At 43.0% G+C, this 141303-nt stretch overlaps 4 protein-coding genes and 5 long non-coding RNA genes across 16 annotated transcripts in view; all 9 read left to right on the top strand.

Annotated features, from left to right (window-relative positions):
- Positions 1-11203: 11203 nt before the first annotated feature.
- Positions 11204-13963, top strand: LOC133627808 (uncharacterized). The gene is made up of 2 exons (XR_009820410.1): positions 11204-12458; positions 13710-13963. It is a non-coding gene; the product is annotated as an uncharacterized LOC133627808 (long non-coding RNA).
- Positions 13964-23720: 9757 nt separating this feature from the next.
- On the top strand, positions 23721-32085 carry LOC133627792 (HAUS augmin-like complex subunit 8). Of its 2 annotated transcripts, XM_062014919.1 has the most exons (11): positions 23721-24133; positions 24434-24504; positions 24592-24647; positions 24951-25020; positions 25721-25834; positions 26334-26416; positions 27006-27077; positions 27594-27752; positions 28620-28761; positions 30504-30645; positions 31402-32085. In XM_062014919.1, exons 1-11 carry the CDS (start codon positions 24093-24095, stop codon positions 31520-31522), a joined length of 1071 nt encoding a protein of 356 aa, XP_061870903.1. In that variant the 5' UTR covers positions 23721-24092; the 3' UTR covers positions 31523-32085. The 2 variants fall into 2 exon arrangements, with proteins under 2 accessions (XP_061870903.1, XP_061870904.1); XM_062014920.1 differs by lacking the exons at positions 23721-24133; positions 24434-24504; positions 24951-25020 and having other exon boundaries at positions 24511-24647.
- Positions 32086-44399: 12314 nt separating this feature from the next.
- LOC133627798 (uncharacterized) lies at positions 44400-46362 on the top strand. The gene is made up of 2 exons (XR_009820400.1): positions 44400-44857; positions 46109-46362. It is a non-coding gene; the product is annotated as an uncharacterized LOC133627798 (long non-coding RNA).
- A 9760-nt stretch (positions 46363-56122) lies between these two features.
- Positions 56123-64489, top strand: LOC133627788 (HAUS augmin-like complex subunit 8). 3 transcript variants are annotated; one of them, XM_062014906.1, is made up of 11 exons: positions 56123-56534; positions 56835-56905; positions 56993-57048; positions 57352-57421; positions 58122-58235; positions 58735-58817; positions 59407-59478; positions 59998-60156; positions 61024-61165; positions 62908-63049; positions 63806-64489. In XM_062014906.1, the coding sequence occupies exons 1-11, from the start codon at positions 56494-56496 to the stop codon at positions 63924-63926; spliced, it is 1071 nt and encodes a 356-aa protein (XP_061870890.1). In that variant the 5' UTR covers positions 56123-56493; the 3' UTR covers positions 63927-64489. The 3 variants fall into 3 exon arrangements, with proteins under 3 accessions (XP_061870890.1, XP_061870891.1, XP_061870892.1); XM_062014907.1 differs by having other exon boundaries at positions 59410-59478; XM_062014908.1 differs by lacking the exon at positions 57352-57421 and having other exon boundaries at positions 56516-56534; positions 56835-57048.
- Positions 64490-76803: 12314 nt separating this feature from the next.
- LOC133627805 (uncharacterized) lies at positions 76804-78766 on the top strand. Its single transcript, XR_009820407.1, has 2 exons — positions 76804-77261; positions 78513-78766. It is a non-coding gene; the product is annotated as an uncharacterized LOC133627805 (long non-coding RNA).
- A 9760-nt stretch (positions 78767-88526) lies between these two features.
- On the top strand, positions 88527-96893 carry LOC133627787 (HAUS augmin-like complex subunit 8). Of its 3 annotated transcripts, none has more exons than XM_062014902.1 (11): positions 88527-88938; positions 89239-89309; positions 89397-89452; positions 89756-89825; positions 90526-90639; positions 91139-91221; positions 91811-91882; positions 92402-92560; positions 93428-93569; positions 95312-95453; positions 96210-96893. In XM_062014902.1, exons 1-11 carry the CDS (start codon positions 88898-88900, stop codon positions 96328-96330), a joined length of 1071 nt encoding a protein of 356 aa, XP_061870886.1. In that variant the 5' UTR covers positions 88527-88897; the 3' UTR covers positions 96331-96893. The 3 variants fall into 3 exon arrangements, with proteins under 3 accessions (XP_061870886.1, XP_061870887.1, XP_061870888.1); XM_062014903.1 differs by having other exon boundaries at positions 91814-91882; XM_062014904.1 differs by lacking the exons at positions 88527-88938; positions 89756-89825 and having other exon boundaries at positions 89111-89452.
- An 11514-nt stretch (positions 96894-108407) lies between these two features.
- On the top strand, positions 108408-111167 carry LOC133627799 (uncharacterized). Its single transcript, XR_009820401.1, has 2 exons — positions 108408-109662; positions 110914-111167. It is a non-coding gene; the product is annotated as an uncharacterized LOC133627799 (long non-coding RNA).
- A 9757-nt stretch (positions 111168-120924) lies between these two features.
- LOC133627782 (HAUS augmin-like complex subunit 8) lies at positions 120925-129283 on the top strand. Of its 3 annotated transcripts, none has more exons than XM_062014885.1 (11): positions 120925-121328; positions 121629-121699; positions 121787-121842; positions 122122-122215; positions 122916-123029; positions 123529-123611; positions 124201-124272; positions 124792-124950; positions 125818-125959; positions 127702-127843; positions 128600-129283. In XM_062014885.1, exons 1-11 carry the CDS (start codon positions 121288-121290, stop codon positions 128718-128720), a joined length of 1095 nt encoding a protein of 364 aa, XP_061870869.1. In that variant the 5' UTR covers positions 120925-121287; the 3' UTR covers positions 128721-129283. The 3 variants fall into 3 exon arrangements, with proteins under 3 accessions (XP_061870869.1, XP_061870871.1, XP_061870872.1); XM_062014887.1 differs by having other exon boundaries at positions 124204-124272; XM_062014888.1 differs by lacking the exons at positions 120925-121328; positions 122122-122215 and having other exon boundaries at positions 121501-121842.
- An 11512-nt stretch (positions 129284-140795) lies between these two features.
- Positions 140796-141303, top strand: part of LOC133627802 (uncharacterized) — a 2760-nt gene continuing 2252 nt past the window's right edge. The window contains exon 1 of the long non-coding RNA XR_009820404.1: positions 140796-141303. This exon is cut by the window's right edge and continues 747 nt beyond it. This is a non-coding gene — a long non-coding RNA (uncharacterized LOC133627802).

A 141303-nucleotide genomic window follows, 5' to 3' on the forward strand; every position in this document is an offset into this window, starting at 1 on the left:
GAGAGAAAAGCAGCTTCCAAACAGTTTCAGCAAGGCCACAGGTGCCCAGAGTGAGAGAACTGCATGAGCCATGCAATGGATACTCAGGTTAGCACCCCTGTGACACCCCTGACGATGAAAATGAGCAAAAAGAGGGATGTGCTAAACCAGAAATAACTGTTCCTCAACTCTCCACCCAAATCATGTCAAATGTCACCCCAGGGATGAACAGAGAAGTCAAAGTCCCTAGGGGAGAGGAGAGGTTTTTTGGCTTTTTAGCCTTTTTAGTGTTTTGAATGCTTTTGCTCTGCTGCTTCAGAGAGATGCAGCAGGACCAAAGAGACTGAAGACCCAGGTGAGGCAGGTGATGGACTGTACTCTTCTTCCTCACCCAAGCCAGGGACACCTTGGTAAGAATCATGCTTTTTGTCTAGGTGACAATCCCCAGGACAAGCATTGCTGCCATTTTGATCATATATTAGCACAACTGCAGTGTGTTTATCAACAGCAGTGTCCAATCTGTGATATCTGTCACCTTCCTAATTTCTCATAAATTCTAATGCTTGACTTTTGAAGCAGTTTTCAGTGAAAGTCCCCAGCAGCAGCTCCTGACAGACTAGTCAAGCTCAACCTTCACGTGACACAAGCCATTGGCCACTGGCAGCCAACGTGCTGAGGCCAGAAGAGCGTGAATGTGCAGAGAAACCTTAAAGCTAGCTACTGAGTAAGTGCCTGGGAGTGACTGCTCTGCTAAGAACACCTGGGCCATATGTGGCAGGCCTTTCCAGACTGCTTTCCAGGTTTGTAGATGGAATGTGTTCCTCTCAAAGACATATTGTGTCCTGTATTGGTTTCTTTTTTACCTATGGAACCTCTTTCTGCGATGGTTCTTTCAAAGCATTTGCTTGGTGTTGTCTGCATAGTGGTACATTTCTAGCTTAAGCTCTGTGTGTCTATAAAGATTTCTGGCCTGCTCAGAAAATGCTGGGAACATTCTCCTTGCACTCGTTGCAGTGCAATTCACTTTCTTCCTGGTATTACTAAGGGTGTAACTAGATTCTTGCCTCCTTTTATTAAAAAAATAGGAGTACATTGACCTATAGTAACTGGATGTGTAAGGTGTGTGCAGCACACTGGATAAGAAGTCAATATATAACAAACTACCCATTAGGAGTTTGTTAAACCTTTGAGAAGGGCTGGGGAAGGGGAAAAATCCCAGTGATGTCACAGAATTCTTATGTTTGGAAAAGACCTTTTAAGATCATCAAGTTCAGGCAGTCACTTCACACTGCCAAGCCTATCACTAAACCATATCCCTCATATCCCTTTTGAATATCTCCAGGGATGGTGACTCCACCACCTCCATGGGCAGCCCATTCCAAAGCTTAATAACCCTCTTAGTGAAAATGTGCTTCCTCATGTCCAATATAAACCTCCCCTGGCGCAACTTAAATCCATTTCATGTGCTGTCGTTCATTACTGGAGAGAAGAGACCAACCTCCACCAGACTACAACTCCCCTCCAGGGAGTTGTAGAGAGTCATCATGTGTCTTCTCAGACTCCTTTTCTCTAGGTTAAACATCCTCAGCTGCTCCTCATAAGACCAATTCTCCAGATCCTTCACCAGCTTTGCTGCCTGTCTCCTTTCTTGTAGCTAAAATGTATAGTATATCATATTAAATCTCTTTTTTTCCACATCAACTTATCCACGAGCCACTAGGAGAGCAATGAGTTGTTTAAAGTGATTCATCTGTTGTTTCTGCTCCCTTACAGGTGTTAAATGACCTGCAACTAATAGTTCTCCATGTCCAGCCATTCATTCTGTCATTGCCAAGTGTTGCACGCAGCAGGGTCGTGTTCTGAGCCAGAAACGTGAGCTGCACCGACGACATTGGCCACTGGATGGGGAACTTTGCTAAGCAGTCATGTCATAGGTTAGCTGCAAATTTAGATTGTTTCTTTTTGGTAGATGAACATTTGAATAGAAAGACTCCTATGTAGTGGAACTGCTAGTCAAACTGTTTTTCCTGAGTTTAACTTGCTTATTGTGTGTCATTCTGAGGCTAAGGAAGTTAAGAGGCATCTTAAATATGAGAGTGTAGGGATGAAATGAAAATCAAGTTTATAGTGTCTTGATAATTCTGTCTCTGCACAGGCACAAGTCAGAATGTCTTCCAAGTCAGATTTGTTTATGGGAAACCTCATTGCTGGTCTAAAAATTATTAAAGAAGTACTTGTAAATTTTACTCAAGTGACTTTCTACCACTGAGATACTCTTGTATGTGTGTGTGTGTGTGTGTGTGTATATATATACACCTCCAAATGCTACTTAAATCACAGACAGCAACACAAATTTTCCTTGCAAAGTGAAGTGGAATGCTGTTCTGTTCCTGGAGAAGGGTGGTGAGAAAGGTTCTGCTTGCAGTGATCACAGGTACAGGCTAAATCCTTTGGGGCCATAGTTTGTCCCCAGTGCTGCAGGTGGCAGTCATTGTCTGCACTGCAAGCCTGAGGCAAAAGGCCAGTCCTGACAACTGAATGTGCAAAACAATAAAGCTCTTGGGGGTGTGCACTCATTGTTTCAGAAGAATTGTAGGCATTGATTTGAGGGTTATGCCATTCTTCTCTTTTAAGTTGGCCACTTGTAATCATTTTTTGTATAAACGCAAGAACAAGTGTTAGGTGAAGCAGCCTGGCCCTCCAGGAAAGGGTTTTAAACTATTTTGAACTGATCCCTTTCCATCTTGATCTTCTTGAATATTCTTTCTAAGTAATTCTGGTTTGGCTCTTTGCAGAACTGGTTTAGGATCCTCCACCTTGAAACAACCACAGAATTAGATGCTGCTGTATTTATCACTGTACCAACAACAACAAAGAACCACAGAATCACTGGAGCAGGAGCTAAACAGATGTGACACCAGTTATTTTGTATTTTCCTCTTGTTTTCTGAAAACATCACATGCTCTGAATCAGTTGGAATCCTAAACAACTTAAGGGCTCTTTTCAGAACCTAGAGTTATCAATGTTCTCCCTTCTGTAACTTGTATTAATGTCCATTCAGTTTTGTTCTCTCTGAACTTGGGCACTGTGTGTTACCTAAGCATTCATATTTTAGGCCAGAGTTCTTATTGAGTAATTGTTAACTTTCTTGTCTCCTAAGGTGGTGGGGTGAGGGGCTTTTTTTCCTCTTCCAAAAACTGAAAGCAATTGTGAAATGAGGCAGCTGAGTGCCTGGGTGGGAAGGGAGAAGCACTGAAATGCATTTACCTCCTGCAAAACTCTAATGGTCTGAAAAGCAGTTGGCAAAGATCATGTTAAGCTAAGTTTGCACTGCCTGCATTCTTTTCTTTCTTGGGGAGCTCTGACCACATGCTCTCCAGTTGCACTGGTGTTGCCTGACTGTTTGCCCACCACCAGCTCGAGAGGACTGAGATAAAGCCTTTTTTACTGTAATCCTTCTGCTCTCTGCCATAGGGTCAGCAGGAATCAACAGGAAGGAGCATCTCTCTTGCCTCTGGCACACTATAGCTGAAGCCCCACTTGTCTCTTCACCATTACTCCCAAATCTACAGTTCCTTGTTCACACTAGCTTCAAATGGAGCTGAATCCTTGCTCATCAGCAGCAAGTAAGCAGCTCATGGCCCCAGCAGATATTTCTGCATGTTAGGCTAATGAGAACTTCTGGGATTACTGCAGCCTTCCCTGCCTTGGAGCAGACATCCCTCTGTCAGAGATCTGGAAACTCATACTGAATGTGATAAACAAAACTACTGGCTGGACTGTGATTTTCAGGACATGAGAAGAGCTCCACAGCAACAGAAGATGGAACAGCTCTGAAAGGCACCACTGACCCACACTGATTAAGAGCATTTCCAGTGCTTACATTCCTGTTCAACTCTCAGGAATGATTTTCAGTTGTTTCTTCCAGTGCATTTGTGTGTGGTCTGTAAAGCAAGCACGGGGATGGAGGATAAGTTTTGCAGAATAGTCTCAAAATGATGAGTTTCTTTTAAAGTATTCCTGTGATAATGTGTATGCAAGAGCTCTCAAGTTTCCTGCTATTTCAAGATCTTAAATGTCCTATGGTAGGGGAGCAAATGTCAGCTGCCTCTCAAGATGGAACTTTTGTTTTTACAGATAATGTGTACTTGGAGATGACCTGTAGGATATCAAAACTTAATTCCTTGGTTTAATATCTATTCTATGTGGGGATGGGAAGTTAAACGTGATTGAACAATAGAGTTTTCAGGACTACTACCCGTGATTATATTCTCTGTGTGGCACTTTTCAGCTGTGAGGTTTTGGTGTGTATTTCTTCAGAACTTTTTAGACAGTATTTCAGGAAGTTAAATGGTATCGAGCAACTCTAGGAGTGCATCACTGATCCTCTGCTAAACCAGGATGAAGCTTATTAGTTGGAGTGTAAAGTGATGTCAGTACACTTCCACAACTTCAGTGTATCGTGGGCAGAGCATAGGCAGTGTCTGTACAGGCCAAAGTACCCAAAGATGTCGAGAGCCTTGAACTCTTTGTTTTGAGAAACTTGTCTTGACATAACTGAATAAGATCCAATTGCTCACCTTAATATGGTTTGTATGGTAAAAGGACACCTCTACCCCTTCCTACCTCTACCTCTCCTTTTCCTAGTTATAAAAGTGTCCAGTTGAATTTTCAATCACTCTCAGGTATGGAGACGTCACAACCTTTCTAGATCCCTTACTTCTGTATAAAACACCAGACTATGCACAAACCTCTGTTGCATCAGTCATATGTAGAGGCTGAAAAGAAAACTGGAAAGTAATTCCTTACTGACAGCTGTCTCGTTAAGCACAGTGCTCTGTTCTAAGTGAGCATCTGACCAGATGAATGATTTCTTAGGACTTTTGAAGTCATTTTGTAAGGAATTAAAATGTTACATTACTGTGAAAGATCAGCCTCTCCCGTTCTGTAGGTGATTAATAAGTATTTTTGACACAACTAGGTAATAATTCCATCCTTGATATCATTATCATGTGATATGCTACTCAGAATACATTCTTAATTTCAGTGGGCTCTTTAATGATCCTTGTAATTTTGTTCTACAGGTGCTTGTATTCCCAGGAGGCAGGATCAGTCTTGTTTCTACCGCTTTGTCTCTGGACTGATGTCATTTCTGTTAAAGACATCATCATTGCTGGTAAGCTTGCAGTAGGATGGCCAGGCTGGTGGGACACTTCTTTCAGTTATCAGTTTCTATATCAGATATCTATGACTAACAGAAAGGAGGCTGTCACAGAAACAGAAAGGGAGAACAAACCTAAGAGTTAAAGCAATGGGTGTAGGGTTTTGGTGGGTTTTTTTACCATGAATATAATGCTGTAAAAATTAACTAAGACCTTAATCTTGGCTGGTGGTACGTAGTGACTGACATGAGTGTACTTCTATTGGGAAGGGGGACGAGTGATTCTGGCTTCCCTAAAGCTGAGGACTTGTCTGTTGTTTATTTTTCACCTTCTGCTGAAATCTAGTGTTTACAGAACTTGATGCAAACATGAATAACTGCTAGTCTTGTTTTTATTGCAGCATCTTTTCTTACATGCACCATTTACAAGTGTATTCTCACAGTCTTTAATTATTACCTCCTGTGCCTTTAGGTCTGGTTATTTGTGTGAGAAGTTAGTGATAACACTCATGCAGAGGCAGTTAACAAAGGCTCATTATTAATATCCTCATCCTACCACTTGATTCTTATGAGTACTCATATTGATTGGAATTTGCAGTTGAGGGGGACAAAAGTGAAAGGAGGCTGAGGGTAACAGCACTCAAGAATTGGTGTCATTTACAGCTTAGTGTTAACTGGGTTTTGTTTGCCAAATACCTGGCTGGTGGTTTTAACTTTGCAGGGTGGATGAGACACAGTGGGGGAATTCTTGTTTCTGCAGAATAAGGATGAGAATGTACAAGTGGTCAGGATGTCAGTTAGACCTTGTCAGAACCAATACAGAGGCATTCACACCTTTTTCAATGAACTGCAGTCCCTCCCTCACCTTTCTGCCACACCAGTAGAGCCACAGCAACCCCCTGCATGCTTTCCACCTGGACAAGTGCCTGACATTCCTGACATTTCCTGAGGACCAGAATCACCTTTTTTGTTGTTAATGAAATAAAAATGTGAAGTATGTGCTGTGCACACGGGTGGGTGAATGTGGCTCACAGATTTGACTGATGAATAGTTTTTATACATAAGCAGTTCTTACAGAACTTCCTTTAAACCCCTAACTATTACCAGATGTGGGTTGCAGGCGGCTGCTGGAATTCCAACACCTGTTGCATCACACTGAATAGGATTCATTTGGCAGGCACAGAAAATTCCATTTCAGTAACTAAATGGTTTGAAATGGTATCTCTGGTTCTAGCCTTATTTGCAGCATTGCACATACTTTCATAATTAGAATATGAGTTTGCAGTCTTTAGAGACTATCATTGCCTGGTATTTCTTGTACTCACTAAACATCAAATACAAACTCTTCAATTTGGAAGAAATTTCTCCTTTAAAAAAAGTTAACAATGAGTTAAAAGGCCATATGCCATGTCATGATAATTTCTAGCTGTGATTTCTTAGGTGTAGAAATACACTGGTCTGTGTTCAAAACTGTTACAGCATTGTGCTGAAGGTGCTGGAGCTTCATTTTAGAAGTGTGCTCTGCTGCAGTGATGAATTCGTTGCTGAATCGTGTCACTGCTCTATCCACAGAGCTTTATTCAGAGATACAACGTGGATGGCTACAGAATGGCTGTTTAGTGGCACCTTATGGGGTTTTTTGGTATGTACCCCTTAGATCTTGGGCAGGAGTCTATAAGGAGCTGTTTGTGGGTCTGCTCTATAGAGACATGCATTAGGTGTAGAGGTAACTGTTCTTTTGCAAGCATAGTGTTGTTTCATCCAGAACATACCTGATCTCTGCAGGACTACTATCAAAGGCCTTGTTTAGATTAGTGAGGTATTGCACACGAGTTGTAGGCTGCCACACCATGACAGCAGCAGAGGTGCTCCATTTTCATTTTACCTCCTTATTGTCTTCAATCAAAGGATTCCAACATGCTTTTAAGTATCACTCTGAGGGAGGAGGCTGACATCAGTATTGCTACTTTGCAGGCAGGAAAATACTGAGATATACGGGTTTTGTGGTTCTATATGAGAATATGACGAAGCTGAAAAAGAATCTGGACACACCACATTTTGCTTTCTCTTTGCTATTTTGATGTTAAAAACCCCCAACATTCCCACTTCAATGTGCTCTTCTAAGTTGCTTCTCAGAGCTTAGCTGGTTTGGTTGGGAAATGATCTTTCTGCTTCCAGAGTCTGAATGAGTTTGAATAAGCTGAAGGAGAATCCAGCAGTAAGGAAGAATCCACGCTCTTAAATGTAGATGAGTCAGGCTATTTCCATTTCTAGTTGAGTTTCAAAGGCCCAGATGCATTATAAACCAGAGTTATTTTATTAAGAATATTGTAAACAGAAGTGCAACCCAGGCTTAACAGAGCTGGCAAAAGCAAATGTTGGATCTCAGCTGTGCCATCGTTGCATTTAGTACAGAGAAAAAGAAAACTAATGTTCCAGTGAAACATTTGTGGAAAAATACAGCTCTCAAAAAGACAGAATGGTGGCCATTGTGCTTAATTCTACATAAAAACAGCCTAATGTCAACTGACCTGACATCATCCCAGAGAATAGCACCGCAGGGTTTGTGGAGAGCATTCCTGTCCAACTAATAAGCATAATCTAGCAAAATACATCCCAGAATCACAGAATGGTGATTTACTTTACATATGGAGAGAAAAGATGTGTTGGGAGGGCCTCTGGTTGACTTTGTGCTTTTCTTTCATGTGCCCTCGATTTGGGGCAGATGAAAGAGTCTCCTGGTCGGTGCTGTAGAGTTGTTTTGTAAAGATACATGAGCAGTGAAGTGAGCAAGAGAGGAGCAGTTTTGCTTAAATAGCACAACAGTGAGCAAAATTCATTCAGCTTACGTCATATTAAAGGCTGGAAACTGCTCCAAGTCATTCTGCAGCTCCTCCCACAGATGAGCTTTAGTGAGAAAAATCCCATTGAAAAGAAATCCAAATGGCCTTTCCCAAGGTGGTGAACAGTCTGTAAAAACTTCTTGTTCAGTAGTGAGAGCAGAAATCTGCTGTTATCATTCTATTGAATAAAACTCCTTTAGTTTTCCACCCTGGTCTTGACAATTAGGACAAGTCTGGAAACAAGATCTGTAGAGAAAAATTAGTCAAGGGTTGTTGATGTGATGAGTGGTTTATGTAGGTGATTTCTTTACAACCTTCCAAACTTGTGTGGCTGTGGCTTTTAAGTGTTGTGTCCAATCCTAAGAGCTGGGATGAGCCTTGCAAAACACATCATCCTTTTGATTTGAGAATGTCACCTGGTATAAAGAATTTTCAGGTGAGGCAGACTTTTTAAAGCCATAGCCTAGTTTCTTTGGGGATTTTTTCCTTCATTTGATAAAACCTGTTCCCTTTTGTTATGCCTCAGCACAGTAATGATATGATGCTGCTGCTTTAAGGTAGACTGAAGTAGGGAAATGCAGTCACATCTACCAGTGACAGCCATTAGTGAAGATAACCTGAACTTATCAAAAAGCTATGGAGTCAGTGATTTATCTAAAGAGAAGTCATACTAAAATCAGTATAAGTTTCAAACAAGATAAAACCTGAGGCACTGTTTTGTTGCTCTCCTGGCTGTGGACCAATCAGCCTCTGAAGTCCATTTGCTGAAGCAGTCAGGGAAACTTCCTCACTCCTCTGGGTGAGACTGACTTGCAGCAAATGTTTGCTGGTACTGATCCTGATAAAATGGCTGGTGACTGAAATAATTTTAAGAGAGTGAAAAGTAATTGACACATTTGGCAGCTTTAACAACTTGATTTGCTGTTTTTCCTGTTGGAAGCCAGAGGAAAGGGCCTTTGGTGAACAATCGAGCTGCCTTTTGGATACAAATCTGTGTTTTTGCTGAACGAAATGCTGCTCAGTGATTGGTAGAAGAAATGAAACTGAGATTCAAACACTGGAGCTGACAGAGAAAGAAAAGAATAGCATTCAATATTTTTTTCCAGTTTTCCTGGTAGTTTACATTAAGCCAGGTGTGGAGGATTGGAGGAAAGAATCCGTTCAAACTACCTACATTAAGGGTTTTCAGTTATTGCTGGGGCAAGGGCAGCTCTGCTGAAGCACACACCTGGGATCCTGGCTTGCCCATGTTGTCTCTGGCAAGGGATGGAGAAATCATTCCTTGATGTGGCATTTAATCCCTCTCCGTGAGACACGGCATTGATTCTGTCACCTTGCATCCTTGCTTTTGCTTTGGGTGTGCTTTTCCTCCATTTGTGTCAACTCGACTCACCTTCTTCAGCCTGATGCAGTCGAGAGCTCCCCCTCCTGTCTCAAACCCCGGTAACCACGGGTCAGGCCCGAGGGATGGAGATGGACAGAGAGGGCCTAGGAATAGAGGAGGATGGAGTCGCATCAGCCCTGGCACTGGATTTTCAGTTGGAAAGCAGCTCTTTGGTGGGGCTCAGTGGAGTGCAAAAGCTCGCTCGACGGGAGCAGCGCGCAGGGGCTGCTCTGGCCTGGTGCGGCTTGACGGCAGCTTTAAGGCACCTCAGCTCTCGCAGCTGCGGAGTCTGCGTGTGGCACCGTCGAGGAGGAAGGCAGAGCGCTCGGGCAGATGGTCTCCCGGTGCTGCTGAGCGCGGCAGTTGAGGAGCAGATGCCGGCCGGGCTCGGCTGTCGCGGCTGCGGCGAGGAGCGGCGGCTGCAGCCGGGAGCCCGCGGGGGCCGGGCGCGCAGCGCACCTGGGAGCGGGCAGCGCCAAGCCGAGCCCCGGCGCCGGGAGGCGGAGGTGCGGGGCCCGGCCCCCTCCCCCGGTGCACGCCGTCAGGAGCAGGCGGGGAGCCGCAGACAAAGAGCCGGGGCCGCAGCCGAGCGGGCACCGGGGCCAGGAGGGGGCGGCCCGGGGGCGGGGACGCGGCGGGGGCGGGGGCCGGAGGCACCGGGGAGCCGAGCCCGGGAGCGGGGCGGCGGGGGAGGCTCGGGCTGCGCTCGCCGCGAACAAAAGGCTCCTCCTGGCCTCGGAGAGTGCCGTGGCCTGGGGCCCCGCAGCACCATGCCCCGCCAAGAGCCCGGCTGCGTCTGGGGGGTCCTCCTGACCCTCTGCAGCCTGAGCGCAGCCCAGCCCCGGGAGAGGCAGTAAGTACCCAGAGAAGGTCGCGCAGCCTGCGGCGGGCTCCCTGGAAGGGGTGATGGGGAAGGAGAGGAAGGGATGAGCCTCCCTCCTCTCTGCGAGGGGCTCCGGGAGTGGTTGCCCCAGCTACTTAACAAAGCCTGCGAAAAGTCACGTCGAGGAGCTGAGGTCGGGGAGGCGAGCGGCGGCTGCTCCTGAGCCCAGCAGCACGTTTGTGCTCGCCGGTGCAAAAGTGCACAGCACAGAGAAAGGAGAGGGGGGAAGAAAAGAAAGTCTCCGGAGAAATACCTGCCTCTAGCTGCTCCAGCAAGCGGCTGCAAAGCTTTCTTCTGCAAACAATTCTTTAAGGAATCCGGGGTGTTGCGCAGGGGCTGCTGTTGGGTTTGGGATGGTTGAAGGTAATGATGGTTGCTCCGTAAGAGCACGTGAAGGATTCTTGTGTGGAAAGTCACATTTCCCTGCGGGGAAAGCTTTCTGGATTTTAGGAATTGAGTCCTCAGCTCCTTCTGGAGTGTTTAGGTTAACGTTGATCAAGGTTTGCTGCTTTCTTTCCTTTATCTATGGCTTATTCTAGCCCATCAACACCATGAATAGCTGCATTAATGAAGAGCCACCCACAGCCTATTTTCATTTGCTTAGTAGTAAATATCTCTTTCTACCAAGTTTTGGTGTGATCTGGCAGAGCTGTTAGTGAAATGTGCTTCAAGGATCTGTCCAGTCACTGTCAAGTTAACTGTTAAATTGCCAAGTTAAATATTTAATGTCCAAACGCTCCTCATGAAGTGATTTCAGTATCTGTGCCGATGGGTTGATGCTTCAGAAAGAGCCACAGCAGTTTAGAACAATGTGAATACATGTGCTTCACATATGGCACTGCAGTGCTGTGCTTCTCTGACAGTTTTAATCTAATCATTTCATCCTGGATGCAGATGGTACTCCCTCTGCAGCTTCTTTCTTACCAAGAATTTACAGACAAAGTAGTAACTTTTAGTTGTTATTTGTTATTGTTCTGATGAATTTTCAAACCTGGCAACCACAAGGTTTTGAATCTGTAAATACCCAGTGCAATTAAACTCAAATGCCACAGAGATCTGAACTTCCTTTGGGGGTAATGAGATCTCCATGGCAATGAGGCCTGCTGAGTGAGAAACAGGGGGCTGGAATTTGATAAAAGGTGATTTAAGGGCTGTAAATCATCATCATCTTCATCCCAGAGTGACAATGAATCATGAACTAAACCAAACTGTCTCATGGAGCTGTAAAAAGGCATGGGCTGAGAAATAGGGCTTCAAGAGTCATATGAGGAATTGCCTCATGTAAAAAATCCTTTGGGGCTGAAGAAAAAGCAGAAAGGTGTGTCATGAAGAGAATATAAATGTGTTGCTTACAGCCCAGTGCATCAAAGAGCTCAGAGTCTGTAATCCTTCGAGTTGACAAGTCCATGGCATGGTGCCATTCAGGAATGGTATAGATTCCATTCAGCAGCACAAGGACTGTAGTGCAGATGGGAGGTCGTCTGGGGTGGCTTTAAAACTCTGTATGTGCCAGCTAAAATAAGTCCTTTTTGCCCACTTTTAAACTTGGAAGATAGAATTGTTTGAACAAAAACATGTTAGAATTTGAGCCCAGTCTTGTAGTTGTAGTTTCTGAGCTCCTTCTGTAGAAATTGGAAGTTTAGATGTGGTAGGTTGATGTGAGTCTGACATCCAGAAAGTGCTGAATATCATCACTGAGAGTCTCCTCTTCTTTGTGACAAGTTAACTCTGTAAGGGGAGTGATGAAAAGTAACTGAGATAAAAATGTTAGAAGTATCTGAGTCCTTTCCAAATGAGACATTATCTACAAAACTCTATTGGAGGCTCAGGTATCTCTTTATTCTTTCCCGAACTTCAGCTTTTTTATGGTTAGTTACAGGTTTAGTGTGTTTCTACAGAGTGTATAAATGAATGTATTTATAACGTGTGCAGTAAAGGTCACTATTACTGCCTTTAAATACTGAGGGTTGTTTATGTTATGCATAGAGTGACATACAAATAAGAATCACACTCTTGTTGCTGTTCTTGACTGTCTGCTTCCAATTTTGCTTCTCAGGGGCTATTTGATTGCAGCACCTTCTGTTTTCCGCTCTGGTGTTGAGGAAGCGATAAGTGTAACCATCTTTAACTCTGTCAAGGAGACAACAGTTCAGATTCAGTTAGTGGTGAAAGGAGAAACTGTGTCACGAAGCCATGGAACAATTCTGGGTAAGTTCCTACAATTCTGAGCTTGAGAACTAGTTTCTAAGTTGAGATGCAGTGAGAGCACATCAGAGTCTCGTGGAGAGTTGCTTTAGATGATAATGGAACTGGAACCAAATGAATTAATTCCTTATCTAGTAAAACTTCTCAGGTGGTTGTGCTACTGTGATTTTGAGATGTGTGTGATCTCAAACATCCAAGACTAATAATTTTGGAACCTCAAGACATGCAGAGACCCCAGATAACTGCTATTGAAATGTTTTACGGTGAATATCCTTTCTTTTGAAATCTGAATGAGTGACCCTGGGCAGCTGGGGAAGGGATAAAAAAATGACACCACCATCATCATCATCATTTCCTACCTTTGTTTTAAGCTGAGTGTGGGAAATGCAACCTCTCCATCTTCAGGCCTGAGTATTGCTGAAAGATGTGGTAATGTTTGAGGAATTGGATAAGTTGGATAATATTTTGTGGGGTTGTGTTTTAAAGGCAGATTCTTCTCTGTCCTGTAAGGACTGAGAGTGTTTGATTATGTCCAACTTACTACTGAATGTGTTTACATTATGGAAAATGAAACCCAGTAGCACTGTTCTTCCACTGCTCACACTGGTGTAAGCTGTAGTGTAGACAGGGCTCAGGCAATCAGGCTTTTTAACCATCATGTTTTAAGCCTTTTCTGTGTAAAAACTGGGAGTTACATAAAAGCCATTTCCTTTCTTGGAACAGATTGTATCTGGTTTCATCCTCCCCTTGTCTTTGAAACTGGCTGACACTTGTTGAGTAATTCAAAGGGGGTGATGCTTCCACATGTGGACAACCTGTGCTAGAGAGAAATCTTAGATATGGCTGTATCCAGCCATCAAAATAAATTCTGTGACTGTTTGTTTTGAGAATTATCCTACTCCAAAAAGAGAACATGTCCTTTTTACAGCAAAATACTTCAATGAGTACAGGATGCTCTGTGCTGGAACCTCAGCCTTGATGGTACTCTAACCATAAAGCACTTTGTAGTTTACCTTGTACAAAAGCTGTGAATAAATGTGGACATAGTTTAATTTAGAGAACTGTGCTGGGCCCAACTTGCTCACCCTGGAGATAGTTTTGCACAATGCAAGAAAATTACTTCAGGTGAAATCATACTGAAGGGGTGTTGCAGTCAGCAGCTCCGTGATGTGGGAGTTTCATTCAACTACAAATGTCTAAAAGGGTAGTACCTGAGCTTGGCAAGAATAACACACTCTCTCTCTCTCTTTTTAGATAAAGGAACAATTAAGCTGAAGGTGAGTATCAATTATTTTAAGATGGTTTTGGTGAAAACATGAGGGACTTGCTTTCAACCACAGCAGGTATTGCTCCCTGAGCAACTGCAGCACAAATGCCACATTCTGGTGTACACACCAAAGAGGAAGCAACCTTCACAAGAGTAAGAATGGAGACAGAAAAGAACAAAGCTTAATCCATCACAGCTCATCTGTCAGGTCCTTACACCATTAAAGAAAATGTGTACAAGAGGTTTATGACAAGGTATTATTTTGGGGGGGGGGGAGAATAAAGTTATTAAATAGTTAAATTATTAAAGAACACACGCACTATTCATGCACAAGTGATATTATTTCAGTCTGCTTAGCATATCCCAAGGAGTGGACAGCTGCCCCAGGATCTATCCTCTTCTCACTTTCCTTCTATTTCCATGCCATCCTTTCTTCCCTGTTAAAGTAGCACAAGCATTCATACATTCATACAGCCACAAAGCAAACTGAACTGGGAAAAATGTCCAAATGAAAGTTCCTTGTTTCCCCAGGTTAGTTTACACCCAGATCATTTCCCTGGCTGAATTCACCACTTGGCTACACAAACATTTATTCATCCTCCCACGTAAATCCTCCTACAAAGCTACAAAAGCAGCTTGAGGTAGAAACAGAATTTGATCAGTTCTTAAATCAGCTGTGACAGCTTAGAGAAGCCATAACTATGACAGAAGGAGCAGTCCATAGATGCAAGTAGGAAGACAGTTCTGACACTGAGATCCACACTTTGGTTTGTTTCATAGAATGGTAGGGGTTGGAAGGCACCTTTAGAGATCATCTAGTCATCACCTAGTTTCCCCCAGCTGACCACTTTTCATGAAAGGTACAAGTCAGGAACAGTATTTGCCCCCACACAGCTTCAAGGAAACAGCGTCTACAGATGACCAGTGCAAATACTGCTGTCAGCTCCTCCTAACCCTATACACTGTAGTGATTTTTCGAACTTGCATAATTTACCCAGACAAGAGACTGATAATCTCACTTGTGTAAGCCACATCCTTGCTGTAGGAAGCTTCAAACATGTTTTTTAGCTTCAATTTTAGGCAACAACGTAAATGCAGTCTTACTGCAGCTGCTTTTCAGTTCAGTTAACAAGATACCAAACCACTCAATTCACAAGCCATTACGCCTTTCACATCTACTTTTTCCTCACTGGGTTTCAGGAGCCTCATTCATGAGTCTCCAATAGTAACCCTTTCTCATTGCTTTTTCCTCCTTTCATCCTTGATGTAGGCCAGCAATCTAACTTCAACCTAACATCAACCTCACGGAAGTCAACTTCCTCTTCACCACCAAGTTAAAAGCCTCCAGACTTAGTAACATTCTATGCCTTTATGGGTGATTTTTGTCTCAGCTGCAATTTGGTGCACTCACATCACCAGGACTAGGTTTGCTTATATTGCTTTAGCTCACCAGTTTATTAGCTTATCAATGGATAGTCAAAGGAAAATGAAGTACCTCCTTTGTTTTAACAGTTTGTAAAGTTGCATACCCAGAATATCAGTTGCATTTTTTTTTTCAAGAACAAAATGCTCTAATTATACACCTACATGCCAGATATTAAAAAAAGATGCAGAGAAATGCCAATGAAGTTGCTTTTTGCTACTGAACAACTGCACAGGAACTTGCATAAGGCCACAGAGAGCAATCATTTAAAATTAAAATCAGTAGAGTTGGAAGTATTTAGCTGCCACTTCCACTGCAAGTAATGAATCACTTCACAGAAACATATGACATAGTTCTGCCTCATGAACAGCCTCAGAGTAGAAAGCTGTGCTTTAAGGGAACTCTGAATAGTTAGATTACAGACAATACTACTATGCAAGCTGGACCATTTTTACCGGCTACTCATCAAGAGGAAGGCTGAGCAAGCCACAGACAGCAAGTCAAACCACAGCACTTCTCTGGTCAAGCTGTATGATCCCTCTGACAATGATTGGGTTTTTTTTCCCTTGTTAAATTTCCTTCTTCATTCACCAAGGAGAGCTTATTGCAATAACTGTCATACAAAGGGTGGAACAGTGCGCTCAATGTCCTTCGTCCATTTCCTTTAACTATCAGTGACCAGTAGCCAGCAAGTCTGAAGTATCTTGAAGTAATTATGCAAGTGTAAGCATTCCTAATCTTTAGAAGCTCAAACACCTTAATGTACAGCAGAATCTACAGTAGACTGCTGCTCATGGGGAAGAATGAATCTGAAGCACAGAGGGAAAAAAAACAAACCCAAACCAGTGACCATTTTCTTCTCAAGTCTGTGAGCCGGTTCAAGGAAGACAGCCTTGTGCAGACTTCCTTTTTTCCCCCTCAGCAACTAGTTTCAGAAACACTGTCTTGTATGATAGAGGAAGTCCCCTCAGCGAGCATTTTTGCCAAAAGAGCACCCTATAAAATATGGCACCAACTTTTTGCCTGTATAGAAGAGCTGAACCTAGGTATTGACCTCTGACTTTACTCGTATACACTTCTTAACCTCACCTTGTGTCAGCTGCCAAGGTGTCTCTGGTACATTGCTCAAGACTCCTGTATTACACTTTCCAGAGAACACAGATGGCCTCTTCTCTATCAGTAAAAAACCCAGGCCAGTTACAGTAAGCAGCAATGGCAGTAGCTGGTATAATGTCTGCTCAGGTGAGTATAACTGAAAAACAAGAAAGAAAAAGACCCCTGAACCTTAAGAGGGCAGATTTCTGACAAAGTAACATGCAGACATCAACCTTAATGTATTTATGCTACATATAGACTTCTAGATTATGCAGTCATCATACAACTTGATGGAAGCTGAAGCAGGCACCCATCACTCTATAGCAACGATATGGAAGATTACAGTAGAAGTAACTTGCTGAAACATGATTTCAGCATAGAGTCACATCAGTAGTAAACAGTCAGTTGGCATAACACTGCCCTTTTTTTTAATCACATAGCAAATCCAGACAGTATTTCCTTGCTTTCAACAGCATCAAGATTTGAGACTGCTCTTGCAAACAATGACTTCAAACAGATAGGCTACTTTGAATTATTTAATACTGATTATGAGGCTTTCAATACTCATTATGAGGCTTTAAGAAGAAAAAAACTCTACATTCTCTAAGTCACTTAAGGAAAAGTATCACTCAATTACTGTTGATTCCTTTCAACCAATTCTGCTTTTGTTAGCCAGTTTATTTACCTGAAAATGCACTACATGAGTCCCAGAAAAAAATAACATGATACTTAAATTCTTCTGTCTGAGAATACCTAGTCATTACAGAGCTTTGAGGGAAACCTGCTGGTCTCCAACTACTTGTTATTTTACTATAAAGGACATAAAATATGATCATAATACTGCTCTAAGAGACAGATCTCTGACTTCATACTAAACAATATTCCAAGTGACAAATTAGAACATAAAAGCAAAAGAGCACATTGACCAGATCCTAAGTGGGTTACCTAATGAATTCTGGTAATAAGGACTGTATCGTCAAGCAACTGAGGATTAAATCCTAGTGAGGCTGGATTCCTGACCAAGTAAACATTTTCATGATGGTTCTCAAGGAAATAAAATAGTCACTAATAAAAAAATATATCACAGAGAGATTAACAAGGCAGCAAGCAATAAAAAGCCAGATAAACTCTATAGCTTGTTAGTAGAGGAGCAAGAAAACAAATGCTGAACAAATTTCAGCTCAGTTCATAGATCTGTAACACGGAATTTATCCAAGAAACAGCCCATACCACAGGGATGGCAGCTGTCTCAAATAGGTTCGAAAACCACAGCAAGTAATTATTTTAAAATGGCATTCTAATACAACACTACAAGCATGACAGTGAACCTTATTCCCAGAAAAACATCACATGAGTATTAGGTTAGGTGGCCACATTATCCTTGTACTCAAAAGGTATGTGACCAATCTAGAATATATCCAAAACTCACTGAAGTAGCTGAGTAAGAATGGCAACAATAACTACAAAATCTGATAGAAAATACTCCCTAACAGCAAAATACTCTAGAAGCTTTGTCTATTAGAAACACACAGAGGAGACTGCTATCAGTTTAAGTCCTTGCACGGAGGACTAGAGTTTAGCAACCATCAGCAGTCTGGAGGAACAAGCCACTGCTGGAATTCAAAGCTAAAAACATTCAAGCTAGTGTAAAACATAAACATCACCAGAAAGCTACCCTACACTGCGAAAAGTTAAATGGCACTGAAGATGAGACGTCATTGCTAAGGTCCTGTTTAGAAAATTAGCCAGTCCCCAATTACAGATGAACATCTTCATTAGAACAGTTAATTAGGTACCGTAACACTCTCTTGTTTACGTTGAGTGGTCTGAACAGATGATTAGAAGGATTCCTTCTAATTGTATTATCTCTAATTACTTAGCATTTTTTTAAGCAATTGAAATATCTATTTGATGCCATTTGGCTCATCAAGGAAGCACAAGCCTGAATTCAGGTGCAGAGAAGGCTGGAAGCAAAAGGAGAAATACTGGAGTAGAAGGGAATAATGAAACCATACTGGTCAGCAGGTGAAACAGCAACCTCAGGAACACAGCAGCACAACCACCACTGTTGAATTCTTTCTGTAGATGGAAATTCTGCAAAGCTATCTCAATTTTTTCAGTACCTTTTTTATAAGAAGCTCCTTTCCAACGCATGGGAAAACCCAAAGATGTGTATAGTAAAGAATTTCATAAGTGGGAGGCAGAAGCTGGCATTTGCTGCACATCAACTAATTTTAGACTTCACATTCAGACTCCTTCCTGTTTCCCTTCAAATATTTTACTTGTCACAAGCCCTTAACAGCACATAAAATTTACTAAGGACATTCATCAGCATCCACAAAACACAGCAAAGCATTATTTCTCACCATAGTACTGTTTCACAGATGCAAGCAGAGTTAGGTAAGCCAGGGAAAACAAACAAAAAAAAGTCAGAAAAAGTTGAGACATGCAAAGCCTTTGATGGTAACCTTTTATCCAAAACATTAGATTATCAGTTCTGTGGGCAGGAGTGGAGCAGCAGCTGCACAGCATTAGTGAGTCAAAGGATAGAGTGATATATGATTTGCACCCTTGAGACAGTGGTTTCTTTGTGCCAGTATAACATACACAATTTAACATGACTTATTTCAAGTGAGACTGAAGACAAGTAAATCTGAAATAGTGCCAGGTATAAGGTAACAGTTACAGGCCACCTTTACTCAACTATCCCAGAAGGATAATTCCAACAAGTCAAGAAAAATGGAAGCAAAACCAACCAACCTAAAAACCTCTTTTCAGGATTTTGTTACTTTTCCCTACTCTATCCTTTGCAAACAGCACTAACAAAATGAGCTGGCAAGGCAATGGCCTAATGCCACATTTATTTTTATGTTACCTATCAATTCGTATTTGCATTTGCTTGGAAAAAACAAAAATCTACTGGTCCTACAAAAAATAATCTAAATGATTGTGGGGATGAACTCTTTAGTCCATCACTGGAGGAAGGATTACACTTGCCACTTAAATCACCGAGCCGGGCAACACTTCACGTAACTACTTCAGTACTCAGCAGAAGAAATGCAGTAGGTTACATAATTTATCATGAATCTGGAATTTTACTTTTTGCTGCTGTTAATAGAAATAGAAAGCCAAATATTTCAATTCTACATGGTAATTTGGATGGTATTTTCTAAGTGTGTTCAAGTCTCCATTAAACCAATTACTTTCTTATTACATTAAAGCCAACGTTGTCCACTTAATAATGCAGTAATGTACTAGAAGAGGACTTTGCCCCAATCAGCTCAGGATATCTGTTTAGTTTAAATAAGGCCATAATTTGAAGTCACATATTTAGTCAATGAATCATAGTGAAGCTAAAAAAGGAAAGCTACCATTACAGCAAAATGGTTGAGGATGAACTTTACAATATTCCAGTTCTTCACATTTTCACATGTATTTACAGCGCTGTGTTCCTCAAGATGTAAGATTCAAGCTTCTCACATTGCTCATGAAGTAATTTTCAACGTAAAAGTAAAAACACGAGTATTTGATCTCTAATATTATTAAATATCAGAAAAATCAATGACTACCCAGAAAAGAGACACCTCAGTCTGCTTAAATGGAAAGCATTTTGCAATTTCAAAACTAATCAGCTGTTATCTGTCCTTGATTTCCAAAGCAAGGAATTTCCTGCCAAATGGCTACTGGAGGCACCCTAAAGTTTCCACAATTAACTGTGCATTACAAGAAAGGCAAATGCCTCAACCCTTGCCTTACATCATAAGGATGTACAGTTGCTGTTAGTTGAGCATAATGAATTTTAACTCTTTCTTTTCCCAGTATTCCAGACACTTGTACATTCGTATATAACCTGAAAATTGCCTGGCATTCTACTAACACATCATTATTTTTCTTGCTCATCAAAATTTTATTGAGCTAAACAAGTTTAGATCCTTAGTTTTCTTCAAGTAGAAGCTCTTGGCCTTTTCTACTCCAAAAGCAGTAGCTCTGAATGAAGCATGCAAATTTACAATACATTTCTTATTACTCTTGGTAATCAATCCTGCCAAAGAAGTTACTGCCACAGATGCCTAACAAAGGAGAAACTGCACTGCAACGCAAGTAATGCAACATAATACAGGAAAAAGTCAAATAAATTACCTTCCTTACAACATTTCCTTCTCAGTTACCTTCTCTCTGCTCTCCTGTAACCCTTGACACCCTGATCTCAATCTATGCCCTCAAAGCACCTAAAGATGCAGAGGTCTGCTTCCTCTTAATGATTCAAATGCAGTTTAACCTCAAGACAAAGACACCTTATCAGGCTTACAGTGACACTAAAGGCCTGTGAAACTTTACTACCTTACAAAAAACGTGTTGTGTCAGAGTTACAGACACACACTTCAGTATGATTCAGAGGAAACTGAAATGTGGCCTTGTTGAGAAAACGGGGAAAGAAGGCAAAACAACCAAGAGTGTTAGAGGGAAATAACATAAGCCAAAAGAACCCTGGAGGCTATTCTACCACCTTTTGCAGTTTTCTTTATTTTATCCTTAATGGCATTACAGCTGTCAACAAAGGAAGTAAAAAATTTCTCTGGTCCAAAACTGCATTTCCTCTGATAAGAAATTTTCTTAAGAAACTTGAGGTTTAACTACTTTTTTTCCTTCCGATTCATACAAAAGAGGTTCATCAGCAGAATGTACACACAACAAAAATACCTTTAAACCCACTTTTATTGTTAAACATTGTTGGTCATTAAAGGAAATGCATCTTTTTCTAGGCTCTGCATTGAGTTTCGCTTGGTAATCGGATACAAGCACCACAATAAAGCCTAGATAAAAGCAACTTGGCAAGTCACACTGAAGTCATGTGATACATCAAGAAAACATGATATACTAGAGACAAAAATCTCTGAATTTTCCTTTTCTGAAATAAAGGCACTCCTACACTGTTCAGAAGGCAGGTTACCCACTAAAACAGCCATCCACTGAGAAAAACACTTAGCAGCATCTCACACTTCTCAATATTAAAATAAGCAGGTCTCACTTCTTAGAAATTTGATTAATAAACATCTTCAGTCTTCAAAACAGAACAAAGTACAAAAATCCAAATGTAACAAAAAAAAGAGTACCGAACCACAAACTTTTTGTGGAATCCTAATTTTTCAATCTTTCCGTGACTGTTGAGAAAGCTCATACTGTTGCATCTTTTAGGACTTTTTCCTTTTTAAATGCCTGAGATATGTGAATCATGGTATTTGACCATCTAGCTAAGGAAAGACCATGTTAGACTAAGTGATACTCAGCTACGTGCATATGAGTCAAACAATCGTATACAGGATTATTCAAGAGGTCTAATGTTTGAATCATCATTTGTCAGAAAACCCAGACTGCACTAAGCATTACTTTCTAGGTAAACCTCATTTAGATTTATCATCAGCTGCATTTAGTCTTCCTAAATTATTCAGTTCTGTAAGTGTTTTAGGTTCCACAGAAAACCAGAAACAGATGAGTCTTCCCACTCTGACTAGATTATCCATTGGCACAGACAGGTGCCCAGTCACTGCAGAAACTACAACATTCAACTACTGAAAAAGCTTTTCATTGAGAAAAACATTCAAGCCAAACCTTGCATAACCCAAACTGTACAGCTGTATAAAACTAGTTCCAGTTACTGCAGCAACTCCTGAGTTCCATGGTAGTAAGTAAACACTAATGATTAAGGAAATGGCCTTAGATACATCCTCCTGAAAAGCACAGACAATGTTACTGGACTTTATGTAGAGTAGATAGAGAATCTCACTGTGAGTTCAAAGACAAGAAGAGATCAAGAACAACTCTTTTTCTAAAAGACACACAATGAATCTTGAAGCTGCTATGAACTGAAGTTCCCCATGTTGCTTTCCCTACAATAAATGGATTTGTTCCTGACAAGACTCTGAGTTAAAAACACTAAAGACTTACTAAAATGGGATGGGTGTGACTCTAATGTACTAAAACAGAACACAGGGTTACCTCACTCTGTTACTTCAGGGCAAGTACTTCAGCCATGTATTCCAGCTAAGAAACTTGAAATCAGAGAGCATCTAATTACCCATGACAAACTCTTATTTGCAAACAGGGAGGTAGATAAACTGATACCAGTCCACCTCTAGGAGTAACGTGGGAGGATGCTGATGACATCTTGGAAAGGATAATTGCATTTGCAGGAGGTCTGAGATCATCTCCAGCCCTTTGCTACACTGCCACACATTTCCAGAAGGTGAAATCAAGGAATACTGAACTTATCTGCATCCAAAGCACTTCTGACTTTTCAGAAAGAGAACTTGCAAATAAAACTCGGTAAAAATTTTGCCAAAATACTCATGGAGTAACAGAAAACAAACAAAATGATACTGGGAAGTCATCTTGCATTAGGGATCACACATACTTGTATCAACCACACGGTAACAACCGTAATGAATCAGGATAATGTTCTGCTGCTTTTAGTCTATAAACATGCAACAACGACATATTCCCAGATTACAGAAGTTTTACTTTGCAAAGATTGCTAACTCAAACTTACCTAAAAACCATATCACTAGCAAGATACAAACATCTAGAGGCATACAACATGACAGGCAATGACAGTCACCATAATAAAGCACAACCTCAACACAGCAGCAGCACTGACACCAAGAGTTGCCCAAAAATAAAACAAAGAAACAAAAGAATCCAGAAAGTTTTAACGGGTTCTTTCTGGAAGACACTGGGATATTTGTATGAAAGCTTACAGGCTGTTCGTACCAAGAGTTAAAGACATCATGCGAAAAAGCAGAACGCTGCATAGTCGAGAGATCAGGAAACAGGAGACAGAAATTAGCGTCTTGCCCTGATCAATGGGCAGATTTTCCCTTGCACGTCTCCCGAGAGACCGAAGACGCAGCCGGGCAGCGAGGCACGTCCCTTCCCTAAGGCACGGCCGGCTCTTCGGGTACATCAGACGCAAAACAAGAGAGCAGCAACACATCTGCCATCGCGTCGGTTACCAGCCCACACAACTTCAGTCTGCTGCTCCCGGGCACCGCTCCGCTCCAGCACCCACCGCCTCAAGGGGGGACTCCCAGAACTGCTCCCGGGCTCCAGACCCCTGAGGGAATTGCTGGAGCTCCACGATTTCTTCCCGCCCGTCTCCCGCCTCCCCCCCGCCCCGAGAACTCCCGCACCTGCCTCACAGCGCCCCACCACACGGGCCTCGGGGGACAGCACCGCTGTGATGGCACCCCGTCCGTCAGGAGCGCCACCGGCACCACGCCGGCTACAGAGACGAAAGAGAAAGAAGGGAATGAAGGGAAGAAGGAACCTGGATGCCCAGGGGCGCGCTCCGCCTCTGTTTTACCTCAGCCGCCGTGTCAAACGGTAGCGACTAACGCCGCCGCCCGCCACAGGCCCCGCTCGCCACTTCCGGGTACAGGGAGGCAGGGCGGCGCCCATTCAGCGCCTCGAGCGCACTGCGCATGCGCGCAGCCCCGCGCCAGGCCGGGAGGCGCAAAGCACCGCCTGGAGCTGCGGGAGGAGGCGCCGGGCTCGCCCCGGCCCGGCCCGACCTGCGCCCCCGCCTGTGGCTCCCTGCGCGGCTCGGGAAAGGGTGATGTCGGGAGCCGGGGGCTGGGCCCTGCGGCGGGAAGAGGGAGTGGCCAGGTTCCTGTCAAAACCAAACTACACCGGTGCCGTTCCTGGCCGGGAGCGTCGCCTCCTGGCACCGTGAGGGCTCCCGCTGCAGAGGCGGTGGTGTCGCTGCCGCTTTTCCAGCGATTCCGTAGCTCAGTGGGGCGGCGCAGAAATTCCCTCCCGTAGCGTTCTTGCCGTTCGTCAGCTGAGTCTGCAGAGCATGGCCACCTCCCGCCCAAGACCTGAGGCGAAACCGGCGAGGTCAGTCACGTTTAGGCGTTGTCAGCCCGTCGCTTCGCGCTTTGCCCTGGCGCCGAGGGGAGCGTGGCGGGGCTGTGCCGGGGCGGGAGGGCTCCGTGCCCGGGCCGTGACCCTGCGGCCCGGCCGGGCTCGTGTCCCTGCTCCGCGCCGCCAGGGGGCGCGCGGGGGCCGGCGCTGCGCGCGCGGCGGTTCGAACGCGATGGCGGCCGAGGCGGCGGCGTGAGAGCGGGGCAGCGGCCCGCCGGCCGGCTCCTCGCTCCCCGTCTGCGCCCGCTGTCGTCTACTGCTTTGTGTTTGCAGGATGTCCGGGCAGGCCCCCAACCGCAGCGCCAGGGGGGCGAGCGAACGGGTGTCCGAGACGGAGCCGAAAGGTACTTGGGCGGAATGGCGAGCGCGGTCCGCCTGAGGGGCGAGGCGGGGCGGCGGGCCCGGCTGAGCTCTCGCCGCTTCTTCCTCAGGAGGACGGGTCGTGAAGTCGCGCTATCTGCAGTGCTTTCAGAAGGACGGCGAGAAGGTAGTTGGACGACTCTCGGGGGCGCTCCGCGGGGTCAGAAATGGTGCGAGGGGCGGCTGGGGCGTGTGGCAGCGAGACCGAAGCGATACCAGCACCCGCCGCGGTTCGGAGCGAGTCGTGGTGTAGCGCTGGATGCAGTCTGGGATGGCAGCTCGAGGTGACTTGCGAAGCAACAAGACGAGCTGGGCCTGTAGTTGTTTATTGTCAGCGTTCAAGTCGGAGTGAATATAGATTGCCGGTGACAATGATATTCAGTCTTACTCATTTCTTGATTGTCAGGGTAATTCAGTACATTCTTTTTAGACATCCACTGCTAAAACATCCGCTGCCACTAAACCCAGATCAGTGCCTTGGAAACGTGGCGCTTCGGCTGGTAGGTATTACCAGAATTTAAGAGCTCTTCTTTTGTGTATTTATTTCCAGCCCTTAAGAACTTGATGGTACCCTGAAGAACTCTAAAATGCTGCTACAAGATGATCTTTTGTTTTACTCGCATCTGGATACAGAGGGAATTAATAAATGATGTGGGATTAAGAGGTGTAAACTCAAGTGCATTGAAGTCTCCTTTGAATCTTCTGATAGAAAGTTAATGTTCTGATAGGAGACTGTTTTGTGATGAAGTCTTTGGGTTGTCTAACCTTATTTCTTGCCTCCTGCACAAGACTCTGAACTCTGCTTTCACTGTGCCCTCACAGTTACCCAGCTTTTCTATTTAATCTTTTCAGTAAACCAAGAGTAAATGACTGAGAATCTCTGGCTGCAGGACAGTCCATTTTTGTTTCTTTTGTAAGAGTCACAAAAGAATTTTCTAACAAAACTTTTCTCCAGGTGACTTGAAAATCCTGAGTTAATAACATTATTCTCTGTTGTTGAGCTGTGAAATGTTTCAGAGGATAACATTCTGAGCCACCTTATCTCGAGATAAGTCAGGGAGGAAGCAAATGAGAGAGAGAGAGACAAAATATGTAGAAGCTTGTGTAAGGTGCCCAAATATTAGTGAAAGCACACAGAATTGTGACTTTGTGCAGAATCTACTCTAATTCTTTTAGTCTGACAACAGCTTCTTTCTTCAGGTCGTGTCCCTGGCTCATTAAAACAAAGCAGTTTTGAGAAAGGTGACTTGCAATCCACTTTATTAGATGAAGATAAAGGTAGTCGACCAGAGCTTGATCTTTCACCTGTTACTGGTAAGCTTCCACTCATACTCAGGTTCCAGGTTTATTATTTTTCATGTCTGTGCCATGACTTGATGATAAGTAACCTTCTGTTCTTCTAGATTCATGAAAGGACTTCTGAAGGGAAGTTGAATGTTGTTGCAAGTGTCCTTAAGCAGAGCTATTAAGACCTTTGGAGTTTAATTTTAATCATCTGTTTTATTTAATCGTCTGGGTGCTCGGTTCTTTTTGTTTAGCATTGAGTTTTCAAGAACAAAGTGCTCTCCATTCTTTGTTCCTGTGACAGATGAGTGTCAGATTATCAGCCCTTTGGCCAGTTGTTTCCCTGGGATCTGTAACTGTCACTTGCAGCTTAATGCTCCCACGATGCACATCTCCTGTCATCAGACTCAGAAGCAGAGCACACATAATAATCTTGAAGTTGTCTTTGCATGTGAAGGACCTGATGGTGTGTTGTTCCACCCTGTATACTTTGGTAGAAGAGAGCAATAACTTTTCTGTTGCAACACAGATAAAAGTGCTTGTGAAGAGACTCATCATTCAAAACCTGTTTGCAAAGGAGCTACTGGGACACGTAAAAGCCGAGCAAAAAAGGTGAGTCTCACTGCTTTCATGTGTGTCTTTTGAAATGTGTGAAATGAAGGTTCTCTGTTTATCTTTAATCTCCATAACAACTTTGAGGTCCTGGAATCAGCTGAAGCCCTCTGGAAGAAGTCAGAGGCTATGTCTGTTGTGTTGCTGGTGATGTTCTTGTTTATCAGATGTCTTAACACTGACTGAAGTTTTGCTTCCATTCCCTGTGGTAAAGAACCTGCTCCACTTGTAGCATCTCCTCAAGTGTATTCTTCTTGTGTTTCTGTCCTACTTGTTAATTAGATCAGATCTTTCAATATTTTCTGACCTTTTTACTCAGAAAACCAACATTGATTCAACCTGACTCAAAGTGCAGATCTTGTTCAACCTAGCACTGAAAAAATGTGCTGAGAATGTTACAGAAAAGGGTGAAGCACAGAGGTGTATTGAATGTGCATTGTTTAATAACCCAGCCTTCTTTGGAGCAGACTGTTGTTGATGACTCGATGATGATTCTGGGCACAAATGGAACTTTCAGTGATTTGTTTGAACATTAGAAGAATAATTGTTGAAATACCAAATTTGCTCTAGTATGTTCTTTTCTTTCTAGAAGGGAAATGATGATGTTGTGATTGAAGAGCTGGAGTCTCTGACACTGCTTTTAACTTACCTAAGAATAAAGGTGAGAGTCAGTCAAGTATTTGGTGTTTCAGACGGAAGAACTTGATATTGAGGAACTGTTTAATGCCTTGTCTATGCTTTCTGACCTGTAACAGTTAGATTTTTGTGACTTTCTATGTTTATGCTTGTAAAACCATTTTCCTTGCTTTGAAAACTCTCTTAGAGTGAATGCAGTGCCAGTTTATGAAGCTGGGTCTTGTTCTTCACAAAGCAGGGGTATGCAGAAGTCTTGAGAAGACTGAAGGAGAGCGTTTGGGGTTCATGGTTGTAGCAATGACTTTTTGCTCTTTGTTCACTCAGTGCTTTTTATGTCTGGTTTTCCTTTACAAAAATCATTCGGGAGGTTGAGGGAAGATGATGGAGGGGGCACTAACTATAATGTCCTGTGCTTATTGCATGAGGTCTTTGCTTCCTTAACTGCAGCTCTTTGATCTGGTCTGGTCCTTACACTTGTTTATTCAGAGTAACTTAGACTAGTGTTACTTGAGTTAATATTTTGTGTGTGTGTGTGTAATAGGCAGAAAAAAATCTTGCTGAGCTGGAGAAAAAAACAGAAGAGAACTTGTTAAGGTTATGTGAAGAAAAGGAGAGACAGCAGGAGAAGCTCTGGGAGCTGAAGCGTGAAATTCTACTCAAAGAGAGAGAGCAGAGACTAGAGGAAGCATTAGACAAACAGGTAGGCTTTATTACAGTCTGGACCTCTTCTCTATTGAAACAAGCTCACTTAGGAAGTAGTCCTTTATCCAGAGAAGATTCTTCTGCTTCTCTTGTCTCCTGGGACGTGGTTTTATGCATCTTAAAATAAAGATTGACTTCTTGTAGCACGAAATGTTTCCTAGTAACCTAAACACAGACCTTTTGTCACTTTCTTGGTTGTGTCGTGTACATAGGCAAGGAGAAGTTAGAGCTGCAAGGGGCAGCAGTAGTGCACTGATCACCAGAGTACTTTACAAGCTCTGCAAGTGTCTTAAGCCGTGTGAACACCCTGCTCCTGGGCAATGACAGTTATAGCTAGAGCTTGAGATGTTGACCTTTAGATGAGAGGTGGACATCTGTACTTTGATTTATTTTTATACATTAGCGATAGTTGTGGCCTGATTGTAAGAAGGCAAGTTTCTAATTAAGTTCTTGGTAACAGGTGATCTTAGAAGCTAAGTCTTCCCCTCTTTGTCAGTGTTTTGTTAGTTCTGTTGCATCACATTAAAAGGTAGTTCTTTGGGAATAACAAATGTTCAGAACTGATCTTAGGTTTGCTTTTAATAAATATGCATTGCAAAAATTCAACAAGACTTCAGTGTTCTGATGAATACACTCTTAACTGTAGTGTCATGTATAGTACACTTCACCTGATCTATTGCTAATAGCTCTCAACAGCAGTAACAAGGAAATTGGTTTTGACATAGACATTTTGGGGTGGTAGAGGAAAATCTAGTAAGCAGCATTAGAGGAGTATCCTACCACAAACTTCTCAAATTCTTCTGTAAATGAGCATTTCAGAGCGGTACTTGGAGTTTTTTATAAACTATTTGTGCCTCTCTTTCAGATGGATGTACTTTCCCCCCTTGTTGCTGTTTGTGAACAGTTTAAGGAGCAATATAAAAACTTTGCTACTTCGCTGGATGCCGCTAGACATAAATTACCCATCAGGAATATTCACATAGAAGGAGATGCACAAACATACCTTGGTATGGCAATTGGATTCATCAAACTTCTTATAAAAAATAGCGATTTTGTGATATGCTAGCTTTTTGTGGTATGCTGGCTCTCTGGCCACTGCAGGAATTTATGTGCTCTTACAGCTTGTATGGACACTGGGCTGCAGCAGTAGTCACATGTTTTGCTGTGAGTAATTTTTGTCTCTGTTTAACCACTAAACCACACCTGAACAAGGTTTTTATCTTGCAGCAGGAAAAACTGTCTAAACTGGGGCAGCTTTCATGCAGAAAATTGCTAAAGAAAGTGTGTGTTTTACCTATTTGTGGCATTCCTCTTCCTTTCTAGTTCCTAATGAGTGAGCAAGTTATAGAGTTACAAACATACTGTGATCTCTTTTTGTTTCTGTGTTTGAGAGATAAAGTCACGTGGGTAGACGTGCTCACATTTCCTGTACAACTAGAGTTTAAATGTGCCCTGGGATATCTTGAGCCAGAGAGTGCTTGTTTGATAAATGAGTACTTGTGTTCTGTATTGAAGTCTGGACAAAAAAGATATCTTTAAACTGCTGATCTGCTAGTAATGAGATTCTTAAACCATCTACAACGATCTTGCTTACACTTTAAAACAAATGGAGGAGATTTATTGAAGAACTTGGTTTTTTTGTAAGGAAGATTGAAAGAAATACTTATTTTTGGTTGGTGAATGCTGAAGGAAAGGACTGGATCAGTTCCATTTTGGGATTATATGCAAAAAGCAATGTATGTAAGTGGCCAGGGAAATTTGGATGTATAAAATATGCTTTTCTCTTGCATTTGTCATGTGAAAGTCTTTTACATATTCTAAATGAAAATTTGATTAGCAATTTTATTAGGCTGCTCGTAGAATCGCTGTACAGTGGGGGTTGGAAGGGACTTTTAGAGCTCATCCAGTCCAGCCCCCCTGCCAAAGCAGCTCCCACCTAGATCAGGTCACACAGGAACGTGTCCAGGTGGGTTTGGAAACATCCCAAGAAGGAGCCTCCACAGCCTCCCTGGGCAGCCTGGGCCAGGGCTCCCTCACTGAAACACTGAAACAGTTTTTCCTCAAGTGGAACTGTTTGTGTTCCAGATTCTTTCCATCACCCCTTGTCCTGTCACTGGAGACAACAGAAAAAAAAGTGTTGCCCCAACCTCCTGACACCCAGCAGTTAGATACTTGTCAATATGAATGAGCTCCCCCCTCAGTCTCCTCTTCTCCAGACTGAACAGCCCCAGATCCCACAGCCTTTCCTCAGAAGGAAGATGCTCCAGTCCCCTCAGCATCTTGCTGGGCTCTCTCCAGCAGTTCTCTTTCCCGCTTGAGCTGGGGAGCCCAGAACTGGGCACTGGACTGCAGATGAGGCCTCCCCAGCACAGAGTAGAGGGGCAGCAGAACCTCCCTTGACCTGCTGCCCACACTGTTCCTGATGCCCCAGGATGCCATTGGCTTTCTTGGCCACGAGCTCACGTTGCTGCTCACGTTTAATTTGCTGTCAACCTGGACTCCCAGGTCTCTCTCCTGGAGCTGCTCTCCAGCAGGTCTGTCCCCTGGTTTTGCTGCTGTTAGTCTCCATAGCTAAAAATAACTTAGCTTTCCCAGTTTTCTCTTGGGGTGATTGTGAAAGCTGAACAAACAGTAGCTTTCATTACCTAGTTCACTTGTTTCTGTGGATATTTGGCTGTTAAGTAATCTTGTATGAGTTGATGCCACTGCCTGTATTTTTGAATGAGATCTTTACCATCTGATATTGTAGATGGCCTGCAGAAGGAGTTAACTGTCACACAGGAACTTCTGGCAGAAATTATGCCACGCTACTCAGAAGAAAGCACACAAGTGTTTGGGGTACTGAAAGACCTTAAAGAAGTCTCTCAGAAACTGGATCAAGAGATTCAAAGGTATTTACAGCGAATCAGGTGAAAAGACTTATTGGCTAAATGTTGGGAGGAAAATCCATAGTTTTGCCAGACCGTGTGTAGAATGTGTCTTGGAAGAGGATTAACTGAGGGAACAACACCGAGTTTAGTTCTGTCTGTAGTGGGCATCTGTATTTCCATCCCTACCCTACCTACTGTCAAAGGAAAGACGTTTGGACTTTTCATTTTGTTTGTTTCTTCTAATTGGCCAAGTTTTGTGTGCCATTCCCTGACACTTCCACTGAGAATTTCAATGGCCAAGAATAGCCCTGGGAAAGTGCAAGTATATAGGAGATGAGAACTGCAGGAGACAGAAAGGCAAACTGGAAGCAGTGTGTCTTAAATAATAACCATGGAAATGTATCACCCTTTAGAAGTGACAGGGTGCACAGAAAAGGTTTTTTCCTTAAGTATTGAGTCAACAAATACAAAGTATCACTGAGAGCAGGAGGAAGAGATGAAGCATGATCTATTTCCTTTCCTCCCTTCCTTCATTTCGCTATAATAGATGACAGGTAAAAACTTTGAAGATTAATAGACCATAAAGCATCTCCCCCTGCTGCAGACTTCCCTTCACCAAATTTTAGCCTTTGGGTAGATAATATATATGACAGTTTTTCTTGTGGCTCCATGGTAGGAGAATGATACAAATGTCCAGGTGTCAAATGTCCATAGCCTTTGGGGTTCAGCAGAAGTTGTTATCCTTTAGAGTAACTGATTTAGCTTCATTTATTCCAGGAGCTCCACACAAGTGCAGAACCTGGCGTTTGAAGTTAGTAAAGAAGTTTCTCTGTGTAACCAAAGAAAATGTGAAGAGCAGCATGGACCAGATGTTGTAAGAGACTGGTACTTCGGCTAAGTTTGTGTCTTGTTTGACAAACGAGCGGGTTCTAAAGCAACGAGACCATGCTTCTGTGTGAACATACAACTTGTCCAATTTTCAGTCAGTCATACAACTTACCAACACTTTCAGGCTGTGTGAGCACTGTAAGCATGTGTGCTTCCTAAAATAAAGGGAGTTTTCTTCTGCATTCTGCCCATAAGGAGACCTCCTTTTTGAGTGCAAATTTCTTTGACACCTTCTGCTTTGACAACACTGAAAGTATTTTCTTGGCAAATATGACCTATGTATTCTTAAAGTTCTTGTTTGCCTTTCTTGGAAGTAGCTCCAAGACTGATTTAGACTTTTCAGACTGATTTCCATCTTTTTCCCAAGTAGCATTCTTTAGAGGGCAGTGTACGAGAACGCCAGTGGGTCAGAAAGAGCCTGGTCACTTCCACCAAGTGAAAACTTTGTTAACTTTGTGGCTGATTGTCTTGGAAATGAATTATTAAAACCATCAATGTTTTTGTAGTAACCTGCCATCTTCTTTTTAAGGACTTTATTCTCTTTAATAATAAAGATTACTTTCCACTGCTTTATCTCTAGCCTTCATGCCAGAATATCTTCCCTGTTCTACTACAGAAGCTTTTGTTTCCATCTGGGCTTACATAGGGCTAATACTACACTACCATTCTATGATTGTAGATATGCAGTGATGGACTTGCAGGCACTAACAGGTGCTAATGGCAAGCTGTGGGAATCGCACTCAAAGGGTTAAAACTGCCAGTACCTGCTTCTGTGATGCAGAGCTGGGAGGTGGAGGCCTTGAGAGATCAGCCTGAAAAGTAGCCGAGTGAGGAAGCCTTGTGGAGGCAAGATGGTTCTGTTTTGGCTGCAAATGCTGGGATTGAGAGAAAAGCAGCTTCCAAACAGTTTCAGCAAGGCCACAGGTGCCCAGAGTGAGAGAACTGCATGAGCCATGCAATGGATACTCAGGTTAGCACCCCTGTGACACCCCTGACGATGAAAATGAGCAAAAAGAGGGATGTGCTAAACCAGAAATAACTGTTCCTCAACTCTCCACCCAAATCATGTCAAATGTCACCCCAGGGATGAACAGAGAAGTCAAAGTCCCTAGGGGAGAGGAGAGGTTTTTTGGCTTTTTAGCCTTTTTAGTGTTTTGAATGCTTTTGCTCTGCTGCTTCAGAGAGATGCAGCAGGACCAAAGAGACTGAAGACCCAGGTGAGGCAGGTGATGGACTGTACTCTTCTTCCTCACCCAAGCCAGGGACACCTTGGTAAGAATCATGCTTTTTGTCTAGGTGACAATCCCCAGGACAAGCATTGCTGCCATTTTGATCATATATTAGCACAACTGCAGTGTGTTTATCAACAGCAGTGTCCAATCTGTGATATCTGTCACCTTCCTAATTTCTCATAAATTCTAATGCTTGACTTTTGAAGCAGTTTTCAGTGAAAGTCCCCAGCAGCAGCTCCTGACAGACTAGTCAAGCTCAACCTTCACGTGACACAAGCCATTGGCCACTGGCAGCCAACGTGCTGAGGCCAGAAGAGCGTGAATGTGCAGAGAAACCTTAAAGCTAGCTACTGAGTAAGTGCCTGGGAGTGACTGCTCTGCTAAGAACACCTGGGCCATATGTGGCAGGCCTTTCCAGACTGCTTTCCAGGTTTGTAGATGGAATGTGTTCCTCTCAAAGACATATTGTGTCCTGTATTGGTTTCTTTTTTACCTATGGAACCTCTTTCTGCGATGGTTCTTTCAAAGCATTTGCTTGGTGTTGTCTGCATAGTGGTACATTTCTAGCTTAAGCTCTGTGTGTCTATAAAGATTTCTGGCCTGCTCAGAAAATGCTGGGAACATTCTCCTTGCACTCGTTGCAGTGCAATTCACTTTCTTCCTGGTATTACTAAGGGTGTAACTAGATTCTTGCCTCCTTTTATTAAAAAAATAGGAGTACATTGACCTATAGTAACTGGATGTGTAAGGTGTGTGCAGCACACTGGATAAGAAGTCAATATATAACAAACTACCCATTAGGAGTTTGTTAAACCTTTGAGAAGGGCTGGGGAAGGGGAAAAATCCCAGTGATGTCACAGAATTCTTATGTTTGGAAAAGACCTTTTAAGATCATCAAGTTCAGGCAGTCACTTCACACTGCCAAGCCTATCACTAAACCATATCCCTCATATCCCTTTTGAATATCTCCAGGGATGGTGACTCCACCACCTCCATGGGCAGCCCATTCCAAAGCTTAATAACCCTCTTAGTGAAAATGTGCTTCCTCATGTCCAATATAAACCTCCCCTGGCGCAACTTAAATCCATTTCATGTGCTGTCGTTCATTACTGGAGAGAAGAGACCAACCTCCACCAGACTACAACTCCCCTCCAGGGAGTTGTAGAGAGTCATCATGTGTCTTCTCAGACTCCTTTTCTCTAGGTTAAACATCCTCAGCTGCTCCTCATAAGACCAATTCTCCAGATCCTTCACCAGCTTTGCTGCCTGTCTCCTTTCTTGTAGCTAAAATGTATAGTATATCATATTAAATCTCTTTTTTTCCACATCAACTTATCCACGAGCCACTAGGAGAGCAATGAGTTGTTTAAAGTGATTCATCTGTTGTTTCTGCTCCCTTACAGGTGTTAAATGACCTGCAACTAATAGTTCTCCATGTCCAGCCATTCATTCTGTCATTGCCAAGTGTTGCACGCAGCAGGGTCGTGTTCTGAGCCAGAAACGTGAGCTGCACCGACGACATTGGCCACTGGATGGGGAACTTTGCTAAGCAGTCATGTCATAGGTTAGCTGCAAATTTAGATTGTTTCTTTTTGGTAGATGAACATTTGAATAGAAAGACTCCTATGTAGTGGAACTGCTAGTCAAACTGTTTTTCCTGAGTTTAACTTGCTTATTGTGTGTCATTCTGAGGCTAAGGAAGTTAAGAGGCATCTTAAATATGAGAGTGTAGGGATGAAATGAAAATCAAGTTTATAGTGTCTTGATAATTCTGTCTCTGCACAGGCACAAGTCAGAATGTCTTCCAAGTCAGATTTGTTTATGGGAAACCTCATTGCTGGTCTAAAAATTATTAAAGAAGTACTTGTAAATTTTACTCAAGTGACTTTCTACCACTGAGATACTCTTGTATGTGTGTGTGTGTGTGTGTGTGTGTATATATATACACCTCCAAATGCTACTTAAATCACAGACAGCAACACAAATTTTCCTTGCAAAGTGAAGTGGAATGCTGTTCTGTTCCTGGAGAAGGGTGGTGAGAAAGGTTCTGCTTGCAGTGATCACAGGTACAGGCTAAATCCTTTGGGGCCATAGTTTGTCCCCAGTGCTGCAGGTGGCAGTCATTGTCTGCACTGCAAGCCTGAGGCAAAAGGCCAGTCCTGACAACTGAATGTGCAAAACAATAAAGCTCTTGGGGGTGTGCACTCATTGTTTCAGAAGAATTGTAGGCATTGATTTGAGGGTTATGCCATTCTTCTCTTTTAAGTTGGCCACTTGTAATCATTTTTTGTATAAACGCAAGAACAAGTGTTAGGTGAAGCAGCCTGGCCCTCCAGGAAAGGGTTTTAAACTATTTTGAACTGATCCCTTTCCATCTTGATCTTCTTGAATATTCTTTCTAAGTAATTCTGGTTTGGCTCTTTGCAGAACTGGTTTAGGATCCTCCACCTTGAAACAACCACAGAATTAGATGCTGCTGTATTTATCACTGTACCAACAACAACAAAGAACCACAGAATCACTGGAGCAGGAGCTAAACAGATGTGACACCAGTTATTTTGTATTTTCCTCTTGTTTTCTGAAAACATCACATGCTCTGAATCAGTTGGAATCCTAAACAACTTAAGGGCTCTTTTCAGAACCTAGAGTTATCAATGTTCTCCCTTCTGTAACTTGTATTAATGTCCATTCAGTTTTGTTCTCTCTGAACTTGGGCACTGTGTGTTACCTAAGCATTCATATTTTAGGCCAGAGTTCTTATTGAGTAATTGTTAACTTTCTTGTCTCCTAAGGTGGTGGGTTGAGGGGCTTTTTTTCCTCTTCCAAAAACTGAAAGCAATTGTGAAATGAGGCAGCTGAGTGCCTGGGTGGGAAGGGAGAAGCACTGAAATGCATTTACCTCCTGCAAAACTCTAATGGTCTGAAAAGCAGTTGGCAAAGATCATGTTAAGCTAAGTTTGCACTGCCTGCATTCTTTTCTTTCTTGGGGAGCTCTGACCACATGCTCTCCAGTTGCACTGGTGTTGCCTGACTGTTTGCCCACCACCAGCTCGAGAGGACTGAGATAAAGCCTTTTTTACTGTAATTCTTCTGCTCTCTGCCATAGGGTCAGCAGGAATCAACAGGAAGGAGCATCTCTCTTGCCTCTGGCACACTATAGCTGAAGCCTCACTTGTCTCTTCACCATTACTCCCAAATCTACAGTTCCTTGTTCACACTAGCTTCAAATGGAGCTGAATCCTTGCTCATCAGCAGCAAGTAAGCAGCTCATGGCCCCAGCAGATATTTCTGCATGTTAGGCTAATGAGAACTTCTGGGATTACTGCAGCCTTCCCTGCCTTGGAGCAGACATCCCTCTGTCAGAGATCTGGAAACTCATACTGAATGTGATAAACAAAACTACTGGCTGGACTGTGATTTTCAGGACATGAGAAGAGCTCCACAGCAACAGAAGATGGAACAGCTCTGAAAGGCACCACTGACCCACACTGATTAAGAGCATTTCCAGTGCTTACATTCCTGTTCAACTCTCAGGAATGATTTTCAGTTGTTTCTTCCAGTGCATTTGTGTGTGGTCTGTAAAGCAAGCACGGGGATGGAGGATAAGTTTTGCAGAATAGTCTCAAAATGATGAGTTTCTTTTAAAGTATTCCTGTGATAATGTGTATGCAAGAGCTCTCAAGTTTCCTGCTATTTCAAGATCTTAAATGTCCTATGGTAGGGGAGCAAATGTCAGCTGCCTCTCAAGATGGAACTTTTGTTTTTACAGATAATGTGTACTTGGAGATGACCTGTAGGATATCAAAACTTAATTCCTTGGTTTAATATCTATTCTATGTGGGGATGGGAAGTTAAACGTGATTGAACAATAGAGTTTTCAGGACTACTACCCGTGATTATATTCTCTGTGTGGCACTTTTCAGCTGTGAGGTTTTGGTGTGTATTTCTTCAGAACTTTTTAGACAGTATTTCAGGAAGTTAAATGGTATCGAGCAACTCTAGGAGTGCATCACTGATCCTCTGCTAAACCAGGATGAAGCTTATTAGTTGGAGTGTAAAGTGATGTCAGTACACTTCCACAACTTCAGTGTATCGTGGGCAGAGCATAGGCAGTGTCTGTACAGGCCAAAGTACCCAAAGATGTCGAGAGCCTTGAACTCTTTGTTTTGAGAAACTTGTCTTGACATAACTGAATAAGATCCAATTGCTCACCTTAATATGGTTTGTATGGTAAAAGGACACCTCTACCCCTTCCTACCTCTACCTCTCCTTTTCCTAGTTATAAAAGTGTCCAGTTGAATTTTCAATCACTCTCAGGTATGGAGACGTCACAACCTTTCTAGATCCCTTACTTCTGTATAAAACACCAGACTATGCACAAACCTCTGTTGCATCAGTCATATGTAGAGGCTGAAAAGAAAACTGGAAAGTAATTCCTTACTGACAGCTGTCTCATTAAGCACAGTGCTCTGTTCTAAGTGAGCATCTCACCAGATGAATGATTTCTTAGGACTTTTGAAGTCATTTTGTAAGGAATTAAAATGTTACATTACTGTGAAAGATCAGCCTCTCCCGTTCTGTAGGTGATTAATAAGTATTTTTGACACAACTAGGTAATAATTCCATCCTTGATATCATTATCATGTGATATGCTACTCAGAATACATTCTTAATTTCAGTGGGCTCTTTAATGATCCTTGTAATTTTGTTCTACAGGTGCTTGTATTCCCAGGAGGCAGGATCAGTCTTGTTTCTACCGCTTTGTCTCTGGACTGATGTCATTTCTGTTAAAGACATCATCATTGCTGGTAAGCTTGCAGTAGGATGGCCAGGCTGGTGGGACACTTCTTTCAGTTATCAGTTTCTATATCAGATATCTATGACTAACAGAAAGGAGGCTGTCACAGAAACAGAAAGGGAGAACAAACCTAAGAGTTAAAGCAATGGGTGTAGGGTTTTGGTGGGTTTTTTTACCATGAATATAATGCTGTAAAAATTAACTAAGACCTTAATCTTGGCTGGTGGTACGTAGTGACTGACATGAGTGTACTTCTATTGGGAAGGGGGACGAGTGATTCTGGCTTCCCTAAAGCTGAGGACTTGTCTGTTGTTTATTTTTCACCTTCTGCTGAAATCTAGTGTTTACAGAACTTGATGCAAACATGAATAACTGCTAGTCTTGTTTTTATTGCAGCATCTTTTCTTACATGCACCATTTACAAGTGTATTCTCACAGTCTTTAATTATTACCTCCTGTGCCTTTAGGTCTGGTTATTTGTGTGAGAAGTTAGTGATAACACTCATGCAGAGGCAGTTAACAAAGGCTCATTATTAATATCCTCATCCTACCACTTGATTCTTATGAGTACTCATATTGATTGGAATTTGCAGTTGAGGGGGACAAAAGTGAAAGGAGGCTGAGGGTAACAGCACTCAAGAATTGGTGTCATTTACAGCTTAGTGTTAACTGGGTTTTGTTTGCCAAATACCTGGCTGGTGGTTTTAACTTTGCAGGGTGGATGAGACACAGTGGGGGAATTCTTGTTTCTGCAGAATAAGGATGAGAATGTACAAGTGGTCAGGTTGTCAGTTAGACCTTGTCAGAACCAATACAGAGGCATTCACACCTTTTTCAATGAACTGCAGTCCCTCCCTCACCTTTCTGCCACACCAGTAGAGCCACAGCAACCCCCTGCATGCTTTCCACCTGGACAAGTGCCTGACATTCCTGACATTTCCTGAGGACCAGAATCACCTTTTTTGTTGTTAATGAAATAAAAATGTGAAGTATGTGCTGTGCACACGGGTGGGTGAATGTGGCTCACAGATTTGACTGATGAATAGTTTTTATACATAAGCAGTTCTTACAGAACTTCCTTTAAACCCCTAACTATTACCAGATGTGGGTTGCAGGCGGCTGCTGGAATTCCAACACCTGTTGCATCACACTGAATAGGATTCATTTGGCAGGCACAGAAAATTCCATTTCAGTAACTAAATGGTTTGAAATGGTATCTCTGGTTCTAGCCTTATTTGCAGCATTGCACATACTTTCATAATTAGAATATGAGTTTGCAGTCTTTAGAGACTATCATTGCCTGGTATTTCTTGTACTCACTAAACATCAAATACAAACTCTTCAATTTGGAAGAAATTTCTCCTTTAAAAAAAGTTAACAATGAGTTAAAAGGCCATATGCCATGTCATGATAATTTCTAGCTGTGATTTCTTAGGTGTAGAAATACACTGGTCTGTGTTCAAAACTGTTACAGCATTGTGCTGAAGGTGCTGGAGCTTCATTTTAGAAGTGTGCTCTGCTGCAGTGATGAATTCGTTGCTGAATCGTGTCACTGCTCTATCCACAGAGCTTTATTCAGAGATACAACGTGGATGGCTACAGAATGGCTGTTTAGTGGCACCTTATGGGGTTTTTTGGTATGTACCCCGTAGATCTTGGGCAGGAGTCTATAAGGAGCTGTTTGTGGGTCTGCTCTACAGAGACATGCATTAGGTGTAGAGGTAACTGTTCTTTTGCAAGCATAGTGTTGTTTCATCCAGAACATACCTGATCTCTGCAGGACTACTATCAAAGGCCTTGTTTAGATTAGTGAGGTATTGCACACGAGTTGTAGGCTGCCACACCATGACAGCAGCAGAGGTGCTCCATTTTCATTTTACCTCCTTATTGTCTTCAATCAAAGGATTCCAACATGCTTTTAAGTATCACTCTGAGGGAGGAGGCTGACATCAGTATTGCTACTTTGCAGGCAGGAAAATACTGAGATATACGGGTTTTGTGGTTCTATATGAGAATATGACGAAGCTGAAAAAGAATCTGGACACACCACATTTTGCTTTCTCTTTGCTATTTTGATGTTAAAAACCCCCAACATTCCCACTTCAATGTGCTCTTCTAAGTTGCTTCTCAGAGCTTAGCTGGTTTGGTTGGGAAATGATCTTTCTGCTTCCAGAGTCTGAATGAGTTTGAATAAGCTGAAGGAGAATCCAGCAGTAAGGAAGAATCCACGCTCTTAAATGTAGATGAGTCAGGCTATTTCCATTTCTAGTTGAGTTTCAAAGGCCCAGATGCATTATAAACCAGAGTTATTTTATTAAGAATATTGTAAACAGAAGTGCAACCCAGGCTTAACAGAGCTGGCAAAAGCAAATGTTGGATCTCAGCTGTGCCATCGTTGCATTTAGTACAGAGAAAAAGAAAACTAATGTTCCAGTGAAACATTTGTGGAAAAATACAGCTCTCAAAAAGACAGAATGGTGGCCATTGTGCTTAATTCTACATAAAAACAGCCTAATGTCAACTGACCTGACATCATCCCAGAGAATAGCACCGCAGGGTTTGTGGAGAGCATTCCTGTCCAACTAATAAGCATAATCTAGCAAAATACATCCCAGAATCACAGAATGGTGATTTACTTTACACATGGAGAGAAAAGATGTGTTGGGAGGGCCTCTGGTTGACTTTGTGCTTTTCTTTCATGTGCCCTCGATTTGGGGCAGATGAAAGAGTCTCCTGGTCGGTGCTGTAGAGTTGTTTTGTAAAGATACATGAGCAGTGAAGTGAGCAAGAGAGGAGCAGTTTTGCTTAAATAGCACAACAGTGAGCAAAATTCATTCAGCTTACGTCATATTAAAGGCTGGAAACTGCTCCAAGTCATTCTGCAGCTCCTCCCACAGATGAGCTTTAGTGAGAAAAATCCCATTGAAAAGAAATCCAAATGGCCTTTCCCAAGGTGGTGAACAGTCTGTAAAAACTTCTTGTTCAGTAGTGAGAGCAGAAATCTGCTGTTATCATTCTATTGAATAAAACTCCTTTAGTTCTCCACCCTGGTCTTGACAATTAGGACAAGTCTGGAAACAAGATCTGTAGAGAAAAATTAGTCAAGGGTTGTTGCTGTGATGAGTGGTTTATGTAGGTGATTTCTTTACAACCTTCCAAACTTGTGTGGCTGTGGCTTTTAAGTGTTGTGTCCAATCCTAAGAGCTGGGATGAGCCTTGCAAAACACATCATCCTTTTGATTTGAGAATGTCACCTGGTATAAAGAATTTTCAGGTGAGGCAGACTTTTTAAAGCCATAGCCTAGTTTCTTTGGGGATTTTTTCCTTCATTTGATAAAACCTGTTCCCTTTTGTTATGCCTCAGCACAGTAATGATATGATGCTGCTGCTTTAAGGTAGACTGAAGTAGGGAAATGCAGTCACATCTAGCAGTGACAGCCATTAGTGAAGATAACCTGAACTTATCAAAAAGCTATGGAGTCAGTGATTTATCTAAAGAGAAGTCATACTAAAATCAGTATAAGTTTCAAACAAGATAAAACCTGAGGCACTGTTTTGTTGCTCTCCTGGCTGTGGACCAATCAGCCTCTGAAGTCCATTTGCTGAAGCAGTCAGGGAAACTTCCTCACTCCTCTGGGTGAGACTGACTTGCAGCAAATGTTTGCTGGTACTGATCCTGATAAAATGGCTGGTGACTGAAATAATTTTAAGAGAGTGAAAAGTAATTGACACATTTGGCAGCTTTAACAACTTGATTTGCTGTTTTTCCTGTTGGAAGCCAGAGGAAAGGGCCTTTGGTGAACAATCGAGCTGCCTTTTGGATACAAATCTGTGTTTTTGCTGAACGAAATGCTGCTCAGTGATTGGTAGAAGAAATGAAACTGAGATTCAAACACTGGAGCTGACAGAGAAAGAAAAGAATAGCATTCAATATTTTTTTCCAGTTTTCCTGGTAGTTTACATTAAGCCAGGTGTGGAGGATTGGAGGAAAGAATCCGTTCAAACTACCTACATTAAGGGTTTTCAGTTATTGCTGGGGCAAGGGCAGCTCTGCTGAAGCACACACCTGGGATCCTGGCTTGCCCATGTTGTCTCTGGCAAGGGATGGAGAAATCATTCCTTGATGTGGCATTTAATCCCTCTCCGTGAGACACGGCATTGATTCTGTCACCTTGCATCCTTGCTTTTGCTTTGGGTGTGCTTTTCCTCCATTTGTGTCAACTCGACTCACCTTCTTCAGCCTGATGCAGTCGAGAGCTCCCCCTCCTGTCTCAAACCCCGGTAACCACGGGTCAGGCCCGAGGGATGGAGATGGACAGAGAGGGCCTAGGAATAGAGGAGGATGGAGTCGCATCAGCCCTGGCACTGGATTTTCAGTTGGAAAGCAGCTCTTTGGTGGGGCTCAGTGGAGTGCAAAAGCTCGCTCGATGGGAGCAGCGCGCAGGGGCTGCTCTGGCCTGGTGCGGCTTGACGGCAGCTTTAAGGCACCTCAGCTCTCGCAGCTGCGGAGTCTGCGTGTGGCACCGTCGAGGAGGAAGGCAGAGCGCTCGGGCAGATGGTCTCCCGGTGCTGCTGAGCGCGGCAGTTGAGGAGCAGATGCCGGCCGGGCTCGGCTGTCGGGGCTGCGGCGAGGAGCGGCGGCTGCAGCCGGGAGCCCGCGGGGGCCGGGCGCGCAGCGCACCTGGGAGCGGGCAGCGCCAAGCCGAGCCCCGGCGCCGGGAGGCGGAGGTGCGGGGCCCGGCCCCCTCCCCCGGTGCACGCCGTCAGGAGCAGGCGGGGAGCCGCAGACAAAGAGCCGGGGCCGCAGCCGAGCGGGCACCGGGGCCAGGAGGGGGCGGCCCGGGGGCGGGGACGCGGCGGGGGCGGGGGCCGGAGGCACCGGGGAGCCGAGCCCGGGAGCGGGGCGGCGGGGGAGGCTCGGGCTGCGCTCGCCGCGAACAAAAGGCTCCTCCTGGCCTCGGAGAGTGCCGTGGCCTGGGGCCCCGCAGCACCATGCCCCGCCAAGAGCCCGGCTGCGTCTGGGGGGTCCTCCTGACCCTCTGCAGCCTGAGCGCAGCCCAGCCCCGGGAGAGGCAGTAAGTACCCAGAGAAGGTCGCGCAGCCTGCGGCGGGCTCCCTGGAAGGGGTGATGGGGGAAGGAGAGGAAGGGATGAGCCTCCCTCCTCTCTGCGAGGGGCTCCGGGAGTGGTTGCCCCAGCTACTTAACAAAGCCTGCGGAAAGTCACGTCGAGGAGCTGAGGTCGGGGAGGCGAGCGGCGGCTGCTCCTGAGCCCAGCAGCACGTTTGTGCTCGCCGGTGCAAAAGTGCACAGCACAGAGAAAGGAGAGGGGGGAAGAAAAGAAAGTCTCCGGAGAAATACCTGCCTCTAGCTGCTCCAGCAAGCGGCTGCAAAGCTTTCTTCTGCAAACAATTCTTTAAGGAATCCGGGGTGTTGCGCAGGGGCTGCTGTTGGGTTTGGGATGGTTGAAGGTAATGATGGTTGCTCCGTAAGAGCACGTGAAGGATTCTTGTGTGGAAAGTCACATTTCCCTGCGGGGAAAGCTTTCTGGATTTTAGGAATTGAGTCCTCAGCTCCTTCTGGAGTGTTTAGGTTAACGTTGATCAAGGTTTGCTGCTTTCTTTCCTTTATCTATGGCTTATTCTAGCCCATCAACACCATGAATAGCTGCATTAATGAAGAGCCACCCACAGCCTATTTTCATTTGCTTAGTAGTAAATATCTCTTTCTACCAAGTTTTGGTGTGATCTGGCAGAGCTGTTAGTGAAATGTGCTTCAAGGATCTGTCCAGTCACTGTCAAGTTAACTGTTAAATTGCCAAGTTAAATATTTAATGTCCAAACGCTCCTCATGAAGTGATTTCAGTATCTGTGCCGATGGGTTGATGCTTCAGAAAGAGCCACAGCAGTTTAGAACAATGTGAATACATGTGCTTCACATATGGCACTGCAGTGCTGTGCTTCTCTGACAGTTTTAATCTAATCATTTCATCCTGGATGCAGATGGTACTCCCTCTGCAGCTTCTTTCTTACCAAGAATTTACAGACAAAGTAGTAACTTTTAGTTGTTATTTGTTATTGTTCTGATGAATTTTCAAACCTGGCAACCACAAGGTTTTGAATCTGTAAATACCCAGTGCAATTAAACTCAAATGCCACAGAGATCTGAACTTCCTTTGGGGGTAATGAGATCTCCATGGCAATGAGGCCTGCTGAGTGAGAAACAGGGGGCTGGAATTTGATAAAAGGTGATTTAAGGGCTGTAAATCATCATCATCTTCATCCCAGAGTGACAATGAATCATGAACTAAACCAAACTGTCTCATGGAGCTGTAAAAAGGCATGGGCTGAGAAATAGGGCTTCAAGAGTCATATGAGGAATTGCCTCATGTAAAAAATCCTTTGGGGCTGAAGAAAAAGCAGAAAGGTGTGTCATGAAGAGAATATAAATGTGTTGCTTACAGCCCAGTGCATCAAAGAGCTCAGAGTCTGTAATCCTTCGAGTTGACAAGTCCATGGCATGGTGCCATTCAGGAATGGTATAGATTCCATTCAGCAGCACAAGGACTGTAGTGCAGATGGGAGGTCGTCTGGGGTGGCTTTAAAACTCTGTATGTGCCAGCTAAAATAAGTCCTTTTTGCCCACTTTTAAACTTGGAAGATAGAATTGTTTGAACAAAAACATGTTAGAATTTGAGCCCAGTCTTGTAGTTGTAGTTTCTGAGCTCCTTCTGTAGAAATTGGAAGTTTAGATGTGGTAGGTTGATGTGAGTCTGACATCCAGAAAGTGCTGAATATCATCACTGAGAGTCTCCTCTTCTTTGTGACAAGTTAACTCTGTAAGGGGAATGATGAAAAGTAACTGAGATAAAAATGTTAGAAGTATCTTGAGTCCTTTCCAAATGAGACATTATCTACAAAACTCTATTGGAGGCTCAGGTATCTCTTTATTCTTTCCCGAACTTCAGCTTTTTTATGGTTAGTTACAGGTTTAGTGTGTTTCTACAGAGTGTATAAATGAATGTATTTATAACGTGTGCAGTAAAGGTCACTATTACTGCCTTTAAATACTGAGGGTTGTTTATGTTATGCATAGAGTGACATACAAATAAGAATCACACTCTTGTTGCTGTTCTTGACTGTCTGCTTCCAATTTTGCTTCTCAGGGGCTATTTGATTGCAGCACCTTCTGTTTTCCGCTCTGGTGTTGAGGAAGCGATAAGTGTAACCATCTTTAACTCTGTCAAGGAGACAACAGTTCAGATTCAGTTAGTGGTGAAAGGAGAAACTGTGTCACGAAGCCATGGAACAGTTCTGGGTAAGTTCCTACAATTCTGAGCTTGAGAACTAGTTTCTAAGTTGAGATGCAGTGAGAGCACATCAGAGTCTCGTGGAGAGTTGCTTTAGATGATAATGGAACTGGAACCAAATGAATTAATTCCTTATCTAGTAAAACTTCTCAGGTGGTTGTGCTACTGTGATTTTGAGATGTGTGTGATCTCAAACATCCAAGACTAATAATTTTGGAACCTCAAGACATGCAGAGACCCCAGATAACTGCTATTGAAATGTTTTACGGTGAATATCCTTTCTTTTGAAATCTGAATGAGTGACCCTGGGCAGCTGGGGAAGGGATAAAAAAATGACACCACCATCATCATCATCATTTCCTACCTTTGTTTTAAGCTGAGTGTGGGAAATGCAACCTCTCCATCTTCAGGCCTGAGTATTGCTGAAAGATGTGGTAATGTTTGAGGAATTGGATAAGTTGGATAATATTTTGTGGGGTTGTGTTTTAAAGGCAGATTCTTCTCTGTCCTGTAAGGACTGAGAGTGTTTGATTATGTCCAACTTACTACTGAATGTGTTTACATTATGGAAAATGAAACCCAGTAGCACTGTTCTTCCACTGCTCACACTGGTGTAAGCTGTAGTGTAGACAGGGCTCAGGCAATCAGGCTTTTTAACCATCATGTTTTAAGCCTTTTCTGTGTAAAAACTGGGAGTTACATAAAAGCCATTTCCTTTCTTGGAACAGATTGTATCTGGTTTCATCCTCCCCTTGTCTTTGAAACTGGCTGACACTTGTTGAGTAATTCAAAGGGGGTGATGCTTCCACATGTGGACAACCTGTGCTAGAGAGAAATCTTAGATATGGCTGTATCCAGCCATCAAAATAAATTCTGTGACTGTTTGTTTTGAGAATTATCCTACTCCAAAAAGAGAACATGTCCTTTTTACAGCAAAATACTTCAATGAGTACAGGATGCTCTGTGCTGGAACCTCAGCCTTGATGGTACTCTAACCATAAAGCACTTTGTAGTTTACCTTGTACAAAAGCTGTGAATAAATGTGGACATAGTTTAATTTAGAGAACTGTGCTGGGCCCAACTTGCTCACCCTGGAGATAGTTTTGCACAATGCAAGAAAATTACTTCAGGTGAAATCATACTGAAGGGGTGTTGCAGTCAGCAGCTCCGTGATGTGGGAGTTTCATTCAACTACAAATGTCTAAAAGGGTAGTACCTGAGCTTGGCAAGAATAACACACTCTCTCTCTCTCTTTTTAGATAAAGGAACAATTAAGCTGAAGGTGAGTATCAATTATTTTAAGATGGTTTTGGTGAAAACATGAGGGACTTGCTTTCAACCACAGCAGGTATTGCTCCCTGAGCAACTGCAGCACAAATGCCACATTCTGGTGTACACACCAAAGAGGAAGCAACCTTCACAAGAGTAAGAATGGAGACAGAAAAGAACAAAGCTTAATCCATCACAGCTCATCTGTCAGGTCCTTACACCATTAAAGAAAATGTGTACAAGAGGTTTATGACAAGGTATTATTTTGGGGGGGGGGGAGAATAAAGTTATTAAATAGTTAAATTATTAAAGAACACACGCACTATTCATGCACAAGTGATATTATTTCAGTCTGCTTAGCATATCCCAAGGAGTGGACAGCTGCCCCAGGATCTATCCTCTTCTCACTTTCCTTCTATTTCCATGCCATCCTTTCTTCCCTGTTAAAGTAGCACAAGCATTCATACATTCATACAGCCACAAAGCAAACTGAACTGGGAAAAATGTCCAAATGAAAGTTCCTTGTTTCCCCAGGTTAGTTTACACCCAGATCATTTCCCTGGCTGAATTCACCACTTGGCTACACAAACATTTATTCATCCTCCCACGTAAATCCTCCTACAAAGCTACAAAAGCAGCTTGAGGTAGAAACAGAATTTGATCAGTTCTTAAATCAGCTGTGACAGCTTAGAGAAGCCATAACTATGACAGAAGGAGCAGTCCATAGATGCAAGTAGGAAGACAGTTCTGACACTGAGATCCACACTTTGGTTTGTTTCATAGAATGGTAGGGGTTGGAAGGCACCTTTAGAGATCATCTAGTCATCACCTAGTTTCCCCCAGCTGACCACTTTTCATGAAAGGTACAAGTCAGGAACAGTATTTGCCCCCACACAGCTTCAAGGAAACAGCGTCTACAGATGACCAGTGCAAATACTGCTGTCAGCTCCTCCTAACCCTATACACTGTAGTGATTTTTCGAACTTGCATAATTTACCCAGACAAGAGACTGATAATCTCACTTGTGTAAGCCACATCCTTGCTGTAGGAAGCTTCAAACATGTTTTTTAGCTTCAATTTTAGGCAACAACGTAAATGCAGTCTTACTGCAGCTGCTTTTCAGTTCAGTTAACAAGATACCAAACCACTCAATTCACAAGCCATTACGCCTTTCACATCTACTTTTTCCTCACTGGGTTTCAGGAGCCTCATTCATGAGTCTCCAATAGTAACCCTTTCTCATTGCTTTTTCCTCCTTTCATCCTTGATGTAGGCCAGCAATCTAACTTCAACCTAACATCAACCTCACGGAAGTCAACTTCCTCTTCACCACCAAGTTAAAAGCCTCCAGACTTAGTAACATTCTATGCCTTTATGGGTGATTTTTGTCTCAGCTGCAATTTGGTGCACTCACATCACCAGGACTAGGTTTGCTTATATTGCTTTAGCTCACCAGTTTATTAGCTTATCAATGGATAGTCAAAGGAAAATGAAGTACCTCCTTTGTTTTAACAGTTTGTAAAGTTGCATACCCAGAATATCAGTTGCATTTTTTTTTTCAAGAACAAAATGCTCTAATTATACACCTACATGCCAGATATTAAAAAAAGATGCAGAGAAATGCCAATGAAGTTGCTTTTTGCTACTGAACAACTGCACAGGAACTTGCATAAGGCCACAGAGAGCAATCATTTAAAATTAAAATCAGTAGAGTTGGAAGTATTTAGCTGCCACTTCCACTGCAAGTAATGAATCACTTCACAGAAACATATGACATAGTTCTGCCTCATGAACAGCCTCAGAGTAGAAAGCTGTGCTTTAAGGGAACTCTGAATAGTTAGATTACAGACAATACTACTATGCAAGCTGGACCATTTTTACCGGCTACTCATCAAGAGGAAGGCTGAGCAAGCCACAGACAGCAAGTCAAACCACAGCACTTCTCTGGTCAAGCTGTATGATCCCTCTGACAATGATTGGGTTTTTTTTCCCTTGTTAAATTTCCTTCTTCATTCACCAAGGAGAGCTTATTGCAATAACTGTCATACAAAGGGTGGAACAGTGCGCTCAATGTCCTTCGTCCATTTCCTTTAACTATCAGTGACCAGTAGCCAGCAAGTCTGAAGTATCTTGAAGTAATTATGCAAGTGTAAGCATTCCTAATCTTTAGAAGCTCAAACACCTTAATGTACAGCAGAATCTACAGTAGACTGCTGCTCATGGGGAAGAATGAATCTGAAGCACAGAGGGAAAAAAAACAAACCCAAACCAGTGACCATTTTCTTCTCAAGTCTGTGAGCCGGTTCAAGGAAGACAGCCTTGTGCAGACTTCCTTTTTTCCCCCTCAGCAACTAGTTTCAGAAACACTGTCTTGTATGATAGAGGAAGTCCCCTCAGCGAGCATTTTTGCCAAAAGAGCACCCTATAAAATATGGCACCAACTTTTTGCCTGTATAGAAGAGCTGAACCTAGGTATTGACCTCTGACTTTACTCGTATACACTTCTTAACCTCACCTTGTGTCAGCTGCCAAGGTGTCTCTGGTACATTGCTCAAGACTCCTGTATTACACTTTCCAGAGAACACAGATGGCCTCTTCTCTATCAGTAAAAAACCCAGGCCAGTTACAGTAAGCAGCAATGGCAGTAGCTGGTATAATGTCTGCTCAGGTGAGTATAACTGAAAAACAAGAAAGAGAAAGACCCCTGAACCTTAAGAGGGCAGATTTCTGACAAAGTAACATGCAGACATCAACCTTAATGTATTTATGCTACATATAGACTTCTAGATTATGCAGTCATCATACAACTTGATGGAAGCTGAAGCAGGCACCCATCACTCTATAGCAACGATATGGAAGATTACAGTAGAAGTAACTTGCTGAAACATGATTTCAGCATAGAATCACATCAGTAGTAAACAGTCAGTTGGCATAACACTGCCCTTTTTTTTAATCACATAGCAAATCCAGACAGTATTTCCTTGCTTTCAACAGCATCAAGATTTGAGACTGCTCTTGCAAACAATGACTTCAAACAGATAGGCTACTTTGAATTATTTAATACTGATTATGAGGCTTTCAATACTCATTATGAGGCTTTAAGAAGAAAAAAAACTCTACATTCTCTAAGTCACTTAAGGAAAAGTATCACTCAATTAATGTTGATTCCTTTCAACCAATTCTGCTTTTGTTAGCCAGTTTATTTACCTGAAAATGCACTACATGAGTCCCAGAAAAAAATAACATGATACTTAAATTCTTCTGTCTGAGAATACCTAGTCATTACAGAGCTTTGAGGGAAACCTGCTGGTCTCCAACTACTTGTTATTTTACTATAAAGGACATAAAATATGATCATAATACTGCTCTAAGAGACAGATCTCTGACTTCATACTAAACAATATTCCAAGTGACAAATTAGAACATAAAAGCAAAAGAGCACACATTGACCAGATCCTAAGTGGGTTACCTAATGAATTCTGGTAATAAGGACTGTATCGTCAAGCAACTGAGGATTAAATCCTAGTGAGGCTGGATTCCTGACCAAGTAAACATTTTCATGATGGTTCTCAAGGAAATAAAATAGTCACTAATAAAAAAATATATCACAGAGAGATTAACAAGGCAGCAAGCAATAAAAAGCCAGATAAACTCTATAGCTTGTTAGTAGAGGAGCAAGAAAACAAATGCTGAACAAATTTCAGCTCAGTTCATAGATCTGTAACACGGAATTTATCCAAGAAACAGCCCATACCACAGGGATGGCAGCTGTCTCAAATAGGTTCGAAAACCACAGCAAGTAATTATTTTAAAATGGCATTCTAATACAACACTACAAGCATGACAGTGAACCTTATTCCCAGAAAAACATCACATGAGTATTAGGTTAGGTGGCCACATTATCCTTGTACTCAAAAGGTATGTGACCAATCTAGAATATATCCAAAACTCACTGAAGTAGCTGAGTAAGAATGGCAACAATAACTACAAAATCTGATAGAAAATACTCCCTAACAGCAAAATACTCTAGAAGCTTTGTCTATTAGAAACACACAGAGGAGACTGCTATCAGTTTAAGTCCTTGCACGGAGGACTAGAGTTTAGCAACCATCAGCAGTCTGGAGGAACAAGCCACTGCTGGAATTCAAAGCTAAAAACATTCAAGCTAGTGTAAAACATAAACATCACCAGAAAGCTACCCTACACTGCGAAAAGTTAAATGGCACTGAAGATGAGACGTCATTGCTAAGGTCCTGTTTAGAAAATTAGCCAGTCCCCAATTACAGATGAACATCTTCATTAGAACAGTTAATTAGGTACCGTAACACTCTCTTGTTTACGTTGAGTGGTCTGAACAGATGATTAGAAGGATTCCTTCTAATTGTATTATCTCTAATTACTTAGCATTTTTTTAAGCAATTGAAATATCTATTTGATGCCATTTGGCTCATCAAGGAAGCACAAGCCTGAATTCAGGTGCAGAGAAGGCTGGAAGCAAAAGGAGAAATACTGGAGTAGAAGGGAATAATGAAACCATACTGGTCAGCAGGTGAAACAGCAACCTCAGGAACACAGCAGCACAACCACCACTGTTGAATTCTTTCTGTAGATGGAAATTCTGCAAAGCTATCTCAATTTTTTCAGTACCTTTTTTATAAGAAGCTCCTTTCCAACGCATGGGAAAACCCAAAGATGTGTATAGTAAAGAATTTCATAAGTGGGAGGCAGAAGCTGGCATTTGCTGCACATCAACTAATTTTAGACTTCACATTCAGACTCCTTCCTGTTTCCCTTCAAATATTTTACTTGTCACAAGCCCTTAACAGCACATAAAATTTACTAAGGACATTCATCAGCATCCACAAAACACAGCAAAGCATTATTTCTCACCATAGTACTGTTTCACAGATGCAAGCAGAGTTAGGTAAGCCAGGGAAAACAAACAAAAAAAAGTCAGAAAAAGTTGAGACATGCAAAGCCTTTGATGGTAACCTTTTATCCAAAACATTAGATTATCAGTTCTGTGGGCAGGAGTGGAGCAGCAGCTGCACAGCATTAGTGAGTCAAAGGATAGAGTGATATATGATTTGCACCCTTGAGACAGTGGTTTCTTTGTGCCAGTATAACATACACAATTTAACATGACTTATTTCAAGTGAGACTGAAGACAAGTAAATCTGAAATAGTGCCAGGTATAAGGTAACAGTTACAGTCCACCTTTACCCAACTATCCCAGAAGGATAATTCCAACAAGTCAAGAAAAATGGAAGCAAAACCAACCAACCTAAAAACCTCTTTTCAGGATTTTGTTACTTTTCCCTACTCTATCCTTTGCAAACAGCACTAACAAAATGAGCTGGCAAGGCAATGGCCTAATGCCACATTTATTTTTATGTTACCTATCAATTCGTATTTGCATTTGCTTGGAAAAAACAAAAATCTACTGGTCCTACAAAAAATAATCTAAATGATTGTGGGGATGAACTCTTTAGTCCATCACTGGAGGAAGGATTACACTTGCCACTTAAATCACCAAGCCGGCAACACTTCACGTAACTACTTCAGTACTCTGCAGAAGAAATGCAGTAGGTTACATAATTTATCATGAATCTGGAATTTTACTTTTTGCTGCTGTTAATAGAAATAGAAAGCCAAATATTTCAATTCTACATGGTAATTTGGATGGTATTTTCTAAGTGTGTTCAAGTCTCCATTAAACCAATTACTTTTTTATTACATTAAAGCCAACGTTGTCCACTTAATAATGCAGTAATGTACTAGAAGAGGACTTTGCCCCAATCAGCTCAGGATATCTGTTTAGTTTAAATAAGGCCATAATTTGAAGTCACATATTAAGTCAATGAATCATAGTGAAGCTAAAAAAGGAAAGCTACCATTACAGCAAAATGGTTGAGGATGAACTTTACAATATTCCAGTTCTTCACATTTTCACATGTATTTACAGTGCTGTGTTCCTCAAGATGTAAGATTCAAGCTTCTCACATTGCTCATGAAGTAATTTTCAACGTAAAAGTAAAAACACGAGTATTTGATCTCTAATATTATTAAATATCAGAAAAATCAATGACTACCCAGAAAAGAGACACCTCAGTCTGCTTAAATGGAAAGCATTTTGCAATTTCAAAACTAATCAGCTGTTATCTGTCCTTGATTTCCAAAGCAAGGAATTTCCTGCCAAATGGCTACTGGAGGCACCCTAAAGTTTCCACAATTAACTGTGCATTACAAGAAAGGCAAATGCCTCAACCCTTGCCTTACATCATAAGGATGTACAGTTGCTGTTAGTTGAGCATAATGAATTTTAACTCTTTCTTTTCCCAGTATTCCAGACACTTGTACATTCGTATATAACCTGAAAATTGCCTGGCATTCTACTAACACATCATTATTTTTCTTGCTCATCAAAATTTTATTGAGCTAAACAAGTTTAGATCCTTAGTTTTCTTCAAGTAGAAGCTCTTGGCCTTTTCTACTCCAAAAGCAGTAGCTCTGAATGAAGCATGCAAATTTACAATACATTTCTTATTACTCTTGGTAATCAATCCTGCCAAAGAAGTTACTGCCACAGATGCCTAACAAAGGAGAAACTGCACTGCAATGCAAGTAATGCAACATAATACAGGAAAAAGTCAAATAAATTACCTTCCTTACAACATTTCCTTCTCAGTTACCTTCTCTCTGCTCTCCTGTAACCCTTGACACCCTGATCTCAATCTATGCCCTCAAAGCACCTAAAGATGCAGAGGTCTGCTTCCTCTTAATGATTCAAATGCAGTTTAACCTCAAGACAAAGACACCTTATCAGGCTTACAGTGACACTAAAGGCCTGTGAAACTTTACTACCTTACAAAAAACGTGTTGTGTCAGAGTTACAGACACACACTTCAGTATGATTCAGAGGAAACTGAAATGTGGCCTTGTTGAGAAAACGGGGAAAGAAGGCAAAACAACCAAGAGTGTTAGAGGGAAATAACATAAGCCAAAAGAACCCTGGAGGCTATTCTACCACCTTTTGCAGTTTTCTTTATTTTATCCTTAATGGCATTACAGCTGTCAACAAAGGAAGTAAAAAATTTCTCTGGTCCAAAACTGCATTTCCTCTGATAAGAAATTTTCTTAAGAAACTTGAGGTTTAACTACTTTTTTTCCTTCCGATTCATACAAAAGAGGTTCATCAGCAGAATGTACACACAACAAAAATACCTTTAAACCCACTTTTATTGTTAAACATTGTTGGTCATTAAAGGAAATGCATCTTTTTCTAGGCTCTGCATTGAGTTTCGCTTGGTAATCGGATACAAGCACCACAATAAAGCCTAGATAAAAGCAACTTGGCAAGTCACACTGAAGTCATGTGATACATCAAGAAAACATGATATACTAGAGACAAAAATCTCTGAATTTTCCTTTTCTGAAATAAAGGCACTCCTACACTGTTCAGAAGGCAGGTTACCCACTAAAACAGCCATCCACGGAGAAAAACACTTAGCAGCATCTCACACTTCTCAATATTAAAATAAGCAGGTCTCACTTCTTAGAAATTTGATTAATAAACATCTTCAGTCTTCAAAACAGAACAAAGTACAAAAATCCAAATGTAACAAAAAAAAGAGTACCGAACCACAAACTTTTTGTGGAATCCTAATTTTTCAATCTTTCCGTGACTGTTGAGAAAGCTCATACTGTTGCATCTTTTAGGACTTTTTCCTTTTTAAATGCCTGAGATATGTGAATCATGGTATTTGACCATCTAGCTAAGGAAAGACCATGTTAGACTAAGTGATACTCAGCTACGTGCATATGAGTCAAACAATCGTATACAGGATTATTCAAGAGGTCTAATGTTTGAATCATCATTTGTCAGAAAACCCAGACTGCACTAAGCATTACTTTCTAGGTAAACCTCATTTAGATTTATCATCAGCTGCATTTAGTCTTCCTAAATTATTCAGTTCTGTAAGTGTTTTAGGTTCCACAGAAAACCAGAAACAGATGAGTCTTCCCACTCTGACTAGATTATCCATTGGCACAGACAGGTGCCCAGTCACTGCAGAAACTACAACATTCAACTACTGAAAAAGCTTTTCATTGAGAAAAACATTCAAGCCAAACCTTGCATAACCCAAACTGTACAGCTGTATAAAACTAGTTCCAGTTACTGCAGCAACTCCTGAGTTCCATGGTAGTAAGTAAACACTAATGATTAAGGAAATGGCCTTAGATACATCCTCCTGAAAAGCACAGACAATGTTACTGGACTTTATGTAGAGTAGATAGAGAATCTCACTGTGAGTTCAAAGACAAGAAGAGATCAAGAACAACTCTTTTTCTAAAAGACACACAATGAATCTTGAAGCTGCTATGAACTGAAGTTCCCCATGTTGCTTTCCCTACAATAAATGGATTTGTTCCTGACAAGACTCTGAGTTAAAAACACTAAAGACTTACTAAAATGGGATGGGTGTGACTCTAATGTACTAAAACAGAACACAGGGTTACCTCACTCTGTTACTTCAGGGCAAGTACTTCAGCCATGTATTCCAGCTAAGAAACTTGAAATCAGAGAGCATCTAATTACCCATGACAAACTCTTATTTGCAAACAGGGAGGTAGATAAACTGATACCAGTCCACCTCTAGGAGTAACGTGGGAGGATGCTGATGACATCTTGGAAAGGATAATTGCATTTGCAGGAGGTCTGAGATCATCTCCAGCCCTTTGCTACACTGCCACACATTTCCAGAAGGTGAAATCAAGGAATACTGAACTTATCTGCATCCAAAGCACTTCTGACTTTTCAGAAAGAGAACTTGCAAATAAAACTCGGTAAAAATTTTGCCAAAATACTCATGGAGTAACAGAAAACAAACAAAATGATACTGGGAAGTCATCTTGCATTAGGGATCACACATACTTGTATCAACCACACGGTAACAACCGTAATGAATCAGGATAATGTTCTGCTGCTTTTAGTCTATAAACATGCAACAACGACATATTCCCAGATTACAGAAGTTTTACTTTGCAAAGATTGCTAACTCAAACTTACCTAAAAACCATATCACTAGCAAGATACAAACATCTAGAGGCATACAACATGACAGGCAATGACAGTCACCATAATAAAGCACAACCTCAACACAGCAGCAGCACTGACACCAAGAGTTGCCCAAAAATAAAACAAAGAAACAAAAGAATCCAGAAAGTTTTAACGGGTTCTTTCTGGAAGACACTGGGATATTTGTATGAAAGCTTACAGGCTGTTCGTACCAAGAGTTAAAGACATCATGCGAAAAAGCAGAACGCTGCATAGTCGAGAGATCAGGAAACAGGAGACAGAAATTAGCGTCTTGCCCTGATCAATGGGCAGATTTTCCCTTGCACGTCTCCCGAGAGACCGAAGACGCAGCCGGGCAGCGAGGCACGTCCCTTCCCTAAGGCACGGCCGGCTCTTCGGGTACATCAGACGCAAAACAAGAGAGCAGCAACACATCTGCCATCGCGTCGGTTACCAGCCCACACAACTTCAGTCTGCTGCTCCCGGGCACCGCTCCGCTCCAGCACCCACCGCCTCAAGGGGGGACTCCCAGAACTGCTCCCGGGCTCCAGACCCCTGAGGGAATTGCTGGAGCTCCACGATTTCTTCCCGCCCGTCTCCCGCCTCCCCCCCGCCCCGAGAACTCCCGCACCTGCCTCACAGCGCCCCACCACACGGGCCTCGGGGGACAGCACCGCTGTGATGGCACCCCGTCCGTCAGGAGCGCCACCGGCACCACGCCGGCTACAGAGACGAAAGAGAAAGAAGGGAATGAAGGGAAGAAGGAACCTGGATGCCCAGGGGCGCGCTCCGCCTCTGTTTTACCTCAGCCGCCGTGTCAAACGGTAGCGACTAACGCCGCCGCCCGCCACAGGCCCCGCTCGCCACTTCCGGGTACAGGGAGGCAGGGCGGCGCCCATTCAGCGCCTCGAGCGCACTGCGCATGCGCGCAGCCCCGCGCCAGGCCGGGAGGCGCAAAGCACCGCCTGGAGCTGCGGGAGGAGGCGCCGGGCTCGCCCCGGCCCGGCCCGACCTGCGCCCCCGCCTGTGGCTCCCTGCGCGGCTCGGGAAAGGGTGATGTCGGGAGCCGGGGGCTGGGCCCTGCGGCGGGAAGAGGGAGTGGCCAGGTTCCTGTCAAAACCAAACTACACCGGTGCCGTTCCTGGCCGGGAGCGTCGCCTCCTGGCACCGTGAGGGCTCCCGCTGCAGAGGCGGTGGTGTCGCTGCCGCTTTTCCAGCGATTCCGTAGCTCAGTGGGGCGGCGCAGAAATTCCCTCCCGTAGCGTTCTTGCCGTTCGTCAGCTGAGTCTGCAGAGCATGGCCACCTCCCGCCCAAGACCTGAGGCGAAACCGGCGAGGTCAGTCACGTTTAGGCGTTGTCAGCCCGTCGCTTCGCGCTTTGCCCTGGCGCCGAGGGGAGCGTGGCGGGGCTGTGCCGGGGCGGGAGGGCTCCGTGCCCGGGCCGTGACCCTGCGGCCCGGCCGGGCTCGTGTCCCTGCTCCGCGCCGCCAGGGGGCGCGCGGGGGCCGGCGCTGCGCGCGCGGCGGTTCGAACGCGATGGCGGCCGAGGCGGCGGCGTGAGAGCGGGGTAGCGGCCCGCCGGCCGGCTCCTCGCTCCCCGTCTGCGCCCGCTGTCGTCTACTGCTTTGTGTTTGCAGGATGTCCGGGCAGGCCCCCAACCGCAGCGCCAGGGGGGCGAGCGGACGAGTGTCCGAGACGGAGCCGAAAGGTACCTGGGCGGAATGGCGAGCGCGGTCCGCCTGAGGGGCGAGGCGGGGCGGCGGGCCCGGCTGAGCTCTCGCCGCTTCTTCCTCAGGAGGACGGGTCGTGAAGTCGCGCTATCTGCAGTGCTTTCAGAAGGACGGCGAGAAGGTAGTTGGACGACTCTCGGGGGCGCTCCGCGGGGTCAGAAATGGTGCGAGGGGCGGCTGGGGCGTGTGGCAGCGAGACCGAAGCGATACCAGCACCCGCCGCGGTTCGGAGCGAGTCGTGGTGTAGCGCTGGATGCAGTCTGGGATGGCAGCTCGAGGTGACTTGCGAAGCAACAAGACGAGCTGGGCCTGTAGTTGTTTATTGTCAGCGTTCAAGTCGGAGTGAATATAGATTGCCGGTGACAATGATATTCAGTCTTACTCATTTCTTGATTGTCAGGGTAATTCAGTACATTCTTTTTAGACATCCACTGCTAAAACATCCGCTGCCACTAAACCCAGATCAGTGCCTCGGAAACGTGGCGCTTCGGCTGGTAGGTATTACCAGAATTTAAGAGCTCTTCTTTTGTGTATTTATTTCCAGCCCTTAAGAACTTGATGGTACCCTGAAGAACTCTAAAATGCTGCTACAAGATGATCTTTTGTTTTACTCGCATCTGGATACAGAGGGAATTAATAAATGATGTGGGATTAAGAGGTGTAAACTCAAGTGCATTGAAGTCTCCTTTGAATCTTCTGATAGAAAGTTAATGTTCTGATAGGAGACTGTTTTGTGATGAAGTCTTTGGGTTGTCTAACCTTATTTCTTGCCTCCTGCACAAGACTTTGAACTCTGCTTTCACTGTGCCCTCACAGTTACCCAGCTTTTCTATTTAATCTTTTCAGTAAACCAAGAGTAAATGACTGAGAATCTCTGGCTGCAGGACAGTCCATTTTTGTTTCTTTTGCAAGAGTCACAAAAGAATTTTCTAACAAAACTTTTCTCCAGGTGACTTGAAAATCCTGAGTTAATAACATTATTCTCTGTTGTTGAGCTGTGAAATGTTTCAGAGGATAACATTCTGAGCCACCTTATCTTGAGATAAGTAAGGGAGGAAGCAAATGAGAGAGAGAGAGACAAAATATGTAGAAGCTTGTGTAAGGTGCCCAAATATTAGTGAAAGCACACAGAATTGTGACTTTGTGCAGAATCTACTCTAATTCTTTTAGTCTGACAACAGCTTCTTTCTTCAGGTCGTGTCCCTGGCTCATTAAACCAAAGCAGTTTTGAGAAAGGTGACTTGCAATCCACTTTATTAGATGAAGATAAAAGTAGTCGACCAGAGCTTGATCTTTCACCTGTTACTGGTAAGCTTCCACTCATACTCAGGTTCCAGGTTTATTATTTTTCATGTCTGTGCCATGACTTGATGATAAGTAACCTTCTGTTCTTCTAGATTCATGAAAGGACTTCTGAAGGGAAGTTGAATGTTGTTGCAAGTGTCCTTAAGCAGAGCTATTAAGACCTTTGGAGTTTAATTTTAATCATCTGTTTTATTTAATTGTCTGGGTGCTCGGTTCTTTTTGTTTAGCATTGAGTTTTCAAGAACAAAGTGCTCTCCATTCTTTGTTCCTGTGACAGATGAGTGTCAGATTATCAGCCCTTTGGCCAGTTGTTTCCCTGGGATCTGTAACTGTCACTTGCAGCTTAATGCTCCCACGATGCACATCTCGTGTCATCAGACTCAGAAGCAGAGCACACATAATAATCTTGAAGTTGTCTTTGCATGTGAAGGACCTGATGGTGTGTTGTTCCACCCTGTATACTTTGGTAGAAGAGGGCAATAACTTTTCTGTTGCAACACAGATAAAAGTGCTTGTGAAGAGACTCATCATTCAAAACCTGTTTGCAAAGGAGCTACTGGGACACGTAAAAGCCGAGCAAAAAAGGTGAGTCTCACTGCTTTCATGTGTGTCTTTTGAAATGTGTGAAATGAAGGTTCTCTGTTTATCTTTAATCTCCATAACAACTTTGGGGTCCTGGAATCAGCTGAAGCCCTCTGGAAGAAGTCAGAGGCTATGTCTGTTGTGTTGCTGGTGATGTTCTTGTTTATCAGATGTCTTAACACTGACTGAAGTTTTGCTTCCATTCCCTGTGGTAAAGAACCTGCTCCACTTGTAGCATCTCCTCAAGTGTATTCTTCTTGTGTTTCTGTCCTACTTGTTAATTAGATCAGATCTTTCAATATTTTCTGACCTTTTTACTCAGAAAACCAACATTGATTCAACCTGACTCAAAGTGCAGATCTTGTTCAACCTAGCACTGAAAAAATGTGCTGAGAATGTTACAGAAAAGGGTGAAGCACAGAGGTGTATTGAATGTGCATTGTTTAATAACCCAGCCTTCTTTGGAGCAGACTGTTGTTGATGACTCGATGATGATTCTGGGCACAAATGGAACTTTCAGTGATTTGTTTGAACATTAGAAGAATAATTGTTGAAATACCAAATTTGCTCTAGTATGTTCTTTTCTTTCTAGAAGGGAAATGATGATGTTGTGATTGAAGAGCTGGAGTCTCTGACACTGCTTTTAACTTACCTAAGAATAAAGGTGAGAGTCAGTCAAGTATTTGGTATTTCAGACGGAAGAACTTGATATTGAGGAACTGTTTAATGCCTTGTCTATGCTTTCTGACCTGTAACAGTTAGATTTTTGTGACTTTCTATGTTTATGCTTGTAAAACCATTTTCCTTGCTTTGAAAACTCTCTTAGAGTGAATGCAGTGCCAGTTTATGAAGCTGGGTCTTGTTCTTCACAAAGCAGGGGTATGCAGAAGTCTTGAGAAGACTGAAGGAGAGCGTTTGGTTGGGTTCATGGTTGTAGCAATGACTTTTTGCTCTTTGTTCACTCAGTGCTTTTTATGTCTGGTTTTCCTTTACAAAAATCATTTGGGAGGTTGAGGGAAGATGATGGAGGGGGCACTAACTATAATGTCCTGTGCTTATTGCATGAGGTCTTTGCTTCCTTAACTGCAGCTCTTTGATCTGGTCTGGTCCTTACACTTGTTTATTCAGAGTAACTTAGACTAGTGTTACTTGAGTTAATATTTTGTGTGTGTGTGTGTAATAGGCAGAAAAAAATCTTGCTGAGCTGGAGAAAAAAACAGAAGAGAACTTGTTAAGGTTATGTGAAGAAAAGGAGAGACAGCAGGAGAAGCTCTGGGAGCTGAAGCGTGAAATTCTACTCAAAGAGAGAGAGCAGAGACTAGAGGAAGCATTAGACAAACAGGTAGGCTTTATTACAGTCTGGACCTCTTCTCTATTGAAACAAGCTCACTTAGGAAGTAGTCCTTTATCCAGAGAAGATTCTTCTGCTTCTCTTGTCTCCTGGGACGTGGTTTTATGCATCTTAAAATAAAGATTGACTTCTTGTAGCACGAAATGTTTCCTAGTAACCTAAACACAGACCTTTTGTCACTTTCTTGGTTGTGTCGTGTACATAGGCAAGGAGAAGTTAGAGCTGCAAGGGGCAGCAGTAGTGCACTGATCACCAGAGTACTTTACAAGCTCTGCAAGTGTCTTAAGCCATGTGAACACCCTGCTGCTGGGCAATGACAGTTATAGCTAGAGCTTGAGATGTTGACCTTTAGATGAGAGGTGGACATCTGTACTTTGATTTATTTTTATACATTAGCGATAGTTGTGGCCTGATTGTAAGAAGGCAAGTTTCTAATTAAGTTCTTGGTAACAGGTGATCTTAGAAGCTAAGTCTTCCCCTCTTTGTCAGTGTTTTGTTAGTTCTGTTGCATCACATTAAAAGGTAGTTCTTTGGGAATAACAAATGTTCAGAACTGATCTTAGGTTTGCTTTTAATAAATATGCATTGCAAAAATTCAACAAGACTTCAGTGTTCTGATGAATACACTCTTAACTGTAGTGTCATGTATAGTACACTTCACCTGATCTATTGCTAATAGCTCTCAACAGCAGTAACAAGGAAATTGGTTTTGACATAGACATTTTGGGGTGGTAGAGGAAAATCTAGTAAGCAGCATTAGAGGAGTATCCTACCACAAACTTCTCAAATTCTTCTGTAAATGAGCATTTCAGAGCGGTACTTGGAGTTTTTTATAAACTATTTGTGCCTCTCTTTCAGATGGATGTACTTTCCCCCCTTGTTGCTGTTTGTGAACAGTTTAAGGAGCAATATAAAAACTTTGCTACTTCGCTGGATGCCGCTAGACATAAATTACCCATCAGGAATATTCACATAGAAGGAGATGCACAAACATACCTTGGTATGGCAATTGGATTCATCAAACTTCTTATAAAAAATAGCGATTTTGTGATATGCTAGCTTTTTGTGGTATGCTGGCTCTCTGGCCACTGCAGGAATTTATGTGCTCTTACAGCTTGTATGGACACTGGGCTGCAGCAGTAGTCACATGTTTTGCTGTGAGTAATTTTTGTCTCTGTTTAACCACTAAACCACACCTGAACAAGGTTTTTATCTTGCAGCAGGAAAAACTGTCTAAACTGGGGCAGCTTTCATGCAGAAAATTGCTAAAGAAAGTGTGTGTTTTACCTATTTGTGGCATTCCTCTTCCTTTCTAGTTCCTAATGAGTGAGCAAGTTATAGAGTTACAAACATACTGTGATCTCTTTTTGTTTCTGTGTTTGAGAGATAAAGTCACGTGGGTAGACGTGCTCACATTTCCTGTACAACTAGAGTTTAAATGTGCCCTGGGATATCTTGAGCCAGAGAGTGCTTGTTTGATAAATGAGTACTTGTGTTCTGTATTGAAGTCTGGACAAAAAAGATATCTTTAAACTGCTGATCTGCTAGTAATGAGATTCTTAAACCATCTACAACGATCTTGCTTACACTTTAAAACAAATGGAGGAGATTTATTGAAGAACTTGGTTTTTTTGTAAGGAAGATTGAAAGAAATACTTATTTTTGGTTGGTGAATGCTGAAGGAAAGGACTGGATCAGTTCCATTTTGGGATTATATGCAAAAAGCAATGTATGTAAGTGGCCAGGGAAATTTGGATGTATAAAATATGCTTTTCTCTTGCATTTGTCATGTGAAAGTCTTTTACATATTCTAAATGAAAATTTGATTAGCAATTTTATTAGGCTGCTCGTAGAATCGCTGTACAGTGGGGGTTGGAAGGGACTTTTAGAGCTCATCCAGTCCAGCCCCCCTGCCAAAGCAGCTCCCACCTAGATCAGGTCACACAGGAACGTGTCCAGGTGGGTTTGGAAACATCCCAAGAAGGAGCCTCCACAGCCTCCCTGGGCAGCCTGGGCCAGGGCTCCCTCACTCAAACACTGAAACAGTTTTTCCTCAAGTGGAACTGTTTGTGTTCCAGATTCTTTCCATCACCCCTTGTCCTGTCACTGGAGACAACAGAAAAAAAAGTGTTGCCCCAACCTCCTGACACCCAGCAGTTAGATACTTGTCAATATGAATGAGCTCCCCCCTCAGTCTCCTCTTCTCCAGACTGAACAGCCCCAGATCCCACAGCCTTTCCTCAGAAGGAAGATGCTCCAGTCCCCTCAGCATCTTGCTGGGCTCTCTCCAGCAGTTCTCTTTCCCGCTTGAGCTGGGGAGCCCAGAACTGGGCACTGGACTGCAGATGAGGCCTCCCCAGCACAGAGTAGAGGGGCAGCAGAACCTCCCTTGACCTGCTGCCCACACTGTTCCTGATGCCCCAGGATGCCATTGGCTTTCTTGGCCACGAGCTCACATTGCTGCTCACGTTTAATTTGCTGTCAACCTGGACTCCCAGGTCTCTCTCCTGGAGCTGCTCTCCAGCAGGTCTGTCCCCTGGTTTTGCTGCTGTTAGTCTCCATAGCTAAAAATAACTTAGCTTTCCCAGTTTTCTCTTGGGGTGATTGTGAAAGCTGAACAAACAGTAGCTTTCATTACCTAGTTCACTTGTTTCTGTGGATATTTGGCTGTTAAGTAATCTTGTATGAGTTGATGCCACTGCCTGTATTTTTGAATGAGATCTTTACCATCTGATATTGTAGATGGCCTGCAGAAGGAGTTAACTGTCACACAGGAACTTCTGGCAGAAATTATGCCACGCTACTCAGAAGAAAGCACACAAGTGTTTGGGGTACTGAAAGACCTTAAAGAAGTCTCTCAGAAACTGGATCAAGAGATTCAAAGGTATTTACAGCGAATCAGGTGAAAAGACTTATTGGCTAAATGTTGGGAGGAAAATCCATAGTTTTGCCAGACCGTGTGTAGAATGTGTCTTGGAAGAGGATTAACTGAGGGAACAACACCGAGTTTAGTTCTGTCTGTAGTGGGCATCTGTATTTCCATCCCTACCCTACCTACTGTCAAAGGAAAGACGTTTGGACTTTTCATTTTGTTTGTTTCTTCTAATTGGCCAAGTTTTGTGTGCCATTCCCTGACACTTCCACTGAGAATTTCAATGGCCAAGAATAGCCCTGGGAAAGTGCAAGTATATAGGAGATGAGAACTGCAGGAGACAGAAAGGCAAACTGGAAGCAGTGTGTCTTAAATAATAACCATGGAAATGTATCACCCTTTAGAAGTGACAGGGTGCACAGAAAAGGTTTTTTCCTTAAGTATTGAGTCAACAAATACAAAGTATCACTGAGAGCAGGAGGAAGAGATGAAGCATGATCTATTTCCTTTCCTCCCTTCCTTCATTTCGCTATAATAGATGACAGGTAAAAACTTTGAAGATTAATAGACCATAAAGCATCTCCCCCTGCTGCAGACTTCCCTTCACCAAATTTTAGCCTTTGGGTAGATAATATATATGACAGTTTTTCTTGTGGCTCCATGGTAGGAGAATGATACAAATGTCCAGGTGTCAAATGTCCATAGCCTTTGGGGTTCAGCAGAAGTTGTTATCCTTTAGAGTAACTGATTTAGCTTCATTTATTCCAGGAGCTCCACACAAGTGCAGAACCTGGCGTTTGAAGTTAGTAAAGAAGTTTCTCTGTGTAACCAAAGAAAATGTGAAGAGCAGCATGGACCAGATGTTGTAAGAGACTGGTACTTCGGCTAAGTTTGTGTCTTGTTTGACAAACGAGCGGGTTCTAAAGCAACGAGACCATGCTTCTGTGTGAACATACAACTTGTCCAATTTTCAGTCAGTCATACAACTTACCAACATTTTTAGGCTGTGTGAGCACTGTAAGCATGTGTGCTTCCTAAAATAAAGGGAGTTTTCTTCTGCATTCTGCCCATAAGGAGACCTCCTTTTTGAGTGCAAATTTCTTTGACACCTTCTGCTTTGACAACACTGAAAGTATTTTCTTGGCAAATATGACCTATGTATTCTTAAAGTTCTTGTTTGCCTTTCTTGGAAGTAGCTCCAAGACTGATTTAGACTTTTCAGACTGATTTCCATCTTTTTCCCAAGTAGCATTCTTTAGAGGGCAGTGTACGAGAACGCCAGTGGATCAGAAAGAGCCTGGTCACTTCCACCAAGTGAAAACTTTGTTAACTTTGTGGCTGATTGTCTTGGAAATGAATTATTAAAACCATCAATGTTTTTGTAGTAACCTGCCATCTTCTTTTTAAGGACTTTATTCTCTTTAATAATAAAGATTACTTTCCACTGCTTTATCTCTAGCCTTCATGCCAGAATATCTTCCCTGTTCTACTACAGAAGCTTTTGTTTCCATCTGGGCTTACATAGGGCTAATACTACACTACCATTCTATGATTGTAGATATGCAGTGATGGACTTGCAGGCACTAACAGGTGCTAATGGCAAGCTGTGGGAATCGCACTCAAAGGGTTAAAACTGCCAGTACCTGCTTCTGTGATGCAGAGCTGGGAGGTGGAGGCCTTGAGAGATCAGCCTGAAAAGTAGCCGAGTGAGGAAGCCTTGTGGAGGCAAGATGGTTCTGTTTTGGCTGCAAATGCTGGGATTGAGAGAAAAGCAGCTTCCAAACAGTTTCAGCAAGGCCACAGGTGCCCAGAGTGAGAGAACTGCATGAGCCATGCAATGGATACTCAGGTTAGCACCCCTGTGACACCCCTGACGATGAAAATGAGCAAAAAGAGGGATGTGCTAAACCAGAAATAACTGTTCCTCAACTCTCCACCCAAATCATGTCAAATGTCACCCCAGGGATGAACAGAGAAGTCAAAGTCCCTAGGGGAGAGGAGAGGTTTTTTGGCTTTTTAGCCTTTTTAGTGTTTTGAATGCTTTTGCTCTGCTGCTTCAGAGAGATGCAGCAGGACCAAAGAGACTGAAGACCCAGGTGAGGCAGGTGATGGACTGTACTCTTCTTCCTCACCCAAGCCAGGGACACCTTGGTAAGAATCATGCTTTTTGTCTAGGTGACAATCCCCAGGACAAGCATTGCTGCCATTTTGATCATATATTAGCACAACTGCAGTGTGTTTATCAACAGCAGTGTCCAATCTGTGATATCTGTCACCTTCCTAATTTCTCATAAATTCTAATGCTTGACTTTTGAAGCAGTTTTCAGTGAAAGTCCCCAGCAGCAGCTCCTGACAGACTAGTCAAGCTCAACCTTCACGTGACACAAGCCATTGGCCACTGGCAGCCAACGTGCTGAGGCCAGAAGAGCGTGAATGTGCAGAGAAACCTTAAAGCTAGCTACTGAGTAAGTGCCTGGGAGTGACTGCTCTGCTAAGAACACCTGGGCCATATGTGGCAGGCCTTTCCAGACTGCTTTCCAGGTTTGTAGATGGAATGTGTTCCTCTCAAAGACATATTGTGTCCTGTATTGGTTTCTTTTTTACCTATGGAACCTCTTTCTGCGATGGTTCTTTCAAAGCATTTGCTTGGTGTTGTCTGCATAGTGGTACATTTCTAGCTTAAGCTCTGTGTGTCTATAAAGATTTCTGGCCTGCTCAGAAAATGCTGGGAACATTCTCCTTGCACTCGTTGCAGTGCAATTCACTTTCTTCCTGGTATTACTAAGGGTGTAACTAGATTCTTGCCTCCTTTTATTAAAAAAATAGGAGTACATTGACCTATAGTAACTGGATGTGTAAGGTGTGTGCAGCACACTGGATAAGAAGTCAATATATAACAAACTACCCATTAGGAGTTTGTTAAACCTTTGAGAAGGGCTGGGGAAGGGGAAAAATCCCAGTGATGTCACAGAATTCTTATGTTTGGAAAAGACCTTTTAAGATCATCAAGTTCAGGCAGTCACTTCACACTGCCAAGCCTATCACTAAACCATATCCCTCATATCCCTTTTGAATATCTCCAGGGATGGTGACTCCACCACCTCCATGGGCAGCCCATTCCAAAGCTTAATAACCCTCTTAGTGAAAATGTGCTTCCTCATGTCCAATATAAACCTCCCCTGGCGCAACTTAAATCCATTTCATGTGCTGTCGTTCATTACTGGAGAGAAGAGACCAACCTCCACCAGACTACAACTCCCCTCCAGGGAGTTGTAGAGAGTCATCATGTGTCTTCTCAGACTCCTTTTCTCTAGGTTAAACATCCTCAGCTGCTCCTCATAAGACCAATTCTCCAGATCCTTCACCAGCTTTGCTGCCTGTCTCCTTTCTTGTAGCTAAAATGTATAGTATATCATATTAAATCTCTTTTTTTCCACATCAACTTATCCACGAGCCACTAGGAGAGCAATGAGTTGTTTAAAGTGATTCATCTGTTGTTTCTGCTCCCTTACAGGTGTTAAATGACCTGCAACTAATAGTTCTCCATGTCCAGCCATTCATTCTGTCATTGCCAAGTGTTGCACGCAGCAGGGTCGTGTTCTGAGCCAGAAACGTGAGCTGCACCGACGACATTGGCCACTGGATGGGGAACTTTGCTAAGCAGTCATGTCATAGGTTAGCTGCAAATTTAGATTGTTTCTTTTTGGTAGATGAACATTTGAATAGAAAGACTCCTATGTAGTGGAACTGCTAGTCAAACTGTTTTTCCTGAGTTTAACTTGCTTATTGTGTGTCATTCTGAGGCTAAGGAAGTTAAGAGGCATCTTAAATATGAGAGTGTAGGGATGAAATGAAAATCAAGTTTATAGTGTCTTGATAATTCTGTCTCTGCACAGGCACAAGTCAGAATGTCTTCCAAGTCAGATTTGTTTATGGGAAACCTCATTGCTGGTCTAAAAATTATTAAAGAAGTACTTGTAAATTTTACTCAAGTGACTTTCTACCACTGAGATACTCTTGTATGTGTGTGTGTGTGTGTGTGTGTGTGTATATATACACCTCCAAATGCTACTTAAATCACAGACAGCAACACAAATTTTCCTTGCAAAGTGAAGTGGAATGCTGTTCTGTTCCTGGAGAAGGGTGGTGAGAAAGGTTCTGCTTGCAGTGATCACAGGTACAGGCTAAATCCTTTGGGGCCATAGTTTGTCCCCAGTGCTGCAGGTGGCAGTCATTGTCTGCACTGCAAGCCTGAGGCAAAAGGCCAGTCCTGACAACTGAATGTGCAAAACAATAAAGCTCTTGGGGGTGTGCACTCATTGTTTCAGAAGAATTGTAGGCATTGATTTGAGGGTTATGCCATTCTTCTCTTTTAAGTTGGCCACTTGTAATCATTTTTTGTATAAACGCAAGAACAAGTGTTAGGTGAAGCAGCCTGGCCCTCCAGGAAAGGGTTTTAAACTATTTTGAACTGATCCCTTTCCATCTTGATCTTCTTGAATATTCTTTCTAAGTAATTCTGGTTTGGCTCTTTGCAGAACTGGTTTAGGATCCTCCACCTTGAAACAACCACAGAATTAGATGCTGCTGTATTTATCACTGTACCAACAACAACAAAGAACCACAGAATCACTGGAGCAGGAGCTAAACAGATGTGACACCAGTTATTTTGTATTTTCCTCTTGTTTTCTGAAAACATCACATGCTCTGAATCAGTTGGAATCCTAAACAACTTAAGGGCTCTTTTCAGAACCTAGAGTTATCAATGTTCTCCCTTCTGTAACTTGTATTAATGTCCATTCAGTTTTGTTCTCTCTGAACTTGGGCACTGTGTGTTACCTAAGCATTCATATTTTAGGCCAGAGTTCTTATTGAGTAATTGTTAACTTTCTTGTCTCCTAAGGTGGTGGGTTGAGGGGCTTTTTTTCCTCTTCCAAAAACTGAAAGCAATTGTGAAATGAGGCAGCTGAGTGCCTGGGTGGGAAGGGAGAAGCACTGAAATGCATTTACCTCCTGCAAAACTCTAATGGTCTGAAAAGCAGTTGGCAAAGATCATGTTAAGCTAAGTTTGCACTGCCTGCATTCTTTTCTTTCTTGGGGAGCTCTGACCACATGCTCTCCAGTTGCACTGGTGTTGCCTGACTGTTTGCCCACCACCAGCTCGAGAGGACTGAGATAAAGCCTTTTTTACTGTAATTCTTCTGCTCTCTGCCATAGGGTCAGCAGGAATCAACAGGAAGGAGCATCTCTCTTGCCTCTGGCACACTATAGCTGAAGCCTCACTTGTCTCTTCACCATTACTCCCAAATCTACAGTTCCTTGTTCACACTAGCTTCAAATGGAGCTGAATCCTTGCTCATCAGCAGCAAGTAAGCAGCTCATGGCCCCAGCAGATATTTCTGCATGTTAGGCTAATGAGAACTTCTGGGATTACTGCAGCCTTCCCTGCCTTGGAGCAGACATCCCTCTGTCAGAGATCTGGAAACTCATACTGAATGTGATAAACAAAACTACTGGCTGGACTGTGATTTTCAGGACATGAGAAGAGCTCCACAGCAACAGAAGATGGAACAGCTCTGAAAGGCACCACTGACCCACACTGATTAAGAGCATTTCCAGTGCTTACATTCCTGTTCAACTCTCAGGAATGATTTTCAGTTGTTTCTTCCAGTGCATTTGTGTGTGGTCTGTAAAGCAAGCACGGGGATGGAGGATAAGTTTTGCAGAATAGTCTCAAAATGATGAGTTTCTTTTAAAGTATTCCTGTGATAATGTGTATGCAAGAGCTCTCAAGTTTCCTGCTATTTCAAGATCTTAAATGTCCTATGGTAGGGGAGCAAATGTCAGCTGCCTCTCAAGATGGAACTTTTGTTTTTACAGATAATGTGTACTTGGAGATGACCTGTAGGATATCAAAACTTAATTCCTTGGTTTAATATCTATTCTATGTGGGGATGGGAAGTTAAACGTGATTGAACAATAGAGTTTTCAGGACTACTACCCGTGATTATATTCTCTGTGTGGCACTTTTCAGCTGTGAGGTTTTGGTGTGTATTTCTTCAGAACTTTTTAGACAGTATTTCAGGAAGTTAAATGGTATCGAGCAACTCTAGGAGTGCATCACTGATCCTCTGCTAAACCAGGATGAAGCTTATTAGTTGGAGTGTAAAGTGATGTCAGTACACTTCCACAACTTCAGTGTATCGTGGGCAGAGCATAGGCAGTGTCTGTACAGGCCAAAGTACCCAAAGATGTCGAGAGCCTTGAACTCTTTGTTTTGAGAAACTTGTCTTGACATAACTGAATAAGATCCAATTGCTCACCTTAATATGGTTTGTATGGTAAAAGGACACCTCTACCCCTTCCTACCTCTACCTCTCCTTTTCCTAGTTATAAAAGTGTCCAGTTGAATTTTCAATCACTCTCAGGTATGGAGACGTCACAACCTTTCTAGATCCCTTACTTCTGTATAAAACACCAGACTATGCACAAACCTCTGTTGCATCAGTCATATGTAGAGGCTGAAAAGAAAACTGGAAAGTAATTCCTTACTGACAGCTGTCTCATTAAGCACAGTGCTCTGTTCTAAGTGAGCATCTGACCAGATGAATGATTTCTTAGGACTTTTGAAGTCATTTTGTAAGGAATTAAAATGTTACATTACTGTGAAAGATCAGCCTCTCCCGTTCTGTAGGTGATTAATAAGTATTTTTGACACAACTAGGTAATAATTCCATCCTTGATATCATTATCATGTGATATGCTACTCAGAATACATTCTTAATTTCAGTGGGCTCTTTAATGATCCTTGTAATTTTGTTCTACAGATGCTTGTATTCCCAGGAGGCAGGATCAGTCTTGTTTCTACCGCTTTGTCTCTGGACTGATGTCATTTCTGTTAAAGACATCATCATTGCTGGTAAGCTTGCAGTAGGATGGCCAGGCTGGTGGGACACTTCTTTCAGTTATCAGTTTCTATATCAGATATCTATGACTAACAGAAAGGAGGCTGTCACAGAAACAGAAAGGGAGAACAAACCTAAGAGTTAAAGCAATGGGTGTAGGGTTTTGGTGGGTTTTTTTACCATGAATATAATGCTGTAAAAATTAACTAAGACCTTAATCTTGGCTGGTGGTACGTAGTGACTGACATGAGTGTACTTCTATTGGGAAGGGGGACGAGTGATTCTGGCTTCCCTAAAGCTGAGGACTTGTCTGTTGTTTATTTTTCACCTTCTGCTGAAATCTAGTGTTTACAGAACTTGATGCAAACATGAATAACTGCTAGTCTTGTTTTTATTGCAGCATCTTTTCTTACATGCACCATTTACAAGTGTATTCTCACAGTCTTTAATTATTACCTCCTGTGCCTTTAGGTCTGGTTATTTGTGTGAGAAGTTAGTGATAACACTCATGCAGAGGCAGTTAACAAAGGCTCATTATTAATATCCTCATCCTACCACTTGATTCTTATGAGTACTCATATTGATTGGAATTTGCAGTTGAGGGGGACAAAAGTGAAAGGAGGCTGAGGGTAACAGCACTCAAGAATTGGTGTCATTTACAGCTTAGTGTTAACTGGGTTTTGTTTGCCAAATACCTGGCTGGTGGTTTTAACTTTGCAGGGTGGATGAGACACAGTGGGGGAATTCTTGTTTCTGCAGAATAAGGATGAGAATGTACAAGTGGTCAGGTTGTCAGTTAGACCTTGTCAGAACCAATACAGAGGCATTCACACCTTTTTCAATGAACTGCAGTCCCTCCCTCACCTTTCTGCCACACCAGTAGAGCCACAGCAACCCCCTGCATGCTTTCCACCTGGACAAGTGCCTGACATTCCTGACATTTCCTGAGGACCAGAATCACCTTTTTTGTTGTTAATGAAATAAAAATGTGAAGTATGTGCTGTGCACACGGGTGGGTGAATGTGGCTCACAGATTTGACTGATGAATAGTTTTTATACATAAGCAGTTCTTACAGAACTTCCTTTAAACCCCTAACTATTACCAGATGTGGGTTGCAGGCGGCTGCTGGAATTCCAACACCTGTTGCATCACACTGAATAGGATTCATTTGGCAGGCACAGAAAATTCCATTTCAGTAACTAAATGGTTTGAAATGGTATCTCTGGTTCTAGCCTTATTTGCAGCATTGCACATACTTTCATAATTAGAATATGAGTTTGCAGTCTTTAGAGACTATCATTGCCTGGTATTTCTTGTACTCACTAAACATCAAATACAAACTCTTCAATTTGGAAGAAATTTCTCCTTTAAAAAAAGTTAACAATGAGTTAAAAGGCCATATGCCATGTCATGATAATTTCTAGCTGTGATTTCTTAGGTGTAGAAATACACTGGTCTGTGTTCAAAACTGTTACAGCATTGTGCTGAAGGTGCTGGAGCTTCATTTTAGAAGTGTGCTCTGCTGCAGTGATGAATTCGTTGCTGAATCGTGTCACTGCTCTATCCACAGAGCTTTATTCAGAGATACAACGTGGATGGCTACAGAATGGCTGTTTAGTGGCACCTTATGGGGTTTTTTGGTATGTACCCCTTAGATCTTGGGCAGGAGTCTATAAGGAGCTGTTTGTGGGTCTGCTCTATAGAGACATGCATTAGGTGTAGAGGTAACTGTTCTTTTGCAAGCATAGTGTTGTTTCATCCAGAACATACCTGATCTCTGCAGGACTACTATCAAAGGCCTTGTTTAGATTAGTGAGGTATTGCACACGAGTTGTAGGCTGCCACACCATGACAGCAGCAGAGGTGCTCCATTTTCATTTTACCTCCTTATTGTCTTCAATCAAAGGATTCCAACATGCTTTTAAGTATCACTCTGAGGGAGGAGGCTGACATCAGTATTGCTACTTTGCAGGCAGGAAAATACTGAGATATACGGGTTTTGTGGTTCTATATGAGAATATGACGAAGCTGAAAAAGAATCTGGACACACCACATTTTGCTTTCTCTTTGCTATTTTGATTTTAAAAACCCCCAACATTCCCACTTCAATGTGCTCTTCTAAGTTGCTTCTCAGAGCTTAGCTGGTTTGGTTGGGAAATGATCTTTCTGCTTCCAGAGTCTGAATGAGTTTGAATAAGCTGAAGGAGAATCCAGCAGTAAGGAAGAATCCACGCTCTTAAATGTAGATGAGTCAGGCTATTTCCATTTCTAGTTGAGTTTCAAAGGCCCAGATGCATTATAAACCAGAGTTATTTTATTAAGAATATTGTAAACAGAAGTGCAACCCAGGCTTAACAGAGCTGGCAAAAGCAAATGTTGGATCTCAGCTGTGCCATCGTTGCATTTAGTACAGAGAAAAAGAAAACTAATGTTCCAGTGAAACATTTGTGGAAAAATACAGCTCTCAAAAAGACAGAATGGTGGCCATTGTGCTTAATTCTACATAAAAACAGCCTAATGTCAACTGACCTGACATCATCCCAGAGAATAGCACCGCAGGGTTTGTGGAGAGCATTCCTGTCCAACTAATAAGCATAATCTAGCAAAATACATCCCAGAATCACAGAATGGTGATTTACTTTACACATGGAGAGAAAAGATGTGTTGGGAGGGCCTCTGGTTGACTTTGTGCTTTTCTTTCATGTGCCCTCGATTTGGGGCAGATGAAAGAGTCTCCTGGTCGGTGCTGTAGAGTTGTTTTGTAAAGATACATGAGCAGTGAAGTGAGCAAGAGAGGAGCAGTTTTGCTTAAATAGCACAACAGTGAGCAAAATTCATTCAGCTTACGTCATATTAAAGGCTGGAAACTGCTCCAAGTCATTCTGCAGCTCCTCCCACAGATGAGCTTTAGTGAGAAAAATCCCATTGAAAAGAAATCCAAATGGCCTTTCCCAAGGTGGTGAACAGTCTGTAAAAACTTCTTGTTCAGTAGTGAGAGCAGAAATCTGCTGTTATCATTCTATTGAATAAAACTCCTTTAGTTCTCCACCCTGGTCTTGACAATTAGGACAAGTCTGGAAACAAGATCTGTAGAGAAAAATTAGTCAAGGGTTGTTGCTGTGATGAGTGGTTTATGTAGGTGATTTCTTTACAACCTTCCAAACTTGTGTGGCTGTGGCTTTTAAGTGTTGTGTCCAATCCTAAGAGCTGGGATGAGCCTTGCAAAACACATCATCCTTTTGATTTGAGAATGTCACCTGGTATAAAGAATTTTCAGGTGAGGCAGACTTTTTAAAGCCATAGCCTAGTTTCTTTGGGGATTTTTTCCTTCATTTGATAAAACCTGTTCCCTTTTGTTATGCCTCAGCACAGTAATGATATGATGCTGCTGCTTTAAGGTAGACTGAAGTAGGGAAATGCAGTCACATCTAGCAGTGACAGCCATTAGTGAAGATAACCTGAACTTATCAAAAAGCTATGGAGTCAGTGATTTATCTAAAGAGAAGTCATACTAAAATCAGTATAAGTTTCAAACAAGATAAAACCTGAGGCACTGTTTTGTTGCTCTCCTGGCTGTGGACCAATCAGCCTCTGAAGTCCATTTGCTGAAGCAGTCAGGGAAACTTCCTCACTCCTCTGGGTGAGACTGACTTGCAGCAAATGTTTGCTGGTACTGATCCTGATAAAATGGCTGGTGACTGAAATAATTTTAAGAGAGTGAAAAGTAATTGACACATTTGGCAGCTTTAACAACTTGATTTGCTGTTTTTCCTGTTGGAAGCCAGAGGAAAGGGCCTTTGGTGAACAATCGAGCTGCCTTTTGGATACAAATCTGTGTTTTTGCTGAACGAAATGCTGCTCAGTGATTGGTAGAAGAAATGAAACTGAGATTCAAACACTGGAGCTGACAGAGAAAGAAAAGAATAGCATTCAATATTTTTTTCCAGTTTTCCTGGTAGTTTACATTAAGCCAGGTGTGGAGGATTGGAGGAAAGAATCCGTTCAAACTACCTACATTAAGGGTTTTCAGTTATTGCTGGGGCAAGGGCAGCTCTGCTGAAGCACACACCTGGGATCCTGGCTTGCCCATGTTGTCTCTGGCAAGGGATGGAGAAATCATTCCTTGATGTGGCATTTAATCCCTCTCCGTGAGACACGGCATTGATTCTGTCACCTTGCATCCTTGCTTTTGCTTTGGGTGTGCTTTTCCTCCATTTGTGTCAACTCGACTCACCTTCTTCAGCCTGATGCAGTCGAGAGCTCCCCCTCCTGTCTCAAACCCCGGTAACCACGGGTCAGGCCCGAGGGATGGAGATGGACAGAGAGGGCCTAGGAATAGAGGAGGATGGAGTCGCATCAGCCCTGGCACTGGATTTTCAGTTGGAAAGCAGCTCTTTGGTGGGGCTCAGTGGAGTGCAAAAGCTCGCTCGATGGGAGCAGCGCGCAGGGGCTGCTCTGGCCTGGTGCGGCTTGACGGCAGCTTTAAGGCACCTCAGCTCTCGCAGCTGCGGAGTCTGCGTGTGGCACCGTCGAGGAGGAAGGCAGAGCGCTCGGGCAGATGGTCTCCCGGTGCTGCTGAGCGCGGCAGTTGAGGAGCAGATGCCGGCCGGGCTCGGCTGTCGGGGCTGCGGCGAGGAGCGGCGGCTGCAGCCGGGAGCCCGCGGGGGCCGGGCGCGCAGCGCACCTGGGAGCGGGCAGCGCCAAGCCGAGCCCCGGCGCCGGGAGGCGGAGGTGCGGGGCCCGGCCCCCTCCCCCGGTGCACGCCGTCAGGAGCAGGCGGGGAGCCGCAGACAAAGAGCCGGGGCCGCAGCCGAGCGGGCACCGGGGCCAGGAGGGGGCGGCCCGGGGGCGGGGACGCGGCGGGGGCGGGGGCCGGAGGCACCGGGGAGCCGAGCCCGGGAGCGGGGCGGCGGGGGAGGCTCGGGCTGCGCTCGCCGCGAACAAAAGGCTCCTCCTGGCCTCGGAGAGTGCCGTGGCCTGGGGCCCCGCAGCACCATGCCCCGCCAAGAGCCCGGCTGCGTCTGGGGGGTCCTCCTGACCCTCTGCAGCCTGAGCGCAGCCCAGCCCCGGGAGAGGCAGTAAGTACCCAGAGAAGGTCGCGCAGCCTGCGGCGGGCTCCCTGGAAGGGGTGATGGGGGAAGGAGAGGAAGGGATGAGCCTCCCTCCTCTCTGCGAGGGGCTCCGGGAGTGGTTGCCCCAGCTACTTAACAAAGCCTGCGGAAAGTCACGTCGAGGAGCTGAGGTCGGGGAGGCGAGCGGCGGCTGCTCCTGAGCCCAGCAGCACGTTTGTGCTCGCCGGTGCAAAAGTGCACAGCACAGAGAAAGGAGAGGGGGGAAGAAAAGAAAGTCTCCGGAGAAATACCTGCCTCTAGCTGCTCCAGCAAGCGGCTGCAAAGCTTTCTTCTGCAAACAATTCTTTAAGGAATCCGGGGTGTTGCGCAGGGGCTGCTGTTGGGTTTGGGATGGTTGAAGGTAATGATGGTTGCTCCGTAAGAGCACGTGAAGGATTCTTGTGTGGAAAGTCACATTTCCCTGCGGGGAAAGCTTTCTGGATTTTAGGAATTGAGTCCTCAGCTCCTTCTGGAGTGTTTAGGTTAACGTTGATCAAGGTTTGCTGCTTTCTTTCCTTTATCTATGGCTTATTCTAGCCCATCAACACCATGAATAGCTGCATTAATGAAGAGCCACCCACAGCCTATTTTCATTTGCTTAGTAGTAAATATCTCTTTCTACCAAGTTTTGGTGTGATCTGGCAGAGCTGTTAGTGAAATGTGCTTCAAGGATCTGTCCAGTCACTGTCAAGTTAACTGTTAAATTGCCAAGTTAAATATTTAATGTCCAAACGCTCCTCATGAAGTGATTTCAGTATCTGTGCCGATGGGTTGATGCTTCAGAAAGAGCCACAGCAGTTTAGAACAATGTGAATACATGTGCTTCACATATGGCACTGCAGTGCTGTGCTTCTCTGACAGTTTTAATCTAATCATTTCATCCTGGATGCAGATGGTACTCCCTCTGCAGCTTCTTTCTTACCAAGAATTTACAGACAAAGTAGTAACTTTTAGTTGTTATTTGTTATTGTTCTGATGAATTTTCAAACCTGGCAACCACAAGGTTTTGAATCTGTAAATACCCAGTGCAATTAAACTCAAATGCCACAGAGATCTGAACTTCCTTTGGGGGTAATGAGATCTCCATGGCAATGAGGCCTGCTGAGTGAGAAACAGGGGGCTGGAATTTGATAAAAGGTGATTTAAGGGCTGTAAATCATCATCATCTTCATCCCAGAGTGACAATGAATCATGAACTAAACCAAACTGTCTCATGGAGCTGTAAAAAGGCATGGGCTGAGAAATAGGGCTTCAAGAGTCATATGAGGAATTGCCTCATGTAAAAAATCCTTTGGGGCTGAAGAAAAAGCAGAAAGGTGTGTCATGAAGAGAATATAAATGTGTTGCTTACAGCCCAGTGCATCAAAGAGCTCAGAGTCTGTAATCCTTCGAGTTGACAAGTCCATGGCATGGTGCCATTCAGGAATGGTATAGATTCCATTCAGCAGCACAAGGACTGTAGTGCAGATGGGAGGTCGTCTGGGGTGGCTTTAAAACTCTGTATGTGCCAGCTAAAATAAGTCCTTTTTGCCCACTTTTAAACTTGGAAGATAGAATTGTTTGAACAAAAACATGTTAGAATTTGAGCCCAGTCTTGTAGTTGTAGTTTCTGAGCTCCTTCTGTAGAAATTGGAAGTTTAGATGTGGTAGGTTGATGTGAGTCTGACATCCAGAAAGTGCTGAATATCATCACTGAGAGTCTCCTCTTCTTTGTGACAAGTTAACTCTGTAAGGGGAATGATGAAAAGTAACTGAGATAAAAATGTTAGAAGTATCTTGAGTCCTTTCCAAATGAGACATTATCTACAAAACTCTATTGGAGGCTCAGGTATCTCTTTATTCTTTCCCGAACTTCAGCTTTTTTATGGTTAGTTACAGGTTTAGTGTGTTTCTACAGAGTGTATAAATGAATGTATTTATAACGTGTGCAGTAAAGGTCACTATTACTGCCTTTAAATACTGAGGGTTGTTTATGTTATGCATAGAGTGACATACAAATAAGAATCACACTCTTGTTGCTGTTCTTGACTGTCTGCTTCCAATTTTGCTTCTCAGGGGCTATTTGATTGCAGCACCTTCTGTTTTCCGCTCTGGTGTTGAGGAAGCGATAAGTGTAACCATCTTTAACTCTGTCAAGGAGACAACAGTTCAGATTCAGTTAGTGGTGAAAGGAGAAACTGTGTCACGAAGCCATGGAACAGTTCTGGGTAAGTTCCTACAATTCTGAGCTTGAGAACTAGTTTCTAAGTTGAGATGCAGTGAGAGCACATCAGAGTCTCGTGGAGAGTTGCTTTAGATGATAATGGAACTGGAACCAAATGAATTAATTCCTTATCTAGTAAAACTTCTCAGGTGGTTGTGCTACTGTGATTTTGAGATGTGTGTGATCTCAAACATCCAAGACTAATAATTTTGGAACCTCAAGACATGCAGAGACCCCAGATAACTGCTATTGAAATGTTTTACGGTGAATATCCTTTCTTTTGAAATCTGAATGAGTGACCCTGGGCAGCTGGGGAAGGGATAAAAAAATGACACCACCATCATCATCATCATTTCCTACCTTTGTTTTAAGCTGAGTGTGGGAAATGCAACCTCTCCATCTTCAGGCCTGAGTATTGCTGAAAGATGTGGTAATGTTTGAGGAATTGGATAAGTTGGATAATATTTTGTGGGGTTGTGTTTTAAAGGCAGATTCTTCTCTGTCCTGTAAGGACTGAGAGTGTTTGATTATGTCCAACTTACTACTGAATGTGTTTACATTATGGAAAATGAAACCCAGTAGCACTGTTCTTCCACTGCTCACACTGGTGTAAGCTGTAGTGTAGACAGGGCTCAGGCAATCAGGCTTTTTAACCATCATGTTTTAAGCCTTTTCTGTGTAAAAACTGGGAGTTACATAAAAGCCATTTCCTTTCTTGGAACAGATTGTATCTGGTTTCATCCTCCCCTTGTCTTTGAAACTGGCTGACACTTGTTGAGTAATTCAAAGGGGGTGATGCTTCCACATGTGGACAACCTGTGCTAGAGAGAAATCTTAGATATGGCTGTATCCAGCCATCAAAATAAATTCTGTGACTGTTTGTTTTGAGAATTATCCTACTCCAAAAAGAGAACATGTCCTTTTTACAGCAAAATACTTCAATGAGTACAGGATGCTCTGTGCTGGAACCTCAGCCTTGATGGTACTCTAACCATAAAGCACTTTGTAGTTTACCTTGTACAAAAGCTGTGAATAAATGTGGACATAGTTTAATTTAGAGAACTGTGCTGGGCCCAACTTGCTCACCCTGGAGATAGTTTTGCACAATGCAAGAAAATTACTTCAGGTGAAATCATACTGAAGGGGTGTTGCAGTCAGCAGCTCCGTGATGTGGGAGTTTCATTCAACTACAAATGTCTAAAAGGGTAGTACCTGAGCTTGGCAAGAATAACACACTCTCTCTCTCTCTTTTTAGATAAAGGAACAATTAAGCTGAAGGTGAGTATCAATTATTTTAAGATGGTTTTGGTGAAAACATGAGGGACTTGCTTTCAACCACAGCAGGTATTGCTCCCTGAGCAACTGCAGCACAAATGCCACATTCTGGTGTACACACCAAAGAGGAAGCAACCTTCACAAGAGTAAGAATGGAGACAGAAAAGAACAAAGCTTAATCCATCACAGCTCATCTGTCAGGTCCTTACACCATTAAAGAAAATGTGTACAAGAGGTTTATGACAAGGTATTATTTTGGGGGGGGGGGAGAATAAAGTTATTAAATAGTTAAATTATTAAAGAACACACGCACTATTCATGCACAAGTGATATTATTTCAGTCTGCTTAGCATATCCCAAGGAGTGGACAGCTGCCCCAGGATCTATCCTCTTCTCACTTTCCTTCTATTTCCATGCCATCCTTTCTTCCCTGTTAAAGTAGCACAAGCATTCATACATTCATACAGCCACAAAGCAAACTGAACTGGGAAAAATGTCCAAATGAAAGTTCCTTGTTTCCCCAGGTTAGTTTACACCCAGATCATTTCCCTGGCTGAATTCACCACTTGGCTACACAAACATTTATTCATCCTCCCACGTAAATCCTCCTACAAAGCTACAAAAGCAGCTTGAGGTAGAAACAGAATTTGATCAGTTCTTAAATCAGCTGTGACAGCTTAGAGAAGCCATAACTATGACAGAAGGAGCAGTCCATAGATGCAAGTAGGAAGACAGTTCTGACACTGAGATCCACACTTTGGTTTGTTTCATAGAATGGTAGGGGTTGGAAGGCACCTTTAGAGATCATCTAGTCATCACCTAGTTTCCCCCAGCTGACCACTTTTCATGAAAGGTACAAGTCAGGAACAGTATTTGCCCCCACACAGCTTCAAGGAAACAGCGTCTACAGATGACCAGTGCAAATACTGCTGTCAGCTCCTCCTAACCCTATACACTGTAGTGATTTTTCGAACTTGCATAATTTACCCAGACAAGAGACTGATAATCTCACTTGTGTAAGCCACATCCTTGCTGTAGGAAGCTTCAAACATGTTTTTTAGCTTCAATTTTAGGCAACAACGTAAATGCAGTCTTACTGCAGCTGCTTTTCAGTTCAGTTAACAAGATACCAAACCACTCAATTCACAAGCCATTACGCCTTTCACATCTACTTTTTCCTCACTGGGTTTCAGGAGCCTCATTCATGAGTCTCCAATAGTAACCCTTTCTCATTGCTTTTTCCTCCTTTCATCCTTGATGTAGGCCAGCAATCTAACTTCAACCTAACATCAACCTCACGGAAGTCAACTTCCTCTTCACCACCAAGTTAAAAGCCTCCAGACTTAGTAACATTCTATGCCTTTATGGGTGATTTTTGTCTCAGCTGCAATTTGGTGCACTCACATCACCAGGACTAGGTTTGCTTATATTGCTTTAGCTCACCAGTTTATTAGCTTATCAATGGATAGTCAAAGGAAAATGAAGTACCTCCTTTGTTTTAACAGTTTGTAAAGTTGCATACCCAGAATATCAGTTGCATTTTTTTTTTCAAGAACAAAATGCTCTAATTATACACCTACATGCCAGATATTAAAAAAAGATGCAGAGAAATGCCAATGAAGTTGCTTTTTGCTACTGAACAACTGCACAGGAACTTGCATAAGGCCACAGAGAGCAATCATTTAAAATTAAAATCAGTAGAGTTGGAAGTATTTAGCTGCCACTTCCACTGCAAGTAATGAATCACTTCACAGAAACATATGACATAGTTCTGCCTCATGAACAGCCTCAGAGTAGAAAGCTGTGCTTTAAGGGAACTCTGAATAGTTAGATTACAGACAATACTACTATGCAAGCTGGACCATTTTTACCGGCTACTCATCAAGAGGAAGGCTGAGCAAGCCACAGACAGCAAGTCAAACCACAGCACTTCTCTGGTCAAGCTGTATGATCCCTCTGACAATGATTGGGTTTTTTTTCCCTTGTTAAATTTCCTTCTTCATTCACCAAGGAGAGCTTATTGCAATAACTGTCATACAAAGGGTGGAACAGTGCGCTCAATGTCCTTCGTCCATTTCCTTTAACTATCAGTGACCAGTAGCCAGCAAGTCTGAAGTATCTTGAAGTAATTATGCAAGTGTAAGCATTCCTAATCTTTAGAAGCTCAAACACCTTAATGTACAGCAGAATCTACAGTAGACTGCTGCTCATGGGGAAGAATGAATCTGAAGCACAGAGGGAAAAAAAACAAACCCAAACCAGTGACCATTTTCTTCTCAAGTCTGTGAGCCGGTTCAAGGAAGACAGCCTTGTGCAGACTTCCTTTTTTCCCCCTCAGCAACTAGTTTCAGAAACACTGTCTTGTATGATAGAGGAAGTCCCCTCAGCGAGCATTTTTGCCAAAAGAGCACCCTATAAAATATGGCACCAACTTTTTGCCTGTATAGAAGAGCTGAACCTAGGTATTGACCTCTGACTTTACTCGTATACACTTCTTAACCTCACCTTGTGTCAGCTGCCAAGGTGTCTCTGGTACATTGCTCAAGACTCCTGTATTACACTTTCCAGAGAACACAGATGGCCTCTTCTCTATCAGTAAAAAACCCAGGCCAGTTACAGTAAGCAGCAATGGCAGTAGCTGGTATAATGTCTGCTCAGGTGAGTATAACTGAAAAACAAGAAAGAGAAAGACCCCTGAACCTTAAGAGGGCAGATTTCTGACAAAGTAACATGCAGACATCAACCTTAATGTATTTATGCTACATATAGACTTCTAGATTATGCAGTCATCATACAACTTGATGGAAGCTGAAGCAGGCACCCATCACTCTATAGCAACGATATGGAAGATTACAGTAGAAGTAACTTGCTGAAACATGATTTCAGCATAGAATCACATCAGTAGTAAACAGTCAGTTGGCATAACACTGCCCTTTTTTTTAATCACATAGCAAATCCAGACAGTATTTCCTTGCTTTCAACAGCATCAAGATTTGAGACTGCTCTTGCAAACAATGACTTCAAACAGATAGGCTACTTTGAATTATTTAATACTGATTATGAGGCTTTCAATACTCATTATGAGGCTTTAAGAAGAAAAAAAACTCTACATTCTCTAAGTCACTTAAGGAAAAGTATCACTCAATTAATGTTGATTCCTTTCAACCAATTCTGCTTTTGTTAGCCAGTTTATTTACCTGAAAATGCACTACATGAGTCCCAGAAAAAAATAACATGATACTTAAATTCTTCTGTCTGAGAATACCTAGTCATTACAGAGCTTTGAGGGAAACCTGCTGGTCTCCAACTACTTGTTATTTTACTATAAAGGACATAAAATATGATCATAATACTGCTCTAAGAGACAGATCTCTGACTTCATACTAAACAATATTCCAAGTGACAAATTAGAACATAAAAGCAAAAGAGCACACATTGACCAGATCCTAAGTGGGTTACCTAATGAATTCTGGTAATAAGGACTGTATCGTCAAGCAACTGAGGATTAAATCCTAGTGAGGCTGGATTCCTGACCAAGTAAACATTTTCATGATGGTTCTCAAGGAAATAAAATAGTCACTAATAAAAAAATATATCACAGAGAGATTAACAAGGCAGCAAGCAATAAAAAGCCAGATAAACTCTATAGCTTGTTAGTAGAGGAGCAAGAAAACAAATGCTGAACAAATTTCAGCTCAGTTCATAGATCTGTAACACGGAATTTATCCAAGAAACAGCCCATACCACAGGGATGGCAGCTGTCGCAAATAGGTTCGAAAACCACAGCAAGTAATTATTTTAAAATGGCATTCTAATACAACACTACAAGCATGACAGTGAACCTTATTCCCAGAAAAACATCACATGAGTATTAGGTTAGGTGGCCACATTATCCTTGTACTCAAAAGGTATGTGACCAATCTAGAATATATCCAAAACTCACTGAAGTAGCTGAGTAAGAATGGCAACAATAACTACAAAATCTGATAGAAAATACTCCCTAACAGCAAAATACTCTAGAAGCTTTGTCTATTAGAAACACACAGAGGAGACTGCTATCAGTTTAAGTCCTTGCACGGAGGACTAGAGTTTAGCAACCATCAGCAGTCTGGAGGAACAAGCCACTGCTGGAATTCAAAGCTAAAAACATTCAAGCTAGTGTAAAACATAAACATCACCAGAAAGCTACCCTACACTGCGAAAAGTTAAATGGCACTGAAGATGAGACGTCATTGCTAAGGTCCTGTTTAGAAAATTAGCCAGTCCCCAATTACAGATGAACATCTTCATTAGAACAGTTAATTAGGTACCGTAACACTCTCTTGTTTACGTTGAGTGGTCTGAACAGATGATTAGAAGGATTCCTTCTAATTGTATTATCTCTAATTACTTAGCATTTTTTTAAGCAATTGAAATATCTATTTGATGCCATTTGGCTCATCAAGGAAGCACAAGCCTGAATTCAGGTGCAGAGAAGGCTGGAAGCAAAAGGAGAAATACTGGAGTAGAAGGGAATAATGAAACCATACTGGTCAGCAGGTGAAACAGCAACCTCAGGAACACAGCAGCACAACCACCACTGTTGAATTCTTTCTGTAGATGGAAATTCTGCAAAGCTATCTCAATTTTTTCAGTACCTTTTTTATAAGAAGCTCCTTTCCAACGCATGGGAAAACCCAAAGATGTGTATAGTAAAGAATTTCATAAGTGGGAGGCAGAAGCTGGCATTTGCTGCACATCAACTAATTTTAGACTTCACATTCAGACTCCTTCCTGTTTCCCTTCAAATATTTTACTTGTCACAAGCCCTTAACAGCACATAAAATTTACTAAGGACATTCATCAGCATCCACAAAACACAGCAAAGCATTATTTCTCACCATAGTACTGTTTCACAGATGCAAGCAGAGTTAGGTAAGCCAGGGAAAACAAACAAAAAAAAGTCAGAAAAAGTTGAGACATGCAAAGCCTTTGATGGTAACCTTTTATCCAAAACATTAGATTATCAGTTCTGTGGGCAGGAGTGGAGCAGCAGCTGCACAGCATTAGTGAGTCAAAGGATAGAGTGATATATGATTTGCACCCTTGAGACAGTGGTTTCTTTGTGCCAGTATAACATACACAATTTAACATGACTTATTTCAAGTGAGACTGAAGACAAGTAAATCTGAAATAGTGCCAGGTATAAGGTAACAGTTACAGTCCACCTTTACCCAACTATCCCAGAAGGATAATTCCAACAAGTCAAGAAAAATGGAAGCAAAACCAACCAACCTAAAAACCTCTTTTCAGGATTTTGTTACTTTTCCCTACTCTATCCTTTGCAAACAGCACTAACAAAATGAGCTGGCAAGGCAATGGCCTAATGCCACATTTATTTTTATGTTACCTATCAATTCGTATTTGCATTTGCTTGGAAAAAACAAAAATCTACTGGTCCTACAAAAAATAATCTAAATGATTGTGGGGATGAACTCTTTAGTCCATCACTGGAGGAAGGATTACACTTGCCACTTAAATCACCAAGCCGGCAACACTTCACGTAACTACTTCAGTACTCTGCAGAAGAAATGCAGTAGGTTACATAATTTATCATGAATCTGGAATTTTACTTTTTGCTGCTGTTAATAGAAATAGAAAGCCAAATATTTCAATTCTACATGGTAATTTGGATGGTATTTTCTAAGTGTGTTCAAGTCTCCATTAAACCAATTACTTTTTTATTACATTAAAGCCAACGTTGTCCACTTAATAATGCAGTAATGTACTAGAAGAGGACTTTGCCCCAATCAGCTCAGGATATCTGTTTAGTTTAAATAAGGCCATAATTTGAAGTCACATATTAAGTCAATGAATCATAGTGAAGCTAAAAAAGGAAAGCTACCATTACAGCAAAATGGTTGAGGATGAACTTTACAATATTCCAGTTCTTCACATTTTCACATGTATTTACAGTGCTGTGTTCCTCAAGATGTAAGATTCAAGCTTCTCACATTGCTCATGAAGTAATTTTCAACGTAAAAGTAAAAACACGAGTATTTGATCTCTAATATTATTAAATATCAGAAAAATCAATGACTACCCAGAAAAGAGACACCTCAGTCTGCTTAAATGGAAAGCATTTTGCAATTTCAAAACTAATCAGCTGTTATCTGTCCTTGATTTCCAAAGCAAGGAATTTCCTGCCAAATGGCTACTGGAGGCACCCTAAAGTTTCCACAATTAACTGTGCATTACAAGAAAGGCAAATGCCTCAACCCTTGCCTTACATCATAAGGATGTACAGTTGCTGTTAGTTGAGCATAATGAATTTTAACTCTTTCTTTTCCCAGTATTCCAGACACTTGTACATTCGTATATAACCTGAAAATTGCCTGGCATTCTACTAACACATCATTATTTTTCTTGCTCATCAAAATTTTATTGAGCTAAACAAGTTTAGATCCTTAGTTTTCTTCAAGTAGAAGCTCTTGGCCTTTTCTACTCCAAAAGCAGTAGCTCTGAATGAAGCATGCAAATTTACAATACATTTCTTATTACTCTTGGTAATCAATCCTGCCAAAGAAGTTACTGCCACAGATGCCTAACAAAGGAGAAACTGCACTGCAATGCAAGTAATGCAACATAATACAGGAAAAAGTCAAATAAATTACCTTCCTTACAACATTTCCTTCTCAGTTACCTTCTCTCTGCTCTCCTGTAACCCTTGACACCCTGATCTCAATCTATGCCCTCAAAGCACCTAAAGATGCAGAGGTCTGCTTCCTCTTAATGATTCAAATGCAGTTTAACCTCAAGACAAAGACACCTTATCAGGCTTACAGTGACACTAAAGGCCTGTGAAACTTTACTACCTTACAAAAAACGTGTTGTGTCAGAGTTACAGACACACACTTCAGTATGATTCAGAGGAAACTGAAATGTGGCCTTGTTGAGAAAACGGGGAAAGAAGGCAAAACAACCAAGAGTGTTAGAGGGAAATAACATAAGCCAAAAGAACCCTGGAGGCTATTCTACCACCTTTTGCAGTTTTCTTTATTTTATCCTTAATGGCATTACAGCTGTCAACAAAGGAAGTAAAAAATTTCTCTGGTCCAAAACTGCATTTCCTCTGATAAGAAATTTTCTTAAGAAACTTGAGGTTTAACTACTTTTTTTCCTTCCGATTCATACAAAAGAGGTTCATCAGCAGAATGTACACACAACAAAAATACCTTTAAACCCACTTTTATTGTTAAACATTGTTGGTCATTAAAGGAAATGCATCTTTTTCTAGGCTCTGCATTGAGTTTCGCTTGGTAATCGGATACAAGCACCACAATAAAGCCTAGATAAAAGCAACTTGGCAAGTCACACTGAAGTCATGTGATACATCAAGAAAACATGATATACTAGAGACAAAAATCTCTGAATTTTCCTTTTCTGAAATAAAGGCACTCCTACACTGTTCAGAAGGCAGGTTACCCACTAAAACAGCCATCCACGGAGAAAAACACTTAGCAGCATCTCACACTTCTCAATATTAAAATAAGCAGGTCTCACTTCTTAGAAATTTGATTAATAAACATCTTCAGTCTTCAAAACAGAACAAAGTACAAAAATCCAAATGTAACAAAAAAAAGAGTACCGAACCACAAACTTTTTGTGGAATCCTAATTTTTCAATCTTTCCGTGACTGTTGAGAAAGCTCATACTGTTGCATCTTTTAGGACTTTTTCCTTTTTAAATGCCTGAGATATGTGAATCATGGTATTTGACCATCTAGCTAAGGAAAGACCATGTTAGACTAAGTGATACTCAGCTACGTGCATATGAGTCAAACAATCGTATACAGGATTATTCAAGAGGTCTAATGTTTGAATCATCATTTGTCAGAAAACCCAGACTGCACTAAGCATTACTTTCTAGGTAAACCTCATTTAGATTTATCATCAGCTGCATTTAGTCTTCCTAAATTATTCAGTTCTGTAACTGTTTTAGGTTCCACAGAAAACCAGAAACAGATGAGTCTTCCCACTCTGACTAGATTATCCATTGGCACAGACAGGTGCCCAGTCACTGCAGAAACTACAACATTCAACTACTGAAAAAGCTTTTCATTGAGAAAAACATTCAAGCCAAACCTTGCATAACCCAAACTGTACAGCTGTATAAAACTAGTTCCAGTTACTGCAGCAACTCCTGAGTTCCATGGTAGTAAGTAAACACTAATGATTAAGGAAATGGCCTTAGATACATCCTCCTGAAAAGCACAGACAATGTTACTGGACTTTATGTAGAGTAGATAGAGAATCTCACTGTGAGTTCAAAGACAAGAAGAGATCAAGAACAACTCTTTTTCTAAAAGACACACAATGAATCTTGAAGCTGCTATGAACTGAAGTTCCCCATGTTGCTTTCCCTACAATAAATGGATTTGTTCCTGACAAGACTCTGAGTTAAAAACACTAAAGACTTACTAAAATGGGATGGGTGTGACTCTAATGTACTAAAACAGAACACAGGGTTACCTCACTCTGTTACTTCAGGGCAAGTACTTCAGCCATGTATTCCAGCTAAGAAACTTGAAATCAGAGAGCATCTAATTACCCATGACAAACTCTTATTTGCAAACAGGGAGGTAGATAAACTGATACCAGTCCACCTCTAGGAGTAACGTGGGAGGATGCTGATGACATCTTGGAAAGGATAATTGCATTTGCAGGAGGTCTGAGATCATCTCCAGCCCTTTGCTACACTGCCACACATTTCCAGAAGGTGAAATCAAGGAATACTGAACTTATCTGCATCCAAAGCACTTCTGACTTTTCAGAAAGAGAACTTGCAAATAAAACTCGGTAAAAATTTTGCCAAAATACTCATGGAGTAACAGAAAACAAACAAAATGATACTGGGAAGTCATCTTGCATTAGGGATCACACATACTTGTATCAACCACACGGTAACAACCGTAATGAATCAGGATAATGTTCTGCTGCTTTTAGTCTATAAACATGCAACAACGACATATTCCCAGATTACAGAAGTTTTACTTTGCAAAGATTGCTAACTCAAACTTACCTAAAAACCATATCACTAGCAAGATACAAACATCTAGAGGCATACAACATGACAGGCAATGACAGTCACCATAATAAAGCACAACCTCAACACAGCAGCAGCACTGACACCAAGAGTTGCCCAAAAATAAAACAAAGAAACAAAAGAATCCAGAAAGTTTTAACGGGTTCTTTCTGGAAGACACTGGGATATTTGTATGAAAGCTTACAGGCTGTTCGTACCAAGAGTTAAAGACATCATGCGAAAAAGCAGAACGCTGCATAGTCGAGAGATCAGGAAACAGGAGACAGAAATTAGCGTCTTGCCCTGATCAATGGGCAGATTTTCCCTTGCACGTCTCCCGAGAGACCGAAGACGCAGCCGGGCAGCGAGGCACGTCCCTTCCCTAAGGCACGGCCGGCTCTTCGGGTACATCAGACGCAAAACAAGAGAGCAGCAACACATCTGCCATCGCGTCGGTTACCAGCCCACACAACTTCAGTCTGCTGCTCCCGGGCACCGCTCCGCTCCAGCACCCACCGCCTCAAGGGGGGACTCCCAGAACTGCTCCCGGGCTCCAGACCCCTGAGGGAATTGCTGGAGCTCCACGATTTCTTCCCGCCCGTCTCCCGCCTCCCCCCCGCCCCGAGAACTCCCGCACCTGCCTCACAGCGCCCCACCACACGGGCCTCGGGGGACAGCACCGCTGTGATGGCACCCCGTCCGTCAGGAGCGCCACCGGCACCACGCCGGCTACAGAGACGAAAGAGAAAGAAGGGAATGAAGGGAAGAAGGAACCTGGATGCCCAGGGGCGCGCTCCGCCTCTGTTTTACCTCAGCCGCCGTGTCAAACGGTAGCGACTAACGCCGCCGCCCGCCACAGGCCCCGCTCGCCACTTCCGGGTACAGGGAGGCAGGGCGGCGCCCATTCAGCGCCTCGAGCGCACTGCGCATGCGCGCAGCCCCGCGCCAGGCCGGGAGGCGCAAAGCACCGCCTGGAGCTGCGGGAGGAGGCGCCGGGCTCGCCCCGGCCCGGCCCGACCTGCGCCCCCGCCTGTGGCTCCCTGCGCGGCTCGGGAAAGGGTGATGTCGGGAGCCGGGGGCTGGGCCCTGCGGCGGGAAGAGGGAGTGGCCAGGTTCCTGTCAAAACCAAACTACACCGGTGCCGTTCCTGGCCGGGAGCGTCGCCTCCTGGCACCGTGAGGGCTCCCGCTGCAGAGGCGGTGGTGTCGCTGCCGCTTTTCCAGCGATTCCGTAGCTCAGTGGGGCGGCGCAGAAATTCCCTCCCGTAGCGTTCTTGCCGTTCGTCAGCTGAGTCTGCAGAGCATGGCCACCTCCCGCCCAAGACCTGAGGCGAAACCGGCGAGGTCAGTCACGTTTAGGCGTTGTCAGCCCGTCGCTTCGCGCTTTGCCCTGGCGCCGAGGGGAGCGTGGCGGGGCTGTGCCGGGGCGGGAGGGCTCCGTGCCCGGGCCGTGACCCTGCGGCCCGGCCGGGCTCGTGTCCCTGCTCCGCGCCGCCAGGGGGCGCGCGGGGGCCGGCGCTGCGCGCGCGGCGGTTCGAACGCGATGGCGGCCGAGGCGGCGGCGTGAGAGCGGGGTAGCGGCCCGCCGGCCGGCTCCTCGCTCCCCGTCTGCGCCCGCTGTCGTCTACTGCTTTGTGTTTGCAGGATGTCCGGGCAGGCCCCCAACCGCAGCGCCAGGGGGGCGAGCGGACGAGTGTCCGAGACGGAGCCGAAAGGTACCTGGGCGGAATGGCGAGCGCGGTCCGCCTGAGGGGCGAGGCGGGGCGGCGGGCCCGGCTGAGCTCTCGCCGCTTCTTCCTCAGGAGGACGGGTCGTGAAGTCGCGCTATCTGCAGTGCTTTCAGAAGGACGGCGAGAAGGTAGTTGGACGACTCTCGGGGGCGCTCCGCGGGGTCAGAAATGGTGCGAGGGGCGGCTGGGGCGTGTGGCAGCGAGACCGAAGCGATACCAGCACCCGCCGCGGTTCGGAGCGAGTCGTGGTGTAGCGCTGGATGCAGTCTGGGATGGCAGCTCGAGGTGACTTGCGAAGCAACAAGACGAGCTGGGCCTGTAGTTGTTTATTGTCAGCGTTCAAGTCGGAGTGAATATAGATTGCCGGTGACAATGATATTCAGTCTTACTCATTTCTTGATTGTCAGGGTAATTCAGTACATTCTTTTTAGACATCCACTGCTAAAACATCCGCTGCCACTAAACCCAGATCAGTGCCTCGGAAACGTGGCGCTTCGGCTGGTAGGTATTACCAGAATTTAAGAGCTCTTCTTTTGTGTATTTATTTCCAGCCCTTAAGAACTTGATGGTACCCTGAAGAACTCTAAAATGCTGCTACAAGATGATCTTTTGTTTTACTCGCATCTGGATACAGAGGGAATTAATAAATGATGTGGGATTAAGAGGTGTAAACTCAAGTGCATTGAAGTCTCCTTTGAATCTTCTGATAGAAAGTTAATGTTCTGATAGGAGACTGTTTTGTGATGAAGTCTTTGGGTTGTCTAACCTTATTTCTTGCCTCCTGCACAAGACTTTGAACTCTGCTTTCACTGTGCCCTCACAGTTACCCAGCTTTTCTATTTAATCTTTTCAGTAAACCAAGAGTAAATGACTGAGAATCTCTGGCTGCAGGACAGTCCATTTTTGTTTCTTTTGCAAGAGTCACAAAAGAATTTTCTAACAAAACTTTTCTCCAGGTGACTTGAAAATCCTGAGTTAATAACATTATTCTCTGTTGTTGAGCTGTGAAATGTTTCAGAGGATAACATTCTGAGCCACCTTATCTTGAGATAAGTAAGGGAGGAAGCAAATGAGAGAGAGAGAGACAAAATATGTAGAAGCTTGTGTAAGGTGCCCAAATATTAGTGAAAGCACACAGAATTGTGACTTTGTGCAGAATCTACTCTAATTCTTTTAGTCTGACAACAGCTTCTTTCTTCAGGTCGTGTCCCTGGCTCATTAAACCAAAGCAGTTTTGAGAAAGGTGACTTGCAATCCACTTTATTAGATGAAGATAAAAGTAGTCGACCAGAGCTTGATCTTTCACCTGTTACTGGTAAGCTTCCACTCATACTCAGGTTCCAGGTTTATTATTTTTCATGTCTGTGCCATGACTTGATGATAAGTAACCTTCTGTTCTTCTAGATTCATGAAAGGACTTCTGAAGGGAAGTTGAATGTTGTTGCAAGTGTCCTTAAGCAGAGCTATTAAGACCTTTGGAGTTTAATTTTAATCATCTGTTTTATTTAATTGTCTGGGTGCTCGGTTCTTTTTGTTTAGCATTGAGTTTTCAAGAACAAAGTGCTCTCCATTCTTTGTTCCTGTGACAGATGAGTGTCAGATTATCAGCCCTTTGGCCAGTTGTTTCCCTGGGATCTGTAACTGTCACTTGCAGCTTAATGCTCCCACGATGCACATCTCGTGTCATCAGACTCAGAAGCAGAGCACACATAATAATCTTGAAGTTGTCTTTGCATGTGAAGGACCTGATGGTGTGTTGTTCCACCCTGTATACTTTGGTAGAAGAGGGCAATAACTTTTCTGTTGCAACACAGATAAAAGTGCTTGTGAAGAGACTCATCATTCAAAACCTGTTTGCAAAGGAGCTACTGGGACACGTAAAAGCCGAGCAAAAAAGGTGAGTCTCACTGCTTTCATGTGTGTCTTTTGAAATGTGTGAAATGAAGGTTCTCTGTTTATCTTTAATCTCCATAACAACTTTGGGGTCCTGGAATCAGCTGAAGCCCTCTGGAAGAAGTCAGAGGCTATGTCTGTTGTGTTGCTGGTGATGTTCTTGTTTATCAGATGTCTTAACACTGACTGAAGTTTTGCTTCCATTCCCTGTGGTAAAGAACCTGCTCCACTTGTAGCATCTCCTCAAGTGTATTCTTCTTGTGTTTCTGTCCTACTTGTTAATTAGATCAGATCTTTCAATATTTTCTGACCTTTTTACTCAGAAAACCAACATTGATTCAACCTGACTCAAAGTGCAGATCTTGTTCAACCTAGCACTGAAAAAATGTGCTGAGAATGTTACAGAAAAGGGTGAAGCACAGAGGTGTATTGAATGTGCATTGTTTAATAACCCAGCCTTCTTTGGAGCAGACTGTTGTTGATGACTCGATGATGATTCTGGGCACAAATGGAACTTTCAGTGATTTGTTTGAACATTAGAAGAATAATTGTTGAAATACCAAATTTGCTCTAGTATGTTCTTTTCTTTCTAGAAGGGAAATGATGATGTTGTGATTGAAGAGCTGGAGTCTCTGACACTGCTTTTAACTTACCTAAGAATAAAGGTGAGAGTCAGTCAAGTATTTGGTATTTCAGACGGAAGAACTTGATATTGAGGAACTGTTTAATGCCTTGTCTATGCTTTCTGACCTGTAACAGTTAGATTTTTGTGACTTTCTATGTTTATGCTTGTAAAACCATTTTCCTTGCTTTGAAAACTCTCTTAGAGTGAATGCAGTGCCAGTTTATGAAGCTGGGTCTTGTTCTTCACAAAGCAGGGGTATGCAGAAGTCTTGAGAAGACTGAAGGAGAGCGTTTGGTTGGGTTCATGGTTGTAGCAATGACTTTTTGCTCTTTGTTCACTCAGTGCTTTTTATGTCTGGTTTTCCTTTACAAAAATCATTTGGGAGGTTGAGGGAAGATGATGGAGGGGGCACTAACTATAATGTCCTGTGCTTATTGCATGAGGTCTTTGCTTCCTTAACTGCAGCTCTTTGATCTGGTCTGGTCCTTACACTTGTTTATTCAGAGTAACTTAGACTAGTGTTACTTGAGTTAATATTTTGTGTGTGTGTGTGTAATAGGCAGAAAAAAATCTTGCTGAGCTGGAGAAAAAAACAGAAGAGAACTTGTTAAGGTTATGTGAAGAAAAGGAGAGACAGCAGGAGAAGCTCTGGGAGCTGAAGCGTGAAATTCTACTCAAAGAGAGAGAGCAGAGACTAGAGGAAGCATTAGACAAACAGGTAGGCTTTATTACAGTCTGGACCTCTTCTCTATTGAAACAAGCTCACTTAGGAAGTAGTCCTTTATCCAGAGAAGATTCTTCTGCTTCTCTTGTCTCCTGGGACGTGGTTTTATGCATCTTAAAATAAAGATTGACTTCTTGTAGCACGAAATGTTTCCTAGTAACCTAAACACAGACCTTTTGTCACTTTCTTGGTTGTGTCGTGTACATAGGCAAGGAGAAGTTAGAGCTGCAAGGGGCAGCAGTAGTGCACTGATCACCAGAGTACTTTACAAGCTCTGCAAGTGTCTTAAGCCATGTGAACACCCTGCTGCTGGGCAATGACAGTTATAGCTAGAGCTTGAGATGTTGACCTTTAGATGAGAGGTGGACATCTGTACTTTGATTTATTTTTATACATTAGCGATAGTTGTGGCCTGATTGTAAGAAGGCAAGTTTCTAATTAAGTTCTTGGTAACAGGTGATCTTAGAAGCTAAGTCTTCCCCTCTTTGTCAGTGTTTTGTTAGTTCTGTTGCATCACATTAAAAGGTAGTTCTTTGGGAATAACAAATGTTCAGAACTGATCTTAGGTTTGCTTTTAATAAATATGCATTGCAAAAATTCAACAAGACTTCAGTGTTCTGATGAATACACTCTTAACTGTAGTGTCATGTATAGTACACTTCACCTGATCTATTGCTAATAGCTCTCAACAGCAGTAACAAGGAAATTGGTTTTGACATAGACATTTTGGGGTGGTAGAGGAAAATCTAGTAAGCAGCATTAGAGGAGTATCCTACCACAAACTTCTCAAATTCTTCTGTAAATGAGCATTTCAGAGCGGTACTTGGAGTTTTTTATAAACTATTTGTGCCTCTCTTTCAGATGGATGTACTTTCCCCCCTTGTTGCTGTTTGTGAACAGTTTAAGGAGCAATATAAAAACTTTGCTACTTCGCTGGATGCCGCTAGACATAAATTACCCATCAGGAATATTCACATAGAAGGAGATGCACAAACATACCTTGGTATGGCAATTGGATTCATCAAACTTCTTATAAAAAATAGCGATTTTGTGATATGCTAGCTTTTTGTGGTATGCTGGCTCTCTGGCCACTGCAGGAATTTATGTGCTCTTACAGCTTGTATGGACACTGGGCTGCAGCAGTAGTCACATGTTTTGCTGTGAGTAATTTTTGTCTCTGTTTAACCACTAAACCACACCTGAACAAGGTTTTTATCTTGCAGCAGGAAAAACTGTCTAAACTGGGGCAGCTTTCATGCAGAAAATTGCTAAAGAAAGTGTGTGTTTTACCTATTTGTGGCATTCCTCTTCCTTTCTAGTTCCTAATGAGTGAGCAAGTTATAGAGTTACAAACATACTGTGATCTCTTTTTGTTTCTGTGTTTGAGAGATAAAGTCACGTGGGTAGACGTGCTCACATTTCCTGTACAACTAGAGTTTAAATGTGCCCTGGGATATCTTGAGCCAGAGAGTGCTTGTTTGATAAATGAGTACTTGTGTTCTGTATTGAAGTCTGGACAAAAAAGATATCTTTAAACTGCTGATCTGCTAGTAATGAGATTCTTAAACCATCTACAACGATCTTGCTTACACTTTAAAACAAATGGAGGAGATTTATTGAAGAACTTGGTTTTTTTGTAAGGAAGATTGAAAGAAATACTTATTTTTGGTTGGTGAATGCTGAAGGAAAGGACTGGATCAGTTCCATTTTGGGATTATATGCAAAAAGCAATGTATGTAAGTGGCCAGGGAAATTTGGATGTATAAAATATGCTTTTCTCTTGCATTTGTCATGTGAAAGTCTTTTACATATTCTAAATGAAAATTTGATTAGCAATTTTATTAGGCTGCTCGTAGAATCGCTGTACAGTGGGGGTTGGAAGGGACTTTTAGAGCTCATCCAGTCCAGCCCCCCTGCCAAAGCAGCTCCCACCTAGATCAGGTCACACAGGAACGTGTCCAGGTGGGTTTGGAAACATCCCAAGAAGGAGCCTCCACAGCCTCCCTGGGCAGCCTGGGCCAGGGCTCCCTCACTCAAACACTGAAACAGTTTTTCCTCAAGTGGAACTGTTTGTGTTCCAGATTCTTTCCATCACCCCTTGTCCTGTCACTGGAGACAACAGAAAAAAAAGTGTTGCCCCAACCTCCTGACACCCAGCAGTTAGATACTTGTCAATATGAATGAGCTCCCCCCTCAGTCTCCTCTTCTCCAGACTGAACAGCCCCAGATCCCACAGCCTTTCCTCAGAAGGAAGATGCTCCAGTCCCCTCAGCATCTTGCTGGGCTCTCTCCAGCAGTTCTCTTTCCCGCTTGAGCTGGGGAGCCCAGAACTGGGCACTGGACTGCAGATGAGGCCTCCCCAGCACAGAGTAGAGGGGCAGCAGAACCTCCCTTGACCTGCTGCCCACACTGTTCCTGATGCCCCAGGATGCCATTGGCTTTCTTGGCCACGAGCTCACATTGCTGCTCACGTTTAATTTGCTGTCAACCTGGACTCCCAGGTCTCTCTCCTGGAGCTGCTCTCCAGCAGGTCTGTCCCCTGGTTTTGCTGCTGTTAGTCTCCATAGCTAAAAATAACTTAGCTTTCCCAGTTTTCTCTTGGGGTGATTGTGAAAGCTGAACAAACAGTAGCTTTCATTACCTAGTTCACTTGTTTCTGTGGATATTTGGCTGTTAAGTAATCTTGTATGAGTTGATGCCACTGCCTGTATTTTTGAATGAGATCTTTACCATCTGATATTGTAGATGGCCTGCAGAAGGAGTTAACTGTCACACAGGAACTTCTGGCAGAAATTATGCCACGCTACTCAGAAGAAAGCACACAAGTGTTTGGGGTACTGAAAGACCTTAAAGAAGTCTCTCAGAAACTGGATCAAGAGATTCAAAGGTATTTACAGCGAATCAGGTGAAAAGACTTATTGGCTAAATGTTGGGAGGAAAATCCATAGTTTTGCCAGACCGTGTGTAGAATGTGTCTTGGAAGAGGATTAACTGAGGGAACAACACCGAGTTTAGTTCTGTCTGTAGTGGGCATCTGTATTTCCATCCCTACCCTACCTACTGTCAAAGGAAAGACGTTTGGACTTTTCATTTTGTTTGTTTCTTCTAATTGGCCAAGTTTTGTGTGCCATTCCCTGACACTTCCACTGAGAATTTCAATGGCCAAGAATAGCCCTGGGAAAGTGCAAGTATATAGGAGATGAGAACTGCAGGAGACAGAAAGGCAAACTGGAAGCAGTGTGTCTTAAATAATAACCATGGAAATGTATCACCCTTTAGAAGTGACAGGGTGCACAGAAAAGGTTTTTTCCTTAAGTATTGAGTCAACAAATACAAAGTATCACTGAGAGCAGGAGGAAGAGATGAAGCATGATCTATTTCCTTTCCTCCCTTCCTTCATTTCGCTATAATAGATGACAGGTAAAAACTTTGAAGATTAATAGACCATAAAGCATCTCCCCCTGCTGCAGACTTCCCTTCACCAAATTTTAGCCTTTGGGTAGATAATATATATGACAGTTTTTCTTGTGGCTCCATGGTAGGAGAATGATACAAATGTCCAGGTGTCAAATGTCCATAGCCTTTGGGGTTCAGCAGAAGTTGTTATCCTTTAGAGTAACTGATTTAGCTTCATTTATTCCAGGAGCTCCACACAAGTGCAGAACCTGGCGTTTGAAGTTAGTAAAGAAGTTTCTCTGTGTAACCAAAGAAAATGTGAAGAGCAGCATGGACCAGATGTTGTAAGAGACTGGTACTTCGGCTAAGTTTGTGTCTTGTTTGACAAACGAGCGGGTTCTAAAGCAACGAGACCATGCTTCTGTGTGAACATACAACTTGTCCAATTTTCAGTCAGTCATACAACTTACCAACATTTTTAGGCTGTGTGAGCACTGTAAGCATGTGTGCTTCCTAAAATAAAGGGAGTTTTCTTCTGCATTCTGCCCATAAGGAGACCTCCTTTTTGAGTGCAAATTTCTTTGACACCTTCTGCTTTGACAACACTGAAAGTATTTTCTTGGCAAATATGACCTATGTATTCTTAAAGTTCTTGTTTGCCTTTCTTGGAAGTAGCTCCAAGACTGATTTAGACTTTTCAGACTGATTTCCATCTTTTTCCCAAGTAGCATTCTTTAGAGGGCAGTGTACGAGAACGCCAGTGGATCAGAAAGAGCCTGGTCACTTCCACCAAGTGAAAACTTTGTTAACTTTGTGGCTGATTGTCTTGGAAATGAATTATTAAAACCATCAATGTTTTTGTAGTAACCTGCCATCTTCTTTTTAAGGACTTTATTCTCTTTAATAATAAAGATTACTTTCCACTGCTTTATCTCTAGCCTTCATGCCAGAATATCTTCCCTGTTCTACTACAGAAGCTTTTGTTTCCATCTGGGCTTACATAGGGCTAATACTACACTACCATTCTATGATTGTAGATATGCAGTGATGGACTTGCAGGCACTAACAGGTGCTAATGGCAAGCTGTGGGAATCGCACTCAAAGGGTTAAAACTGCCAGTACCTGCTTCTGTGATGCAGAGCTGGGAGGTGGAGGCCTTGAGAGATCAGCCTGAAAAGTAGCCGAGTGAGGAAGCCTTGTGGAGGCAAGATGGTTCTGTTTTGGCTGCAAATGCTGGGATTGAGAGAAAAGCAGCTTCCAAACAGTTTCAGCAAGGCCACAGGTGCCCAGAGTGAGAGAACTGCATGAGCCATGCAATGGATACTCAGGTTAGCACCCCTGTGACACCCCTGACGATGAAAATGAGCAAAAAGAGGGATGTGCTAAACCAGAAATAACTGTTCCTCAACTCTCCACCCAAATCATGTCAAATGTCACCCCAGGGATGAACAGAGAAGTCAAAGTCCCTAGGGGAGAGGAGAGGTTTTTTGGCTTTTTAGCCTTTTTAGTGTTTTGAATGCTTTTGCTCTGCTGCTTCAGAGAGATGCAGCAGGACCAAAGAGACTGAAGACCCAGGTGAGGCAGGTGATGGACTGTACTCTTCTTCCTCACCCAAGCCAGGGACACCTTGGTAAGAATCATGCTTTTTGTCTAGGTGACAATCCCCAGGACAAGCATTGCTGCCATTTTGATCATATATTAGCACAACTGCAGTGTGTTTATCAACAGCAGTGTCCAATCTGTGATATCTGTCACCTTCCTAATTTCTCATAAATTCTAATGCTTGACTTTTGAAGCAGTTTTCAGTGAAAGTCCCCAGCAGCAGCTCCTGACAGACTAGTCAAGCTCAACCTTCACGTGACACAAGCCATTGGCCACTGGCAGCCAACGTGCTGAGGCCAGAAGAGCGTGAATGTGCAGAGAAACCTTAAAGCTAGCTACTGAGTAAGTGCCTGGGAGTGACTGCTCTGCTAAGAACACCTGGGCCATATGTGGCAGGCCTTTCCAGACTGCTTTCCAGGTTTGTAGATGGAATGTGTTCCTCTCAAAGACATATTGTGTCCTGTATTGGTTTCTTTTTTACCTATGGAACCTCTTTCTGCGATGGTTCTTTCAAAGCATTTGCTTGGTGTTGTCTGCATAGTGGTACATTTCTAGCTTAAGCTCTGTGTGTCTATAAAGATTTCTGGCCTGCTCAGAAAATGCTGGGAACATTCTCCTTGCACTCGTTGCAGTGCAATTCACTTTCTTCCTGGTATTACTAAGGGTGTAACTAGATTCTTGCCTCCTTTTATTAAAAAAATAGGAGTACATTGACCTATAGTAACTGGATGTGTAAGGTGTGTGCAGCACACTGGATAAGAAGTCAATATATAACAAACTACCCATTAGGAGTTTGTTAAACCTTTGAGAAGGGCTGGGGAAGGGGAAAAATCCCAGTGATGTCACAGAATTCTTATGTTTGGAAAAGACCTTTTAAGATCATCAAGTTCAGGCAGTCACTTCACACTGCCAAGCCTATCACTAAACCATATCCCTCATATCCCTTTTGAATATCTCCAGGGATGGTGACTCCACCACCTCCATGGGCAGCCCATTCCAAAGCTTAATAACCCTCTTAGTGAAAATGTGCTTCCTCATGTCCAATATAAACCTCCCCTGGCGCAACTTAAATCCATTTCATGTGCTGTCGTTCATTACTGGAGAGAAGAGACCAACCTCCACCAGACTACAACTCCCCTCCAGGGAGTTGTAGAGAGTCATCATGTGTCTTCTCAGACTCCTTTTCTCTAGGTTAAACATCCTCAGCTGCTCCTCATAAGACCAATTCTCCAGATCCTTCACCAGCTTTGCTGCCTGTCTCCTTTCTTGTAGCTAAAATGTATAGTATATCATATTAAATCTCTTTTTTTCCACATCAACTTATCCACGAGCCACTAGGAGAGCAATGAGTTGTTTAAAGTGATTCATCTGTTGTTTCTGCTCCCTTACAGGTGTTAAATGACCTGCAACTAATAGTTCTCCATGTCCAGCCATTCATTCTGTCATTGCCAAGTGTTGCACGCAGCAGGGTCGTGTTCTGAGCCAGAAACGTGAGCTGCACCGACGACATTGGCCACTGGATGGGGAACTTTGCTAAGCAGTCATGTCATAGGTTAGCTGCAAATTTAGATTGTTTCTTTTTGGTAGATGAACATTTGAATAGAAAGACTCCTATGTAGTGGAACTGCTAGTCAAACTGTTTTTCCTGAGTTTAACTTGCTTATTGTGTGTCATTCTGAGGCTAAGGAAGTTAAGAGGCATCTTAAATATGAGAGTGTAGGGATGAAATGAAAATCAAGTTTATAGTGTCTTGATAATTCTGTCTCTGCACAGGCACAAGTCAGAATGTCTTCCAAGTCAGATTTGTTTATGGGAAACCTCATTGCTGGTCTAAAAATTATTAAAGAAGTACTTGTAAATTTTACTCAAGTGACTTTCTACCACTGAGATACTCTTGTATGTGTGTGTGTGTGTGTGTGTGTGTGTATATATACACCTCCAAATGCTACTTAAATCACAGACAGCAACACAAATTTTCCTTGCAAAGTGAAGTGGAATGCTGTTCTGTTCCTGGAGAAGGGTGGTGAGAAAGGTTCTGCTTGCAGTGATCACAGGTACAGGCTAAATCCTTTGGGGCCATAGTTTGTCCCCAGTGCTGCAGGTGGCAGTCATTGTCTGCACTGCAAGCCTGAGGCAAAAGGCCAGTCCTGACAACTGAATGTGCAAAACAATAAAGCTCTTGGGGGTGTGCACTCATTGTTTCAGAAGAATTGTAGGCATTGATTTGAGGGTTATGCCATTCTTCTCTTTTAAGTTGGCCACTTGTAATCATTTTTTGTATAAACGCAAGAACAAGTGTTAGGTGAAGCAGCCTGGCCCTCCAGGAAAGGGTTTTAAACTATTTTGAACTGATCCCTTTCCATCTTGATCTTCTTGAATATTCTTTCTAAGTAATTCTGGTTTGGCTCTTTGCAGAACTGGTTTAGGATCCTCCACCTTGAAACAACCACAGAATTAGATGCTGCTGTATTTATCACTGTACCAACAACAACAAAGAACCACAGAATCACTGGAGCAGGAGCTAAACAGATGTGACACCAGTTATTTTGTATTTTCCTCTTGTTTTCTGAAAACATCACATGCTCTGAATCAGTTGGAATCCTAAACAACTTAAGGGCTCTTTTCAGAACCTAGAGTTATCAATGTTCTCCCTTCTGTAACTTGTATTAATGTCCATTCAGTTTTGTTCTCTCTGAACTTGGGCACTGTGTGTTACCTAAGCATTCATATTTTAGGCCAGAGTTCTTATTGAGTAATTGTTAACTTTCTTGTCTCCTAAGGTGGTGGGTTGAGGGGCTTTTTTTCCTCTTCCAAAAACTGAAAGCAATTGTGAAATGAGGCAGCTGAGTGCCTGGGTGGGAAGGGAGAAGCACTGAAATGCATTTACCTCCTGCAAAACTCTAATGGTCTGAAAAGCAGTTGGCAAAGATCATGTTAAGCTAAGTTTGCACTGCCTGCATTCTTTTCTTTCTTGGGGAGCTCTGACCACATGCTCTCCAGTTGCACTGGTGTTGCCTGACTGTTTGCCCACCACCAGCTCGAGAGGACTGAGATAAAGCCTTTTTTACTGTAATTCTTCTGCTCTCTGCCATAGGGTCAGCAGGAATCAACAGGAAGGAGCATCTCTCTTGCCTCTGGCACACTATAGCTGAAGCCTCACTTGTCTCTTCACCATTACTCCCAAATCTACAGTTCCTTGTTCACACTAGCTTCAAATGGAGCTGAATCCTTGCTCATCAGCAGCAAGTAAGCAGCTCATGGCCCCAGCAGATATTTCTGCATGTTAGGCTAATGAGAACTTCTGGGATTACTGCAGCCTTCCCTGCCTTGGAGCAGACATCCCTCTGTCAGAGATCTGGAAACTCATACTGAATGTGATAAACAAAACTACTGGCTGGACTGTGATTTTCAGGACATGAGAAGAGCTCCACAGCAACAGAAGATGGAACAGCTCTGAAAGGCACCACTGACCCACACTGATTAAGAGCATTTCCAGTGCTTACATTCCTGTTCAACTCTCAGGAATGATTTTCAGTTGTTTCTTCCAGTGCATTTGTGTGTGGTCTGTAAAGCAAGCACGGGGATGGAGGATAAGTTTTGCAGAATAGTCTCAAAATGATGAGTTTCTTTTAAAGTATTCCTGTGATAATGTGTATGCAAGAGCTCTCAAGTTTCCTGCTATTTCAAGATCTTAAATGTCCTATGGTAGGGGAGCAAATGTCAGCTGCCTCTCAAGATGGAACTTTTGTTTTTACAGATAATGTGTACTTGGAGATGACCTGTAGGATATCAAAACTTAATTCCTTGGTTTAATATCTATTCTATGTGGGGATGGGAAGTTAAACGTGATTGAACAATAGAGTTTTCAGGACTACTACCCGTGATTATATTCTCTGTGTGGCACTTTTCAGCTGTGAGGTTTTGGTGTGTATTTCTTCAGAACTTTTTAGACAGTATTTCAGGAAGTTAAATGGTATCGAGCAACTCTAGGAGTGCATCACTGATCCTCTGCTAAACCAGGATGAAGCTTATTAGTTGGAGTGTAAAGTGATGTCAGTACACTTCCACAACTTCAGTGTATCGTGGGCAGAGCATAGGCAGTGTCTGTACAGGCCAAAGTACCCAAAGATGTCGAGAGCCTTGAACTCTTTGTTTTGAGAAACTTGTCTTGACATAACTGAATAAGATCCAATTGCTCACCTTAATATGGTTTGTATGGTAAAAGGACACCTCTACCCCTTCCTACCTCTACCTCTCCTTTTCCTAGTTATAAAAGTGTCCAGTTGAATTTTCAATCACTCTCAGGTATGGAGACGTCACAACCTTTCTAGATCCCTTACTTCTGTATAAAACACCAGACTATGCACAAACCTCTGTTGCATCAGTCATATGTAGAGGCTGAAAAGAAAACTGGAAAGTAATTCCTTACTGACAGCTGTCTCATTAAGCACAGTGCTCTGTTCTAAGTGAGCATCTGACCAGATGAATGATTTCTTAGGACTTTTGAAGTCATTTTGTAAGGAATTAAAATGTTACATTACTGTGAAAGATCAGCCTCTCCCGTTCTGTAGGTGATTAATAAGTATTTTTGACACAACTAGGTAATAATTCCATCCTTGATATCATTATCATGTGATATGCTACTCAGAATACATTCTTAATTTCAGTGGGCTCTTTAATGATCCTTGTAATTTTGTTCTACAGGTGCTTGTATTCCCAGGAGGCAGGATCAGTCTTGTTTCTACCGCTTTGTCTCTGGACTGATGTCATTTCTGTTAAAGACATCATCATTGCTGGTAAGCTTGCAGTAGGATGGCCAGGCTGGTGGGACACTTCTTTCAGTTATCAGTTTCTATATCAGATATCTATGACTAACAGAAAGGAGGCTGTCACAGAAACAGAAAGGGAGAACAAACCTAAGAGTTAAAGCAATGGGTGTAGGGTTTTGGTGGGTTTTTTTACCATGAATATAATGCTGTAAAAATTAACTAAGACCTTAATCTTGGCTGGTGGTACGTAGTGACTGACATGAGTGTACTTCTATTGGGAAGGGGGACGAGTGATTCTGGCTTCCCTAAAGCTGAGGACTTGTCTGTTGTTTATTTTTCACCTTCTGCTGAAATCTAGTGTTTACAGAACTTGATGCAAACATGAATAACTGCTAGTCTTGTTTTTATTGCAGCATCTTTTCTTACATGCACCATTTACAAGTGTATTCTCACAGTCTTTAATTATTACCTCCTGTGCCTTTAGGTCTGGTTATTTGTGTGAGAAGTTAGTGATAACACTCATGCAGAGGCAGTTAACAAAGGCTCATTATTAATATCCTCATCCTACCACTTGATTCTTATGAGTACTCATATTGATTGGAATTTGCAGTTGAGGGGGACAAAAGTGAAAGGAGGCTGAGGGTAACAGCACTCAAGAATTGGTGTCATTTACAGCTTAGTGTTAACTGGGTTTTGTTTGCCAAATACCTGGCTGGTGGTTTTAACTTTGCAGGGTGGATGAGACACAGTGGGGGAATTCTTGTTTCTGCAGAATAAGGATGAGAATGTACAAGTGGTCAGGTTGTCAGTTAGACCTTGTCAGAACCAATACAGAGGCATTCACACCTTTTTCAATGAACTGCAGTCCCTCCCTCACCTTTCTGCCACACCAGTAGAGCCACAGCAACCCCCTGCATGCTTTCCACCTGGACAAGTGCCTGACATTCCTGACATTTCCTGAGGACCAGAATCACCTTTTTTGTTGTTAATGAAATAAAAATGTGAAGTATGTGCTGTGCACACGGGTGGGTGAATGTGGCTCACAGATTTGACTGATGAATAGTTTTTATACATAAGCAGTTCTTACAGAACTTCCTTTAAACCCCTAACTATTACCAGATGTGGGTTGCAGGCGGCTGCTGGAATTCCAACACCTGTTGCATCACACTGAATAGGATTCATTTGGCAGGCACAGAAAATTCCATTTCAGTAACTAAATGGTTTGAAATGGTATCTCTGGTTCTAGCCTTATTTGCAGCATTGCACATACTTTCATAATTAGAATATGAGTTTGCAGTCTTTAGAGACTATCATTGCCTGGTATTTCTTGTACTCACTAAACATCAAATACAAACTCTTCAATTTGGAAGAAATTTCTCCTTTAAAAAAAGTTAACAATGAGTTAAAAGGCCATATGCCATGTCATGATAATTTCTAGCTGTGATTTCTTAGGTGTAGAAATACACTGGTCTGTGTTCAAAACTGTTACAGCATTGTGCTGAAGGTGCTGGAGCTTCATTTTAGAAGTGTGCTCTGCTGCAGTGATGAATTCGTTGCTGAATCGTGTCACTGCTCTATCCACAGAGCTTTATTCAGAGATACAACGTGGATGGCTACAGAATGGCTGTTTAGTGGCACCTTATGGGGTTTTTTGGTATGTACCCCTTAGATCTTGGGCAGGAGTCTATAAGGAGCTGTTTGTGGGTCTGCTCTATAGAGACATGCATTAGGTGTAGAGGTAACTGTTCTTTTGCAAGCATAGTGTTGTTTCATCCAGAACATACCTGATCTCTGCAGGACTACTATCAAAGGCCTTGTTTAGATTAGTGAGGTATTGCACACGAGTTGTAGGCTGCCACACCATGACAGCAGCAGAGGTGCTCCATTTTCATTTTACCTCCTTATTGTCTTCAATCAAAGGATTCCAACATGCTTTTAAGTATCACTCTGAGGGAGGAGGCTGACATCAGTATTGCTACTTTGCAGGCAGGAAAATACTGAGATATACGGGTTTTGTGGTTCTATATGAGAATATGACGAAGCTGAAAAAGAATCTGGACACACCACATTTTGCTTTCTCTTTGCTATTTTGATTTTAAAAACCCCCAACATTCCCACTTCAATGTGCTCTTCTAAGTTGCTTCTCAGAGCTTAGCTGGTTTGGTTGGGAAATGATCTTTCTGCTTCCAGAGTCTGAATGAGTTTGAATAAGCTGAAGGAGAATCCAGCAGTAAGGAAGAATCCACGCTCTTAAATGTAGATGAGTCAGGCTATTTCCATTTCTAGTTGAGTTTCAAAGGCCCAGATGCATTATAAACCAGAGTTATTTTATTAAGAATATTGTAAACAGAAGTGCAACCCAGGCTTAACAGAGCTGGCAAAAGCAAATGTTGGATCTCAGCTGTGCCATCGTTGCATTTAGTACAGAGAAAAAGAAAACTAATGTTCCAGTGAAACATTTGTGGAAAAATACAGCTCTCAAAAAGACAGAATGGTGGCCATTGTGCTTAATTCTACATAAAAACAGCCTAATGTCAACTGACCTGACATCATCCCAGAGAATAGCACCGCAGGGTTTGTGGAGAGCATTCCTGTCCAACTAATAAGCATAATCTAGCAAAATACATCCCAGAATCACAGAATGGTGATTTACTTTACACATGGAGAGAAAAGATGTGTTGGGAGGGCCTCTGGTTGACTTTGTGCTTTTCTTTCATGTGCCCTCGATTTGGGGCAGATGAAAGAGTCTCCTGGTCGGTGCTGTAGAGTTGTTTTGTAAAGATACATGAGCAGTGAAGTGAGCAAGAGAGGAGCAGTTTTGCTTAAATAGCACAACAGTGAGCAAAATTCATTCAGCTTACGTCATATTAAAGGCTGGAAACTGCTCCAAGTCATTCTGCAGCTCCTCCCACAGATGAGCTTTAGTGAGAAAAATCCCATTGAAAAGAAATCCAAATGGCCTTTCCCAAGGTGGTGAACAGTCTGTAAAAACTTCTTGTTCAGTAGTGAGAGCAGAAATCTGCTGTTATCATTCTATTGAATAAAACTCCTTTAGTTCTCCACCCTGGTCTTGACAATTAGGACAAGTCTGGAAACAAGATCTGTAGAGAAAAATTAGTCAAGGGTTGTTGCTGTGATGAGTGGTTTATGTAGGTGATTTCTTTACAACCTTCCAAACTTGTGTGGCTGTGGCTTTTAAGTGTTGTGTCCAATCCTAAGAGCTGGGATGAGCCTTGCAAAACACATCATCCTTTTGATTTGAGAATGTCACCTGGTATAAAGAATTTTCAGGTGAGGCAGACTTTTTAAAGCCATAGCCTAGTTTCTTTGGGGATTTTTTCCTTCATTTGATAAAACCTGTTCCCTTTTGTTATGCCTCAGCACAGTAATGATATGATGCTACTGCTTTAAGGTAGACTGAAGTAGGGAAATGCAGTCACATCTACCAGTGACAGCCATTAGTGAAGATAACCTGAACTTATCAAAAAGCTATGGAGTCAGTGATTTATCTAAAGAGAAGTCATACTAAAATCAGTATAAGTTTCAAACAAGATAAAACCTGAGGCACTGTTTTGTTGCTCTCCTGGCTGTGGACCAATCAGCCTCTGAAGTCCATTTGCTGAAGCAGTCAGGGAAACTTCCTCACTCCTCTGGGTGAGACTGACTTGCAGCAAATGTTTGCTGGTACTGATCCTGATAAAATGGCTGGTGACAAATAATTTTAAGAGAGTGAAAAGTAATTGACACATTTGGCAGCTTTAACAACTTGATTTGCTGTTTTTCCTGTTGGAAGCCAGAGGAAAGGGCCTTTGGTGAACAATCGAGCTGCCTTTTGGATACAAATCTGTGTTTTTGCTGAACGAAATGCTGCTCAGTGATTGGTAGAAGAAATGAAACTGAGATTCAAACACTGGAGCTGACAGAGAAAGAAAAGAATAGCATTCAATATTTTTTTCCAGTTTTCCTGGTAGTTTACATTAAGCCAGGTGTGGAGGATTGGAGGAAAGAATCCGTTCAAACTACCTACATTAAGGGTTTTCAGTTATTGCTGGGGCAAGGGCAGCTCTGCTGAAGCACACACCTGGGATCCTGGCTTGCCCATGTTGTCTCTGGCAAGGGATGGAGAAATCATTCCTTGATGTGGCATTTAATCCCTCTCCGTGAGACACGGCATTGATTCTGTCACCTTGCATCCTTGCTTTTGCTTTGGGTGTGCTTTTCCTCCATTTGTGTCAACTCGACTCACCTTCTTCAGCCTGATGCAGTCGAGAGCTCCCCCTCCTGTCTCAAACCCCGGTAACCACGGGTCAGGCCCGAGGGATGGAGATGGACAGAGAGGGCCTAGGAATAGAGGAGGATGGAGTCGCATCAGCCCTGGCACTGGATTTTCAGTTGGAAAGCAGCTCTTTGGTGGGGCTCAGTGGAGTGCAAAAGCTCGCTCGATGGGAGCAGCGCGCAGGGGCTGCTCTGGCCTGGTGCGGCTTGACGGCAGCTTTAAGGCACCTCAGCTCTCGCAGCTGCGGAGTCTGCGTGTGGCACCGTCGAGGAGGAAGGCAGAGCGCTCGGGCAGATGGTCTCCCGGTGCTGCTGAGCGCGGCAGTTGAGGAGCAGATGCCGGCCGGGCTCGGCTGTCGGGGCTGCGGCGAGGAGCGGCGGCTGCAGCCGGGAGCCCGCGGGGGCCGGGCGCGCAGCGCACCTGGGAGCGGGCAGCGCCAAGCCGAGCCCCGGCGCCGGGAGGCGGAGGTGCGGGGCCCGGCCCCCTCCCCCGGTGCACGCCGTCAGGAGCAGGCGGGGAGCCGCAGACAAAGAGCCGGGGCCGCAGCCGAGCGGGCACCGGGGCCAGGAGGGGGCGGCCCGGGGGCGGGGACGCGGCGGGGGCGGGGGCCGGAGGCACCGGGGAGCCGAGCCCGGGAGCGGGGCGGCGGGGGAGGCTCGGGCTGCGCTCGCCGCGAACAAAAGGCTCCTCCTGGCCTCGGAGAGTGCCGTGGCCTGGGGCCCTGCAGCACCATGCCCCGCCAAGAGCCCGGCTGCGTCTGGGGGGTCCTCCTGACCCTCTGCAGCCTGAGCGCAGCCCAGCCCCGGGAGAGGCAGTAAGTACCCAGAGAAGGTCGCGCAGCCTGCGGCGGGCTCCCTGGAAGGGGTGATGGGGGAAGGAGAGGAAGGGATGAGCCTCCCTCCTCTCTGCGAGGGGCTCCGGGAGTGGTTGCCCCAGCTACTTAACAAAGCCTGCGAAAAGTCACGTCGAGGAGCTGAGGTCGGGGAGGCGAGCGGCGGCTGCTCCTGAGCCCAGCAGCACGTTTGTGCTCGCCGGTGCAAAAGTGCACAGCACAGAGAAAGGAGAGGGGGGAAGAAAAGAAAGTCTCCGGAGAAATACCTGCCTCTAGCTGCTCCAGCAAGCGGCTGCAAAGCTTTCTTCTGCAAACAATTCTTTAAGGAATCCGGGGTGTTGCGCAGGGGCTGCTGTTGGGTTTGGGATGGTTGAAGGTAATGATGGTTGCTCCGTAAGAGCACGTGAAGGATTCTTGTGTGGAAAGTCACATTTCCCTGCGGGGAAAGCTTTCTGGATTTTAGGAATTGAGTCCTCAGCTCCTTCTGGAGTGTTTAGGTTAACGTTGATCAAGGTTTGCTGCTTTCTTTCCTTTATCTATGGCTTATTCTAGCCCATCAACACCATGAATAGCTGCATTAATGAAGAGCCACCCACAGCCTATTTTCATTTGCTTAGTAGTAAATATCTCTTTCTACCAAGTTTTGGTGTGATCTGGCAGAGCTGTTAGTGAAATGTGCTTCAAGGATCTGTCCAGTCACTGTCAAGTTAACTGTTAAATTGCCAAGTTAAATATTTAATGTCCAAACGCTCCTCATGAAGTGATTTCAGTATCTGTGCCGATGGGTTGATGCTTCAGAAAGAGCCACAGCAGTTTAGAACAATGTGAATACATGTGCTTCACATATGGCACTGCAGTGCTGTGCTTCTCTGACAGTTTTAATCTAATCATTTCATCCTGGATGCAGATGGTACTCCCTCTGCAGCTTCTTTCTTACCAAGAATTTACAGACAAAGTAGTAACTTTTAGTTGTTATTTGTTATTGTTCTGATGAATTTTCAAACCTGGCAACCACAAGGTTTTGAATCTGTAAATACCCAGTGCAATTAAACTCAAATGCCACAGAGATCTGAACTTCCTTTGGGGGTAATGAGATCTCCATGGCAATGAGGCCTGCTGAGTGAGAAACAGGGGGCTGGAATTTGATAAAAGGTGATTTAAGGGCTGTAAATCATCATCATCTTCATCCCAGAGTGACAATGAATCATGAACTAAACCAAACTGTCTCATGGAGCTGTAAAAAGGCATGGGCTGAGAAATAGGGCTTCAAGAGTCATATGAGGAATTGCCTCATGTAAAAAATCCTTTGGGGCTGAAGAAAAAGCAGAAAGGTGTGTCATGAAGAGAATATAAATGTGTTGCTTACAGCCCAGTGCATCAAAGAGCTCAGAGTCTGTAATCCTTCGAGTTGACAAGTCCATGGCATGGTGCCATTCAGGAATGGTATAGATTCCATTCAGCAGCACAAGGACTGTAGTGCAGATGGGAGGTCGTCTGGGGTGGCTTTAAAACTCTGTATGTGCCAGCTAAAATAAGTCCTTTTTGCCCACTTTTAAACTTGGAAGATAGAATTGTTTGAACAAAAACATGTTAGAATTTGAGCCCAGTCTTGTAGTTGTAGTTTCTGAGCTCCTTCTGTAGAAATTGGAAGTTTAGATGTGGTAGGTTGATGTGAGTCTGACATCCAGAAAGTGCTGAATATCATCACTGAGAGTCTCCTCTTCTTTGTGACAAGTTAACTCTGTAAGGGGAGTGATGAAAAGTAACTGAGATAAAAATGTTAGAAGTATCTGAGTCCTTTCCAAATGAGACATTATCTACAAAACTCTATTGGAGGCTCAGGTATCTCTTTATTCTTTCCCGAACTTCAGCTTTTTTATGGTTAGTTACAGGTTTAGTGTGTTTCTACAGAGTGTATAAATGAATGTATTTATAACGTGTGCAGTAAAGGTCACTATTACTGCCTTTAAATACTGAGGGTTGTTTATGTTATGCATAGAGTGACATACAAATAAGAATCACACTCTTGTTGCTGTTCTTGACTGTCTGCTTCCAATTTTGCTTCTCAGGGGCTATTTGATTGCAGCACCTTCTGTTTTCCGCTCTGGTGTTGAGGAAGCGATAAGTGTAACCATCTTTAACTCTGTCAAGGAGACAACAGTTCAGATTCAGTTAGTGGTGAAAGGAGAAACTGTGTCACGAAGCCATGGAACAGTTCTGGGTAAGTTCCTACAATTCTGAGCTTGAGAACTAGTTTCTAAGTTGAGATGCAGTGAGAGCACATCAGAGTCTCGTGGAGAGTTGCTTTAGATGATAATGGAACTGGAACCAAATGAATTAATTCCTTATCTAGTAAAACTTCTCAGGTGGTTGTGCTACTGTGATTTTGAGATGTGTGTGATCTCAAACATCCAAGACTAATAATTTTGGAACCTCAAGACATGCAGAGACCCCAGATAACTGCTATTGAAATGTTTTACGGTGAATATCCTTTCTTTTGAAATCTGAATGAGTGACCCTGGGCAGCTGGGGAAGGGATAAAAAAATGACACCACCATCATCATCATCATTTCCTACCTTTGTTTTAAGCTGAGTGTGGGAAATGCAACCTCTCCATCTTCAGGCCTGAGTATTGCTGAAAGATGTGGTAATGTTTGAGGAATTGGATAAGTTGGATAATATTTTGTGGGGTTGTGTTTTAAAGGCAGATTCTTCTCTGTCCTGTAAGGACTGAGAGTGTTTGATTATGTCCAACTTACTACTGAATGTGTTTACATTATGGAAAATGAAACCCAGTAGCACTGTTCTTCCACTGCTCACACTGGTGTAAGCTGTAGTGTAGACAGGGCTCAGGCAATCAGGCTTTTTAACCATCATGTTTTAAGCCTTTTCTGTGTAAAAACTGGGAGTTACATAAAAGCCATTTCCTTTCTTGGAACAGATTGTATCTGGTTTCATCCTCCCCTTGTCTTTGAAACTGGCTGACACTTGTTGAGTAATTCAAAGGGGGTGATGCTTCCACATGTGGACAACCTGTGCTAGAGAGAAATCTTAGATATGGCTGTATCCAGCCATCAAAATAAATTCTGTGACTGTTTGTTTTGAGAATTATCCTACTCCAAAAAGAGAACATGTCCTTTTTACAGCAAAATACTTCAATGAGTACAGGATGCTCTGTGCTGGAACCTCAGCCTTGATGGTACTCTAACCATAAAGCACTTTGTAGTTTACCTTGTACAAAAGCTGTGAATAAATGTGGACATAGTTTAATTTAGAGAACTGTGCTGGGCCCAACTTGCTCACCCTGGAGATAGTTTTGCACAATGCAAGAAAATTACTTCAGGTGAAATCATACTGAAGGGGTGTTGCAGTCAGCAGCTCCGTGATGTGGGAGTTTCATTCAACTACAAATGTCTAAAAGGGTAGTACCTGAGCTTGGCAAGAATAACACACTCTCTCTCTCTCTTTTTAGATAAAGGAACAATTAAGCTGAAGGTGAGTATCAATTATTTTAAGATGGTTTTGGTGAAAACATGAGGGACTTGCTTTCAACCACAGCAGGTATTGCTCCCTGAGCAACTGCAGCACAAATGCCACATTCTGGTGTACACACCAAAGAGGAAGCAACCTTCACAAGAGTAAGAATGGAGACAGAAAAGAACAAAGCTTAATCCATCACAGCTCATCTGTCAGGTCCTTACACCATTAAAGAAAATGTGTACAAGAGGTTTATGACAAGGTATTATTTTGGGGGGGGGGGAGAATAAAGTTATTAAATAGTTAAATTATTAAAGAACACACGCACTATTCATGCACAAGTGATATTATTTCAGTCTGCTTAGCATATCCCAAGGAGTGGACAGCTGCCCCAGGATCTATCCTCTTCTCACTTTCCTTCTATTTCCATGCCATCCTTTCTTCCCTGTTAAAGTAGCACAAGCATTCATACATTCATACAGCCACAAAGCAAACTGAACTGGGAAAAATGTCCAAATGAAAGTTCCTTGTTTCCCCAGGTTAGTTTACACCCAGATCATTTCCCTGGCTGAATTCACCACTTGGCTACACAAACATTTATTCATCCTCCCACGTAAATCCTCCTACAAAGCTACAAAAGCAGCTTGAGGTAGAAACAGAATTTGATCAGTTCTTAAATCAGCTGTGACAGCTTAGAGAAGCCATAACTATGACAGAAGGAGCAGTCCATAGATGCAAGTAGGAAGACAGTTCTGACACTGAGATCCACACTTTGGTTTGTTTCATAGAATGGTAGGGGTTGGAAGGCACCTTTAGAGATCATCTAGTCATCACCTAGTTTCCCCCAGCTGACCACTTTTCATGAAAGGTACAAGTCAGGAACAGTATTTGCCCCCACACAGCTTCAAGGAAACAGCGTCTACAGATGACCAGTGCAAATACTGCTGTCAGCTCCTCCTAACCCTATACACTGTAGTGATTTTTCGAACTTGCATAATTTACCCAGACAAGAGACTGATAATCTCACTTGTGTAAGCCACATCCTTGCTGTAGGAAGCTTCAAACATGTTTTTTAGCTTCAATTTTAGGCAACAACGTAAATGCAGTCTTACTGCAGCTGCTTTTCAGTTCAGTTAACAAGATACCAAACCACTCAATTCACAAGCCATTACGCCTTTCACATCTACTTTTTCCTCACTGGGTTTCAGGAGCCTCATTCATGAGTCTCCAATAGTAACCCTTTCTCATTGCTTTTTCCTCCTTTCATCCTTGATGTAGGCCAGCAATCTAACTTCAACCTAACATCAACCTCACGGAAGTCAACTTCCTCTTCACCACCAAGTTAAAAGCCTCCAGACTTAGTAACATTCTATGCCTTTATGGGTGATTTTTGTCTCAGCTGCAATTTGGTGCACTCACATCACCAGGACTAGGTTTGCTTATATTGCTTTAGCTCACCAGTTTATTAGCTTATCAATGGATAGTCAAAGGAAAATGAAGTACCTCCTTTGTTTTAACAGTTTGTAAAGTTGCATACCCAGAATATCAGTTGCATTTTTTTTTTCAAGAACAAAATGCTCTAATTATACACCTACATGCCAGATATTAAAAAAAGATGCAGAGAAATGCCAATGAAGTTGCTTTTTGCTACTGAACAACTGCACAGGAACTTGCATAAGGCCACAGAGAGCAATCATTTAAAATTAAAATCAGTAGAGTTGGAAGTATTTAGCTGCCACTTCCACTGCAAGTAATGAATCACTTCACAGAAACATATGACATAGTTCTGCCTCATGAACAGCCTCAGAGTAGAAAGCTGTGCTTTAAGGGAACTCTGAATAGTTAGATTACAGACAATACTACTATGCAAGCTGGACCATTTTTACCGGCTACTCATCAAGAGGAAGGCTGAGCAAGCCACAGACAGCAAGTCAAACCACAGCACTTCTCTGGTCAAGCTGTATGATCCCTCTGACAATGATTGGGTTTTTTTTCCCTTGTTAAATTTCCTTCTTCATTCACCAAGGAGAGCTTATTGCAATAACTGTCATACAAAGGGTGGAACAGTGCGCTCAATGTCCTTCGTCCATTTCCTTTAACTATCAGTGACCAGTAGCCAGCAAGTCTGAAGTATCTTGAAGTAATTATGCAAGTGTAAGCATTCCTAATCTTTAGAAGCTCAAACACCTTAATGTACAGCAGAATCTACAGTAGACTGCTGCTCATGGGGAAGAATGAATCTGAAGCACAGAGGGAAAAAAAACAAACCCAAACCAGTGACCATTTTCTTCTCAAGTCTGTGAGCCGGTTCAAGGAAGACAGCCTTGTGCAGACTTCCTTTTTTCCCCCTCAGCAACTAGTTTCAGAAACACTGTCTTGTATGATAGAGGAAGTCCCCTCAGCGAGCATTTTTGCCAAAAGAGCACCCTATAAAATATGGCACCAACTTTTTGCCTGTATAGAAGAGCTGAACCTAGGTATTGACCTCTGACTTTACTCGTATACACTTCTTAACCTCACCTTGTGTCAGCTGCCAAGGTGTCTCTGGTACATTGCTCAAGACTCCTGTATTACACTTTCCAGAGAACACAGATGGCCTCTTCTCTATCAGTAAAAAACCCAGGCCAGTTACAGTAAGCAGCAATGGCAGTAGCTGGTATAATGTCTGCTCAGGTGAGTATAACTGAAAAACAAGAAAGAGAAAGACCCCTGAACCTTAAGAGGGCAGATTTCTGACAAAGTAACATGCAGACATCAACCTTAATGTATTTATGCTACATATAGACTTCTAGATTATGCAGTCATCATACAACTTGATGGAAGCTGAAGCAGGCACCCATCACTCTATAGCAACGATATGGAAGATTACAGTAGAAGTAACTTGCTGAAACATGATTTCAGCATAGAGTCACATCAGTAGTAAACAGTCAGTTGGCATAACACTGCCCTTTTTTTTAATCACATAGCAAATCCAGACAGTATTTCCTTGCTTTCAACAGCATCAAGATTTGAGACTGCTCTTGCAAACAATGACTTCAAACAGATAGGCTACTTTGAATTATTTAATACTGATTATGAGGCTTTCAATACTCATTATGAGGCTTTAAGAAGAAAAAAACTCTACATTCTCTAAGTCACTTAAGGAAAAGTATCACTCAATTACTGTTGATTCCTTTCAACCAATTCTGCTTTTGTTAGCCAGTTTATTTACCTGAAAATGCACTACATGAGTCCCAGAAAAAAATAACATGATACTTAAATTCTTCTGTCTGAGAATACCTAGTCATCACAGAGCTTTGAGGGAAACCTGCTGGTCTCCAACTACTTGTTATTTTACTATAAAGGACATAAAATATGATCATAATACTGCTCTAAGAGACAGATCTCTGACTTCATACTAAACAATATTCCAAGTGACAAATTAGAACATAAAAGCAAAAGAGCACACATTGACCAGATCCTAAGTGGGTTACCTAATGAATTCTGGTAATAAGGACTGTATCGTCAAGCAACTGAGGATTAAATCCTAGTGAGGCTGGATTCCTGACCAAGTAAACATTTTCATGATGGTTCTCAAGGAAATAAAATAGTCACTAATAAAAAAATATATCACAGAGAGATTAACAAGGCAGCAAGCAATAAAAAGCCAGATAAACTCTATAGCTTGTTAGTAGAGGAGCAAGAAAACAAATGCTGAACAAATTTCAGCTCAGTTCATAGATCTGTAACACGGAATTTATCCAAGAAACAGCCCATACCACAGGGATGGCAGCTGTCTCAAATAGGTTCGAAAACCACAGCAAGTAATTATTTTAAAATGGCATTCTAATACAACACTACAAGCATGACAGTGAACCTTATTCCCAGAAAAACATCACATGAGTATTAGGTTAGGTGGCCACATTATCCTTGTACTCAAAAGGTATGTGACCAATCTAGAATATATCCAAAACTCACTGAAGTAGCTGAGTAAGAATGGCAACAATAACTACAAAATCTGATAGAAAATACTCCCTAACAGCAAAATACTCTAGAAGCTTTGTCTATTAGAAACACACAGAGGAGACTGCTATCAGTTTAAGTCCTTGCACGGAGGACTAGAGTTTAGCAACCATCAGCAGTCTGGAGGAACAAGCCACTGCTGGAATTCAAAGCTAAAAACATTCAAGCTAGTGTAAAACATAAACATCACCAGAAAGCTACCCTACACTGCGAAAAGTTAAATGGCACTGAAGATGAGACGTCATTGCTAAGGTCCTGTTTAGAAAATTAGCCAGACCCCAATTACAGATGAACATCTTCATTAGAACAGTTAATTAGGTACCGTAACACTCTCTTGTTTACGTTGAGTGGTCTGAACAGATGATTAGAAGGATTCCTTCTAATTGTATTATCTCTAATTACTTAGCATTTTTTTAAGCAATTGAAATATCTATTTGATGCCATTTGGCTCATCAACGAAGCACAAGCCTGAATTCAGGTGCAGAGAAGGCTGGAAGCAAAAGGAGAAATACTGGAGTAGAAGGGAATAATGAAACCATACTGGTCAGCAGGTGAAACAGCAACCTCAGGAACACAGCAGCACAACCACCACTGTTGAATTCTTTCTGTAGATGGAAATTCTGCAAAGCTATCTCAATTTTTTCAGTACCTTTTTTATAAGAAGCTCCTTTCCAACGCATGGGAAAACCCAAAGATGTGTATAGTAAAGAATTTCATAAGTGGGAGGCAGAAGCTGGCATTTGCTGCACATCAACTAATTTTAGACTTCACATTCAGACTCCTTCCTGTTTCCCTTCAAATATTTTACTTGTCACAAGCCCTTAACAGCACATAAAATTTACTAAGGACATTCATCAGCATCCACAAAACACAGCAAAGCATTATTTCTCACCATAGTACTGTTTCACAGATGCAAGCAGAGTTAGGTAAGCCAGGGAAAACAAACAAAAAAAAGTCAGAAAAAGTTGAGACATGCAAAGCCTTTGATGGTAACCTTTTATCCAAAACATTAGATTATCAGTTCTGTGGGCAGGAGTGGAGCAGCAGCTGCACAGCATTAGTGAGTCAAAGGATAGAGTGATATATGATTTGCACCCTTGAGACAGTGGTTTCTTTGTGCCAGTATAACATACACAATTTAACATGACTTATTTCAAGTGAGACTGAAGACAAGTAAATCTGAAATAGTGCCAGGTATAAGGTAACAGTTACAGGCCACCTTTACTCAACTATCCCAGAAGGATAATTCCAACAAGTCAAGAAAAATGGAAGCAAAACCAACCAACCTAAAAACCTCTTTTCAGGATTTTGTTACTTTTCCCTACTCTATCCTTTGCAAACAGCACTAACAAAATGAGCTGGCAAGGCAATGGCCTAATGCCACATTTATTTTTATGTTACCTATCAATTCGTATTTGCATTTGCTTGGAAAAAACAAAAATCTACTGGTCCTACAAAAAATAATCTAAATGATTGTGGGGATGAACTCTTTAGTCCATCACTGGAGGAAGGATTACACTTGCCACTTAAATCACCGAGCCGGGCAACACTTCACGTAACTACTTCAGTACTCTGCAGAAGAAATGCAGTAGGTTACATAATTTATCATGAATCTGGAATTTTACTTTTTGCTGCTGTTAATAGAAATAGAAAGCCAAATATTTCAATTCTACATGGTAATTTGGATGGTATTTTCTAAGTGTGTTCAAGTCTCCATTAAACCAATTACTTTCTTATTACATTAAAGCCAACGTTGTCCACTTAATAATGCAGTAATGTACTAGAAGAGGACTTTGCCCCAATCAGCTCAGGATATCTGTTTAGTTTAAATAAGGCCATAATTTGAAGTCACATATTTAGTCAATGAATCATAGTGAAGCTAAAAAAGGAAAGCTACCATTACAGCAAAATGGTTGAGGATGAACTTTACAATATTCCAGTTCTTCACATTTTCACATGTATTTACAGTGCTGTGTTCCTCAAGATGTAAGATTCAAGCTTCTCACATTGCTCATGAAGTAATTTTCAACGTAAAAGTAAAAACACGAGTATTTGATCTCTAATATTATTAAATATCAGAAAAATCAATGACTACCCAGAAAAGAGACACCTCAGTCTGCTTAAATGGAAAGCATTTTGCAATTTCAAAACTAATCAGCTGTTATCTGTCCTTGATTTCCAAAGCAAGGAATTTCCTGCCAAATGGCTACTGGAGGCACCCTAAAGTTTCCACAATTAACTGTGCATTACAAGAAAGGCAAATGCCTCAACCCTTGCCTTACATCATAAGGATGTACAGTTGCTGTTAGTTGAGCATAATGAATTTTAACTCTTTCTTTTCCCAGTATTCCAGACACTTGTACATTCGTATATAACCTGAAAATTGCCTGGCATTCTACTAACACATCATTATTTTTCTTGCTCATCAAAATTTTATTGAGCTAAACAAGTTTAGATCCTTAGTTTTCTTCAAGTAGAAGCTCTTGGCCTTTTCTACTCCAAAAGCAGTAGCTCTGAATGAAGCATGCAAATTTACAATACATTTCTTATTACTCTTGGTAATCAATCCTGCCAAAGAAGTTACTGCCACAGATGCCTAACAAAGGAGAAACTGCACTGCAATGCAAGTAATGCAACATAATACAGGAAAAAGTCAAATAAATTACCTTCCTTACAACATTTCCTTCTCAGTTACCTTCTCTCTGCTCTCCTGTAACCCTTGACACCCTGATCTCAATCTATGCCCTCAAAGCACCTAAAGATGCAGAGGTCTGCTTCCTCTTAATGATTCAAATGCAGTTTAACCTCAAGACAAAGACACCTTATCAGGCTTACAGTGACACTAAAGGCCTGTGAAACTTTACTACCTTACAAAAAACGTGTTGTGTCAGAGTTACAGACACACACTTCAGTATGATTCAGAGGAAACTGAAATGTGGCCTTGTTGAGAAAACGGGGAAAGAAGGCAAAACAACCAAGAGTGTTAGAGGGAAATAACATAAGCCAAAAGAACCCTGGAGGCTATTCTACCACCTTTTGCAGTTTTCTTTATTTTATCCTTAATGGCATTACAGCTGTCAACAAAGGAAGTAAAAAATTTCTCTGGTCCAAAACTGCATTTCCTCTGATAAGAAATTTTCTTAAGAAACTTGAGGTTTAACTACTTTTTTTCCTTCCGATTCATACAAAAGAGGTTCATCAGCAGAATGTACACACAACAAAAATACCTTTAAACCCACTTTTATTGTTAAACATTGTTGGTCATTAAAGGAAATGCATCTTTTTCTAGGCTCTGCATTGAGTTTCGCTTGGTAATCGGATACAAGCACCACAATAAAGCCTAGATAAAAGCAACTTGGCAAGTCACACTGAAGTCATGTGATACATCAAGAAAACATGATATACTAGAGACAAAAATCTCTGAATTTTCCTTTTCTGAAATAAAGGCACTCCTACACTGTTCAGAAGGCAGGTTACCCACTAAAACAGCCATCCACTGAGAAAAACACTTAGCAGCATCTCACACTTCTCAATATTAAAATAAGCAGGTCTCACTTCTTAGAAATTTGATTAATAAACAGTCTTCAAAACAGAACAAAGTACAAAAATCCAAATGTAACAAAAAAAAGAGTAGCAAACCACAAACTTTTTGTGGAATCCTAATTTTTCACTCTTTCTGTGACTGTTGAGAAAGCTCATACTGTTGCATCTTTTAGGACTTTTTCCTTTTTAAATGCCTGAGATATGTGAATCATGGTATTGGACCATCTAGCTAAGGAAAGACCATGTTAGACTAAGTGATACTCAGCTACGTGCATATGAGTCAAACAATCGTATACAGGATTATTCAAGAGGTCTAATGTTTGAATCATCATTTGTCAGAAAACCCAGACTGCACTAAGCATTACTTTCTAGGTAAACCTCATTTAGATTTATCATCAGCTGCATTTAGTCTTCCTAAATTATTCAGTTCTGTAAGTGTTTTAGGTTCCACAGAAAACCAGAAACAGATGAGTCTTCCCACTCTGACTAGATTATCCATTGGCACAGACAGGTGCCCAGTCACTGCAGAAACTACAACATTCAACTACTGAAAAAGCTTTTCATTGAGAAAAACATTCAAGCCAAACCTTGCATAACCCAAACTGTACAGCTGTATAAAACTAGTTCCAGTTACTGCAGCAACTCCTGAGTTCCATGGTAGTAAGTAAACACTAATGATTAAGGAAATGGCCTTAGATACATCCTCCTGAAAAGCACAGACAATGTTACTGGACTTTATGTAGAGTAGATAGAGAATCTCACTGTGAGTTCAAAGACAAGAAGAGATCAAGAACAACTCTTTTTCTAAAAGACACACAATGAATCTTGAAGCTGCTATGAACTGAAGTTCCCCATGTTGCTTTCCCTACAATAAATGGATTTGTTCCTGACAAGATTCTGAGTTAAAAACACTAAAGACTTACTAAAATGGGATGGGTGTGACTCTAATGTACTAAAACAGAACACAGGGTTACCTCACTCTGTTACTTCAGGGCAAGTACTTCAGCCATGTATTCCAGCTAAGAAACTTGAAATCAGAGAGCATCTAATTACCCATGACAAACTCTTATTTGCAAACAGGGAGGTAGATAAACTGATACCAGTCCACCTCTAGGAGTAACGTGGGAGGATGCTGATGACATCTTGGAAAGGATAATTGCATTTGCAGGAGGTCTGAGATCATCTCCAGCCCTTTGCTACACTGCCACACATTTCCAGAAGGTGAAATCAAGGAATACTGAACTTATCTGCATCCAAAGCACTTCTGACTTTTCAGAAAAAGAACTTGCAAATAAAACTCGGTAAAAATTTTGCCAAAATACTCATGGAGTAACAGAAAACAAACAAAATGATACTGGGAAGTCATCTTGCATTAGGGATCACACATACTTGTATCAACCACACGGTAACAACCGTAATGAATCAGGATAATGTTCTGCTGCTTTTAGTCTATAAACATGCAACAACGACATATTCCCAGATTACAGAAGTTTTACTTTGCAAAGATTGCTAACTCAAACTTACCTAAAAACCATATCACTAGCAAGATACAAACATCTAGAGGCATACAACATGACAGGCAATGACAGTCACCATAATAAAGCACAACCTCAACACAGCAGCAGCACTGACACCAAGAGTTGCCCAAAAATAAAACAAAGAAACAAAAGAATCCAGAAAGTTTTAACGGGTTCTTTCTGGAAGACACTGGGATATTTGTATGAAAGCTTACAGGCTGTTCGTACCAAGAGTTAAAGACATCATGCGAAAAAGCAGAACGCTGCATAGTCGAGAGATCAGGAAACAGGAGACAGAAATTAGCGTCTTGCCCTGATCAATGGGCAGATTTTCCCTTGCACGTCTCCCGAGAGACCGAAGACGCAGCCGGGCAGCGAGGCACGTCCCTTCCCTAAGGCACGGCCGGCTCTTCGGGTACATCAGACGCAAAACAAGAGAGCAGCAACACATCTGCCATCGCGTCGGTTACCAGCCCACACAACTTCAGTCTGCTGCTCCCGGGCACCGCTCCGCTCCAGCACCCACCGCCTCAAGGGGGGACTCCCAGAACTGCTCCCGGGCTCCAGACCCCTGAGGGAATTGCTGGAGCTCCACGATTTCTTCCCGCCCGTCTCCCGCCTCCCCCCCGCCCCGAGAACTCCCGCACCTGCCTCACAGCGCCCCACCACACGGGCCTCGGGGGACAGCACCGCTGTGATGGCACCCCGTCCGTCAGGAGCGCCACCGGCACCACGCCGGCTACAGAGACGAAAGAGAAAGAAGGGAATGAAGGGAAGAAGGAACCTGGATGCCCAGGGGCGCGCTCCGCCTCTGTTTTACCTCAGCCGCCGTGTCAAACGGTAGCGACTAACGCCGCCGCCCGCCACAGGCCCCGCTCGCCACTTCCGGGTACAGGGAGGCAGGGCGGCGCCCATTCAGCGCCTCGAGCGCACTGCGCATGCGCGCAGCCCCGCGCCAGGCCGGGAGGCGCAAAGCACCGCCTGGAGCTGCGGGAGGAGGCGCCGGGCTCGCCCCGGCCCGGCCCGCGCCCCCGCCTGTGGCTCCCTGCGCGGCTCGGGAAAGGGTGATGTCGGGAGCCGGGGGCTGGGCCCTGCGGCGGGAAGAGGGAGTGGCCAGGTTCCTGTCAAAACCAAACTACACCGGTGCCGTTCCTGGCCGGGAGCGTCGCCTCCTGGCACCGTGAGGGCTCCCGCTGCAGAGGCGGTGGTGTCGCTGCCGCTTTTCCAGCGATTCCGTAGCTCAGTGGGGCGGCGCAGAAATTCCCTCCCGTAGCGTTCTTGCCGTTCGTCAGCTGAGTCTGCAGAGCATGGCCACCTCCCGCCCAAGACCTGAGGCGAAACCGGCGAGGTCAGTCACGTTTAGGCGTTGTCAGCCCGTCGCTTCGCGCTTTGCCCTGGCGCCGAGGGGAGCGTGGCGGGGCTGTGCCGGGGCGGGAGGGCTCCGTGCCCGGGCCGTGACCCTGCGGCCCGGCCGGGCTCGTGTCCCTGCTCCGCGCCGCCAGGGGGCGCGCGGGGGCCGGCGCTGCGCGCGCGGCGGTTCGAACGCGATGGCGGCCGAGGCGGCGGCGTGAGAGCGGGGTAGCGGCCCGCCGGCCGGCTCCTCGCTCCCCGTCTGCGCCCGCTGTCGTCTACTGCTTTGTGTTTGCAGGATGTCCGGGCAGGCCCCCAACCGCAGCGCCAGGGGGGCGAGCGGACGAGTGTCCGAGACGGAGCCGAAAGGTACCTGGGCGGAATGGCGAGCGCGGTCCGCCTGAGGGGCGAGGCGGGGCGGCGGGCCCGGCTGAGCTCTCGCCGCTTCTTCCTCAGGAGGACGGGTCGTGAAGTCGCGCTATCTGCAGTGCTTTCAGAAGGACGGCGAGAAGGTAGTTGGACGACTCTCGGGGGCGCTCCGCGGGGTCAGAAATGGTGCGAGGGGCGGCTGGGGCGTGTGGCAGCGAGACCGAAGCGATACCAGCACCCGCCGCGGTTCGGAGCGAGTCGTGGTGTAGCGCTGGATGCAGTCTGGGATGGCAGCTCGAGGTGACTTGCGAAGCAACAAGACGAGCTGGGCCTGTAGTTGTTTATTGTCAGCGTTCAAGTCGGAGTGAATATAGATTGCCGGTGACAATGATATTCAGTCTTACTCATTTCTTGATTGTCAGGGTAATTCAGTACATTCTTTTTCGACATCCACTGCTAAAACATCCGCTGCCACTAAACCCAGATCAGTGCCTCGGAAACGTGGCGCTTCGGCTGGTAGGTATTACCAGAATTTAAGAGCTCTTCTTTTGTGTATTTATTTCCAGCCCTTAAGAACTTGATGGTACCCTGAAGAACTCTAAAATGCTGCTACAAGATGATCTTTTGTTTTACTCGCATCTGGATACAGAGGGAATTAATAAATGATGTGGGATTAAGAGGTGTAAACTCAAGTGCATTGAAGTCTCCTTTGAATCTTCTGATAGAAAGTTAATGTTCTGATAGGAGACTGTTTTGTGATGAAGTCTTTGGGTTGTCTAACCTTATTTCTTGCCTCCTGCACAAGACTTTGAACTCTGCTTTCACTGTGCCCTCACAGTTACCCAGCTTTTCTATTTAATCTTTTCAGTAAACCAAGAGTAAATGACTGAGAATCTCTGGCTGCAGGACAGTCCATTTTTGTTTCTTTTGCAAGAGTCACAAAAGAATTTTCTAACAAAACTTTTCTCCAGGTGACTTGAAAATCCTGAGTTAATAACATTATTCTCTGTTGTTGAGCTGTGAAATGTTTCAGAGGATAACATTCTGAGCCACCTTATCTTGAGATAAGTCAGGGAGGAAGCAAATGAGAGAGAGAGAGACAAAATATGTAGAAGCTTGTGTAAGGTGCCCAAATATTAGTGAAAGCACACAGAATTGTGACTTTGTGCAGAATCTACTCTAATTCTTTTAGTCTGACAACAGCTTCTTTCTTCAGGTCGTGTCCCTGGCTCATTAAACCAAAGCAGTTTTGAGAAAGGTGACTTGCAATCCACTTTATTAGATGAAGATAAAAGTAGTCGACCAGAGCTTGATCTTTCACCTGTTACTGGTAAGCTTCCACTCATACTCAGGTTCCAGGTTTATTATTTTTCATGTCTGTGCCATGACTTGATGATAAGTAACCTTCTGTTCTTCTAGATTCATGAAAGGACTTCTGAAGGGAAGTTGAATGTTGTTGCAAGTGTCCTTAAGCAGAGCTATTAAGACCTTTGGAGTTTAATTTTAATCATCTGTTTTATTTAATTGTCTGGGTGCTCGGTTCTTTTTGTTTAGCATTGAGTTTTCAAGAACAAAGTGCTCTCCATTCTTTGTTCCTGTGACAGATGAGTGTCAGATTATCAGCCCTTTGGCCAGTTGTTTCCCTGGGATCTGTAACTGTCACTTGCAGCTTAATGCTCCCACGATGCACATCTCGTGTCATCAGACTCAGAAGCAGAGCACACATAATAATCTTGAAGTTGTCTTTGCATGTGAAGGACCTGATGGTGTGTTGTTCCACCCTGTATACTTTGGTAGAAGAGGGCAATAACTTTTCTGTTGCAACACAGATAAAAGTGCTTGTGAAGAGACTCATCATTCAAAACCTGTTTGCAAAGGAGCTACTGGGACACGTAAAAGCCGAGCAAAAAAGGTGAGTCTCACTGCTTTCATGTGTGTCTTTTGAAATGTGTGAAATGAAGGTTCTCTGTTTATCTTTAATCTCCATAACAACTTTGGGGTCCTGGAATCAGCTGAAGCCCTCTGGAAGAAGTCAGAGGCTATGTCTGTTGTGTTGCTGGTGATGTTCTTGTTTATCAGATGTCTTAACACTGACTGAAGTTTTGCTTCCATTCCCTGTGGTAAAGAACCTGCTCCACTTGTAGCATCTCCTCAAGTGTATTCTTCTTGTGTTTCTGTCCTACTTGTTAATTAGATCAGATCTTTCAATATTTTCTGACCTTTTTACTCAGAAAACCAACATTGATTCAACCTGACTCAAAGTGCAGATCTTGTTCAACCTAGCACTGAAAAAATGTGCTGAGAATGTTACAGAAAAGGGTGAAGCACAGAGGTGTATTGAATGTGCATTGTTTAATAACCCAGCCTTCTTTGGAGCAGACTGTTGTTGATGACTCGATGATGATTCTGGGCACAAATGGAACTTTCAGTGATTTGTTTGAACATTAGAAGAATAATTGTTGAAATACCAAATTTGCTCTAGTATGTTCTTTTCTTTCTAGAAGGGAAATGATGATGTTGTGATTGAAGAGCTGGAGTCTCTGACACTGCTTTTAACTTACCTAAGAATAAAGGTGAGAGTCAGTCAAGTATTTGGTATTTCAGACGGAAGAACTTGATATTGAGGAACTGTTTAATGCCTTGTCTATGCTTTCTGACCTGTAACAGTTAGATTTTTGTGACTTTCTATGTTTATGCTTGTAAAACCATTTTCCTTGCTTTGAAAACTCTCTTAGAGTGAATGCAGTGCCAGTTTATGAAGCTGGGTCTTGTTCTTCACAAAGCAGGGGTATGCAGAAGTCTTGAGAAGACTGAAGGAGAGCGTTTGGTTGGGTTCATGGTTGTAGCAATGACTTTTTGCTCTTTGTTCACTCAGTGCTTTTTATGTCTGGTTTTCCTTTACAAAAATCATTTGGGAGGTTGAGGGAAGATGATGGAGGGGGCACTAACTATAATGTCCTGTGCTTATTGCATGAGGTCTTTGCTTCCTTAACTGCAGCTCTTTGATCTGGTCTGGTCCTTACACTTGTTTATTCAGAGTAACTTAGACTAGTGTTACTTGAGTTAATATTTTGTGTGTGTGTGTGTAATAGGCAGAAAAAAATCTTGCTGAGCTGGAGAAAAAAACAGAAGAGAACTTGTTAAGGTTATGTGAAGAAAAGGAGAGACAGCAGGAGAAGCTCTGGGAGCTGAAGCGTGAAATTCTACTCAAAGAGAGAGAGCAGAGACTAGAGGAAGCATTAGACAAACAGGTAGGCTTTATTACAGTCTGGACCTCTTCTCTATTGAAACAAGCTCACTTAGGAAGTAGTCCTTTATCCAGAGAAGATTCTTCTGCTTCTCTTGTCTCCTGGGACGTGGTTTTATGCATCTTAAAATAAAGATTGACTTCTTGTAGCACGAAATGTTTCCTAGTAACCTAAACACAGACCTTTTGTCACTTTCTTGGTTGTGTCGTGTACATAGGCAAGGAGAAGTTAGAGCTGCAAGGGGCAGCAGTAGTGCACTGATCACCAGAGTACTTTACAAGCTCTGCAAGTGTCTTAAGCCATGTGAACACCCTGCTGCTGGGCAATGACAGTTATAGCTAGAGCTTGAGATGTTGACCTTTAGATGAGAGGTGGACATCTGTACTTTGATTTATTTTTATACATCAGCGATAGTTGTGGCCTGATTGTAAGAAGGCAAGTTTCTAATTAAGTTCTTGGTAACAGGTGATCTTAGAAGCTAAGTCTTCCCCTCTTTGTCAGTGTTTTGTTAGTTCTGTTGCATCACATTAAAAGGTAGTTCTTTGGGAATAACAAATGTTCAGAACTGATCTTAGGTTTGCTTTTAATAAATATGCATTGCAAAAATTCAACAAGACTTCAGTGTTCTGATGAATACACTCTTAACTGTAGTGTCATGTATAGTACACTTCACCTGATCTATTGCTAATAGCTCTCAACAGCAGTAACAAGGAAATTGGTTTTGACATAGACATTTTGGGGTGGTAGAGGAAAATCTAGTAAGCAGCATTAGAGGAGTATCCTACCACAAACTTCTCAAATTCTTCTGTAAATGAGCATTTCAGAGCGGTACTTGGAGTTTTTTATAAACTATTTGTGCCTCTCTTTCAGATGGATGTACTTTCCCCCCTTGTTGCTGTTTGTGAACAGTTTAAGGAGCAATATAAAAACTTTGCTACTTCGCTGGATGCCGCTAGACATAAATTACCCATCAGGAATATTCACATAGAAGGAGATGCACAAACATACCTTGGTATGGCAATTGGATTCATCAAACTTCTTATAAAAAATAGCGATTTTGTGATATGCTAGCTTTTTGTGGTATGCTGGCTCTCTGGCCACTGCAGGAATTTATGTGCTCTTACAGCTTGTATGGACACTGGGCTGCAGCAGTAGTCACATGTTTTGCTGTGAGTAATTTTTGTCTCTGTTTAACCACTAAACCACACCTGAACAAGGTTTTTATCTTGCAGCAGGAAAAACTGTCTAAACTGGGGCAGCTTTCATGCAGAAAATTGCTAAAGAAAGTGTGTGTTTTACCTATTTGTGGCATTCCTCTTCCTTTCTAGTTCCTAATGAGTGAGCAAGTTATAGAGTTACAAACATACTGTGATCTCTTTTTGTTTCTGTGTTTGAGAGATAAAGTCACGTGGGTAGACGTGCTCACATTTCCTGTACAACTAGAGTTTAAATGTGCCCTGGGATATCTTGAGCCAGAGAGTGCTTGTTTGATAAATGAGTACTTGTGTTCTGTATTGAAGTCTGGACAAAAAAGATATCTTTAAACTGCTGATCTGCTAGTAATGAGATTCTTAAACCATCTACAACGATCTTGCTTACACTTTAAAACAAATGGAGGAGATTTATTGAAGAACTTGGTTTTTTTGTAAGAAAGATTGAAAGAAATACTTATTTTTGGTTGGTGAATGCTGAAGGAAAGGACTGGATCAGTTCCATTTTGGGATTATATGCAAAAAGCAATGTATGTAAGTGGCCAGGGAAATTTGGATGTATAAAATATGCTTTTCTCTTGCATTTGTCATGTGAAAGTCTTTTACATATTCTAAATGAAAATTTGATTAGCAATTTTATTAGGCTGCTCGTAGAATCGCTGTACAGTGGGGGTTGGAAGGGACTTTTAGAGCTCATCCAGTCCAGCCCCCCTGCCAAAGCAGCTCCCACCTAGATCAGGTCACACAGGAACGTGTCCAGGTGGGTTTGGAAACATCCCAAGAAGGAGCCTCCACAGCCTCCCTGGGCAGCCTGGGCCAGGGCTCCCTCACTCAAACACTGAAACAGTTTTTCCTCAAGTGGAACTGTTTGTGTTCCAGATTCTTTCCATCACCCCTTGTCCTGTCACTGGAGACAACAGAAAAAAAAGTGTTGCCCCAACCTCCTGACACCCAGCAGTTAGATACTTGTCAATATGAATGAGCTCCCCCCTCAGTCTCCTCTTCTCCAGACTGAACAGCCCCAGATCCCACAGCCTTTCCTCAGAAGGAAGATGCTCCAGTCCCCTCAGCATCTTGCTGGGCTCTCTCCAGCAGTTCTCTTTCCCGCTTGAGCTGGGGAGCCCAGAACTGGGCACTGGACTGCAGATGAGGCCTCCCCAGCACAGAGTAGAGGGGCAGCAGAACCTCCCTTGACCTGCTGCCCACACTGTTCCTGATGCCCCAGGATGCCATTGGCTTTCTTGGCCACGAGCTCACATTGCTGCTCACGTTTAATTTGCTGTCAACCTGGACTCCCAGGTCTCTCTCCTGGAGCTGCTCTCCAGCAGGTCTGTCCCCTGGTTTTGCTGCTGTTAGTCTCCATAGCTAAAAATAACTTAGCTTTCCCAGTTTTCTCTTGGGGTGATTGTGAAAGCTGAACAAACAGTAGCTTTCATTACCTAGTTCACTTGTTTCTGTGGATATTTGGCTGTTAAGTAATCTTGTATGAGTTGATGCCACTGCCTGTATTTTTGAATGAGATCTTTACCATCTGATATTGTAGATGGCCTGCAGAAGGAGTTAACTGTCACACAGGAACTTCTGGCAGAAATTATGCCACGCTACTCAGAAGAAAGCACACAAGTGTTTGGGGTACTGAAAGACCTTAAAGAAGTCTCTCAGAAACTGGATCAAGAGATTCAAAGGTATTTACAGCGAATCAGGTGAAAAGACTTATTGGCTAAATGTTGGGAGGAAAATCCATAGTTTTGCCAGACCGTGTGTAGAATGTGTCTTGGAAGAGGATTAACTGAGGGAACAACACCGAGTTTAGTTCTGTCTGTAGTGGGCATCTGTATTTCCATCCCTACCCTACCTACTGTCAAAGGAAAGACGTTTGGACTTTTCATTTTGTTTGTTTCTTCTAATTGGCCAAGTTTTGTGTGCCATTCCCTGACACTTCCACTGAGAATTTCAATGGCCAAGAATAGCCCTGGGAAAGTGCAAGTATATAGGAGATGAGAACTGCAGGAGACAGAAAGGCAAACTGGAAGCAGTGTGTCTTAAATAATAACCATGGAAATGTATCACCCTTTAGAAGTGACAGGGTGCACAGAAAAGGTTTTTTCCTTAAGTATTGAGTCAACAAATACAAAGTATCACTGAGAGCAGGAGGAAGAGATGAAGCATGATCTATTTCCTTTCCTCCCTTCCTTCATTTCGCTATAATAGATGACAGGTAAAAACTTTGAAGATTAATAGACCATAAAGCATCTCCCCCTGCTGCAGACTTCCCTTCACCAAATTTTAGCCTTTGGGTAGATAATATATATGACAGTTTTTCTTGTGGCTCCATGGTAGGAGAATGATACAAATGTCCAGGTGTCAAATGTCCATAGCCTTTGGGGTTAAGCAGAAGTTGTTATCCTTTAGAGTAACTGATTTAGCTTCATTTATTCCAGGAGCTCCACACAAGTGCAGAACCTGGCGTTTGAAGTTAGTAAAGAAGTTTCTCTGTGTAACCAAAGAAAATGTGAAGAGCAGCATGGACCAGATGTTGTAAGAGACTGGTACTTCGGCTAAGTTTGTGTCTTGTTTGACAAACGAGCGGGTTCTAAAGCAACGAGACCATGCTTCTGTGTGAACATACAACTTGTCCAATTTTCAGTCAGTCATACAACTTACCAACATTTTTAGGCTGTGTGAGCACTGTAAGCATGTGTGCTTCCTAAAATAAAGGGAGTTTTCTTCTGCATTCTGCCCATAAGGAGACCTCCTTTTTGAGTGCAAATTTCTTTGACACCTTCTGCTTTGACAACACTGAAAGTATTTTCTTGGCAAATATGACCTATGTATTCTTAAAGTTCTTGTTTGCCTTTCTTGGAAGTAGCTCCAAGACTGATTTAGACTTTTCAGACTGATTTCCATCTTTTTCCCAAGTAGCATTCTTTAGAGGGCAGTGTACGAGAACGCCAGTGGATCAGAAAGAGCCTGGTCACTTCCACCAAGTGAAAACTTTGTTAACTTTGTGGCTGATTGTCTTGGAAATGAATTATTAAAACCATCAATGTTTTTGTAGTAACCTGCCATCTTCTTTTTAAGGACTTTATTCTCTTTAATAATAAAGATTACTTTCCACTGCTTTATCTCTAGCCTTCATGCCAGAATATCTTCCCTGTTCTACTACAGAAGCTTTTGTTTCCATCTGGGCTTACATAGGGCTAATACTACACTACCATTCTATGATTGTAGATATGCAGTGATGGACTTGCAGGCACTAACAGGTGCTAATGGCAAGCTGTGGGAATCGCACTCAAAGGGTTAAAACTGCCAGTACCTGCTTCTGTGATGCAGAGCTGGGAGGTGGAGGCCTTGAGAGATCAGCCTGAAAAGTAGCCGAGTGAGGAAGCCTTGTGGAGGCAAGATGGTTCTGTTTTGGCTGCAAATGCTGGGATTGAGAGAAAAGCAGCTTCCAAACAGTTTCAGCAAGGCCACAGGTGCCCAGAGTGAGAGAACTGCATGAGCCATGCAATGGATACTCAGGTTAGCACCCCTGTGACACCCCTGACGATGAAAATGAGCAAAAAGAGGGATGTGCTAAACCAGAAATAACTGTTCCTCAACTCTCCACCCAAATCATGTCAAATGTCACCCCAGGGATGAACAGAGAAGTCAAAGTCCCTAGGGGAGAGGAGAGGTTTTTTGGCTTTTTAGCCTTTTTAGTGTTTTGAATGCTTTTGCTCTGCTGCTTCAGAGAGATGCAGCAGGACCAAAGAGACTGAAGACCCAGGTGAGGCAGGTGATGGACTGTACTCTTCTTCCTCACCCAAGCCAGGGACACCTTGGTAAGAATCATGCTTTTTGTCTAGGTGACAATCCCCAGGACAAGCATTGCTGCCATTTTGATCATATATTAGCACAACTGCAGTGTGTTTATCAACAGCAGTGTCCAATCTGTGATATCTGTCACCTTCCTAATTTCTCATAAATTCTAATGCTTGACTTTTGAAGCAGTTTTCAGTGAAAGTCCCCAGCAGCAGCTCCTGACAGACTAGTCAAGCTCAACCTTCACGTGACGCAAGCCATTGGCCACTGGCAGCCAACGTGCTGAGGCCAGAAGAGCGTGAATGTGCAGAGAAACCTTAAAGCTAGCTACTGAGTAAGTGCCTGGGAGTGACTGCTCTGCTAAGAACACCTGGGCCATATGTGGCAGGCCTTTCCAGACTGCTTTCCAGGTTTGTAGATGGAATGTGTTCCTCTCAAAGACATATTGTGTCCTGTATTGGTTTCTTTTTTACCTATGGAACCTCTTTCTGCGATGGTTCTTTCAAAGCATTTGCTTGGTGTTGTCTGCATAGTGGTACATTTCTAGCTTAAGCTCTGTGTGTCTATAAAGATTTCTGGCCTGCTCAGAAAATGCTGGGAACATTCTCCTTGCACTCGTTGCAGTGCAATTCACTTTCTTCCTGGTATTACTAAGGGTGTAACTAGATTCTTGCCTCCTTTTATTAAAAAAATAGGAGTACATTGACCTATAGTAACTGGATGTGTAAGGTGTGTGCAGCACACTGGATAAGAAGTCAATATATAACAAACTACCCATTAGGAGTTTGTTAAACCTTTGAGAAGGGCTGGGGAAGGGGAAAAATCCCAGTGATGTCACAGAATTCTTATGTTTGGAAAAGACCTTTTAAGATCATCAAGTTCAGGCAGTCACTTCACACTGCCAAGCCTATCACTAAACCATATCCCTCATATCCCTTTTGAATATCTCCAGGGATGGTGACTCCACCACCTCCATGGGCAGCCCATTCCAAAGCTTAATAACCCTCTTAGTGAAAATGTGCTTCCTCATGTCCAATATAAACCTCCCCTGGCGCAACTTAAATCCATTTCATGTGCTGTCGTTCATTACTGGAGAGAAGAGACCAACCTCCACCAGACTACAACTCCCCTCCAGGGAGTTGTAGAGAGTCATCATGTGTCTTCTCAGACTCCTTTTCTCTAGGTTAAACATCCTCAGCTGCTCCTCATAAGACCAATTCTCCAGATCCTTCACCAGCTTTGCTGCCTGTCTCCTTTCTTGTAGCTAAAATGTATAGTATATCATATTAAATCTCTTTTTTTCCACATCAACTTATCCACGAGCCACTAGGAGAGCAATGAGTTGTTTAAAGTGATTCATCTGTTGTTTCTGCTCCCTTACAGGTGTTAAATGACCTGCAACTAATAGTTCTCCATGTCCAGCCATTCATTCTGTCATTGCCAAGTGTTGCACGCAGCAGGGTCGTGTTCTGAGCCAGAAACGTGAGCTGCACCGACGACATTGGCCACTGGATGGGGAACTTTGCTAAGCAGTCATGTCATAGGTTAGCTGCAAATTTAGATTGTTTCTTTTTGGTAGATGAACATTTGAATAGAAAGACTCCTATGTAGTGGAACTGCTAGTCAAACTGTTTTTCCTGAGTTTAACTTGCTTATTGTGTGTCATTCTGAGGCTAAGGAAGTTAAGAGGCATCTTAAATATGAGAGTGTAGGGATGAAATGAAAATCAAGTTTATAGTGTCTTGATAATTCTGTCTCTGCACAGGCACAAGTCAGAATGTCTTCCAAGTCAGATTTGTTTATGGGAAACCTCATTGCTGGTCTAAAAATTATTAAAGAAGTACTTGTAAATTTTACTCAAGTGACTTTCTACCACTGAGATACTCTTGTATGTGTGTGTGTGTGTGTGTGTGTATATATATACACCTCCAAATGCTACTTAAATCACAGACAGCAACACAAATTTTCCTTGCAAAGTGAAGTGGAATGCTGTTCTGTTCCTGGAGAAGGGTGGTGAGAAAGGTTCTGCTTGCAGTGATCACAGGTACAGGCTAAATCCTTTGGGGCCATAGTTTGTCCCCAGTGCTGCAGGTGGCAGTCATTGTCTGCACTGCAAGCCTGAGGCAAAAGGCCAGTCCTGACAACTGAATGTGCAAAACAATAAAGCTCTTGGGGGTGTGCACTCATTGTTTCAGAAGAATTGTAGGCATTGATTTGAGGGTTATGCCATTCTTCTCTTTTAAGTTGGCCACTTGTAATCATTTTTTGTATAAACGCAAGAACAAGTGTTAGGTGAAGCAGCCTGGCCCTCCAGGAAAGGGTTTTAAACTATTTTGAACTGATCCCTTTCCATCTTGATCTTCTTGAATATTCTTTCTAAGTAATTCTGGTTTGGCTCTTTGCAGAACTGGTTTAGGATCCTCCACCTTGAAACAACCACAGAATTAGATGCTGCTGTATTTATCACTGTACCAACAACAACAAAGAACCACAGAATCACTGGAGCAGGAGCTAAACAGATGTGACACCAGTTATTTTGTATTTTCCTCTTGTTTTCTGAAAACATCACATGCTCTGAATCAGTTGGAATCCTAAACAACTTAAGGGCTCTTTTCAGAACCTAGAGTTATCAATGTTCTCCCTTCTGTAACTTGTATTAATGTCCATTCAGTTTTGTTCTCTCTGAACTTGGGCACTGTGTGTTACCTAAGCATTCATATTTTAGGCCAGAGTTCTTATTGAGTAATTGTTAACTTTCTTGTCTCCTAAGGTGGTGGGTTGAGGGGCTTTTTTTCCTCTTCCAAAAACTGAAAGCAATTGTGAAATGAGGCAGCTGAGTGCCTGGGTGGGAAGGGAGAAGCACTGAAATGCATTTACCTCCTGCAAAACTCTAATGGTCTGAAAAGCAGTTGGCAAAGATCATGTTAAGCTAAGTTTGCACTGCCTGCATTCTTTTCTTTCTTGGGGAGCTCTGACCACATGCTCTCCAGTTGCACTGGTGTTGCCTGACTGTTTGCCCACCACCAGCTCGAGAGGACTGAGATAAAGCCTTTTTTACTGTAATTCTTCTGCTCTCTGCCATAGGGTCAGCAGGAATCAACAGGAAGGAGCATCTCTCTTGCCTCTGGCACACTATAGCTGAAGCCTCACTTGTCTCTTCACCATTACTCCCAAATCTACAGTTCCTTGTTCACACTAGCTTCAAATGGAGCTGAATCCTTGCTCATCAGCAGCAAGTAAGCAGCTCATGGCCCCAGCAGATATTTCTGCATGTTAGGCTAATGAGAACTTCTGGGATTACTGCAGCCTTCCCTGCCTTGGAGCAGACATCCCTCTGTCAGAGATCTGGAAACTCATACTGAATGTGATAAACAAAACTACTGGCTGGACTGTGATTTTCAGGACATGAGAAGAGCTCCACAGCAACAGAAGATGGAACAGCTCTGAAAGGCACCACTGACCCACACTGATTAAGAGCATTTCCAGTGCTTACATTCCTGTTCAACTCTCAGGAATGATTTTCAGTTGTTTCTTCCAGTGCATTTGTGTGTGGTCTGTAAAGCAAGCACGGGGATGGAGGATAAGTTTTGCAGAATAGTCTCAAAATGATGAGTTTCTTTTAAAGTATTCCTGTGATAATGTGTATGCAAGAGCTCTCAAGTTTCCTGCTATTTCAAGATCTTAAATGTCCTATGGTAGGGGAGCAAATGTCAGCTGCCTCTCAAGATGGAACTTTTGTTTTTACAGATAATGTGTACTTGGAGATGACCTGTAGGATATCAAAACTTAATTCCTTGGTTTAATATCTATTCTATGTGGGGATGGGAAGTTAAACGTGATTGAACAATAGAGTTTTCAGGACTACTACCCGTGATTATATTCTCTGTGTGGCACTTTTCAGCTGTGAGGTTTTGGTGTGTATTTCTTCAGAACTTTTTAGACAGTATTTCAGGAAGTTAAATGGTATCGAGCAACTCTAGGAGTGCATCACTGATCCTCTGCTAAACCAGGATGAAGCTTATTAGTTGGAGTGTAAAGTGATGTCAGTACACTTCCACAACTTCAGTGTATCGTGGGCAGAGCATAGGCAGTGTCTGTACAGGCCAAAGTACCCAAAGATGTCGAGAGCCTTGAACTCTTTGTTTTGAGAAACTTGTCTTGACATAACTGAATAAGATCCAATTGCTCACCTTAATATGGTTTGTATGGTAAAAGGACACCTCTACCCCTTCCTACCTCTACCTCTCCTTTTCCTAGTTATAAAAGTGTCCAGTTGAATTTTCAATCACTCTCAGGTATGGAGACGTCACAACCTTTCTAGATCCCTTACTTCTGTATAAAACACCAGACTATGCACAAACCTCTGTTGCATCAGTCATATGTAGAGGCTGAAAAGAAAACTGGAAAGTAATTCCTTACTGACAGCTGTCTCATTAAGCACAGTGCTCTGTTCTAAGTGAGCATCTGACCAGATGAATGATTTCTTAGGACTTTTGAAGTCATTTTGTAAGGAATTAAAATGTTACATTACTGTGAAAGATCAGCCTCTCCCGTTCTGTAGGTGATTAATAAGTATTTTTGACACAACTAGGTAATAATTCCATCCTTGATATCATTATCATGTGATATGCTACTCAGAATACATTCTTAATTTCAGTGGGCTCTTTAATGATCCTTGTAATTTTGTTCTACAGGTGCTTGTATTCCCAGGAGGCAGGATCAGTCTTGTTTCTACCGCTTTGTCTCTGGACTGATGTCATTTCTGTTAAAGACATCGTCATTGCTGGTAAGCTTGCAGTAGGATGGCCAGGCTGGTGGGACACTTCTTTCAGTTATCAGTTTCTATATCAGATATCTATGACTAACAGAAAGGAGGCTGTCACAGAAACAGAAAGGGAGAACAAACCTAAGAGTTAAAGCAATGGGTGTAGGGTTTTGGTGGGTTTTTTTACCATGAATATAATGCTGTAAAAATTAACTAAGACCTTAATCTTGGCTGGTGGTACGTACTGACTGACATGAGTGTACTTCTATTGGGAAGGGGGACGAGTGATTCTGGCTTCCCTAAAGCTGAGGACTTGTCTGTTGTTTATTTTTCACCTTCTGCTGAAATCTAGTGTTTACAGAACTTGATGCAAACATGAATAACTGCTAGTCTTGTTTTTATTGCAGCATCTTTTCTTACATGCACCATTTACAAGTGTATTCTCACAGTCTTTAATTATTACCTCCTGTGCCTTTAGGTCTGGTTATTTGTGTGAGAAGTTAGTGATAACACTCATGCAGAGGCAGTTAACAAAGGCTCATTATTAATATCCTCATCCTACCACTTGATTCTTATGAGTACTCATATTGATTGGAATTTGCAGTTGAGGGGGACAAAAGTGAAAGGAGGCTGAGGGTAACAGCACTCAAGAATTGGTGTCATTTACAGCTTAGTGTTAACTGGGTTTTGTTTGCCAAATACCTGGCTGGTGGTTTTAACTTTGCAGGGTGGATGAGACACAGTGGGGGAATTCTTGTTTCTGCAGAATAAGGATGAGAATGTACAAGTGGTCAGGATGTCAGTTAGACCTTGTCAGAACCAATACAGAGGCATTCACACCTTTTTCAATGAACTGCAGTCCCTCCCTCACCTTTCTGCCACACCAGTAGAGCCACAGCAACCCCCTGCATGCTTTCCACCTGGACAAGTGCCTGACATTCCTGACATTTCCTGAGGACCAGAATCACCTTTTTTGTTGTTAATGAAATAAAAATGTGAAGTATGTGCTGTGCACACGGGTGGGTGAATGTGGCTCACAGATTTGACTGATGAATAGTTTTTATACATAAGCAGTTCTTACAGAACTTCCTTTAAACCCCTAACTATTACCAGATGTGGGTTGCAGGCGGCTGCTGGAATTCCAACACCTGTTGCATCACACTGAATAGGATTCATTTGGCAGGCACAGAAAATTCCATTTCAGTAACTAAATGGTTTGAAATGGTATCTCTGGTTCTAGCCTTATTTGCAGCATTGCACATACTTTCATAATTAGAATATGAGTTTGCAGTCTTTAGAGACTATCATTGCCTGGTATTTCTTGTACTCACTAAACATCAAATACAAACTCTTCAATTTGGAAGAAATTTCTCCTTTAAAAAAAGTTAACAATGAGTTAAAAGGCCATATGCCATGTCATGATAATTTCTAGCTGTGATTTCTTAGGTGTAGAAATACACTGGTCTGTGTTCAAAACTGTTACAGCATTGTGCTGAAGGTGCTGGAGCTTCATTTTAGAAGTGTGCTCTGCTGCAGTGATGAATTCGTTGCTGAATCGTGTCACTGCTCTATCCACAGAGCTTTATTCAGAGATACAACGTGGATGGCTACAGAATGGCTGTTTAGTGGCACCTTATGGGGTTTTTTGGTATGTACCCCTTAGATCTTGGGCAGGAGTCTATAAGGAGCTGTTTGTGGGTCTGCTCTATAGAGACATGCATTAGGTGTAGAGGTAACTGTTCTTTTGCAAGCATAGTGTTGTTTCATCCAGAACATACCTGATCTCTGCAGGACTACTATCAAAGGCCTTGTTTAGATTAGTGAGGTATTGCACACGAGTTGTAGGCTGCCACACCATGACAGCAGCAGAGGTGCTCCATTTTCATTTTACCTCCTTATTGTCTTCAATCAAAGGATTCCAACATGCTTTTAAGTATCACTCTGAGGGAGGAGGCTGACATCAGTATTGCTACTTTGCAGGCAGGAAAATACTGAGATATACGGGTTTTGTGGTTCTATATGAGAATATGACGAAGCTGAAAAAGAATCTGGACACACCACATTTTGCTTTCTCTTTGCTATTTTGATTTTAAAAACCCCCAACATTCCCACTTCAATGTGCTCTTCTAAGTTGCTTCTCAGAGCTTAGCTGGTTTGGTTGGGAAATGATCTTTCTGCTTCCAGAGTCTGAATGAGTTTGAATAAGCTGAAGGAGAATCCAGCAGTAAGGAAGAATCCACGCTCTTAAATGTAGATGAGTCAGGCTATTTCCATTTCTAGTTGAGTTTCAAAGGCCCAGATGCATTATAAACCAGAGTTATTTTATTAAGAATATTGTAAACAGAAGTGCAACCCAGGCTTAACAGAGCTGGCAAAAGCAAATGTTGGATCTCAGCTGTGCCATCGTTGCATTTAGTACAGAGAAAAAGAAAACTAATGTTCCAGTGAAACATTTGTGGAAAAATACAGCTCTCAAAAAGACAGAATGGTGGCCATTGTGCTTAATTCTACATAAAAACAGCCTAATGTCAACTGACCTGACATCATCCCAGAGAATAGCACCGCAGGGTTTGTGGAGAGCATTCCTGTCCAACTAATAAGCATAATCTAGCAAAATACATCCCAGAATCACAGAATGGTGATTTACTTTACACATGGAGAGAAAAGATGTGTTGGGAGGGCCTCTGGTTGACTTTGTGCTTTTCTTTCATGTGCCCTCGATTTGGGGCAGATGAAAGAGTCTCCTGGTCGGTGCTGTAGAGTTGTTTTGTAAAGATACATGAGCAGTGAAGTGAGCAAGAGAGGAGCAGTTTTGCTTAAATAGCACAACAGTGAGCAAAATTCATTCAGCTTACGTCATATTAAAGGCTGGAAACTGCTCCAAGTCATTCTGCAGCTCCTCCCACAGATGAGCTTTAGTGAGAAAAATCCCATTGAAAAGAAATCCAAATGGCCTTTCCCAAGGTGGTGAACAGTCTGTAAAAACTTCTTGTTCAGTAGTGAGAGCAGAAATCTGCTGTTATCATTCTATTGAATAAAACTCCTTTAGTTCTCCACCCTGGTCTTGACAATTAGGACAAGTCTGGAAACAAGATCTGTAGAGAAAAATTAGTCAAGGGTTGTTGCTGTGATGAGTGGTTTATGTAGGTGATTTCTTTACAACCTTCCAAACTTGTGTGGCTGTGGCTTTTAAGTGTTGTGTCCAATCCTAAGAGCTGGGATGAGCCTTGCAAAACACATCATCCTTTTGATTTGAGAATGTCACCTGGTATAAAGAATTTTCAGGTGAGGCAGACTTTTTAAAGCCATAGCCTAGTTTCTTTGGGGATTTTTTCCTTCATTTGATAAAACCTGTTCCCTTTTGTTATGCCTCAGCACAGTAATGATATGATGCTGCTGCTTTAAGGTAGACTGAAGTAGGGAAATGCAGTCACATCTAGCAGTGACAGCCATTAGTGAAGATAACCTGAACTTATCAAAAAGCTATGGAGTCAGTGATTTATCTAAAGAGAAGTCATACTAAAATCAGTATAAGTTTCAAACAAGATAAAACCTGAGGCACTGTTTTGTTGCTCTCCTGGCTGTGGACCAATCAGCCTCTGAAGTCCATTTGCTGAAGCAGTCAGGGAAACTTCCTCACTCCTCTGGGTGAGACTGACTTGCAGCAAATGTTTGCTGGTACTGATCCTGATAAAATGGCTGGTGACAAATAATTTTAAGAGAGTGAAAAGTAATTGACACATTTGGCAGCTTTAACAACTTGATTTGCTGTTTTTCCTGTTGGAAGCCAGAGGAAAGGGCCTTTGGTGAACAATCGAGCTGCCTTTTGGATACAAATCTGTGTTTTTGCTGAACGAAATGCTGCTCAGTGATTGGTAGAAGAAATGAAACTGAGATTCAAACACTGGAGCTGACAGAGAAAGAAAAGAATAGCATTCAATATTTTTTTCCAGTTTTCCTGGTAGTTTACATTAAGCCAGGTGTGGAGGATTGGAGGAAAGAATCCGTTCAAACTACCTACATTAAGGGTTTTCAGTTATTGCTGGGGCAAGGGCAGCTCTGCTGAAGCACACACCTGGGATCCTGGCTTGCCCATGTTGTCTCTGGCAAGGGATGGAGAAATCATTCCTTGATGTGGCATTTAATCCCTCTCCGTGAGACACGGCATTGATTCTGTCACCTTGCATCCTTGCTTTTGCTTTGGGTGTGCTTTTCCTCCATTTGTGTCAACTCGACTCACCTTCTTCAGCCTGATGCAGTCGAGAGCTCCCCCTCCTGTCTCAAACCCCGGTAACCACGGGTCAGGCCCGAGGGATGGAGATGGACAGAGAGGGCCTAGGAATAGAGGAGGATGGAGTCGCATCAGCCCTGGCACTGGATTTTCAGTTGGAAAGCAGCTCTTTGGTGGGGCTCAGTGGAGTGCAAAAGCTCGCTCGATGGGAGCAGCGCGCAGGGGCTGCTCTGGCCTGGTGCGGCTTGACGGCAGCTTTAAGGCACCTCAGCTCTCGCAGCTGCGGAGTCTGCGTGTGGCACCGTCGAGGAGGAAGGCAGAGCGCTCGGGCAGATGGTCTCCCGGTGCTGCTGAGCGCGGCAGTTGAGGAGCAGATGCCGGCCGGGCTCGGCTGTCGGGGCTGCGGCGAGGAGCGGCGGCTGCAGCCGGGAGCCCGCGGGGGCCGGGCGCGCAGCGCACCTGGGAGCGGGCAGCGCCAAGCCGAGCCCCGGCGCCGGGAGGCGGAGGTGCGGGGCCCGGCCCCCTCCCCCGGTGCACGCCGTCAGGAGCAGGCGGGGAGCCGCAGACAAAGAGCCGGGGCCGCAGCCGAGCGGGCACCGGGGCCAGGAGGGGGCGGCCCGGGGGCGGGGACGCGGCGGGGGCGGGGGCCGGAGGCACCGGGGAGCCGAGCCCGGGAGCGGGGCGGCGGGGGAGGCTCGGGCTGCGCTCGCCGCGAACAAAAGGCTCCTCCTGGCCTCGGAGAGTGCCGTGGCCTGGGGCCCCGCAGCACCATGCCCCGCCAAGAGCCCGGCTGCGTCTGGGGGGTCCTCCTGACCCTCTGCAGCCTGAGCGCAGCCCAGCCCCGGGAGAGGCAGTAAGTACCCAGAGAAGGTCGCGCAGCCTGCGGCGGGCTCCCTGGAAGGGGTGATGGGGGAAGGAGAGGAAGGGATGAGCCTCCCTCCTCTCTGCGAGGGGCTCCGGGAGTGGTTGCCCCAGCTACTTAACAAAGCCTGCGAAAAGTCACGTCGAGGAGCTGAGGTCGGGGAGGCGAGCGGCGGCTGCTCCTGAGCCCAGCAGCACGTTTGTGCTCGCCGGTGCAAAAGTGCACAGCACAGAGAAAGGAGAGGGGGGAAGAAAAGAAAGTCTCCGGAGAAATACCTGCCTCTAGCTGCTCCAGCAAGCGGCTGCAAAGCTTTCTTCTGCAAACAATTCTTTAAGGAATCCGGGGTGTTGCGCAGGGGCTGCTGTTGGGTTTGGGATGGTTGAAGGTAATGATGGTTGCTCCGTAAGAGCACGTGAAGGATTCTTGTGTGGAAAGTCACATTTCCCTGCGGGGAAAGCTTTCTGGATTTTAGGAATTGAGTCCTCAGCTCCTTCTGGAGTGTTTAGGTTAACGTTGATCAAGGTTTGCTGCTTTCTTTCCTTTATCTATGGCTTATTCTAGCCCATCAACACCATGAATAGCTGCATTAATGAAGAGCCACCCACAGCCTATTTTCATTTGCTTAGTAGTAAATATCTCTTTCTACCAAGTTTTGGTGTGATCTGGCAGAGCTGTTAGTGAAATGTGCTTCAAGGATCTGTCCAGTCACTGTCAAGTTAACTGTTAAATTGCCAAGTTAAATATTTAATGTCCAAACGCTCCTCATGAAGTGATTTCAGTATCTGTGCCGATGGGTTGATGCTTCAGAAAGAGCCACAGCAGTTTAGAACAATGTGAATACATGTGCTTCACATATGGCACTGCAGTGCTGTGCTTCTCTGACAGTTTTAATCTAATCATTTCATCCTGGATGCAGATGGTACTCCCTCTGCAGCTTCTTTCTTACCAAGAATTTACAGACAAAGTAGTAACTTTTAGTTGTTATTTGTTATTGTTCTGATGAATTTTCAAACCTGGCAACCACAAGGTTTTGAATCTGTAAATACCCAGTGCAATTAAACTCAAATGCCACAGAGATCTGAACTTCCTTTGGGGGTAATGAGATCTCCATGGCAATGAGGCCTGCTGAGTGAGAAACAGGGGGCTGGAATTTGATAAAAGGTGATTTAAGGGCTGTAAATCATCATCATCTTCATCCCAGAGTGACAATGAATCATGAACTAAACCAAACTGTCTCATGGAGCTGTAAAAAGGCATGGGCTGAGAAATAGGGCTTCAAGAGTCATATGAGGAATTGCCTCATGTAAAAAATCCTTTGGGGCTGAAGAAAAAGCAGAAAGGTGTGTCATGAAGAGAATATAAATGTGTTGCTTACAGCCCAGTGCATCAAAGAGCTCAGAGTCTGTAATCCTTCGAGTTGACAAGTCCATGGCATGGTGCCATTCAGGAATGGTATAGATTCCATTCAGCAGCACAAGGACTG

This window comes from Colius striatus, chromosome 25 (genome assembly GCF_028858725.1).
Source record: "Colius striatus isolate bColStr4 chromosome 25, bColStr4.1.hap1, whole genome shotgun sequence".
Classification (NCBI taxonomy): domain Eukaryota; kingdom Metazoa; phylum Chordata; class Aves; order Coliiformes; family Coliidae; genus Colius; species Colius striatus.

What these genes read in the sequence shown, in the direction of transcription:
- LOC133627792 (XM_062014919.1), top strand. Translation starts at nt 24,093, where the DNA reads ATGGCCACCTCCCGCCCAAGACCTGAGGCGAAACCGGCGAG. An exon ending in GTAAAAGCCGAGCAAAAAAG is followed by an intron (nt 26,417 to 27,005) that starts GTGAGTCTCACT and finishes TTTTCTTTCTAG; the next exon opens with AAGGGAAATGATGATGTTGT. An exon ending in CTGGATCAAGAGATTCAAAG is followed by an intron (nt 30,646 to 31,401) that starts GTATTTACAGCG and finishes CATTTATTCCAG; the next exon opens with GAGCTCCACACAAGTGCAGA.
- LOC133627788 (XM_062014906.1), top strand. Translation starts at nt 56,494, where the DNA reads ATGGCCACCTCCCGCCCAAGACCTGAGGCGAAACCGGCGAG. An exon ending in TGATCTTTCACCTGTTACTG is followed by an intron (nt 58,236 to 58,734) that starts GTAAGCTTCCAC and finishes GTTGCAACACAG; the next exon opens with ATAAAAGTGCTTGTGAAGAG. An exon ending in CTGGATCAAGAGATTCAAAG is followed by an intron (nt 63,050 to 63,805) that starts GTATTTACAGCG and finishes CATTTATTCCAG; the next exon opens with GAGCTCCACACAAGTGCAGA.
- LOC133627787 (XM_062014902.1), top strand. Translation starts at nt 88,898, where the DNA reads ATGGCCACCTCCCGCCCAAGACCTGAGGCGAAACCGGCGAG. An exon ending in GTCCGAGACGGAGCCGAAAG is followed by an intron (nt 89,310 to 89,396) that starts GTACCTGGGCGG and finishes CTTCTTCCTCAG; the next exon opens with GAGGACGGGTCGTGAAGTCG. An exon ending in CTGGATCAAGAGATTCAAAG is followed by an intron (nt 95,454 to 96,209) that starts GTATTTACAGCG and finishes CATTTATTCCAG; the next exon opens with GAGCTCCACACAAGTGCAGA.
- LOC133627782 (XM_062014885.1), top strand. Translation starts at nt 121,288, where the DNA reads ATGGCCACCTCCCGCCCAAGACCTGAGGCGAAACCGGCGAG. An exon ending in AGATGCACAAACATACCTTG is followed by an intron (nt 125,960 to 127,701) that starts GTATGGCAATTG and finishes CTGATATTGTAG; the next exon opens with ATGGCCTGCAGAAGGAGTTA. An exon ending in CTGGATCAAGAGATTCAAAG is followed by an intron (nt 127,844 to 128,599) that starts GTATTTACAGCG and finishes CATTTATTCCAG; the next exon opens with GAGCTCCACACAAGTGCAGA.